Consider the following 144,179-nt stretch of genomic DNA (forward strand, 5'->3'; position numbering starts at 1 on the left):
CCAGAACTGATCCTTGCAGGACACCACTCATTATTCCCTTCCAGCATGATACTGAACCACTGATAATTACTCTCTGGGAACGGTTTTCCAACCAGTTTTTCACCCACCTTATAGTAGCTCCATCTAGGTTGCATTTCCCTAGTTTGTTTATGAGAAGGTCATGTGAGACAGTATCAAAAGCTTTACTAAAGTCAACATATACTATGTTTACCGCTTCCCCCCATCCACAAGGCTTGTTACCCTTTCAAAGAAAGCTATCAGGTTGGTTTGACATGATTTGTTCTTGACAAATCCATGCTGACTGTTACTTATCACCTTATTATCTTCTAGATGTTTGCAAATTGATCTAATTATTTGCTCCATTATCTTTCCAGGTACAGAAGTTAAGCTGACTAGTCTGTAATTCCTCAGGTTGTCCTTATTTCCCTTTTTATAGATTGACACTATATTTGCCCTTTTCCAGTCTTCTGGAATCTCTCTCGTCTTCCATGAATTTTCAAAAATAATTGCTAATGGCTCAGATATCTCCTCAGTCAGCTCCTTGACTATTCTACAATGCATTTCATCAGGCCCTGGTGGCTTGAAGACATCTAACTTGGCTAAGTAATTTTTAACTTGTTCGTTTTCCTATTTTAGCCTCTGATCCTATCTCATTCACTATGCTAGATGTCCAATCACCACCAGCCTTCTTGGTGAAAACCGGAACGAAGATGTCATTAAGCACCTCTGCCATTTCCACATTTAATGTTATTATTTTCCTCCCTCATTGAGTAATGGACCTACCCTGTCCTTGGTCTTCCTCTTGCTTCTAATGTATTTGTAGAATGTTTTCTTGTTACCCTTTATGTCTCTAGCTAGTTTGATCACATTTTGTGCTTTGGCCTTTCTAATTTTGTCCCTACATACTTGTTTTTTGTTTATATTCATCCTTTGTAATTTGACTTACTTTCCACTTTTTGTAGGATTCTTCTTTGATTTTTAGATCATTGAAGATCTCGTGGTTAAGCCAGGGTGGTCTCTTCCCATACTTCCTATCTTTCCTACTCAGTGGGATAGTTTGCTTTTGTGCCCTTAATGTCTTTTTAAAAAACTACCAATTCTTTTCAGTTGGTTTTCCCCTTAGACTTGCTTCTTATGGGATCTTACCTATCAACTCCCTGAGTTTGCCAAAGTCTGCCTTCTTGAAATCCATTGTCTTTATTTTGCTGTTCTCCCTCCTACCATTCCTTAGAATCAAGAACTATATTATTTCATGATCACTTTCACCCAAATCTGCTGTTCATCTTTCCTTCTTAGTTTAGTTCCCGCTCTCTTCATCTGTTTTTTTCAGTTTCATTGAAAGAATGTATTAAGAAATTAAGTGGCATCACTTCTGTTTCTTCCCCTGCCCCCAACCATAGGGGATCTCTCTTCTCAATCCACTCTGCACCCCAACTAACCATGGTACATCTATCTTTATTCCACCTTTATTCTATGGAGCTCTCCTTTTCATCCTGAGCCTCATTCTTCTTTGAATAGTGTCCCTATGGGTACTCTGCTTCAGGTGCATGTGCACCCCATGTGCCTCTGACTGGAGATTTTCAGTAGCCGTGCCCATTTGGCCTACCTATGCTCTCCAGAAATCTTCTTGTCCTGTACTAGCGTAAGATAAAGGTGAATCAGGCCTCTTCTGCATCTCCCTCATCTCAGATATATTTCAGTGTTGTTTTGTTAGACAGGTTCATTTCTGCCCCCCCACTTTACATCACTCTTAATGAAAGGAAGTGGGGAAAATGAAGATAGGGTTTTAAAATGTAAAATAAATAGGATGGAAAGATAACCAGATTAAGCTTAAGAAGTGATCAGCACTGACCTTCCTAATATAGCTTCTTTATGACTCTGCTGCATTTATTGCACACACCCAACAGGAGTTCTCAAATTTACGCGAGAAATATTGCATGATATGGAAAAGGAGCCTCTTGTGGTCACCTCCCTTCCCAACCTCAATTCCACACTTTGCTTGTGCAAACTAAAGTTCTTGGTTACATGAAAAAGTAATGTAAAAGACAGACCCACAGATGGACCAAAATTTTTTCATAAACTGGCGGGCTTCTTAGTTCTCTCTGCCCATGCTGTATCTGTACTGTCTACGCTCTACCTGGCAGGAGGACTTGGTTTGATATAAGTTCTTTTCTTATTACCTGTAACTTCCACTGCTTGAATCATTGCAGATCATCATTAGCTTAGAAAACAACCAGAAAAAAAAACAAAACTACTTTGTCATATGTATATATGGTTAACTGGATTTTCACCAAAGAAAATGCTGACAAAGACATGAAGCAGCTCTTGAGGGTGGAAAGAGTAGCTTGTTCTTTGGGTTTCTTCATTGGTCTGGACTTTCTAAAGAGTCTTTGACTAGGCTTCAACAAACATGAAGAAATAATTGTTTGACAACTTGCAGATGCCATTGTGATATAACAGCTCCACAGATCACACTTTGAGAACCATTATATTAGAGATAAAACCCGTTTCCTTTTCCAGCCTATCCTAAGTGGAATCCAAACACAAATTTTGAAACCTTACAGTGGTATTTAAGTTAGACAAGATGAATTCAACTATCTTTAACTGAAATACTGCACATTCAGCTAAGAATGAATAGTATTTTTGACCTGATGGGAAAAAAGGAGTGCTGGAAATGGTAGAATAAATCCTGTACTACCAATATTTACAGCCTGATGTCTAAGATCAGAGTAAGTTTGAGATAAGCATCCAAATTGAATCTCTACTCATTACTAATAATAATTAAGTAGAAATTTACAAAATTTATTAAAAATAAATTAACAGGAGAAACTAACCAAGAAGACATGATGAGCAGCATGAGCAGCTACACTTGACAAGCCTAGGTTGATCAATGCCTTTCAAAAGATTCTAGTACTTTATTAACTAGATAAATATTTCACCAAAATGTGCTCTGCTAAGAAAGTAGCTGATGGGGCAAAGTTACTAATTGGTTCCATCATGGCATGAATATGTTAGCTAAAATTGAGGATATTAGACTAAAAAATTGTCCATTAAATTTATGGACTAATTTTTGTATACATCTAGTTACTAAATTTTGTCAGTAAACTTGCTAATTGGGTGGTTGTATTTCTAGCTTCAGATATAAAGAATAACTGCTTAATTAGATAATTAAAAATGTCTGACTGCCTATTTTAAGTATCCATGATCAAATGCTGACTTCAGCTTGACTTCCTATTGAATTCAGAAGACCATTTACATACACAAGACAAATGAACTGAGAGGTTGTGGGGGTTGAAAATGAGTTTGTAGAAAGCAGGCCCACAAATTAAATGTTAACAAAATCCATTTTTATCTCGTGCCAACAATTATACAGTAATCTAATGTTTATGCTTTTCAGGTATTGTTATAGCTTAGTATATCCTTTATGATATACTAAGCTACAAAAATACTTGAAAAGCAGAAACCTAAAAGACAAAGGGTAGAAATGCTTTGAAGATTAGCTAAAGTATCACAACATTCATCTAAGCAAATTCCACATGTTCTAAGTAAAAGAGACACTCTTCCTCCTCCTTTTTAAAGGATATACATTTGGCTAAAAGGTGGTATGACCTCGCCGCACAAACAAGCCCAGATGCTTCTATTCCAGTGTTCTTGGCACGTATGAAGCTAGAAGTTAAGCTTCTATTCAGTGAGATTCAACTTTTCAAGGTAAGTATGATTTGGACATACTGACAAGCTTTCACCAGGGCCAATTCTAATATTTTTTACACTTTATTCTATACTTTTAGATTTACTTATTGCACCTATTCGAGATCCCAGCTATATTACATAATAAGTCCTGTTTCGGTAAGAATAGGCCAACCATCCAAGACTTGTCATACAAATTATTTCCCTGTTCTCACACTGCAATTTCCATTTGTACAAATGCAGAACACCCTTCAAAAGTGAAACTTATAACTTTAGTTGTAAATTAAAGTGCGTGTGACTTGAAACCCCTCAAATCTTTAGTTTGACTGCCAGTCTACCAAGTTTTAGTGGCAATACAGTGCCCTTATGATGCAAGTATCAGAGGGGTAGCCGTGTTAGTCTGAATCTGTAAAAGCAGCAGAGAATCCTGTGGCACCTTATAGACTAACAGACGTTTTGGAGCATGAGCTTTTGTGGGTGAATACCCACTTTGTCAGATGCAAGACATCTGACGAAGTAGGTATTCACCCACGAAAGCTCATGCTCCAAAACGTCTGTTAGTCTATAAGGTGCTACAGGATTCTCTGCTGCTCTTATGATGCAAGGCATCAGAGTTTGTGTTGTCAGCTCATGAGGACCTGGGAGCACATCATGGTCATCTGAAGGGAGGGGAGTCCTTGCTTATTCGTAAGCAATCTTCTTCCAAAAACCCAGGAGTGGCGTAGTGCTGATGAGATCCAGGGGACTAGTTCAGTCTTTTGCCAGGACACAGATTTGAGCTATAATAAACGTTTCCACAATAGATTCCTTAACTTCCCCCCATGCCTCGATTAGCTATTAACTAGAAAACCCAGCTGCTTGTCCCTCCACTTCACACAGTGAAAGGAAGTACTTCTGATCATCTATTCTGAAACAACTCCACCAAACCCTATCAGAATCTGAGGTTTGGGAATACAACCTATAATCCCAATTTTCCTAGGAATAGCATTTGGTTCCTTCATGCAATACTGGTAGTCTGAAGCTGTTCCTATACTGCCGCCCAATCTGTTGGGGATTTCCACATAGTAAGCAAGCTGGGTGCTGCCTCAGAGCCATGCAGTACTTGTGTACCCCATTACAGATGTCCTATAAGCAAAACAAAAAAAACCAAACAGGTGAACTCAGAATGTCTGTTTTATAGACTTGTGGGTTCAAAAAATAATTAGATAAGTTCATGGAGGATAGGTCCATTAATGGCTATTAGCCAAGATGATTTGGGATGCAACCCCATACTCTAGGTGTCCTAAGGCTCTAAGGATATGTCTACACTGCATTTCGATACCCACACCTGGCCTGTGCCAGTCGGCTTGGGCTAAGGGGCTATTTAACTGTGGTATAGATGTTCTGGCTGAGGCTGCAGCTTGAGCTCTGGGATCCTTCCACCTCACAGGGTTTTAGACCCCAGGTATCTACATTGCAATTAAACAGCCCTACACCCCAAGTTAGATGGCATGGACCGGCTGCAGCTTTTTAATTGCAGTGCAGATATACCCTGACTGCCAGCAGCTGGGAGCAGATGACAGGGGATGGATCATGCGTAAATTGCCCTGTTCTGTTCATTCCCTCTGAAGCATCTGGCATTGGCCACTCACAGAAGACAGGATAGTGGGCTAGACCGACCATTGGTCTGACCTAGTGTGGCCTTTATGTTCTTATTATAGGCTTTATTCTTCTGTGCTTACTATATTATACATCTTGCCCTGATTTAAGTTTACCAATCCTAGCACTGTCTAAAACCTCATTAAAAAGAGCATAATGCTTTCATTTTACACATTTTAAAAATAGCTTCTATTCTGCATGTAAAAAAGTATTCTCTGTATTGCTGAGCTCTCCCTTTCTGTCCCAGCAGTTTACTTCGAGTTGGAAAATGTCAAAACTGGACACCATACTGCAACCACATTGGGAGCTGTTTGCATTGGTAGTCATAGTTATTTTGCTTGTACTACTGATAAGAAATAGGTAGAACTGGGAAAATGTTAATGTGATAAGTTTTTGGTAGTTTCCTTTACATTCTAAATAAAAATTCTATTACTCATTTTTCTAACATCTCTTTCTAATACTTATGTAACAAAGTGAATATACGTGTAGCCCTAGGGAGAGTTGGTAACATTACAGAAAATTAGGTTCTTAATTTAAAATGGATAATTTGCTTACAGAAATGAAAACCTGTCAGTACAGCAAAAGCTTTCATTTGCATGCTGATGGAAACATACACAGCAGATAACCAGCTATCCCAATTCTCAGGAGTATGTTGTGCAGAAAAAAATCCCTTATTTCAGAAGTTCCTTAAATACTGTTTACACTGCTTGTTTTAAAGAATTATATTAAAAGATCAACTCAGTGAGCCAGCATACAGAAGGAAAGCAGAAAGAATTAACAAAAAGCTGCCAGTAGGAAGCTAGACAGCCAACAGTTTTTAATGACTACAAATGGGTTCACTTGTTCCAGTTCAGCAGACCAAATATGCCATTAATCCATTGTTCAGTCTCTGAAATAGATTCTCTGCAGTTTGCTACCTGATTATTTCTCAATTACGCAAGCATGACATTCACTAGAGTTTCTACTAGCAAACAGAAAGCCTGGTCCTGCATTCATTGTTAATGGCAAAATGTTCCTGGACACCAATGGTGGAAGATCAGGCCTCTAGCATGACACTGAAGAAAATCATTTTCCTAGGGGAGAAGACTTCTCTATGTATGATCATTTTATCTGTCCTGCACATACCTCACTTGTTTTGTCAAGCCACCAGTTCCTTCTCTCTTGAGGCTTCAACAAATGAGCACCATATCTGTTTCTCCTATTCAATGCTACTAGTAGCTCCTGATTTGTGATCTAACTTCTGTCAGTTCCTTTTTGTAACTTTCCTCCCTCTTAGGAGTCCTAGTTATTATGTGCAGGAAATAATAAAAGGCCAGATTGTTGAGCTCCTACTCGTCTAATTAGTCACACTGATTTCAATTAAACCACATCAGTGATTAAGTGCTCCTTAGGGTGAATAAGGGATCCCCAACCTGCTTCCAAAGGACTTGCATCTTGGAAAAATAGAAAATAAAATGTTTGTTAAATGAATGAGACCAGTTTTCAAAGAACTGTACATATATACACAAACATTCCCAATATTAGCAAACACTCTAACATATTGGCAAGAACAATTATATAAAAAATGAACTAAACAGAAAAGTGGAAGTTTTTTTTAAATTAGACATGAACTTGCACTGAATCAAGCAGTACAGGCAATACAACCAGTAGGATTTTTGATTGTGTGCTCACATCTGACTTACTGAACTGGCCAGGGGAACAAGAATCTCTTTACAAACACAGTGGTGAGAGCACATCTACAAAGGAAGACAAATTGGATGGCATTCAGAGAAACATCAAGTGATTAATGGCCTACAGACACTGATCTACAGCATGAGTTACAATTAGGGAAAAAAAAAAAATGCTTAAACATCAATAACCCCCCGAAGTTCTAAAATGACTGGTAATTTTGCATGCTTAGCTTAACACACCTTAAGGGGCCTGATTTTTCAGAAACTACTGAGCACCTGTCCCATGGAAAAAAAAAAAAAAAGTAATTTTTAAAGATATCAAATTAGGCAGTCAAATTGAGGCCTCCTAGCAGCACTAGTCACTTGTGGAAAGTCATCCTGACAAAGATTTTCAAACACCTGAAATTTTTAAGCACTAAGGAAATTGTGAGGGGGTTAGAACTTAGGGTAATGGAACAAAGTTAAGAGATGGAAAAGTCTAGACTATATATCAGAATTTTTATTTAGTCAGAACCTTCTTGATTGCAGGACTGGTCAAAATATTCAATAGCATAAGAAAATGAACTGAATACCAAATAGATCTTTTCCTTCTCACATGGAAATGAAAAGGGCAGAAAGCAAGGGGCATCCTGATAGATGGCAATGAATTGCAACTGGATTAACCAGTTCAAATTCAAGTGTACCCTAATTCTCTAATGTCATTAAATGTATCTGATAAGTGTCATGCCAAGTGTCAAAGAAAAGCTCATGGGTCACTTATCACATAATGTAGGTGCAAGCAATTGATAGAAAGTTATGGACATAAACTCAAATTATCATTGCTAAAATGCATGTGTCAGCCAGACAGGAATTACCCCACTGTGAGAATGGAATGTGGTTTCCCCTCCCAGGAGTTACTTCCAGAGTACTTTGAAAGACAATGAGAATGTATTTGCATACTGCGTGAACAGACCCATCAAGCTAACCAGGGAGAGACAAACCTCACACTATCACAGTGGGTGAGGAGATTGACAATCACATGTATAATTTTCATTCATTTGTAGTGAAGAAGTCAGGAACTAAAAAATTTGCATTTTAGCAGACAACTATTCCAGCAGGGAAGAAGTCGCATGCCACTTCCTGGAAGTCAGTTTGCATTATTGCCTACCTCACAAGCCACAAACACACTTTTATCTGGAGGCATCCTTCAGTCCAGAAGACTCCATTTCAGAGGTTCATTGGACTATAAAATAGAGAGGCCAAGAAACCCCAAGTTATCTTTCGCCTAAGAAGATGAAGGTACCAGCCTTTTGACTTTGGAGGAGAGACCCTGAGTTGGGAACTAGGTCAGCCATCTCGATGGAAACGTGGTGAGGATTTTACCTTGAACCAAGTCTAGCTTGTTAAGTTTAGTTACTAGAATACTCTTTATCTTTATTTCTCTTGCAACCATTTCCGAGTTTAATCCTTACACTTGTACTAACTTAATCGCTCTCTTTGTAATTAAATAAACTTGTTTTATTTTGAACCTAAACCAATCCAATACTATATTTGAATTGGTTGGTAACTCTAGTTAAAGCAACCAACTGTTGAATATTGACTTTTGAAGGAAAAAAAGAACCTTGACATTCCTCTGCTAGTACCAGGACAGGGCTGAACATTTCAGAACACATTTTTGAGAAAATTGGGGGTTGCAGGGAGTGGGCAATCCCTTGCCAGTTGTTAACCAAGTCAGGTGGAGACCAGTGGAAGTCTGTGGTATTGCAGGCAGGCTCCAGGATCCAAAGTGTTGGCTCAGGGCTGCCCAATACGTAGACATGGTGCACACTTCTTGTTGACTGTGGGCATTCCAGGAAGAGAGCTACAGTAGCAATGCGTTGAGAGGCACTCCGGCTTACAGGGTGAGAGGTGACAGTCTTCACTAGTCTGGACTGCACCCCAGACTCTGACAGTTTCCCAAGGAATTGACCTTGTATTTCCTCTACACCATGAACTCCCCCTGACTTTAAAGGTGAATTCTGGATGCACAAGGAATGTGAGGCCATATGCTTAAATTAATCTTATAAAATGCAGTGCCTCATGTACCATGACCATCCCCCATTCCAATAAGCTTAGGTAAAATGATATGTACACGTTTTCAGTGCAAATCATTGCACAATCATGCCTATTGATCATAGTTGTCAGATCACGGACTTCTTTGTATGTATTTCCTCTTTAAGAGGTTCTTATTACATTTGTATTTTGATTTTGGATGCCTTTAGTCTTTGACAAAGTCAGAAGTAATCATCTCCCAGCATGCATTTTACTTTCTCTTGTGCCATAACTTAAAAAAACCCCAGCTTCCATGCATTAAGTAAAATATCTAGTCTTATAACAAAAGACACTATATCACCCTAACAACTGCTTGGAATTTAACGCCTTTATTTTACAACAGCTGAATTTTTTTAAGTATTGAAACAGCTCTAAATTATACCTAGCCTGGGAAATTGCATATCACATTTTGGCTAAATGTGCTTTGAGAAAACCAAGATAAAAGACTTAAACCCTAAAAATGGACATGATTAATACTGAAAGTTCTAACTACAGAAGTGTCTGTCTATACTGGGGTGGGCAAACTATAGCCCGCGGGCCGGATCCAGCCCCTCAGGGCTTTGGCTCTGTCCCACGAGATTGCCACTCCTGTGGCGCCGTGGGTCCTGCTCTGGGAAGTGGCCGGCACCATGTCCCTGAGGCCCCTGGGGGAGGGAGGGGCAGAGGGCCAATGGGAGCTTCAGGGGAGGTACTCACAGGCTAGGGCTGCCCTCTGTCCCCGCCCGGGGTCACAGGGACATGGTGCCGGCTGCTTCCCGGAGCAGAGCGATGTGAGGCCAGGGACAGGGCAGGCAGGGAGCCTGCCCCTGGCCCCAGTACGCGCCACTGCCACCCCGGATCCACTCCAGGGAAGCTGCACCGGGCTGGAGCCCGCACCCTGAACCACTCCTGCACTCCAACTCTCTGTCTGAGCCCCTAGCCTGCATCCCAACCCCCTGCCCTGACCCTCCTCCCACACTCCACAGCGCTCCCTGCATCACTACCCTGAGCCCCCTCCCGCACTCCACTCCCCTCCTGCACCGCAACCCCCTGCCCCAGCCCTACATTCATGGCCCTGCATGCAGTTTCCCCACCCAGATGTGGCCTTCAGGCCGAAAAGCTTGCCCACCTCTGGGCTATACAGTACTTAAAAATTCAAAAATAAAAGTACTCGTTTGCAGGGGTACACTGAAATATAGATCACAGAGTAGTAGACCAATATTATAGTGGTGGAGTACGTTTATTTTTCTTTTTTTAAATCAAAGGGAATAAATTGATCCCATTAAAAACTTTCAGTTCTTCTTCGAGTGCTTGCTCATATCCATTCCAGTTAGGGCGTGCGCGCACTGCATGCACGCTTGTCAGAAGATTTTTACCCTAGCAACACTCGGTGGGTCGGTTGGGCACCTCCTGGAGTGGCGCCGGACATATACCCCTGCTGACCCAACCGCCCCTCAGTTCCTTCTTACCGCCTGTGTCGGTCGTTGGAACAGTGGAGTGCGGTTTCACTGACCTCCACCTCCCTAGCTACTCGTAGTTCTCTAGTTATTTTGTTGTGTATATAGTTCAAAGTTATATAGTTATAGTTAATTTTTATTGTTCATAGTTAGTGTACAGTTAAGAGGGGGTTGGGGATTAGCGCCTTCCCCGCACCTGGTGCCGGGGCCCATGCCCAGTTCACCGGGTTTCAAACCGTGCTTGGCCTGTCATAAGCCAATGCCGACAGGAGATCCACACGACTCCTGCCTTAAGTGCCTCGGGGAATCTCACCTGACAGATAAGTGTCACATTTGCAAGGCTTTTAAGCCGAGAACAAAAAAGGAGCGGGACTTTCGGTTAAAGCAGCTCCTCATGGAGGCAGCTCTTACCCCTCCACCTTCGGCACTAAGCGCTGGTCAATCGGCGGGCAGAAGCACCTCCTCGGCACCGGACCATGCTGGTACTGCCAAGGCCTCTCGGCACCAGCTGTCAGCGGCACTGAAGTCGACTCGGCACCACTCCCTCTCCCCGAAGTCGAGAAAGCCTAAGACTCCTGTTGCTTCTGTGCCACCTGCACCGCAGCCAGAGAGCTCATCTAAGTCGGATCGCCCGGCACCGACACCTGCCGCAGCACTGATGATGTCGGCACCGTCGATTCCGGTCCCATGAGGGCCATCGAGTCCGGTACCTGACAGCTCCCCGGCATGTGCCGTGGTTGAGCTTACTGTTCCCTCCACGCCAGAGACGTTTTCAACGGCAAGGGATCTGATTGCCATGACAGAGTCGATGCTGCCTCAACCCCGGACACCGCTGGTGCAGGTAATACAGTCTATCGGCAAGCCTGGCTTGATAAGACCATCCTCTGTCGGCACAACAGAGTGGCACCATTCATGATAACGGTCCCGCAGAGGCTCCAGGTCCTGTCGGCGCTCCCGCTCCCAACGCTGCTCGCAGTCCCAGTACCATTCTCCTCCTTGGTACCAGTCGCACTCGCAGCACCAGTCGGGTATCCTGTCCGCTGGCCTGCTACTCTCGGCACCGTTCCAGGCACCGTGACTCCTGTAGCCGCTCCTGACGTCGAGCCTCGAGATCTCGGTTGACCTCCCGGCACCGCTCCGGTCGCAGGTCCCGATCTCGTTCCCGGTACACCTCCCGGTACAGGTCCCCAGTGTCGAGTAGGGCAAGGTCCGCTAGAGACAGAGACTCTGCCCAGGGCTTTTCAGCACCTCCATGGCCATCCAGACATGCATCAGTGTCGTCCTACGCGGACAGCTCTTATGCTCAGGACCGTGATTCCGATGTGCCAACCAGAGTCTTCCAAGAGACCCAGGCCCAGGCCCAAGGACCCCATCAGTGGTCTTTCTGGACACCTTGGGCGTACCACCGGGCACAAGGCGTACCAGTAGTTCCGTCCCGCTCTGTCTCATCAGAGCATCGAGTGCCAGAGGCGACGGTTAGCCGTCCCCCTCCAACTGCTACAGAGGAAGCCCCAGTTCACTCACCGGACTCCCAGGTTCCTCTGGAGCAGGAGATCGCCCAAGAACAACAGGCCACCCAGGACCTGCTTGTCGCCAGCATCGCCTCTTCCTCTTCTCCAGATGAGGCGGTGGCAGGAACATCCTCCTCGGGCCCTCCTCCAATTGACTTGAGAGCCCATCAGGACCTCCTAAGGAGGGTAACACTCAATATGAACCTCCAGGCGGAGGAGGTCCCGGAGGTAGAGGACCTGGTAGTGGACATTTTATAGGCGGATGCCCCCACTAGAGTGGCCCTACCGTTTATTCGGACCATCCAGGCCAATGCTGATACTATATGGCAGTCCCCAGCCTTTATTCCTCCTGCGGCCAGGGGAGTCGAGGGTAAATATATGGTGCCCTCTAAAGGGTATGACTATTTCTATGTCCATCCTCCTCCCTGCTCACTAGTCGTCCAGTCCGTTAATGAGAGGGAATGCCATGGCCAGCAGGCGCCAGCCGCGAAATTGAAGGAGGCTAGGGAATGGACCTACTCGGCCACAAGGTGTACTCGGCAGGGGCCCTACAGCTCCGGGTGGCAAATCAACAAGCCTTGCTTAGCCGCTATAAATTATAACACCTGGGTGGCGGTGGGTAAGTTTATGGAGCTTCTCCCTCAAGACTCCCGCCAAGAGTTCGCTGCCCTCTTGGAGGAAGGGAAAAAACGTGGCCAGAACTTCCCTCCAGGCCTCGGTGGATGCAGCAGACTCAGCAGACAGGACTCTGGCCTCGGGTGTTGCCATGAGGCGCATCTTCATGGCTTCAGATTTCAAACCTCCCACTGGAGCTGCAGTATACCATTCAGGACTTACCATTTGATGGTAAAGGCCTCTTCTCGGAAAAGACTGACCCCAGGCTGCAAAGCCTGAAGGACAACAGGTCATAATGTGCTCTCTCGGCATGCATATGCCAGTGACCCAACGCAGGCCTTTCCGTCCCCAGCCTCACCGCCCATACTCTGTGCCTAGAAAAAGAGAGGACTTTGGCAGGCGGCGCGGCCGAGGTGGTCGCAGAGGACCGTCAGGATCCCAAGGGTGCCAAAATCAAGGTCTCTCAAAACCACCACCGGGACAAAAGACGAACTTTTGAAGGTGCGCCCAAGAACGGCATACCAGTTACAGGCCAGGATCCCTTTCCTCCCTTCTCCAACCATCTCTCCTACTTCCTCCCGGCGTGGTCCCAGTTAACTTCAGATCGCTGGGTCCTACACACGGTGGAGTATGGTACCACCTAGAATTTATTTCAACCCCGCCCTGCCACCCTGTCCCTCTTCAGGGACCCCTCTCATGAGCAATTCCTCTTACAAGAGGTGCAGACGCTCCTCGCCATAGGAGCCATAGAGGAGGTACCGATGGACGAAAGGGGCAAGGGGTTTTACTCCTGTTATTTCCTAATCCCCAAGTCGAAGGGAGGTCTCAGACCTATCCTAGACCTGTGAGGACTCACTCAACTAGTTTATGATAAAGTTGAAGTTCCGCATGGTATCCCTGGGGACCATTATCCCGTCCTTGGATCCTGGAGACTGGTATGCCGCCCTCGATATGAAGGACGCGTACTTTCACATTGCCGTCTTTCCTCCGCATAGGAGATACCTCCGCTTTATAGCCAACTGTCAGCACTTCCAGTTTCCGGTCCTGCTGTTTGGCCTTTCTACAGCCCCAAGGGTATTTACATAGTGTATGGCCGTAGTCGCCGCCTACTTCTGCCGACATCAGATACACGTTTTTCCATATCTGGACGACTGGCTCATCCGAGGGGCCTCCGAGACACAAGTCACTCAGCATGTGGGCATCATCAAGGACCTATTCACACGTCTAGGCCTGATGATCAATATAGAAAAATCCACTCTGGTTCCCGCGCAGAGGTTAGACTTCATAGGAGCTATCCTGGACTCCAATCTAGCCAGAGCCTGCTTACCACAGCCATGGTTTCAGGCGATGGCAACAATCATCCGAGGTCTACAGAATTTCCTGATGACCTCGGGTCGCACTTGTCTCGGTCTCCTGGGTCACATGGCTGCCTGCACGTTTGTAACCAAACACGCCAGATTCCGCCTCCGTCCTCTCCAAGTTTGGCTCAACTCGGTATACCGCCCGGGCAGGGACCCGATAGACACGATAGTCACCATTCCCTCGAGCACTGTAGGCTCCCTAGAATGGTGGCTAACTCCCTCCCTGGTGTGTGCAGGGATGCCGTTCCATCCCCCCCAACCTTCAATGTCCCTGACGACGGACGCGTCATCTCTCGGCTGGGGTGCTCACCTCAGTCACCTTTGTACTCAAGGCCTTTGGTCTTCTCAGGAGCTAGCATTACACATAAATGTCCAAGAACTGAGAGCAGTCCGCCTGGCGTGCCAGCAACAGTTGTGAGGCTATTGTGTCTCAGTGTGTACAGACAACACAAAGGCCATGTACTAAATAAACAAACAGGGAGGGACACTGTCCTCCCCCCTTTGTCAGGAGGCCATCCAACTCTGGGACTTTTGCATAGCCCACTCGATAGATCTGGTAGCATCCTTTCTCCCAGGCGTTCGGAACACCCTGGCGGATCGACTCAGCAGATCTTTCCTGTCTCACGAGAGGTTGATCCACCTGAATGTTATGCATTCTGTTTTCCAGAAGTGGGGATTTCCCCACACAGACCTGTTCGCTTCCCACAAGAACAGGAAATGCCAGATGTTCTGCTCCTTCCAAGGTCTCTCCCCGGGATCGATCTCGGACGCTTTCCTGATGCCGTGGAAGAGCCAGCTCCTTTATGCCTTTCCACCGTGGCTGCTGGTTCACAACGTCCTGCTGAAACTCCGCAGGGACAGAGCGCACATCATCATGATCGCTCCAGCGTGGCCCAGGCAGCACTGGTACACCACGTTGCTCGACCTATCGATAGCCAACCCAATTACCCTGTCACTCCACCCAGACCTCATAACTCAGGACCATGGCAGGCTTCGCCACCCAGACCTGCAGACTCTTCACCTCACAGTGTGGCTGCTGTGTGGCTAAACCAGTCAGAGTTACGTTGCTCTGAATCAGTACGACAAGTTCTCCTGGGTAGCAGGAAGCCTTCCATCCGGTCAACGTACCTGGCCGAGTGGAAGCGTTTCTCCTGCTGGTGCGAAACGCTTAATCTTACTCCCACTTAGGTCTCGATCCCCTCTATTTTGGACTACCTCTGGTCTCTCAAACAGCAGGGCCTAGTAGTATCGTCACTGAGGGTACATTTTTGGCAGTCTTCTCTACCTTCCACCCAGGCGAAGATGGTAGTTCCATGTTCTCACACCCTATGGTTTCGAGGTTCCTCAAGGGCTTGGAGCACTTATACCCTCAAGTACGCCGCTCAGCCCTGACCTGGGACCTCAAGTCTGGTTAAAACCAGGTTATGTCTCCCCTATTCGAGCCGTTAGCACCCTGCTCGCTGCTATACTTGTCTTGGAAGACAGCTTTCCTCGTAGCCATTACATTGGCCAGACGAGTCTGCGAGCTTAGGGCTCTTAAACGGTGGATCCACCGTACACTGTGTTCCACAAAGACAAGGTGCAGTTGCGACCACACCTGGCTTTCCTCCCTAAGGTGATTTTGGCCTTTCATATTAACTAGGACATTTTCTCCTGTCTTCTTCCCGAAGCTACACTCAAACGTGACGGGAATTGCACTCCCTGGATGTCCATAGAGTGCTCGCATTTTATATTGAGCGGACAAAACCGTTTCGTAAAGCGCCCCAGGCTGTTTGTCGTAGTAGCAAACCGAATGAAAGGCCTACCTGTTTCCTCTCAGAGGATCTCATCTTGGGTGACGGCGTGCATCCGCACTTGTTATGATTTGACTCTCATTTCCCCAAGCCACATCACCACGCATTCTACCAGGATTCAGGCTTCATCTGCCACCTTCCTGGCTCCTGTACCTATCCAGGAGATACGTTGCGCAGCTACCTGGTCCTCAGTCCACACCTTTGCTTTGCATTATGCTCTGGTTCAACAGTCAAGAGATGATGCAACCTTTGGCTCAGCAGTTTTACATTCTGCCACATCTCACTCTGACCCCACCACCTAGGTAAGGCTTGGGAATCACCTAACTGGAATGGATATGAGCAAGCACTCGAAGACAAAAAGACGGTTACTCACCTTTGTAACTGTTGTTCTTCGAGATGTGTTGCTCATATCCATTCCAAACCCACCGTCCTTCCCCACTGTCGGAGTAGCCGGCAAGAAGGAACTGAGGGGCGGTTGGGTCGGCAGGGGTATATATCCAGCGCCATGGCGGTGCCACTCCAGGGGGCGCCCAACCGACCCACCGAGTGTTGCTAGGGTAAAAATCTTCCGACGAACGTGCACGCAGCGCGCGCACACCCTAACTGGAATGGATATGAGCAACATCTCGAAGAACAACAGTTACAAAGGTGAGTAACCGTCTTTTCTATTCATTAACAGAACCTAGGACACTCTGAAGCTAAAACATCAGAAGAAATATTAGGTAAGCAGAATATAATTCCCCAAATTGGAATTTGGGCAGAAGAGCAGGGTTTGCACCCCTACCCTTTCAAGAAGTGTCATGCTCTGAGCTTAATATTGCATTACTGTTTTTTTTTCCACTTAATTTATACTTCATAATCACTACTGGTAACACTGTACATACTTAAGCCCTGAACCTACAAACACTTATGTGCATGCTTCATTATCCCTTCACTTGAATGTGACTACTCATGTGCTTCAAGTTAATTAAAACACATGCACAGATCTTTGCAGGGCAAAGGCCAGACACTGAATGTTCGTTAAATGAATGAGTTTCACTAATCACCTTTTTGGTGTAATATTTCAGAAGCTGGAGCAAATGCTGCTGAGAAACTCCTTTAGGGGTGCAAGCAACCTAAATCCTAACCCAGAGAAGCAAGTGGGAAAGTTTTGCCATTGCCTTCCATGAAAGCAGGATCTGGTCCATTAACGTAATATCCTTGCTCCCATACCACTTGAAAACTCAAGATATGAGGCTTTTTTACCTGAAGATTTTATAAAGTAGACCCAGCTTTTAAGTTTGTAAGGTGAATGTTAGCGACATGAATTGCTACATAATTGTGACGATGCGGTTCTGGCGGGACCCGAGAGTGCCAATTCAGGAATAATTGCTCAAACAGGGCAGTCACAGCCCAAGGCTGGGGTTTTTCCATCTCTAAGGCAAACCAAACCAGCCAGACAAAAATGACTTTGTTTCACCCCACTGGCTAACCACAAGTCACACAAGCAATTTCCTTAGACACTCCAGTCTCCCAGTATCACCACCAGTCCCACACGTCCTGGGGATGAATGGTTAAGAAAACCAACACCCCAATAAAAGAAAAAGGTTCTCTCTATCCCAAAGGACCAAGCTCCAGACCCAGGTCAATATACACATCAGATCTTACCCACAAATCACACTGTTGCCAATCCTTTAGAATCTAAAGGTTTATTCATAAATCATAAAAGGAAAAAGATAGAGATGAGAGCTAGAATTGGTTAAATGGAATCAATTACATACAGTGATGGCAAAGTTCTTAGTTCAGGCTTGTAGCAGTGATGGAGTAAACTGCAGGTTCAAATCAAGTCTCTGGAGAACATCCCCGCTGGGATGGGTCATCAGTCCTTTGTGCAGAGCTTCAGTTTGTAGCAAAGTCCCTCCAGAGGTAAGAAGCAGGATTGAAGACAAGATGGAGATGAGGCCTTCGCCTTATATAGGCTTTTCCAGGTGTAAGAACACTTCTTTGTTCTTACTGTGGAAAGTTACAGCAAAATGGAGTCTGCAGTCACATGGGCCAGTTTCTGCACACCCTGCTGAGTCACAAGGCGTATCTGCCTCCTCTCTCAATGGGTCAATTGTGTTGCTGATGGTCCTTAATGGGCCATCAAGCAGGCTAAGCAGAGCTAACGCCCACTTGTCTGGGATCTTTCCCAGTAACACAGCACAAGTGTGAAATATAGACAGTATACAGCCAATATTCATAACTTCAACTACAAAATGATACAGACAGCATAATCATAACCAGTAACCCATAACCTGGTCTTAGACACCTTATATGACCCCCTTCACATAGGATTTGGTGCCACTATAGGACCTTGGTTGCAACCCATGTTCTATATGGTCTCAGTTTATATCAATAACATCACAATCATGTACTGTGAATAGTATGAGGAAGTTAAATTAAGTAAGTATTATTAAGTTTTTAAATATACAAGCAAACAGCAGGACCAATCTTCTGCCTACCAACTAGCAAGGATCCTGTGCAGTACCTACTAATTCTTCCCTACACCAGTAACTCCCAGCCTTCTCCCAAGTTAGGTGCTCTATCTGTATTCTCTCTTTCGTGCATTGGGGAGGGAAACAAATCTGCACGTTCTCTGTCCACAATGCCAATTTTTCCTATTCCCAGTGGCACATCCTTCATCTCTGCAAAGGAAGCAGAGGAAGTTTCTAACATTTCAGTTCTCTCCTACCCAAGTGCTGACTGACTGGTAGAAGAACCAGGCACAGCAGCAGTTCTCCTAATTAACATTTCCACACAACATTCCTCTTCATTCTCTCTAGTCCCTTCAAACTTAACCAGTCATAACCAGGAGCCACAGTGCTTGAGAAGAAACTCATTTAGAAAAAAAATATACAGTACATGCAATCAACTAAAAATCGACATTTGGGAAAACATGAGTGTTCCTTTCAGTCTGAGTGCATTGTTAATTATAATATAAATAGAAACCCAATACTGTAGAAGATAGGATGGTTTTTCAATTCTATTTGAAGTTTTCTTTATATGCAGGGTTGACAAACAGTTATGACTTTATTGCTTGGAGTATGCTGTACCATTCTGTCAAACTCCACCTACTGGATTATTTTATTACAACAGGCACAATGAAAGAGGGTATGTCCACACTAAAAACTTAAATCAACCTATATTAGGAGTAATTACTGCAGTGGTGCATGTCCACACTATCCTCCTGGGGGTGGTGGTGCAAGTCCTCACTAAGAGTACTTCCACTGACCTAAAAGGAACAGTATGGGGGAGCTGACAGCCGAATCTCTCAGCTCTGTTGACAGCTCTCTGCCAGGAACTCAGCTGCCCACAGGCTCCCAGACCTTCTCACCTTCCTGTTCTCTGCCAGGGGAGTAGGCAGGGAGACAGCACCTGGGGCTTCTTGCCCCTGGGCAGTGGGGTCCAGCTGTCCCAGCTTCTTAACCCTCCCCCCGCCCACTCCACCAAAGCCGTGAAATTAACAAGAGTGCTAACAGCAGCTGTAAGTAACACAATGTTTACACAGACACTGCATCACCCTAACTACACCAACATAACCTCTATGCCTCTAGTGGGGGTGGTTATTATGGCAGCGTAGTAGGAGACTTACACTGGCAGGACAAGGCTGTAGTGTAGACACTGATATAATTAGGTCCATGTAAGCTGCCTTATGTTGACCTGTGTAGTGTAGACCAGGACTGAGTTAAGACAGTGCTGTCAGCACAATGTCCAATTGTTGCAATGCACTTTAGGGCTGAGAATCTAGATATAAAAAGCCTGAAATTAAGTCAGCCACAGTGTGTATAAATATTACTTGGGATTACTAGTATTGCTGTTCATGTGTACTATCCTGCACCTGTAATACAGCAAAGTTGTTGCTGTAAAAAATGCAGTTCCTTGGCTGTCAAATACTATAGGATATACCATTAAAGGGCTTAGCACCTTGAGGGGAGTAGAGGAGGGTAGGAACAGTTATTTAACAAATACGAGCTCTAAAATGACTATCTGCTGGTTGCTCGGGTTCTGGATTCCGAAGTAAAGGTGGATGTCTCATAGGCAACTGTTTCCTCGTTGGCACACTTTTTAAAGTAAGCTGTCATAAATTAGTTACATTAAATAGTAGAGGCTAGACACTGCAAGTTGCCCAGAAAAATGCCTATTAACTCAAAAACAAGATGTTCCCCCTTCCTGATGTCAGTGATATTACTCAGCCAAGGAGAGGGAAGTTTCTGTCTACAAGAGAGAAACACAAGAGACTTGTCTCTCATTTAGAACTCTCACTTTAGTATTCCTATCATGAAACTAGACCCTCCCCAAAACTAATTTAGTGTTGGTGAATACTTATTCCACTGTTACTAACTAAAGAGCTAGTGTACTTCACTTACAGACTAGTATGTTTTCTACATGGGTTCTACCATGTTGACTCTAACAATGTTGCATAAGCTCCCTAGGCTGAATAGCATTGTTGTCAGGCTACTAGATTGGTATTGTCCTTGCCCTTTTCTTTACAGCACTAGAATGCAAGTCAGTGTGGAGACAAATAGCATTGCCATGCCTCATTGATGGAATCTTGCTCAAATAGTTAAGTAAAGAATTAGGCTCCAATGATTGCATTTCCTGGGTCCTTTCACTCAATGCACACAGTGGATCACTGTTCCTAGAAAATAATGATCTCACAGTAACTGTTTAGTTATACATTCTTTGAAGTAAGACACTTAGCTGAGTTCCTAAGCAAGGTATTTTCTCTCACAAGGATGGTTTCCTTCACTTCTCTTTACATGCAGGTCAAACATGAGAATTTCAACAACTGGTGGCCAAGTGTTTTTACCCATATTTTGAGGCCCCCAAAGAAAAACAAAAACAAAAACAAAAACATTTTCAGACTACTTACATATTAAATTGGATCTGTGTATTTGCAGACTTTTTTTCCCTATTAGTTCAGTTGAAAGTCCTGTTCACAGCACCAGGCAGATGCTCTCTTTAATATCATTAAATCATTACACCCAGAGTACCCAAATACTAACAAAAAAGTTACTCCCTTTGGAGCAATCCTTAGCACTGAAATGGTGAAGACAGACATTACATCTGAAAACTGTCAGTTACCAAAAAAGAAAGTTTCACCCTTCTATTAATGTATTGATAACATCTTTCTATAGAGATTTTAATGGATACTATGTTCTCTTACTGCTATGCATTGAACAAAACATAAACCAAAGTCCTGTAACTACTTTATTAGCTCTTCAAAGTGACATTAACAGGAGAAACTTGACAACTGTAGAATATCTGCAATGCAAAGTTCCATAAGAGATCCAGTACAATCGTAACCATTGGATTAACTACTTTTTTCTTGAAATAAGTGCATTTATTTTTGCCAGATCGCCAAATGACACTGTTGCAGAACCTCTCTGGGCAGGTCTTGCCTGAAAAAAACAAACAAACAAAGGGTTAATCTTGTGAAATATGGGAGTTATTGACATTCAAGCATAAAGCAACGGATAAGCTTCTTGTTACCTGTGACTCTTGGAATTTCCAGCCTATCATGTAATAAATCTCAAATGTAGCAGGTACTGAACCATCATTACTTCCATACATTTCTATTAAAAAGAGAAATGGGTTTTTATACATTGAAGAATTAAGTATGAAATGTTGAATCTGACAACAGTTTTTACTGAATGCAACTATGTATTTTTGAAAGCTATTTTTACTGTGCAGAAAGGGAGACCCTTAAAATTCTGATTGTATTAAGGTATAGTAGACAGAAGACAAGATGACATCACAACCATACAAAATGTGAACCTATTTCAAATCTACAGTAATTACTATTAAAAAGATATTACAAAAATAAATGGTACTTGTGTTAAAATTGGACAACCAAATTGTGTCTTAGATAAGAAAGGTTAAAAAAAAAGTAACATGGAAAAAAGGAATGTTCATAGAACAAATGAAGGCTAAAAAGATAGCTATTAAATGATATACCTTGATATATTGCTGCAGCTGCCAACATGGTTTCTCTGTGTAGGATAGGTTTCCTATTCCAAGAACAATTACTCTCTCCCATACCTAAAAATATGTTTCAGCTTTAAAAAAAAAGATACAGCATACACCATGAGTCTGAAATTTCATGCATAAATCACATATTTAGTCAATACAGAGGGAGAATCCTCCAAATAGAATGGTACAGCATACAGAGATTTGATTCAAGGGAACATCTACTTTACATTGCGAAGATGCAAAAGCCTTGCATAGCTTGTATTAAATTTATGGTTTATAAAGTTAACCATTTCACTATGTTATCATCCAGAAGATTTATTCTGCTATGTAATGGTCTTGATTTTTTTAAATAAGCAAGTTAGTCTGCTTATTTTCAGAATCTGAATACATACTTCTATGCTGATAACACATTACAAAAATAATGCGTTAATTAAATTTTTGACTGAACTCTATGGGGGAGAATTGTATGTCTCTGGCTCAATTTTACCCGCGTTCTGCCATATATTTCATATTATAGCAGTCTCGGATGATGACTCACTACATGTTGTTCATTTTAAGAACACTTTCACTGCAGATTTAATAAAACTCAAAGAAGGTACCAATGTGAGATTTCTAAAGATAGATACAGCACTGAATCCAAGATTTAAGAATCTGTAGTGCCTTCCAAAATCTGAGACAGATGAGGTATGGAGCATGCTTTCAGAAGTCTTAAAAGAGAACACACTGATGCAAAAACTACAGAACCAGAATCACCAAAAAGAAAATCAACCTTCTGCTGGTGGCATGTGACTCATGATGAAAATGAACATGCGTCAGTCCATACTGCTTTGGATTGTTATAGAGTAGACCCCGTTATCAGCATGTATACATTTGCCCTGGAATGGCGGTTTGAAGCGTGAAGGGACATATAAATCTTTAGCACATCTGGCATGTAAATATCTTGTGACATCAGCTACACCACCTGTTCTCGCTTTCACATGACATTGTAAACAAGAAGTAGGCAGCATTATCTCCTGCAAATGTAAACAAACTTGTTTGTCTGAGCAATTGGCTGAACAAGAAATAGGACTGAGTGGACTTGTAGTCTCTCAACTTTCATATTTGAATGAAGTTTTTTTGTACATAATTCTATATTTGTAAATTCAACTTTCATGATAAAGAGATTGCACTACAGTACTTGTATTAGATGAACTGAAAAATACTATTTCTTTTGTTTTTTACAGTACAATTATTTGTAATAAAAATAAATATAAAGTGAGCACTGTACACTTTGTATTCTGTGTTATAATTTAAATCAATATATTTGAAAATGTAGAAAACATACAATTTATTTAAATGAATTGTATTCTATTATTGTTTAATCACTTGACAGCCCTAATTAATGTGTCAATTCAGGCATTCCAAGGCTAGAATGAATTATTCTTCCTAGTCAAACACTTCACAATTCTCAGATAACAGGAGAACTTTTCTGCAAAGTTCAGCTGGAGTTAAGAAACAGGTACAACCTCTAGCCTCCAAATACTACCACACCTTATTGTATTTAGCCAATTTTGAACAATAACCTACATGTTGTTTGTGAAAAATTTACTTGCCTTTCAAATCTTCCATGATCTCAAACATCCCTGGATAGTTGACTTGAATTTCATCAGTATCCTAAAAAATGTTTAATTCAAGTGTATAGGTAATTAAAGGAAAACAAGAGATTGCTCTATGAAAAGAAAATAATTTGCATAACTATACAACTTGTTTTACTACTTGTCTCCCATTTATGCAACATAATCACACTAAGAAAAATATACACGGATAGCCATGTCTACATTCCTATAGAAATATATTTAGTAACTCAACTTGAATCACCAAATTCAGATTAAAGTGCCATTATAAGCAAAAGGAAGAGAAAAAACAGCAATTGACCATTAGTGTCTTACATTTTTACTAGTAGGTCTGAAGTTCTCAAAAAAGTTGTGTGGACCAGAAGCTAACCAAGCCAAGCCCCACTGGACCTCTAGGTGCAAAAGCACTACCTCAGCTGATCTCAGTAAATTATAATGGTGCTGAGACCAGAGGAAGGCTAAAGTAGCCAGGTGTCAAAACTACAGGATTTTATATAAACAAGTTGAATTGTAAATAGAAGTAAAGAGGCAATAAATTCAGTGTTGCCAAATTCCTAACTAGCTGATGCTGTGGTCTTTAAGGGAAGCAATGGATTATTGCCTCTTGTAGAGTACAATCAGGAGATGGATGACAAAAGGGAGTTTTGCATCCTAAAGGAAACACTGCAATCTCATACCTATCGATTTTAAAAAGAGTATAAGCCACTCTACTACTCAAGGTATAGATTATCCAGAACTACTCTGACACTTCAAACTCCTTTTGCAAGAGATATACACAGTTCAGCAAATGGAGATGTCAGTCTCCATAAACTACAAGAGTTGTTTTACACTGCCCAAGTAAAAGACCACCTTCTGCAAGTCCAGTTCCATGTATGGGGTTTTAAACATCTATGAAAGAACGTGCATATAATAGTCCAATCTCTATGTACCCAAAGTTTACACATCTTGATTACAAAATTTCTTTTGTGGTCCATATTCCTAATACCAGTGTGTAACAGTCCTGACAGGAACAGCAACAGATCTAACATGTTTATGGTTCTTCAATGCATTATTAAATTAAAATTATAGCAAGGTTCAATGCAAGATACTTTTCATACAGAACACACAATACTTAATTACAACACATCTACATTGCTAAGGCAAATGAGCAATTGACTTAAACCGGAACTATGGGTTCTCATATCTCCGAATAATCAGGCCACTTAGTTAGGCACTTATGTCCATATTTAAACCACTTCAAACACATAAAATGAAAATATTTACCTCAATTAATATTAAAGAAAGAAAAGGTTTAGTTCATTGTAAAGCTCAAGGCATGCAATACACACAGTTTAGCAACAATTATGAGGCAGCTTTAGGAGTCTGGGCACAATTGTAGTTTTGTGACCAACTATCATCTAGGTCACGTCTAGTATACTTAGTAAATGCACTCATTTAATTAATATGTTTATATGTATTTATTTAGTTTCATAAAAACATTAAGATGCTTTGGACAGTTAATTTCAAGGTGAGCACAAGTTCATGTGACTTGTCATTCACCAAGTTAAGTTTATAATTTGCACCTATCACTGTGGAAACAAGTTTTTACCTAATACCACCTTATGACGACATGTATTACTGCTAGTCTCAGCACCTATTTGATCTTTGGAGCTAGAAATATAAAGAGGGAAAAATCACTATCACCTCAGCTATGACAGTCACCTCTGATTTAGTCAAGTCAGACTTCCTTGTTAATTTTACTAACAGCAGACTACTTATGCTCACGACAGAACCAGTCCTACGAAATCAGGTAACATCTTCTCCACTGCAATTTCCTAAAGCTTTGAAACCATGAACACAGATCAACAGTACATTTCTGTATTAGTTTCCATGAAGATAACCTGCCTTTGCTAAAGAATCATTCTGTCTATCCCATGGAGATATGCTATGCCCAGGTTATTTGCTCTATTACCTCCCTATTGAAAGGCTAATAGAAACAAACCAATATCCTTTATCCTAGAACCCAAGGAGTTTAGTATTACTCATTGGCATCACTGTTAATTTTCCAAACTGTTCCACTCATCATATTGATAATTACCACAGTCAACGTGTTAAAGCCAGCTCTTCCCAGCAGATGTCCTAAATCAGTGACATCAGTGAAGGGAGATACATGTGGTGAGAATCCTCCTTCTCTTTCCAGTTCTGCTAGCTGCAAAGAGCAGCGAAGTTCATACAGAGTTTCTCCTCCAAACATGGCACCAATAAATACTCCATCTGGCTTAAGGACTTGATGAATCTATAATACAGAATATCTGCTTAATATTAAAGGTCTGCAAATGTTACTATCTAGTACAAAGTTCTTAAAATTTTCTTTTTGCCTGCACAGAAAGGATGAAGCGCCAAGACCACTGAAACAATTGAGTACTTTCCAGCACTTGAAGAATTAGAGTTAAAGAAACAAGAAGCTTAAAGTTGGATGTTTTATTTCTGTTGGAGGTTCTACTTTTAGTTCATTTTATACAGGAAATATTAAAATACTTGGTAAGACTAGATAAAATAAATGAAAGTGTTTGTTGTAATCAATTCAATTTACTGTCTGAACTCAGCAGTAATCCATATCTGAAAGATACCGTAGTCAAATTTCTTTATCACACACTATACCAAACATTCATTCAACACAATTTGTTTTTAAACTGCTGCAATAGCAGAATGCAACTGAGTGAAATTTAATATCAGATGATGATTCAGGGCCTAGTCCAACTCCCACGGATTTAGAAAAGGCAAGGCAATTGTACTTTTAACTGACCATTCTGAAGCAAATGTATCTAATTTTATACGCTGAAACGTAAGTAATTGTGCACACAAGATGGATCTTAAGTGTGTGCTCGGATTTCTGAGAAGAGTATCGGGTTCTATTAACATGAGGAGATCCTGCCAAAGTTTTTAGTGGCATAACAGGCTATAAAATCTTCCATACTGAACCAAAGTAATCATTTTGCATTTGTGCCTCGGAGCAATTCCCTAGGAAACGAAGTACTACCAAATCACATTAAATTCAAAACATGCCTATGCATAGGCAAGACTATTGTATCTGCATGGAAAATTCTTAACAGACACAAGAACATCTGCAGCTATTTACTTGTGAACAGAAAATACAGGAGGACAGGTTATGTATTTTTGCCACTTTTCCAGAGGTGTATTGTAAATAGTTTGAATTTTAAGAGTTTAGGATAGAGAAGTAGACTTCCCTCACTTTCCAAAAGTGATTTTTGTTCTTGTGAATGAGTGACAAACGGAGGAATTTGTGATAACAGTCTGTCCTTAGATCGTGTAGTAGTATAACCATCTCTGATCCAGAGAAACCCCTAGGTTGAAAGAACATTTTAACACTTGAGTTCTTGAACCCCTCTTGTGAGAGAGTGCCAACAAGCTTCATAAGTATTTTGCTTAGCATAGAAAAAACTGTCCACTATGAATGACAAATAAAATAAGTCTGGTAATAAACAGCTAACCAGACTTATCAGATAGTAACAACTTTCAGTCACCACTTGCTTCCGATGAATTCCAACTAATGTCATTGTGGTAAAAAGGCTCCTGACTGATACCTATTTCTTGAATCATCCAGTTCTGACGAAACAGAATTTATATAAAAGACGTAAGTGATCTGACTTACGAAGTAATGTGCAATGCAAGATAGTGGGGGGAATGAGTAGTATTTAATCAGGTTATCAGCCAAGGTGTCTTATTCTGTGCTAATGTAGAGACATTTGATCAGCAAGTCAGCAGACAGCATCGTTCAGTAACTAGTATCAAGTATATGTGGGCTAAGTTTAAGACATTAGCTGCAAATCCATTACTTTAAGCCATTGGTCCAAAAGTTACATAGCAGGAAGTTAGTCATAAAGCACAAGCAGTTTTTAACTGAAGAAAATTCCTTTATATCTAGCTGCAATTTGGAAGATATTCTGATGTAAGAAATACTTCTGCATGGAAAATTGTTGCAGTCTAAGGAAGTTGAATATAACATAACATGTTTTATCAACTGCTTTGAGACTGGACTGTGTGTACAAGTTATGTTATGTTTGGTTATCACTCAGAAAGACGTGTTCCATGGGTTAACCAAAGGACAATCTTAACCAGGTATCAAAATCAATATAGATAAATCAATTCACAGCTGTTAATTTTGTCATCTCAGGTATTTAAACTCTTATCAATGCAAAGTATGTGAAGAGTGGTATCATTTCTTTTTTAGCTAATGTCTCATACTAGCAGAATTTGAATCTTCTTAATGACAGACAACAACAAAATGAGTAGACAGTATTAAAATCATATTTAATCAGACTTCTAGGGATACGACCAAAAGTATTTCAACACAAGCTGTCTACACACATCTTAGAAATAAGCAAAAGAGGAAGGAAGTACATATGAGAAGTAACTGCAAACCAAAATTAGTTCTGATTACCGGGAACAGCAACAGTTTTTCTTACCTCTCTAAAAGCTCTAGGAAGGTCATTCACCCAATGCAAACTAAAATACAAAGTGTACATTTTATTAAGGTTTAAAGTGGTGAATAAAATTTGAGTAAAGGCAAGTAGTTGTCACAGCAAAACACACACTTCAGAAGCCAAAGCAAAGAACTATCATCAACTCTTCCCCAATACAAGTTTTTAATGTAATTATACAAGTTGTCAAATACCTGCACAACAAATTTGATAGTATTCAAGAATGACTAAATTCATATATAGTACTATCAAAGATCTATAAGACTAGAAAATGCTTGACTTCAGAAATACTATTCAAATGCCATTGCCTAGTTAAACCCTTTATTTTCTTACCCAAGAACACTGCTATCCCCTTATCTGATTTTACAAACATTAAACTTTAGTGAAATGATTAATACAAACCTTAAACTGCTAACAACAAGATCAAATGTGTCTTCTTTGAAGGGAAGGAATTCTTCATCAGCTACAACACTGACAGTGGGGATTTCAGTTTCCATAGTATTTTTCTAAGTCAGGTTAGAATAAATACACAATTTCAAACCGCATTTGATGCTATATTTCTTTTGTTTCTCAGTATTGTGGAATTAAAGCATGGCAGGCAGAAGTCAGATTGCTACTCACCAGAGCATTCTCTGCCATATCTACTTGAAAAAGTTTTTCAACTGTTTCCTGAAATAAGAAAAATCTGTCAAATATTTAGATTTATAAACCAAGAAGAGGCAATCTCTCTGAACGCTTTAGGTGTCTTAAAATATTTTAAATACAGTAAGTAAAAACAGACAACCTCAAAAATAAAAAAATCCACTATGCATTCTCCCCGCACCTTCCCCTCCAATAATGTTTGCTTTTTCAGCATCCCTCCTAATCAAGCCACACTGCCAAGCATGTGTTAAGGTCAACAGATTTGTGATATTTCAGACTGGGGTAAGGGCATAATACAAATCTAAAAAGTGCTTACAGAGGAAGCCTGGCCAGAGCCCTCACCTCTTATTCTGAGATAGGTCCAGCTTGAGCACATCTGAAGATCTTATCCATGGAGACAACGGTGGCATGGAGAAAAAGTCTCAGGTAGGAAGGTTTGATAGGTTAATACCAACACCTTCAATTTCCCCCAAAAACCCACAGGAAACCAAATGCAGATCATGGAGCACTGATTGATACACATTCAGGGCAAGAGACTCCATTTATCAAGGAGGTGGTGGGGGGTTCTGCACTAGTTTTAGTTTCTGAAGAGCCTTATGGTGCATCCCAGTGTGTGCATTATATTAATCTAGCCTTCAGATAACCAGGAGATTATGATGACAAAACCCACTAAGAAAATTATAGTAAAGTACTGGAGAAAAGGTTAGCGTTGGGTGTCATGCTACTGTCAGCATAAAGAAAATCCAGGAATTATAGTTTTAAAAGTCATTACAGACTTAATTTACACTATGTGCAGCTTTAATACTGTACACTGTTTTAGTCATTTTTTGCTTTAATCACTTTGTCTACTCCAGTCAATAAAGGTTAGTTTAATCTGCTACTTCAGAATCAGATGAATTAGCCTTAAAGCTTCTCTTTATGCCACTACATACTGGATGCATGTATGTTCTGTGCACTATCACTAACTGAATTTATCTACTGAAAAGCACAATGTTGCCCCTGAAGAGTCAGTATTTTAGAAAGACAAGGTAAGTGAGGTAATTTTTTTTTAAACCAATTTTTGTTGGTGAAAGGTGCAAGCTTTTAAGGTAAGCAGAGCTCTTCAGGTCTGTGCTCTGTGTAGCTCAAAAGCATGTACCTTCCACCAACAGCAGTTGGGTCAATAAAAGATATTACCTCACCTACCTTGTGTCTCATATCCTGGGACCAACCTGGCAACAACAACACTGCAAACAACTGTGTAAAAAAGAATTTTAAAGTATTTCATAAAAACAAGAGACTACCAAAAAGGAATACATCCTCAGTTTATCTTATGTGCTAAAATTTAATTATGGTCTTACTGGTTACTTTCCAGTAAAGAAGTCTAAATATGGAGGAGTGAGTGATAGGACTTTTCATCTTAAGAACACCAGTTCAAGTCTGACCCAAGGTGCTATAAACTGTAAGTTACCATCTAGTGATGATTCTGTGATCTGCGTGAAAGGAATCAGTGGTCTCAGTTTCATTCATAATGGGAAGATGGTTCACATCCCAGAACCCCTATTGCAAATGGTATCTTTGTTGGCAGTTTTAACTGAGGTGACAAAGACTGAACTATCTAGCCTCCTGGGCAGAGACTGCGGGGTAGGGAAGACAAAGCATCAACCCCTCCCCTAAGGCCACCAGCAGGGGCTGGTCCATCTCCCCTTCAGGAGCCACAAGCATTGTAGGACTAGGCGGCCAGCATGAGTTCCCCTCCTTCCTGGAGGAGGCGAGGATTGGGCTTCAGCTCTGCGGTGGTGGGCAGCAGTCTTTGGTCTTGGGGTGGCAGGCTCCAGTCCCCAGCTGCAGGGCTTTGAGCTCCCACCCTGGGCTCCCACCCGCATCGCCTCTGGGCCCCCTACCCACCTCCCCAGCCAGAGGTTAATTTGTTCCCCTCTTGCCAGGGCTGAGAAACTCTACTGTGAAAAGTGGTAATTGTTAATATCACTTTTCACCGACTCCCTACTAGCTAGCAAGTCTGCTGTGAAAAATAATATTAACAAACAGATAAACATAATTTTCACAATAGCAGACTTACTAGCTAGCAATTCTTTAAAAAAAAGAAACACCCACCAAAAAAGGCAAAGCATGCAAAGCACCTTATTTGTGTTTCTATTCTGTTTAGGTCCAGTAAAGAATAGAGACAACTGTACATTATTTTTTAATTGTTGAGACTGCAAAAAGAGAAAAAAACCCTACAGAAATAAATTACAGTGATTTGGACATGTGTATGTGCCCATTTGTTTTTCCTAAAGTTAATTATTTTAGGAGAAGTTGTCAGAGTGGGCAGCAGCGAGAGTTGGTGGCTGCACTCTGAAGCCACCCAAAAATGTGTTGTGAGAAACCCTGGTCTAGTCTACATCTTTCATGGAAATACATTTTAGAGGTGAGGGTGGGAGAATCACACCTCTAAACTGTGACTTAAGAATTAAGAAGCAACAAATTACCCACGAGGTTTCGAAGAATCTCTAATTTTCATTTGTGAATAGCACAGCATGACAAGAATGATTTGTACTATTTTTAGACACAAGCATAAACATACAGTACCTTGTTGAGATACTGAGCTATGTAGCCACTTCCACAACCAACATCCAACGCAAGAGGGAATGTTCTAAGCAAAAGAATTGTAAATTCCTTAGCATGCAAGTAAAACTACTATATTCCATAAATTTATGAAGTTCCAAATATCTTTTCTGACTAAATATGATTTCAATTAATGTCAATAAAAACAGCTTAAAGTCATTTTCCTTTGGTGTATATTGCCTATATTTCCTTTAATGGCACTTGATGCATGTAACTTGAAGGCTATTTTCCCCATTTATGACTTCATGTGTGTTTTCTTGCCACAATAAATTCTAGAAAATAAAAATATGCAACTTCATTATATGTTCTATTTACATAAAAATTATGTTAAGTCTTTAACTTGAATTCAAGTTTCTACAGAATAAAACACTGGCTTTCAAAATAAGTGAATGTTTGAGAAGGACAGTAAGGACATCTTACATGATTTTAAAAATCTACTTTCTCACTTAACAGTGGCAAGCTTCTCCTACCAATGGTGAGAGTATAAGCCATAAACATCTGAAGAATTGAAATTTGTGAACTAGTGTAAATCCATGTAGTGCTGACTTCCTGAATTGGCAGACATATAGTTGCACTGCCTCTGCTGCTCACAGCTTGGTGATGCAGCAGCAAAGCACTATATTTACAAGATGTTCAGTTTCACTGCTACTACAGTAGAATCTAAGCTTTATGAACATCTTGGGAATGGAGGCTTTTCGTAACTGAATAAAACGTTATGGCTGGTCTTTCAAATTTTTACAACTGAACATTTACTTAATACAGCTTTGAAAGTTAACTATGCAGAAGAAAAATGCTGCTTTTAACATCTTAATTTAAATGAAACAAGCATAAAAACAGTTTTCTTGCCTTGTCAAATTTTTTTTTTTTAAAAGATTCCTTTATTATTTTAGTAGTTTACGTTTAGCACAGTACTGTACTGCCCCACTCACTTTTCGGCAAGCTCCTCTTTCTCCTGCCTGCTGAACAGAGATGAAAGGGGGATAGAACTTCACATTCAGACATCTAATAGCTACAGACTGAAACAAATGACTGAGCCCCCTATATAGCATTCAGAGACTGCACTCTGATAGTGATCCCACCCATCTTCCCACTCCCACTTTGTGTGTGGGGCAGGGAGGAGGGCACATACGCAGCAAGGGCAGACTAGGCCAACAACGAGGACATGGTCCCTGGACCTTGCTCAGCTTCCCTAATAACCTGTGGACAATGAGAATCTCGTAAATATGCCGGCTCTGATGTTATGTAAATACTGAAATACCTGAGAACTAAATTTTTACTAAAGAGACACTATAAATTTAACTTCTGTTTGAAAGTGTTTTATCACAAACAAGACCTACAATTACTGTAACTGAAAGATCAGAAGGAAAATATTTCTTTATTTTATATTTTTTTTTTTACTTTGTACATTTGACAGTATTCGATCTATAGTCAGTTTCACTGTTTTTCCTGAATATACAACTCCTTTACTTTCCCCAAATATGGGCCCTTACACAACACAGGAGTAGGGGAAAAAAGAAAACATAAGAAAATGTGGTGACTGAACCACAAAAACTGGCAAGGGGATTCAGACAGATACAGTACTAGAATCTACTTTAATTCATACTTTTAACTGGGTAGATTCCAGAGTCAAAAGATACTGGATATCCCTCACTCAAAATCATTAACTTACCTGGTTATGTCAAACACCCGGTCTGCTACTCTGCCACCAACCTAGAGAATTGCAAGAGATTAAGATACAGGCATTATAAATAAGAATTAACCATCAGCTTCCCATTCCTGTTCTCCCTGAGAGTAGAAAGTTCTTTTTTTGTTAGCAGTGCAGGGTGGGGACAAAGAGGGAGGGGCTGTTAGAGGGTCAAATCATAAAATCCTGGGCCAGGTCTACACTAGAAAGTTGTCCCAGCAAAGCTCACACTTTTTTTCAGCACAGCCTTGCATGTATCTACACTTAATTTTGTTACCTACTAGCAGAACTCTCCACTTCTTCTGGCTTAGTTTTGCTCCTTTTCAGAGAAAGCCCCCATTCTTGTATAATTCTATACAAGCACAGTAGAAGTGTGGACATGCACAAACCTATACCAACATAAGCAGTACACATGCAACACCACAACATAATATTCCCTTCAGGAGCAACCTGTCTGGTAGCACCTTCAGACTGTGCTGCTCAGGAGTCAAAGCTACCAGAAGTCCATCTCACATTATGGCACTCTCACAGGAACAAGAATATTGGCAGTAACTTGGCAAAGAAGATAGCAAAACTCATTCTCCAGGGAGCAGTGTCAGGGTACATCTTCACTAGCAACAGCAGCGCTTTAATCTGGCTTGTGTAGTCACGGCATAGTGCTGGGAAAGACGACTACAAGCGCTATAAAAACAACCCACCTCCACAAGGGGAATAGAGCCAGGCGCTGGTGCACTCTCTACACTGGTACTTTACAGCGCTGAAACTTGCAGTGCTCAGGGGGTGTTTTTTCTCACCCTGAGTGAGAAAGTTGCAGCATTGTAAAGTGCCAGTGTAGACAAGCCCTTAGTGCTTTGCAAAAGGGGAAAGGGCTGAGGAAGGAGAACAGAAGGTGAAGGAAAATGAGTTTTCAGTCACCTGCCTGACCTGTGCCTTTTATGAACTGAGTGCTTTACCTATCAGGGACCCTACCACCTCCACTGTAACCACCGTGAACACTGCATCCTGAAGAGAAGGAACCCCACACTCTAAAGAAGAGAAACATGCCTCTCCCCTCTACCCCAGACAGCAGACAAGGAAGAGGTTTCAGCATGGGCCAGAAAGGGGATAACCAGGCGGAGTACAGCCAGGATCTGTTCAACACTCAGCTAGATCCTGAACACCTTACACTGACACCCTTTACCTCTGGAAGAGGGAGATATATGTGATCATTAATATTGTACTCTAGTGTATAAACTATATTGTAGATGGATGCACCCTAACCCTTTGTAACCCTGAAAGAGCTGAACTAGGATCTGCCTATATGTCCCTTCCTCCTGTACAGCCACAAACCACATTTTCATTACTCCTCCCCCCATCTATCCATTTTTACAGTTACATGCTCAGCCCAGTGGTCATGCATTCTCAATGCACCCAAATTAACCAACTGCTACCCCAGATTATAAACCCAAATTAACACCCACCTTTTACTCATCTTCCCCATCCTCTCAAAATGGGAGACAAGCACATGAGTGGAGAAAGTGTTTTGTTAAAAAAAGTGTGCATGGTGCAGGTCCTACCAGCAATCCAAGGCCACACTGGCAGCAGAACGAATGAGATAGTATGGCCACTAAATTATTTCATGCAATTGACATTGCAAGGGCTGCACCTACACATGCTTTGTTATTTGTATGACACTGTAAAAGCTGTTTAGCTGGTGACAGACAACTTTTACTGGCATCGCTGGGAGTGCAGAGAAAATCCCCTGCAGTAGGTTCTCTGGCTGGAGGGCCTCCTTGCCCTGCCCTTTGCCCAGGAGGGACAGCTCAGTGGTTTGTGCATTGGCCTGCTAAACCCAGGGTTGTGAGCTCAATCCATGAGGGGGCCATCTAGGGAACTGGGGTTTAAAAAAAAAACCACCACCAAAAAACCTGTCTGGGGATTTGTCCTGCTTTGAGCAGGGGGTTACACTAGATCAGTGGTTTCCAGAATATTTTGATCACGCACCCCACCAGTAAGAAAATTTTGAGCGGCCAACTGCAGAGGCAGGGAGGGAGCGAGCCCGACACTGGACTAGGTGACCTCCTGAAGGCCCTTCCAGCTCTGATATATTCTGTGAGTCTATGGCAGCGGGACTCTGAAGGGACCTAGGAGCGGGAGGCGTCACGGTCTCATCTTCCCTCCAGGGCCGCAGAGCCCGGGAGCTGCTCCCCGCCCCTCTGTGCTCCGGAACCGGGGGCGGCCGGGGTCCCATCTCCCCTCTGCCGGGGAGGGGCTGGATCCCGCGTGAGAGGATAGCGCGGACCCAGAGCCTCACCTCCTCCCTCAGGTAATCGTACTTGGCGGGCTCGGGCTGCAGCGCCGCCCAGTTCTTCTGCTTCCGCTTCAGCTGTCGGTCAAAGGGGCTGCGGGCCCCGGAGCCTGGCGAGGCAGCGGGGGCGGTTTTCCCGGACGCCGCCCAGAAGCGCCGGCACCAGCAGCCCGAGCTGGCCCGCAGGAGAAGGGAGCCGGGCCCCCTGAGCAGGGCGGCAGCGCTCATGAGGGGGTAGGCAAAGGATACCCGCGCCCACAGAGACAAAGTGTCCGTCCGAATAGGAGGCACTGCGCATGCGCTGAGCTCCCCCACTCTGTCCGCGGCGGCCTTGCTAGGGGCCAATAGTTCCGCCCCTATCACGCAGGATCGTCACCTCTGCCGAGAGCGTGAGCTCGAGACAGCTGCGCATGCGTACAGGCTCAATTCAATCGAGGCCTATAGTGGGGTATGTGTCCTGTCGGAGTCTCCGTCGTGCGAGGGCACTTTTAGTTGCACCTAGGTGGCGCGCGCGAGAGGGAGGTGTCATTGGGCAAGCGGCAGCAGGTGAGGGACGTTAGTGGGGTCGAGCTGTTAGTGGGAAGCGCGTGGCCCCCAAGGGGATACGCTCCCCCCCGCCCCCTCCCGCGGTCGCGTGGCTGAGGAGACGCTGGGTTGAATCCGTTCGGGGAAGGCCCCGTGGTCAGCAGAGGGAGGCGGGGGCACTGCCCGCCCGGGCCACGCCGCGAACCTGGGGGGCGGTCCCACGTGCCGGCCGCCGTCTGAACCTGCCTCCGAGCCCCTGCGGGAGTGGCGTGTCCAGCCGCCGCCGCTGCCCTTGCCGCTCCGCTCGCCGCGGGCCCGGCCGCGGCACAGGCCTGCTGGCTGGGCAGAACCTCGGCCAGGCTCGGGCAAGAGGTTTGTCTGAACACACCCGGGAAGTGAATCGCGATCGAAGTGACCCCCCACCCCACCCCGGTGCTGCGCTGGCTGAAGTCGCGCTGCCCTCGGCGGAGGTCACCGCGCGGCTTCAGACTGGCCAGACTGATGGATGAGAGTAGGGAGCCGGGACACGAGCTGCCATAATGATTGCAAAGACAAGGTGCGCGAGGTAGTATCTCCTATTGGACCAACCCCTGTTACTGAGAGAGACCCGAGGAAGAGCTCTGCAGAGCTCCGTAACTCCTCTCTCACCAACAGAACTTGCTCCAATAAAAGATATTCCCTCATCCGTTGTGTCTCTGATATCCTGGGGCAAACACGGGGACAACAACAACAGGGCAGATAGTGAGATTATGCAGCTGTTCAGCGTTAGAGCTGGGCGGCGTCGTGGTTCCAGATTTCATAGTAGTCAGTTTCCTGCATTGTCTGTGGGAATCCAAGGCTGGTGCTGATGAACCAATAGGAGAAAGAGTAGCTGTTAGGTGCTAGGGTACTTCTCACAAATCTTCATTCATTGGTTAGGGAAGTATTTTGATACCAGTGTTCCTCAGTGTAATTTGGTTAACTATTGTCATTCTTCTCACAGTCAGAGTGAGCTATAAGGAGGAAAGGGGAATTATATAGACGGAAGCTGGTGAAAGAGAATAATTCTTCTTAATTCTAGAACTAGATACTTACTGTGCTGTAGTATACTTACTTAAGGGAGTGCCCTTATTCTAACTACAGAACATGTCTGGGTAAATAAAGTCAACTAAGCTGAATAGCTTACTGTACACAAACATTATTTTCTTTTTAAAATGTGCTGATAAGCAATTTACTTTGCATACGTTAAAAAACCCTAACATTCTCATCTCTAAAAATAATAAATTCAAACCTAAACAATAAGAAAACAAAAATATTATTGTAAAAGCACAAAATGTGGCATGATGACTTGAACAGACATAGAACCTGAAACTACTTTTAACTCTTTTTTTTTAATTTTGAATTGAGGTCTTTTTAAATAGGAATTTTTTTCCTCTCTTCCAGCCTTACTTCATTCCTGCCTGACATCCAAAAAATATAGATGTCAGTGAATATACATGCTCTGTTACCTTTAACACAACATTTATATAATTTATTTTAGTGATATGCATTGAAGTAGCATTTGACTTTGTTAACATTTATATTAAGCACTATATTTTGTGGTTTATTGGTCTGTGTGTATTTTTACATTTTAGGTGTATCAAGTTCTGATTCAAAATTGTCAAAAAATGGCATCCAAGAAGGAACTGACTAGCGATGAGCGGTTTAGCCGTGTTACAAAGGACCCTAGGTTTTGGGAAATGCCAGAAAAAGACCGCAAAATCAAGATTGACAAAAGATTTCAGGCTATGTTTCATGACAAGAAGTTTAAGTTGAAATATACTATTGATAAAAGAGGCCGTCCTGTTAACCACAGCTCTACAGAGGATCTGAAACGGTTCTATAATCTTTCAGATTCAGACTCTGATCTTTCAGGAGTTGACACCAAAGTATTTGCTGGAAAGAAAATGAAGAAGAAAAAAAAGTCAAAATCGAAAGGAGGAATAGACTCTGGGAAATTGCTTGACAAACCTACTGAAGGGGAAAGCAAAATAGTTAATCAGGAAATGGGCCACAAATGTGGAGCTCCATCAAAATCTGATGACTCCCAGAATGGACAGAAAAGCATCACAAGGACTGCCAGCTCATGTAGCCCAAAGCTGAAAGAGGACTGCAAGAAAATTAATGTAGAAAGTGATCCTACACAGGATGATAAAGGACTCATATGGAAAGGGAAAAACAAGCAAATTGTGGTGAGCTCAGATTCATCTCTAAGCAAACAAGAGACTTCAAAAGCAAGTAGTACTAAATCAGTCAAGGCTCCCAAAACAAAGTTTTCTTTAGAGGAAAAGAAAACTGAATCAGGTTTGTTAAATTTAAGGAACATGTTATATATCTTTTTTTTAAAAGTATGTATTTGTCTTTTGCTGGGTCAGACAAAGTAGACAAGGAAATCTTATTGGACCAGCTTGCAAGCTCAGTCATTTAAACAACTGATCTAGCCTTTTCTGCTTTTAAATAAAGCTTCTATATGTGCAGTTTCATCTTATTGGGAGAGACTAATTTTTAATCAAGGCCAGTGGTAAAGCTGTTTCACATTTGTTAGGACAGTTTGAAAGAATAAAATGTTGAAGACATCTATCAATACATTCACCAAGGGAATTAGAAAGAAACTTAAGATCTGATCCTGCAAACAAAAATTGCTTTAGCATCTGAGCAACTTTGATCCACATTTCTATGTGTTCACAGTTTTAGGCTCTTTGGGAAGAATGCTATTTCGAAAGAGAACTGGTATAGATTATTAATTTATTGCACTAAGAAAGGGGAAAAGCGTACTTCTAAAAAAAAAAGGAAAATGTGTATGTTTCTACAGTGTACTTAGTATTGTCAGTCATTTTTAATTGCTGCAGTCTTATTTCAGAACTTGAAATTGATGGTGCAGTTTTGGTGTAATGTCCTGTGTATGAATAGTTGTGTTCTCTTATTTAGGATTAAAACTATCCTGATGTTGAGACTTGAGGAAGGAAAAATTTAAAATATTCAAAGCATTTTGAAACAAATTGCATATTGGAACTAAATAGTAAAGTAGTTAAACACTTCTTGATTCAAAAGTCTGAGATTGAAGATGTGATGTGCTTTTAATTTTTTTTGCCAAAAAACATACTAGAATGAAATAACATTCATACTGTTACTAGGAATGATGAGTGGGCAGGACTGTTGATTTTCATGTGTTCAGACTTTGAATTATTATTGTTTTAATGAAGTAGCATTATATTGTAACATCTCTGTAGCCACAAGGATTCTGTGTTTGTCACTATGCTGTACCCTGTAGCCATGATGCTTCGTAATTGTAGCAGGATAGAATTCTGATTCTTCTGCTTCAGAAGCACAGATGCCTACCCATCACTTGAGCTAAGGGAGAATCTCCATTAGGAGTTATCAAAGCTGATTCCCCACTCTGGCACTTTGAGTGCGAAAGGTGGGGGCCCGCAAGGATTTTAAAAATGAATACTGGCCACCCCAGGCTGGTATTAAACTCCAAGGTCACAGCTTCTCTCTGGGTAGATGCTGCCACCACCCAAGTGCAAAAAACCAACAACCCAGGAAGGAACACTTGGGAATTCCTTCCCGTGAGGTACCCTCAAGCTCTTCCTGGGAAGAGCGGAGAAAGAAAGCAAAGGAAATCAACTGTTGCCACCAGCTAATTAAACAAGATATGCACAAACCTTGTAGGGACACACAAATCCAATCCTGTTCTTAAAAAAGGTAAATTTTATTAAACCCAAAACGAAAGGAAATACATTTGAAACTTAGGCCTTTTGGTAGATCTTAAAAGAAACCATTACAAAAATTAATCATCAAGATAACTCTCTTAAGGTTCAGCTTAAAGGTTACAGGCAAAACAAAAGCATCTGGGGTTAGCACAGAGGAGTCCACAAGGCAATAAGAAATAACCCTAGTCACATCTTCCTAGACATTCCCTGATTACTTACATATTTGGTGTTTCAGATAAGTAGGGTTACTTAGACTGTAAGCTTCTTGCAACAGGAACAAAGTTATAATTTTCTACATACAATATCAGGATTGGAAGGGACCTCAGAAGATCATCTAGTCCAACCCCCTGCTCAAAGCAGGGCAAATTCCCTTTTTTTTTTTTTTTTTTTTTTTTTTTTAAAACCCCAGTTCCCTTAATGGCCCCCTCAAGGATTGAACTCACAACCGTGGGTTCAGCAGAGCAATACTCAGACCACTGACCTATCCCTCCTCCTAATAAAGCACCATACACTCTTATGGGACAGCATACACATATAAATAATATTAAATCTGATATTTACCTTTTCAGTGAATAAAGCTGCTTTTGCATATGAACAAAGTAACATCAACAAAAGCCAGTTAGATGAAATTTCTAAAAATAAATACTATTTTGATTATGCAGAATCCAAAGATGACGGAGAAACCGGCGAGGAAGAGGAGTTGGAAGATGAGGGAGAAACAGGAGAGGAAGAGGAGTCAGAAGATGCCAGAGAAACAGGAGAGGAAGATAGTGATATTGATTCAGAAGAAGATGAAAGTGACAGTGGGCCCGATCTGGCTAGGGGGATAGGAAATATTGAAACCAGTTCTGAAGATGAAGAGGAAAATGATATGTCTGCAGTATTTACAAAGGCACCAAAGATTGAGCATGCCTGGAGAGAACTGCATATGGATGCTCCTCGTGCAGATGAGGTAACATTTTGGAATAGTCAGTGATAGTATAGTATACAGAACAGATTAGAGGATATTTCTGTGAGTGGAAAAATGACTATAACTGATCAATCAAATGAATAGAGTGGCAAAATTTTTGTAGCTAATTATTAGGGCTATAAAGCAATTAAATTAATTGCAATTAATCACACTGTTAATAATAGCATTTATTCAAATATTTTGGGTGTGTGCTACATTTTCAAATGCATTGATTTCAATTACAAGACAGAATACAAAGTGTATGGTGCTCACTTTATGTGACTATTTTGGATTATAAATTTGTACTGTAAAAAAAAGAAATACTATTTCAGTTCACTTCATACAAATACTATAGTGCAATCTCTTTATCGTGAAAGTGCAATTTACAAATATAGTGTTTTTTGATTACATAACTGCACTTGTATGAGGTGAATTGAAAAATACTATTTCTTTTGTTTATAATTTTACAATGCAAATGTTTGTAATAAAATTATTATGATGTGAGCACTTTACACTTTGTATTCTGTGTTGTAATTGAAATCAATATATTTGAAAATGTAGACAAACATCCAAAAATATTTAATACATTTCAATTGGCATTCTGTTGCTTAACAGTATGATTAAAAGTGCGATTAATCACAGTTAATTTTTTTGAGTTAATCAGATGAGTTAACTGCGTTGAATTGTCAGCCCTGTTTGTTTATACTATTTAGTATGTCTCCTTTAGAGGAGCCTTGGCTTATTGAAAGGGTAAGATTTTTTTATCTCAGAAAATCAGTATTCTAGAGATGGGAAGGGTGTGAGTTGCTCAGGAGAAGGGAGAGTTCTTAATGCTTCTCCTGTTGTATTGGTTTTCTGGGCCTCCTGTCCAAAGGGGGTTACCTGTCCAAAGGGGGTTTTATTGGTTACCAGGGCCTCCTGTCCAAAGAGGAGGAGAATTTGATCTTAGAAATCTGAATGCGGGGGAAGCAATGACTTGTGCAGGAGTAGTGTCTGAGAGGACAGGGGGTTACAGTGGTGGGGGAGCAGGCAATGACTTGTGCAGGAGGAGGGTAAAGAAAGTATCTTGCTGCTGCCTCTGGAAGTGTGCTTTCTGATACTGAACTCACTCAGCTCTCTGTAATCAGCAAGATGGGCTCCTTTCAGCTGAGCACACCTTGTTTGCAAGGGTCAGTGGATTTTACCTCAGGGGCTGGGCATGTGGTGGGGGAGGAGAGGCTGATGCAGGAAGGCTGAGGAGAGGCTGATGCAGGGAGGCTGAACTCACCAGGCCCCTGCTTTCTTTGGGGTGCCCTTGGAGCAAGGAGCTGGCCAGGGGCATTGGGACACGGTGTGGTGGTGGGGTCAGTCCCCAGAGCGAGTGGCATGCCAAGGGTGGTGCAGGGTTGATCCCCAGAGCCAGGAGCACGGTAGAGAGTGGGGTCAGTTCCCAGAGTGAGGGGCCAGCAGAGGCATTGGAGCATGGTGTGGGACCAGGTATGTATATGTCTTGGTCCCCAGACTGAGGGGATGGCCACAGAGGGTTGGTCCCTTGAACGAGGGGGCGGCCAGGGACTTTGGGGCATGGTGTGGAGGGAGGTGAAGGCATTGAGGTATGGCAGGGTCGGGATCCCTACCTCTCTGCCAGAGCTGGGGTAGGAGCCACTCTCCTCTCCTCTCCCCTTCCCTCCCTGCTATCTGGAGGCAGATTGGATTACTGCACCTGACCAGACATGTCAGGTCCATCCACAGCTGATGCCTCCCTCCCTGCCCAAATGCATGTGATTAACAGCATTAAAAATATTAACAAGTTAATTTTGTTTTCAGTTAATTAAAGGCATTAACTGAGATTAATCGACAGCCCTACTAATTACTTATTAGTTCGTAGTATTCCTTTACTTGAAACAATTAGACATATTGGCTGCCTAAAAGTGAGCAATTTAGTGCTAATGCGAGATGCATCAGTTCAGTTCATTTCTGCATCTCTTGATGATAGTGCTCTTGGTCCTTTGCTAGAAGGAGTGTTTCCTGTTGTTCGATTATGAATTCTGAAGCTTATTTTGACAGAGTTTAAAACTCTGTTAACCATTAGTGTGCTGGAAGCTTTCTCTGCTAAGTGTTGAGAGGTCTACTCTAGGCCAGTGGTTCTCAACTATGGGTATATGTACCCCTGTGGGTACACAGAGGTCTTACAGGGGGTGCATCAACTCATCCAGTTATTTGCCTAGTTTTCATAAAAAGTATTAGTGAGATCAGTACAAACTAAAATTTCATACCGACGATTTGTTTATACTGCTCTATATACTATACACTGAAATATTTGTATTCCAATTGATTTATTTTATACTTATATGGTAAAAATGAGAGAGTGATTTATTTTTCAATAACAGTGTGCTGTGACACTTTTGTATTTTTATGTCTGATTGTGTAAGCAAGCAGTTTTTAAGACAGATGTAATTTGGGGGTATGTGAGACAAATCAGACTCCTGAAAGGGGCATAGTGGTCTGGAAAGGTGGAGGGCCACTGTTCTAGGCCATTTATCAGATTTTAAGGTTTTATTTTTAAAAAAGTAATTGTTCCAAAGGCAGCCTTTTAAGTTTGTTTTGTAGTAATGTCCGTCATCAAATGCAGACAGACATCCCTGGTGCTTCTGCTGCTGATCAAATTCAAAGTCATGCTTTCTGTAATGGCACTGAAAACAATGTTGTCCCTTCTGCACTAGCAGCTAAAGTTTTTTCCAACATTACGTCAGGGAGACCTGTTGCTGTCAACTCTTGTCAGGAAGAGATCTGTTTCCTTTTAGATCTGCAGAAGTTCTCTAGGGAAGCAAAATTAGCAAAAGCATTAGAGCATTAAAAGCATTAGAGCTGTGGGTAAGAAGCAGTACAAACTGTAGTCTGAAACAGTAGATGCACTCTAGGAAAGTGAAAGATATAGGCCATCGTACAGCACATTTTATGTTTGAAAAATAGTAAAGCCCGTTTATTGAACATTTCTGTTTGCTCTGTAGTCACTGCTTAAGAACCATGGAAGCGTCAGTGATATCAAGTGTTGTGGGAGATGTCATTCTTATGTTCTCTAAAGTTCAACACAGTGTGACTTCATCAAAGAATAATAACTGGAAAATAAGATATTTCCTCTCTCAGCAATCAGCACCCAAAAATCTCATTACAATTAACATATTTTTGCCTTCTTCTTCAATGTAGATAACAAGTAGATTGGCAGTTTGCAACATGGACTGGAATAGGCTGAAGGCTAAAGACCTCCTGGTTTTGTTTAATTCTTTCATACCCAAAGGAGGTGTTATATTTTCTGTAAAGGTAAGAACTATCTGAAATAAAAATAAAAGCGTATTTTGATTCCAGCAAGTTGCTTTTCTTCCCCATTCCTCCTGCTGACTTCCTTTCGCCTCTCCCTATTCAGTTGATTTGTATTGGTCCTTTATAAAATAAATGTAGACTATAGCTCAACACTCTCCCTTCCATTGATGGGTGTTCATGTGGGGATGATAAACTGACACAGCTTCATTTGTGTATGTGACATTGGTTTCAGTCCTGTTCCCATTTAATTTGGTGGCAACACTTCTATTGATGCTAAAAGGAGTAGAATCAATACTATGTGCAAAAGCAGCATAAAGTTTAAATGCTTTATTTCCCTTAGGTCATACAGTAGATTCTCTAAAATTCTATCCTGTGGTATAGTTGAGGGTGGTAGCACCATCTAAAATCTTGGCTGCCCAATGATTCCAGTTATAGTACTTGTAACTTTGCCAAATTTAATCCATTTGAGTTGAAATTTTTTATGCCGGGTGTCTGCCTCAGGCTAACCTTTTTTGGAAAATTTCAACCAGAATAGTTTGGCCATTTCTGAGAATGAGGCTAGGCAAAAATATGTTTTGCCCTTGTTAAAAAGAACGAAGTGGAGGTTCTGTGAAGGGGAAAAGAATGTGATCATATAATTAGACAATCACACTGCATATACACAGGCAACCTTAATTTTGGCATTTCCTAACTTTTGAGTGCTTAACTTTGCAATGTTTTAATGTAGTTTTGTATGTAATATACATAAACAGAGCTGTATTGTCACTAAATGAGTAATTTATACTACAAAAACTGTGTGTGTGTGTGTGTGTGTGTGTATATATATGTGTATATATATATATATGTATATGTGTGTGTGTATAAATTACACGTATGCACTGTAGCTCTAACTTTGCATTTTAAGTAAAGTACAAACCTAGTTCACCTGAAAATGCACAGCAATTCTAGTTATAGATTTTTTATGAGTGAAATAGTATTTCAGAAACATCATCAGTATTTATAACTAACCCAGTAACTCTGTTCAGGCTATTTACTGTGAAATAGTATATTGTTTTATGATACATAGGAATATTGTCTCTGACATTCAGTCTACTGCTAAAAATAAATGTTCTTTGTCCCGAACTTTCAATTACAATTGAATTAATTCCATTCTTTCAAAACACAATTACTCATGTAACATTGCATTGGCTAGTCATTGCGTAAAGATATTTTTTCATAACCATGAAATCTATTAAGTTACCCTGGATCAGAAGATTGATGTTACAAAGATGTGAGTGAAATAGCTACAGTATTTAAAGATTGCTTTCATCTGAGCATTTACTACATAAAATCCATTACATGAATTCCTCTTGGGGAGTATTTCTCTACATACAACAGTAGAAATATATTTAATAAGAGGTTGGGTTTAGAGTGCTGAAAGTTAGGTGGTCTGAGCAGTTTTGGTCTTAGGTATTTTGTTTGGTTTTGTGATAGTGTAAGGGTTGTTTGTGCTCTTTGTTCAAGGGTTTTTACACTCTCCCTACCAAATGCATTTGATGTTTGCTACCAAAAGAATTGGCAAAGTTCTACTATTCTTTACATCAATAAATTGAATGAGGTAAATTAACTGGGCACTTGATGCTCTCTCATATAAACATCCCATAATCTAAGCAGTCTTCAGTCTTTTTGTTCCTGCTGAGTACTCTAAATGATGGACTATAGAGAAGTATCTTTCTGGTTTTTTTTTATTTTTTAAGCTTGACTGCTTCGTATTCTGTTCTGCTTCTATTGTTTAGTCAGTTTCCCTTTTTTTATGAGTCTTTAACACAACAGAAAAAAAAGAGCATAAAACAAATCTGACTCCAGTCCTACAACCTGAGCTGCATGGTTAAACCCCTGAACCTGAGTGGAGTCCAGTCAATTTCTGTGTGAGGGTATAAAGTTTTGCCTGAGTGGATCAGCTCTCAGGATCAGGGCCTTAGACAGTAAAACCACAAAAACTGGCAGGGAAATTGAGCTCAAGTATAATAATTAAATAGCTTCATTGTTCGTTTTTCTTTTTTGTCAATTGATTCCAAATTGATTGTGTCACATTAATTATTTCACAGCTGAACATTAATTCTATAATCACAAGTTAATATTGTTTTTATGTTTTTGTACATCAGTTTAATTTGAACACACTTATATGGTTGCTTACCTTTTATTTTCCTACAGGTAGTCATATCAAAGTCACTGAAACTACTTGTATGCTTAATTTTTAAGCACATGTAAGTGTTTTCAGGATTGGATCCTTGAATGATGTTTTCTCACTGGAAAGAAAAAAGAGATGCTCAGAACTCCTGGCTTGATAGATTTGTTTTCTTTTGGTTGCTGTACACTGCACCTGTGCAATTGGCTTATGACCTTTATTTGTAGATTTATCCTTCAGAGTTTGGAAAGCAGAGATTGAAAGAGGAGGAGCTGCAAGGACCTGTAGAACTATTAAGTCTTCCAGAGGACGGCACAGATAAAGATTGGTATTAATTTAAACTACAAATGGTTGACACTACCCTTTTTTAATGCTTCTCCACCTTTCTAGTTTTTCAGATGGTGTTTTTAATTGAATCTGACTCATATTCACATCATATACTTGAATAAATTTGTTGTGACATAAAACTTAAGGCCCCAGTTGTATAAATTGTTCGATGCAGGCCATTGGAATACACATGGGTGCAGAGGTTCATCTGCATGGGTTAGCTTGCAGCATTTGAGTGTAACTTGCTAAAACTTAAATCTACCTTTTAACCTTTACATGCTAGATCAAAGTAAGAACCGATCAAAAAGACTGTTTTGACATGTTCCCACCTTGAGGACTTAGCTTCTAACAGAAAACATTCAGCGTCTCAGAGCGATACCGTAGTATTTAATAAAGTGCAACATTTTTCTAGCCACTTAGCAAATAGCTAAGAAGTTTGTGTAGTGAAGACGGTTTTTGCAAATAATACCATAAAATCATAATTATTTAAAAAATGTTTTTTCATACATTGTGCATGTCTGTATCTGTAGATAGAGATTAGTTTATGCAAATAGCTCATTTTGAGTAAAAGACACCGGAAAATGTAGTGGGACTATGTGAGTTACTTTTCACCACTAGATGGTGATATCCCATACCGAAGAGTAAAATCATAATTGACCGAGTTACAGAAATGGGATACAATTAAATTGAAAATGCAGAAAGTGCACTTTATTTATGAACTGGAGAATTTCCCCAGATTAGCAACTTTAAACTCATGTGACAGTGCTCTTAGGAGCATTGTCACAATGGTAAACAGAAGAGAAAATTGGAGTATTTAATGCACAGCATACTTCTCTAAAACTTGATTCTCAAGCAAGCACAAGGAAAGACTTCTTTGCTGCCAAAATTTATAGCTATGTTATCAAGAAGAGGCTTAGTCCTATCCCATGTTAAGTAATCAGCACTGAGGAAAATGTGTCTTCAATACAATATCCTGATTTTGGCTCTAGTCTTGGAATGACATCCATGCAGTTAAACTTTTATGCATACCTGTCCAGAGTCCCATAGAAGTTGCTGAGACTCTATGTAGCATAAAATCTGATCTTTATGCAAAGTCAGGCCCATGTGTTGGTAATGTATGGTTTTAAGAAGTTAAGTTTGCAAAGTATTTCTGAAGTTGCAACTTTGTTTCATTGTTTTAACAAAAGTTATTTGGATGTTGTCTTCTCTTTTGTAGGATTTGTAGGGAAATACTAAGGGATTATCAGTTCAAACGACTGAAATACTTCTATGCAGTGGTAGAATGTGATTCTCCTGAAACAGCCAATACAATTTATGAGGCGTGTGATGGACTGGAATTTGAAAGTAGCTGTTCTTTTGTAGATCTCAGGTACAGCAAATGGTGGTGGTTTTGTAAAAACAAAACATTAAAGCAAGTTTTAAAAAATTAGAAGAATAATGCAGTTTACTTCCATCAAACTTTTAGCAAAACTGTATAGTACCTTGGGAAAAATATATACATTTTGGTTATATCTGGCTTTGTCAGAAAAAGCAAAGATCCCACCCTAAAGAGACTGTTTTCAAAAGGGGTTCATGATACAAATATTACTACATCTGCTTTTTCAGACATCTTTTACAGTCAAGCGGTAGGATACTAACAGAAAAACACACTGCTACTGTTCTGTGTTTGCTTCCTTCACCTGAGGCACGAGGTTAACTTGTTCCTTTATTACAGTTGTTTCAATTAATAGCAAATGTGTAGCTGCTATTGTCTTCAGGCTGTGCATCTTTGTGCTCAGGCTTTATGATTCAAAGTCAGAAAGCTTGATCACTTCAAACCTCGTATTTTAAGAAGTCAGGAAGCTAAACTACAGTCCTGCTTAGTCAGCAGACTATTTCGTTGTTTGCACAGAAAATCGTTGTGACATGACACTGTCAATAAAAATAATCTCTGTTAGATCCCAGTTTTGATGAGGGCTTGAAATTGCATGTGATGGGGAAAAAGCTAAGGTGTATTACCTCATAGACACTGGGTGTTGTATTTCAAAGGAAATACTTAAGACATATACTTTTGTGTTCCTGTTAATGAAACTTTCACATCCTAGAAAGATCTTGTCTTACAGCAGGGGAACCTGTTTGAGAATCCCCAAAGTCTTTCTTTCTCTTTTGCTTAACTTATTAAATTAGAAAAGTAGATGTTTTTGGAGGTGTACTGGGTAGCTTTCATTGTCAGGCAGTTGCATTTCAAGGGACATAATCAACTTGAAACCTACTCAGTTTTTTTTAAAATGAGGTTAAATAGTTTCGGGCACTAAAAATACATGAGGTTGCATGGCTATAGTTGTGACTTGAGGATCATATTTTCTATTTTTAAACAATGTTTCTCACTGACCTACACAACATGGGGAAACAACAAAATGGTCTTTACACCAAATTCAGTCAAATGCACGAAGTTGACTAACTGAAAGGGGAAAAATATTCTCTAGATATAAGCATCTTGTAAAAATGGTATTTAAACAATATTCAGACGGCTTTTTGATTTTTAAGATAATGTCCCTTTAGAATTTCACAGCTTCATATTGACTTCCATTTGTCTTCAAAATTGCTTTATTTTTCTTTCCTAATTTGTGACAATACTGAAAATAATCTGAACTGTTCTAATTGATCTATCCTGAAAGAGGAGATAGTGCTTAGAAAAGTGAGGTTAGTGTTTATAAAGGTGTTTTCCTCTCATCTCAAAAATGCTGTGGTCAGAATATGAGAATTAAGAAGCAAAGTTGAGAGATTCTGTCTCCGTACATATTCTGTGTCTTGATCTTCCAGGAAAAAGATAAATGCGTCCAGTGATATATTTAGGGTTATTTTAATAATCCTGTACTCAATATTTTTAACTTGTTTGCTTCCATTTTTTTAATCAGTGTTGTTTGCACATGTAGCTACTACTGGCCAAAAAAAAAAATATGCATCCTAGGGTCTCTAATCTATCCTGTTTTAATGATTCATAGTTAACTTACAAATCGTACCTGTTGGAAGCATTCGATGCCTATACTGGCCATATGCAAAGTACTAAATATTAAAAATTCAAAGTAATCAATTTAACTTCTTAAATTGTAATTCTTTTAAAAAATTAATTTCTTACCTTTTTCCACAATATTTTATAAAATACAGAGGATGTGGAAATTGATTGTACAGTGCAAATATTAACTTGTGTGATATGGTTTTTATCCTTTCCCTGTATGTTGCTGTCTTTGGGCTTATCCACCTCTTATCCTAGCAAAATCTTCTGTATTAATGTGCACTGATTTAATTAGAGAGAAGCTGAGCCTGTAACTGTTTGTTCTTTTGAGACATCACAATATGTGTTTGAATAACAAGACATCTTCTTTGCCTTTAAGATTTATTCCAGATGATGTTACATTTGATGATGAGCCAAAGGACATAGCCTCAGAAGTGGATGGAGCTGCATATAAACCAAAGTACTTCACATCTGCTGCTATGGGAACATCAACGGTATCTTAACAATGTTTTTGTAACCCTTTGTAATTTGTTGAGCTTTGTTTTTCTTGGTTTATATAAGATATATAAATAATGGATTAGTGGCACTGGTGATAGTGGAGAAAGGATCCTGTATATACTCATGATTGTAGAGATGTAGACTTCAAATAGATATTGTATGTGTATGTTACAGAGGTATAAATTTATGACTAGAGTTAAGACTGAATTTCACACTTTAAACGGATTCAACCTCATTGTTATAAATGAAGAGTAGTGTTTATTATCCTTAAATTTAGCCCACTTTCAGTTTGAATACAGAATGAAATTTGATTATTTGAAAGAAAATGTTAATTGGACTGACCTGGGTGTTTTAAGAAATGTAGCTCCACTACTTGGCTGTTTTATCAAAAATGATCTTATTCATGCAATAGGAGACTCTTCAGACTTTCCAGATAGCTAAAACTCATTGAAATTTTGAGCATGTAGGGAACACTAGAAGAAATTAAATACTATGCATAAGGTATGTTAGATGAAAATATGTTGTAATGAAGTTATTAATTATTGTTTATATCTACTTGATTTTATGGAGATGCGTGGTAGCAGCTCCCTAGTTAAAACTTAAATGGTTCTTAAATGCATAAAATACTGTTCCCTAAAAGTCTGTAGCCTTTTGAAATGAAATTTCAGTCATACCCTTTGATTTCTTTTCTTTGTTTTTGTTTGTTTTCTCTTGTTAAACTTCTAATAGGAAGTATTACAAACTGCACTCTGGGCAAAAACGTAAGCTTTACCTTTTACATTTTCTATGTTATCTTTTTGTCTCAAGGTGGATATAACATGGGATGAGACAGATCATGAAAGAATAACTTTACTACAGAGAAATTTTAAAAAAGATGAACTTCTTGACATGGATTTTCAAGCTTATTTGGCTTCATCTAGTGAAGAGGAGGAAGAGCAACAAGGTACTTATAATTCTTATGCAGTGTTTGCTTAAATTATGAGCAAAACAATTCAAGATCATACACTTTGTAGGTTAGTAATAAACTCCAGATAGTTTTAAAAACTATTTTACTGATTTAAACTTTCTTCCTTAAATAGAATCATAGATTATTAGGGTTGGAAGGGACCTCAGGAGATCATCTAGTCCAACTCCCTGCTCAAAGCAGGACCAATCCCCAAATGGCCCCCTCAAGGATTGAACTCTCAACCCTGGGTTTAGCAGGCCAATGCTCAAACCACTGAGCTATCCCTCCCCCCTATCATATCATAAATATGATTTATGAGGGACAGTATTTTGTCCATAGTAAAGGTTGTAATAGTCAGGAGCCATTATGGAGAGAATGTATTCCCTTCAAAATTAAAGGTGACTTTTAAAGGGCCAAAAATGGAGTGGTACGTAAAGAAGTCCTGAAAGTTTTGTTTGTTAACATTCAGCTATGTTCTACATTGGGAACTTCTATGGTAACTGGAGAGCTAGTGAAATGTTGACAAAACTGGAGCAAAGGGAATGGAAGCTGTACTTTTGAGAGGGGAAACATTTTTAGGTGTATTGTTCAACCTTTGTTTTTTTGGATGGGGGAGGGGAAGAGAACTGCGTGGTTAAGGTCAAAGACTAGTGAGCATTGGTATAAAGGAAGCCTTTGTTTTAAATATTCCGTAACGTTGGTCTTTCAATTAGGGTGTGGTGTGGCAGCTCATAGTAAACATAGAGATATCAAGAGGTCCTCCAGCAAATCAGGGAAGATGAGACTTTTGACATTCCTAATAATAAGGAAACACACAAAGACACAAACCACTCTTTAAGTTGTTTGTAGGTCATTTTTAAGAATACAGTCATGAGCTGTTATAAAGGCCTGTTTTGATACCTCCCACCCCTATAGCTTTGGCTGACAAAATTGGTTTGGCCCTGCAATTGGCATTTACGCTGAAGGGTAAGGAGAATTTTTCTCTAATGTTTGAGGAGAATTAGTCAGACTGCTTTTAGTTATAGGTCTTAAATGTAGTCTTGAAATTTTGTTTCTACCTAAAATTTCATTCAATACCACGAGCTTAAAAGCAGCTTTTCCTTTCTACACAATTAACTGTTAAAACTTCTCTCACTCATGTATGAACTGTAGTTGAAGAAACAATTCTACCAATTGTACTTTTGTTGCACAATTGTTTATTGAAATGTATTGGTTATACTTTTGTAAGAAGTCTGCCATCCTATAGCTGGTTAAACTTCAGAAAAAGCAGAAGATTCCTATACTGTATTGTAAAAGGTGTTTTCTCTGAAGTCCAGTGTTTGAATATTGTGGTAGTGAAGCTAAAGGATGAGGACTCTAGTCTCAGGTTTTTTATGGTTTACTTCTGTGGTTCCCAGGTCAATTTGCTGCAGTTTTTGTCCTTTTTTGGCTCACACTCCACCCTGACCTGATGTGGAGGGGAGGCCCTGGGCTGGACCAAATCTGGGGGTGTGGTGTTGCAACCAGGCATGCAGGGTCACAGCACCACTCAAGTTTGGCTCAGCTGTCCCTGACCCCCCGTTGTATGATGATGGGGCAGCCAGGTGAAAGCTGAGCAATGCTGTGACCTCTTGCACCAGGTCTCAGTGCCCTGAGTGGGGAGCCAGGCCCAGCTTCTCTTCTCTGTGATGAACAGTTTAATTATTAGACTGGTTTGAATGGTTTTTTGTTGTTGTTGTTGTTGTTGTGTTTTTTTGTTTTTTTTTTCAATCTCCAGCCTCTGAGTATAGTGAATTGAATTAAGGTAGATATGTGGTCTATGTTTGGAAAGTGAGGTCTTTATCTTGGAGTAGGAATGTGACTAGGGTGGTTAGCCGGGCAGATTATTTTTTTTTTGGCTTTGGAATAGTGAATGGCTGGGAGAAAGGTGTTTGTCTCCTGATCACAGCTGGTGATTAACTTGGAGGGTGGATTCTCTCGTCCTTATATAGAGGATAAGAGGGAAGATGTGGGGATTTCTGGCTAATAGGTGATGAAGTAGAGCTACATGCTATGGATGAGTAGTGATTTAAAAGTTTGTAGTCCGTACTTCATTTATATCTATAGCACATGTAAGAGGGTTTCTGGTAGCATGGTGGGAATCAGTGTGCAGATCTAAAATTGTTTTTTGGAATCACATTTTTGGATAGAAAAAATAGTTTTCCCTGCATACTGAGAGTTCCATGTATATTTTCCTTAATGAGACTTTATATTTTAAGTACACTAAATCATAACTAAGTATGACCCAAAACTATTAAAATTTGTAACTTTAATTCTTTTTAGTGACAGTTATTGTCCCTGAAAGTTTGAATTACCAGCAGAGAATTTGATTGCTGCAGTTATTGTTAGGCAGGAAAAATCAAGATCTGTACTATTTCTAGTCTGTCTGATTATGAGAATATTTCTCTCAAGTGTCTAGTGAATTCACTAACCTCATTGCAGTCTGTGTTCAATTCTCACTAAAGGAAAAGAGGTGTTATTGTTAGTTTCTGTCTTTTCTGATATTTTTAAAAAGGAGCTGGATGTACAGTGTTTTGAGTTCTTTCAGGAACCTGGCCTTCTAAAACTGTACAATTGTGGGTGTACTTGCCCTCTTCAAAACCTTTTAGAGAGTATTATCTTGTATTACCAGCTCAATTAAACATTAAGGGGTATTTTTAATATATTTTCAAAGTTAATGAAATGGAAGTGCTGTGATTATATATTTTAGGTTTTTGTTACTCGGCACTCATTAGTGACATGTAGTGATACTGTCTTACAATCAGTTTTCAATTCTGTCAGCTTTCTTTGGGGTGCAAGGAGAATGCATTATAACTTTAGTAAATCCTCTGGTATATATTAGTCAACGTTGTCATTTATAGATTCCTAAATTCCCTAATTTGCTGTCCCTCCATATAAACTTTCTGTAACCATACCACCACTATCATAAAGTAATTTGGAAGGAATGTAAAATGTCTTGAAGCTTTGGTCAGTTCTTTCAAATAGTTTTAAAAACTGATCTGGGATGCTTGCACTGTATTAAAGGAAGCTAATAATCAGAGATGAGTTACAGGAACATACAGGAGAGATCTTTCCATTTTGTTTCAAGGAATTGCTCCAGATCTTTTACTCAGAGCCTAGGGAATTCATCTGTCAGCAACCCCTGCTTGGTAATATCTTGCCAAGAATAATGCCCAATTGGTCCTTGTTTGATTTACGAATGAATTTTTAAAACACATTGCCGTGATCTCTCTCTCTCTCTTGCTCTCTTTTTTAAACTTTACTCTTGTGCCTCAGAGCAGTAGGGGAAGGGCAAATAGTCTAATGTTTCTTAACTCTTGAAAGATTCCAGGTGTGCAGTGAGAAGTGGTGCATATGGTCGGGGTGATGGTGGAAATGGACCTCCACAGTGAGTGACTCAATATCTTAGAGTTTCAAAAAGTTCTGTTACTGAGGGGGGTGGAATTGAACTGTCATCACACTTGCCAGTACATTTTCAACATGGAAAGGTTTTGCTTCTAATTCTGTTTTTAACAATAAGCTTTTAACAGAAAGAAATACATTGCTATTTCTTTAACATGTTCCTGATGTTTTATTCATTGACTTGTTGGATGGAATCCTGTCATGTATCCCTTATTATTATTGTGGCACTAAGCACAAACAGAAAAAATGAATTTCAGCTGTTTGAATGGAAATGTAAAAGTGTGATAGGGTGGAAAGAATGTTAGGCACTTCTTTATTTTTTATATTTTTTAACTTATAGAAGTATTTTATTTATACATAGTGTTTCTTTTACCCCATCTTAGTCTGCTTTTATATGGGTTTTTTAAAGTAAAAAATGTCTCCCATGGCTGTTGATAGTGCTGTCATAAAACAGTTTTGTAATGTCAAGCATTTCAGTGACCTGGTATGTTGTGGTTCACAGCACAAAATATCTCCGTTATTTTGCTTCTGTATTTTTCTTTATTTGAGGTAATTTCTTCCAGTCACTAAGCCTTTGTATTGTGAGTTTAAAATCTAGTGCTTAATTGCTATTTTGAGCAGGAACCATAATGATCAGTTTGGATATTTTTAAGGACACTCCAAATTAGGCACGTTACCCAGAGTTTTCTGAACCCAAAACTATGATAACTAGTCTTTGTTTTCCAGGTGGTTTCAAAACATAAATCAGTGGGGATACATCTCCTCTATCCAATAAGTGATTGGTACCCCAAAAGCCTTGTTTTTATTGAGTCTAAAGCACACATCTGAAATACCCCAGATATAGTTACGCAAAATCTGAGATGGTATCAGCTGGTAAGCACAGGTTTCTGGTGGCCAGCCTTCTTCCTTACTGCTGGGCAGTTGGATGTCCATCTCTTAACTGGTTGAAATCTCTTTCCGAACTTCTCCAAGTTACATACTCTAATCTCTTTTTATAGGTTGCTCTAAACAAAGCACATAACTCATAGTAACCCCTAGTGGGCTAACAGTTTCCCTAACATCAGCAAATAACTCATCATTCTACTTATCAGCAAAATGACTCCAAGTAAAAAACAAAACAAAATTCATAGTCGTAGACATGCAGGTCCAAGGTGATGAATCTGTCATTTTATCTATCCTTACTAGCAACACTGCAGCTGTTTTGTCTGCTTAGGCAAAGGCCAAACTATTCCTGACTATGTGGTGATCTCGCTTTTAGTTAATGTGTCTGAGTATATAAAATGGCTGTGGTTATGTCAACTCCAGTTCTCTCGGAACAATGTGATTTGTGTAGTTAATTTCTTAGTTCTTTCGTTTTTATAATACCTCACTAGAGATAAGAAAATATTCTCTTATCCTCTTGTCCTCCTGCTTAATTCTTTCAAACTAATTAATAGACCAAAACTGACTACCATAGAAAGGAGTTATAATGAGCCTAATCCCATATTGTACCCATAAGTCTCTGCATGGGTGGACTTCTGTGGAGAGCCTGTTTACTACAGCAGGGATCTGCACAGGGAGTGGAGTCTACTTCAGTATTCGTACCTAATGTGATGGAGGCAAGGGATCTGTTTTGTGCTCTATCACCAATGACAGCTGTGCGCAAATATAGTTGATGATTATCAGTAGCACTGAAGAGTGAATGCAACTCTTTTTAATCTACAAATTTTAATTTTATTGATAATTATATTTAAAAAATAAAATCCAAACAATTTCCTTTCTCTGCCTATTTTCAGCTTGAAAATCCTTATGAATCAATAAACTTTGTCTAGCCCTTTAAATTAGAGGGTAACATTTGAGTTATATTTTTACTTTTAGAAATACTGAAGTTATAAATGTGGCTTTTGTCATAAATTAAAATACAGTACACCCAACTTTTTGTAAATGAGCAGTTGCAAAAGAAAAATACACACATTTGTATGTATTTACACTTTTTCCTTCAATACATGCTAGATACAACTGGACAATGATATACAACAAAATTGGATTAATGTGTCATTTGACAATGTATGTTTCTGAACTGTGTTAAACAGGAGGTTATTTATGTTGGCTCTCTATCGCTATGTATACTAAGGTTGCCCTAGCAGTTCCCAGGCGTACACAGTCTGGGGTGCTGTTGTTCTGCTGCTTTGACAGTAGTGGTGTGGGTTCACCTCTTTAGAATGTTCATGTTCAGTTATTTTGGCATGCTGCCAACGTCTGCCAGAGGCAAAGCAAGTGATGGGAATTAATGACTTTGCCAGTTTATAAATCAGTTGACCCTAAATGGAATTACATCAGACAAAGGAATGGCACTTTTCTAACCTGAGTTTCCCTGTGAAATTACAGAGGTTTGCTGCAAACAATAAAGGCATCAGAGCTTTGCAACCAAAAAAATAAAAGTTTGCAGGAATCTTTATAAATGAAAAGTGTTAGCCTAAATATAAGGTTCACTACTAACTCCTATAAGTTCAGACAGAAATCTATAGACTAAACTACTAGGCATTTATTGGCTTTTAATCTAAATACGGTGCAAGACAAGGTGGAACCAGTCCATAGCAAAAATGTTTTTCACTGTTCCATTGTAAGGAGGGATTTGAGTACTTGTATTTAGGAGTTTGTATTTTGGTGGTTTATAAACCCTTTTTAACAAAGGCTTTTTTGAAAAGGTATACTGTATATTTGGGCCTGAGCGTCTTCTGGTAAGGCTTGACTTAGTTCCTTGCATCTGATAATCTAAAATTGGTTCTCTTTTTCCCTACTTCTTTTTTTTTCTGAATTAAAGGTATTTTAAGTTACGAACCAAGGAGACTTACTTTGGGGAAATATGTATCCATCTCTTGTTGTTCAAAATGGTCACTGAATTCAGGAGAAGTTTCGTTTCAGTAGAGCTTCATGCAGAAGAATGACCAGATATGACCTTTTATATGTTATTTTTAGGGCCCTACCAATTTCACATGAAACGCATCACGGACAGTGAATTAAGCCCTTCCCCGTGAAATCTGATGCCCCCTTGTTCCTAGGAGTGCCTCAGCAAAGAGGGGTCCTAGCTCCTGCTGGGCAGGGCAGGGACAGGACTTGTCAGTCTCCTGCACAGCCGCTCTGGGGGAAGACGAGAGGAGACCAGACCACCTCTGGGTGCCTCCCTCTGCTTCAGGACACACTCTGGGACTGGGCAGCAGCCCCAGAGGTTTCTGGAGTTGTAGGTGACTTGTGGAGTTGTGTCAAATCTTCCCCATGCTGCTGGGAGCGCCCCAGCAAAGGGGACTCCTGGCTCTGGCTGGGGAGGGACAGGACTGCACCCTAGAACCTTACTGACTTGCACTGGTCAGAAGCCTGACTGGTGTAAGCTCATTTCTTAGTTCACCATTCTGACAAAAGGGTAGTGGACATGTGATAGCTCTTGTTAACCTGAGCTGAGATTCCCCAAGCACTTCAACCAAAAACACACTGTTTTAGATAAAATATAAAACAGATTTATTAACTACAGACTGATAAATTTTAAATGATTATAAATAGCAGGCATAGAGATCTAAGTTGGGGGTACCTGAGAAAGAAAAATAAATGCACAGTTTAAATTCTGACTTTAACAGACTAAGCAAGATTTGAATCAAACAGTTTTTAACACTAACAGATGTTAGCTTACAGTTTCTCAATACACAGACTGGATCCTTTCCAGCATTGGACCAATCTCTCTGGTTCCAAGTCTTTGTCTCCAGACAGTCTTCCAGCTGTTGAGATGGTGTGGGCAGGGAGGGAGAGAGGCCAGCTGCTAGAAAGCTCCTTGCTGTGTTATGGGTTAATCTACCTCAGTGGTGTACATGCCTTCTCTGAAAAATCTCTGGGATAGTGGATTCTTTTCTTAATGGGCCATTAACGCCTTTTTGGCCCTCCTTTGTTGCAGCTGACAGGCTGGCTGTGGGCTTCTCCCAACATGTTTCAGTAACACAGAAAGCAATAAATACTTTGTCACTTCACATACAAAGCTAGTACATCCAATTCAGCAGGATATTAATGTTCAATAGATCAAGACTTTTAAAATGATATCTCTGAAGGCATACTTTGTACAAAACATCATAATCATGATGACGGTGAATATGGAGGTTGCAGGGTGCTATTTTGAGGTACAGAGTGTCACAGGGGAGTGTGTATGTGTTGTGGCTGCATGTTGTCTCTTTAAGCAGAGCATTCACCGGCCTGAACACTTGTTCAGCCAGTAGCAACCACTCCTGAGCCAGAGGCTGGTGCACAGGCAGCTGTCCTTCAGCGGAGAGCAGGTACACCAGTGGGGGAAGGGGGAGACTGACATCAGCCCATCCTCACCCCTCCCACCCCCGACTTTGTGCAGGAGGGCAGAGCAGACTCTGCAGCACAACTCCACAGCAGCTTGACTCTTAAGTGGGGCTGCATTAATTTCACTCATGCAGCCCACCCTGCCGGCCTGCTGTTGCGGCCCTAGTGCGGAGGGGAGAGCAGACTTTCGCATTAATATTTTGATTGTCTGCATTCTTGTTAAGGCAGATTTCATAGGGCCCTAATTAAATTATTTCCCTTTGGACACCAATCAGGTATCTGTGAGGGATGGGACGTGAGGTCTAGTGCTGTGATGGCAAACATTTTGTGCATTACATGCCAAGAAACTGCAGATGTAGTATTTTCAACACATGACATGCCAGAGGAGAAGAGCTAGCGGTCACGGGATTCCTGCTGTTGCATTTTGGCAGTCAGCTATTCATTAAAGGCTTGTATTTTCTTTACAATGTTGTGTGTGTTCTACCTATATCATCTGATAGTCAAGTTCTGATGTCAGAGTTGTCAGTTAATTGTTGAAGATAGTTAACACAAGTATAGTTGAACCGAATGGATCATCAGCAAAGCTACAGCTAGTTTTTCATAGGGGAAAAAAGAATCTGGCAGTGTTTTCCAAGCTCAAAAAAACTGTTTTCAGGAGATTTTTCTTCAGTCCTTCCATGCTCAGTATTTGCCAGCTGAGAACTGAAGTCAACAAACTTTGTTTTTCAGATAGCATTCTGCTGGAATGCAGTGAGCTGCCTCTCAGTCTAGCTACTCAGGATCTGTGTAGTAGAGTCCTTAACACTTTGTGTGGCTGTCTGAATTGTAACTTCTGTCTGTCAGGAGTTAAACCATCCTGCGTAAGTTTCCAGTGACTTCTCAATTGTATTTGATTGGTAAATTTCTGTGATGTTGCCCAGGATATCCATGAAAGTTGCTGAATTTTCCAGATGTTTTCTCAACAAAGGGAAGTATTTTTGCTTTCTGTCATCCAAGTCTTGAATGTTTCCAGCTTCTTTTAATAAGTTTTGGTGTCAAACGTGATGTTTGCTGTCGTTCTGAATCTTGAAGTTTTATATTTGGCTCATGGGCATGTTGAGTGAGGCCAGCAAAAAGCATCGAGTCACTCTGCTATTGCCAGTTGAGGATAATCTTGTCCCTTTTGATCTAAGAATAAACTGACTTCTTCCAAACATTCCATGATTTCAAGAATATGGCCTTAATTTAATCATCTAACACTGCTGTAAATCAGCAATCCTGCATGTTGAGACTCTCTACTTCTAAATGTTTAACTTGCTTAGTTAAGAGCTCTTAAAATGATAGAATTCACAACTTGAACCACTGCTCTGGAAATATCTTTCTTTGACATTCCTGCCTATATCAACAGATGAATCAATTCCACACAATAATTGCCAATAGTACAAAAAAATTTACATTGGTACTGTCATCTAAACAAAATCAGAATATATCTACAATTTTTTAGTCCAGTTTTCAATTGCTTACTTATTTTCATTCATATGTTAGAACTTTGTCTTTAATTGTCTTTCTGTGCAAGGCAATTCTTTATTTCACTTTTGGTCTAAAATCTTTGAACAAACTATTGGCACAGAAAAACTTTGTCTCCTTAATCACAATCAGAAAGTGGTTTATCATGCTGTGCAGTACAGCATGACACTTGAAAACTAGCAGCAAGACTGTTTGAACTATGAACAGACTTCGCACACACATTCAGCTGATTCTGGCCTCCCAGTAGTTTTTGTCAAATGTTCTTTTTGTTGTTCTCTAAGCTAACTAAGATTCTTACAGATTGTTTGAAAGTGATGTTGAACATTGCCTGTTTTAGAAACTGTGCACTCTGAGCAAAGAAAACACAATTCTTTGCCATTTGAAAGTGGAAAGTCTCTTCCATTACCATGACCGTTTAATTTTACCTTCTTAGGTAACATTGTTTGAAAAATCAACAAAACCAAAACACTCAGAATTCAGATTTTGACATTGGTTTGAATACGAAAGTCTGCCTTCCCCAGCTGAACCAAGTACTGGAAGAGAATTGACTCATGAATGATTCTCTCAGAAATAGGCCGAATACTAAAAATCAGTAACCAATGTAAAATTTAAGGGCGGCCTCTTTGACCATGAGGACACTCTCTTTCAACACAATAGAGCTGTCCATCCTCCCTGCCCCCAAGTAAGAATTTGCCTTCCTCCCTGAATTCAGGGCTCCAGGCACACATACAAGAATTTCCCTTGTGTCCTAAGCAGATGCCTCTCTCCTGGCCCTTTTCCAGAGGGAATGTACCTTTACCATTAGCAGGGTTCTCAGAGATTAGTTTGTAGCTGCTGCTAGACAAGGTGGAAAACAGCAGCCAAGTTAAAGGTCTCCTTTGTCTGCAGTCTTCCCAACCTGGGGAACAACACTTCTTGGTGTGATCAGAAGAGTAGAGCAAGCAGCAGCATCAGTTTCACGATCTCTAGCCTTCAAGTAAAGAGCTACTGTATCCTGTGTGTTAACCCTTCCACTTGAATAGCAAGCAACAGTGATGCTGATCTGCAAATATTGACCATCCTACCCATCAGATTTGCCTCTGCAGGGAAGTGCAGCTTAAAGCGGGGGAGGGATAGCTCAGTGGTTTGAGCATTGGCCTGCTAAACCCAGGGTTATGAGTTCAGTCCTTGAGGGGGCCATTTAGGGGTCTGGGGCAAAATCAGTACTTGGTCCTGCTAGTGAAGGCAGGGGGCTGGACTCATTGACCTGTTGGGGTCCCTTCCAGTTCTGCAAGATAGGTATATCTCCATATATTATTATTGAAGTAACTGCAGCATTTTAAAAGTGACGTGGATGTCTAAAATGTCACAAGGTTTTCTAAAAATCATAAATCGAATTGTAACTCCGTTGGTACACTCTGTGTACAAAATAATTCCCCACAATACCATTACAGTACTTATACCCATTCAGCAATCACAACTAACACTTAGTGCACAATACATTTCAGCATTCAGATGGCTAGAGTCTGCAAACTGAGATAGAGGAAAGCTTGCTGCTAAAAATCAGTAGCCAATGCCATGTAAAATTTCAAGGAGAGATTCTGAGCACACAGTGTCACATCCTGGCTAAGTAATAATTGCACCACAGAGTCCCAAAATGTGTGGCATGGAGGAGGGTGACAAGGGAGGTGTGACAAATCACCCAGTAATGCATATGATCTGCTTTGTGTTGTATATGGGGAAAGGCTCACTTCAAATCTATGAAGTTCTAGAACATATATATTTGTTTCCTATTCTTGCATATTTATTTGTATATGCACATGTCAGGCAAAATAGGGACATTGCTTTTGGCTCCCTGACCTGTCAGTGTCTTGAAGTCACTGATGTAGTGAATTGAGCAAAGAGCTATACGCTAGGTACTCGTAACTTCCAGTTCTGGCTTCCTTCTGTAGCTCTGAGCATGTCATTTAAAATTGAGGAGACAAACAGAAGTTAAGAAAATAGACATTAGTATTTATCTGCCTCACAGGAATATTGTGGTGATTGTTTAGTTAGCATTTATACTGCATTTTACATTTTTCAAAGTGCTTTACCACTACTTAGTATTGATTTTTATAGTTAGTAATATGTTGTGATGGTTTCAGAAACTAGTGACCTATAGTAGGGGTGAAGAACTCTGCACTCTATCATTAGTTTCTTGTGCCATCCAGTTTTCCCATGTCCTCTCAGTTTTTCTTATATGATCTTTTAAAGCGAGGAATTGATTCATAGCGATGAGAAGAATTGTCCAGACTGTTCTACCTGAAATCATTTGCTTATCTTATCTGTGTTGCCTTCAAATATTCATTCATAATATCCTGAGATTTTCCACAGTAGTTTTAGTGTTTGTCTTTTTTTTAGGTGTTGATGTAGCCCATGAAACAGAAGATGACAAACCCAAGAAAAACCAGAAGGATGATGAAGAGCAAATTGCCAGATACAGAGAACTCTTGCAGAGTATCCAAGAAAAAGAGAAGAAACGAGACGAAAATGATATGGAAATGGAGATTAAATGGGTTCCAGGTAAATTTATCTGGCACTTCAGCGTTTTGTTTTGTTTTTTCTCTCTTGGAAAAATTTGCAATATTTTTACTGGCCCGTTTATTGAGGTATATATAGCATGAAGCATGGGATTTGTAGCAATCAAAACTATGAACAGCGTTCTGTTATTTCTTAGCATTAAAAATCCAGAAGGGTTATAGTGAGGAAAATGGAAATAAACAATGATTGAGCACAATTCCTCAGCTGTAGTGTTTGTCTAGTTTGTGCCTCTTGCCGGTTTTTCTTACGTGTTTGCTGTTTCATTCTTGTAGATTTTTCTCAAATAGTTTTCGTATACCTTAGAATCATAACTTTTTCACACATATGAAAATGAAAAATATGGTATCTTTTTCCATATTCTAAAATTTGGCAAGAATAAAAACATCTTGTTTGCTATAATGCTGATTTCCCCCCCCTCCCCGAATATCTATTATTTTATTAACGTTTAGCAGCAACTTTTAGCCAATTTGGATAATAAAATATTAAACCTTAAAAGTCACTGGTCCAGGGTAGAATATAACTATTTATGGCCTGCATCTCAAACCAATATAATTTTGAGGGTGGTAAGAAATATTTTGACAGTTAGTAGTTTTAAGGAGAAAATGAAACTGTTTAAAAAGCCGATCAGAGGTTTGGAAAGTAGGAAGTAGTCCTGGCACAGGTGAGGCTATCAGTGCTTGATAAATGAATTTTATAATGTAGTTCAACTAAATTAAAATTTCTTCTTCAATGCGGAAAGAAAAAACCCTACAGTAATGTCGCAAACTGAGTGAGTGTACTATGACCCTGCCTTTAATCCCCCTTAAAAATGACCTGGCTTTTCTATCATCATGTAAGTCTCTTAAAATTATACCTCCCACCCTAATCTGAGTGGTGTAGAGAGACAAATTTTAAATAAGGCAGAAACTGTGAATTTATGGAAGGTAAGGAAACCTTGAATTTCCTTAAGCAACTAGAAGGGTAGTACAGGGATTTCAGGAACCTGAAATGGAGGGGAGACCAAAGTTATCTTGTAAAACACTAAGATTTCTGGGACCACAGGAGGATAAGTATTGAAAGAAGCCTGAACCTCCAATGAAACTTTAAGTGGAAAAGGAGCAATAGCTTAAAGGGAGTCCATAATATGAGAAGCTGCTAAAGAAAAGGCACTGTGTGGGGTTGTCATCTTGTTAGTGACTTTCCAGATCAGATTATTTTCTCATTTTGCAAGTAAAAAGACAATGCTACTATAAGTCAGCCCTGCAAAACTCAACATAACATTTAAAAAACCAAGTTATGTTTTCTGCCTTGTGTGTCATCACCAGTACTAGACTTTGCAGGCTGGTTTCTGTTCTGCTTACACTCGTGCAGTCCCACTGAATATAATTGAAGAAAGGACCTGACTCACTAATAGTAACTTAATAATTCTGTTGACAGTGTTTGAGTCAGAGTAGAATCCATCTTCCTCTTCCATAGTTGTATTAGTATATAGGAGTACAAGCAGAAATAATAAATAGCAAAATTTATTTTTCAACTCAGAGATTCAGATGTGAGTCTGAATACGCTCTGGAATCACTTCTGCTTAATAAGTGCAACCTCTATTATATTGCTTTTTAGCCCATAATCTGAATTCATTGCCTGAGAGAAGTTTCTGAGGTATAAAATAATAATTGCACAAGTAAATGTCTTCTTTGGAAAGTATAAGTTGGTAGCTACAGAAAATGTCCATGAATTTTCCTTGTTTGATATAATTTCAATTACTCTGACGTAAATTCTCCCTATGTTTACCTTTAATAATGTACATCACTACCTATAGTTAATTAAGATGAAGGGCTTAATGGCGCATCTGAATTATCATGTTATAATTCCACTAGCCACAGAGTGTCAGTATGTGAATACATGTAGTTGCTACATCATGAATGGCTTTTAATTCATTGGGGCATCAAGCATCCAGATGAGCTGAACATTTTTATGCATCGGTAACTATTACATCATTTTCACAAAGATTTTATGTTATTATGACCTTCAGACCCAGGAGTGTTAGAAACCACAATAGAAACTGCTTGTTGCTGTTATGAATGTGTTCTAGCTGTAGAATATAGACAAGGCATTTTTTTTAAGTAGCTAAAGCTACCCATTTTGTTTTTAAAATTGTATTTTTGAAACATCTCTATGCATACATACAGAATTCTAAAATCCTTAACAGATAACTGAGCTGTGGTACATAGGTTGTAATATTTGCAGTTCCATATAGAAAATTATCTTGTAAATAACACGTGAGTTATTTCTGATAATTACAAAAATCCAAATACATTAATATGGTGACTTTATAACTATGACTTTTCAGTTAACCCTTCACTGGAGCACTAGGGAAAGCTGTTTTGCGGGTGAAAAAGAGTACCCATAGGGATAGGAGAATTAATGAGACTGACGCCAAAGGGGAGAGCTCTCTAGTTACTTTGAGGCGAAGAGGCTGAAGCTGTCTGTGAAAAATTGGTAGGACAGGAAGAGTAAGAAGGATCCTTTGCAAGGCACAGTTACAGGGCTCTGAGCCATGTATTATACAAGATTAACCTTTGGTCTGGCCTTTCTTGATGTGTATTATGGTAGTCTTTAAGTACATAATTACATACTGTCTTTCTTGCCTCATTCAGTGCACAAGATGAGTGATGCTCAGTGAATAGGTGGATATGCAGTATTTTGTTTGATCCTCATTCAGTCTGCGCCCACAAGCCTTATTTAACACACACCATCTAAACCCTGCACTAAATAAAATACTGAGTTCCTCATGGGCTTCCTGTTGTTCTGTCACAAGAGTGGGAGTACTTTGCAAGCATTGAATTTATCTTCTTAACACCACTGTGAGGCAAAATCGTATTATCCTGAAGTTTAAAGCCAAAATTATGTCTGCTGATTTTGGGAGCCCAATCTGAGATGCCTAGGACCTGATTTTTTCAGAGTATTTAATTTCGATAGCCCTTTACGTTCAACATCCAGGTCCTGTAGACTTCAGTTGCCATTGTGAGCACTCAGCACTTGTGCAAATCTGACTCCACGTGTCTCAGATTGGGCACCCAGAAAATGAGGAACACAGTTAGTGGTTAGGTGCAGCAATATTGGTTTACGTGACTTGCCTGGCATTACAGGGATAAAATCCAGTTCTCCAAGGGGCATTCAACTGCTTTAACCGTACGGGCATCTTTTTTCCTTCCTGCAGTCACTTGCTTCATTCACTGAGCATCTTCCAACTTCTGCAACAAATGAAGCAGGGATCCTACGGACAACAGTCTCATTCACTGTATAACCCTGATTTATACCCTGAGCGCTATCCATCCTGTGCACTGAATGATGCGCAAGAGGGTCAAATTAAGATTACATTGGCATTTTATCACTTTGAGCACTTGACTATACAATCTTGAATGTTTTAATATAGATTTTTTGGATGCAATTAACTTTAAAAAAAATCCCAAAAAACGCATTTGGGTCATCAACAGAGTTGGGATCTTTAGAAACACAGCACAGTTTCTCTGCTGCGTGAGCTAATGAAGTAACTGATAGCAGTAGTAGACTTCTGTTTTGTCTGTGGACCACTAGAAGGGATGAGACACTTACTTTGCCCCTGGGTTTCAAAGCTATTTGCTGATAAAAGTGGACTGTTGAGACTTTGGAATTTTTTTTTTAATTTTAAATCCTGAAAGAGAGCATAGCTAGTGGTTATAAACACTTTTGCCCCAGTGTCCTCTTTTCCTTTTAGGTCTGACCCCCTCTGCTCCTATCCATCTGCTTCCAGGCTTTTGTTCCTGTTCTCCTTCTCCTGATTGTCCTGTTGCATTAGTCTGTTTCCTCCTTCATGTTGCCTGGGCACCACAAGTGAAGCTACTGAGCGTATAGGAGATACTATCTGTCTGCTCTGAGTTCTAGTCCCTGGTACCATAGTAGCCCCCAGGTGCCAGAGGAGCAATTACAGAGGAAGTCCTGCCTTGTAGGATAGAGAATGCGCCATCATTTTTGAGGTATGGTCGCTGCACAGTGTTTTTGCATGTAGAAGCAGTGGGGATGATGCATGCTCTGTGCATATGGAAAAATGTTTTCATAGCTCCAACAATGGAACTATGACAGTTTTCAGTCACCATGTTACTTTTAAGATTTCCTGACTAGAATTAGTTTTGTTCCTATATTTCTATTGCCAAGCCTTGCTGTTATCTAGCATCTGTTATTGTACTGTAGGATGCTATTTGTAAAAGCATCTTAATAACCAGATGTTTAAAATAAAAAGAAAATTATAAGAGACTAATGTAGGAAGACTTTAAATGGAAAGTCTGAGATTTGAATTAATTTTAAAATTTAAGCTTTGGCACAACTTTTCACACACAGTTGTGGCAAGCATATTTTGTGAATGATTCAGTTATCATTTAAACATAAATCCAGTACCAGAACAAATCAATTAGATTTGGTTCCAATTTTTTTAGCACTGTTTCTTTTAGGCACAAAATGAGTGATTGTATTGAAGTATCTGTTCATCTGTTTTCCTACAGTCATATTGGATTCAAGCAATAATTACCTTAGGCAGAGTTCGTCAGCCCTCAAAGTTTTACACACTCCCAAAGAAGGTTTCTGTGCTTTAGACTTTATATATGTGGCAGGCCACAATCATTTTCTTAATATCATTTTCAAATACTTCCCAGCTTCACATTTGTCATTTAATTTGAAATAGTCATCCTTTGGGAAGAGTGAAAATGTGAATATTAAACAGAAGTTGAAATGAAACTTTAAAAATTACTTTTATTTAGGATGAAAACTAGTAAGTGTAATCTCCTAAGCTGCAGAGAACCCCAGCCATATGTTGTTGGAAGGATTATATGGAGTGAGGTAGTGTTTTTCGTTCCATATGATCTTTGAAGGGGGTGTATTATGGTTCATTCTGTATTCTTGGTTAATGTTTTCTTTGAATGAGGTATTCCTGCCTCATGCCGTGCACAAAAGTATGCACTACATCCGGCAAACTAGAGCTCTGCAGTTTTTTATACTGAATATCTTTAGGTACTAATAATGGTCCCGTCCCTTAATACTTTGTCTTTTGAGAAGTGAGATTAAATCTACCTAGTGTTGCAGAATAACCCCCAAGGTCTCTGGGAAAACATTAAGTATTTTTTATCTTTAGAGCTTCGACTAAACAAAACAAAAACAACCTGATATCAGTCATGCTATTAGGCAATCTCCTCTGAGGAGTCTCTGGAGGATGCATCCTGTTTTACATAAGACTTCCTCATTTTGGTCTACTCTTCCTTTAGGTATGGAAAAGCCCTCCAAGGTGTTTACTGATTGTTCTCTCTATTCTTGTTGGAATATTTCTATTAGACATTCCTTTCAGCTACTTGCAACAAGAGTTTCACATTGACAAGGCATATATCAAGATTCTTCCTTCATCTCGCTATGTGTAATGAATTTGTTGGTTTGGATTCCCTAGAATGGAGAAATGTTTTCCTTTTTCCTCTACTCCCACTTCAGGTCTAACAGCCCAAACTAGAAAAATACCTTTATTATTGTCCCCCGTACTAGCAAAATTTAAATAAGATAGAAGGACATCCAGCATATCATAATCTCCGTTAAGTGTTGTTTTAAAACCTGATTGAAGATTTAGGGAATTTGCACATTCTGTTCTCAATAATTTGCAAACATCTTGTTCACAGCCTTCTCAGTGGAAATCCCCAGGAGCCAATCCCTCCATCTTTGCAGACCCCTAATTTCTCAGTGAAGTCCCCAATAAAAAGTATCTCCACACATCCCCTTTTAAAAAAAAAAAAAAAAAAATCTGTGGAAGTTACCCTGGCTTTTCTTCATATTTAGAAAAAAGTAATTTTGGACATTTTAAAAAAAATAAATTCTGACCAGCCCTACTTTTTACAGTCTGATAAGTAGCTTATTTGAATTTGGTCCCAGTGCTCAAATGCCATGTTCTTGGGCCTTTTCTACTGCACATTTCAGTTGCATCCCACTGTTTCTCACCACTTTTTAATGGTTGGTCACTGCTCATTTATTTGGCAGCGTAGAGCTTTACTTTCAAACAGATAATGAAGAATCCTCCTCACCCTCCCTCCCATTTTGTTCTTTTTTTCATGGCTTTCATTTTGGGACGGTTAAGTGACAAAACAATATTGTGGTTCATTTACTTCATTTGTAGATCCCTATTTTCAATTACAAAGGTGAGGTGGTCTGCAGATCAACTCTTGACTCTGTCCAGATTATAATAGTGATACCTAAAGAAGACAATTTATTTTTCCTTCTATAGTCATAAGCTTTCTGACTACTTAGAAATAAATTTTTATTCTTGGAATGTGGTCTGGACATTCGTTTCTAAACCATTCTAAACTGGGAAGGAAGTTTAATGCTTTTCTTGTGGTATTTGGCAGTCTCAGGAAAGGGCTATATTGTTTTCCAAGTCCTGCTTTGCCAGGTGGATCAAATGATCAGCAATTTGGTAATCTCCTTTGAGAATGAGCCTCATTCTGCTGGAGATGCAACACTCTTTTCTATCTATAATCAGCCCTCTTCAGAGAAAATGTGTGAAGTCACTAGCTGACCACCCATGTTTTTTTCTAAGCATTACAAAATTTAGTTGCTCTTACCTTTTGGATACAATTTTTGGGGAACAGAGAAGTCTATTCTCAATGCATTTCAGGAAGAAGATGTGTATTGTTGAAAACAATTAAGTGTATTTGTGTATCTATAAAAATATTCTGGTTTGACAGGGCTTTTCAGTGGTCTTATTTTTTTGACTTGTAATAACTTCTCTATTTCTTTGAGTTGTAGTGACTGTCTAAGTATTTGTTCACTATTTTATTACTCTGCTTCTGTGTTTGGTTGGTTGATGGTCACTCTTTGTTACTTCTCATTAGTCCAATTACTTCTGCAGTAAGATAAGTCTCCTTCATCACACGATCCTCATTCATCCTCAGAGCAGATGAAAGATAGTATGTGCTCATGTAATTAAAGAGTATATCATAAATCATACTGAATTTAGATTGCAACCTCAGTTTTCTAGCATTTCTTAACTTTAGAGTGCTTGATGTTGCAACTTTTAAATGTTCTTTTAACAGGTGATTTTGTGTGTAATGTGTATACAATCTAGTCATTCATTTGGGCAAAACTCTGGAGATGACAATATTCAGTTTAGTCTAAAACCAACCCATGGCAAAAGGTAGGACATATACAGCTCATAGCTGAGGAATGTGTGTTTAATTAAATGTTTCTTTTAAAGTTCAGAAGTTTATGCGCTTGTTTTTATGAAGGGTTAGTCATACTTATGACTGTCTAATTGCTTAATCTTTTTAAGCCTTTCATGAGTAGAAAGGTTTTGAACAAGTAGATTACACTTCTGCAATGCATGCTTTCCTGGGAGCACTGTGAAGCTTGTAATTTGCTATGAAAGGGAAGAGGAAATTTCCTTCAACAAAACATTTAGCCTGATATCGAACTTCTTCCAATTGTTGACAGGTCAGGAAATGCAAACTTAGATATTTCTCCTAGAGTACACACCTGACAAAAGGACATTGGAGAGATGAAGATCTAAGTTAATGGTCTGATAATTACAGCTCCCCAGGGATGTAGAGGGAGGGGATGGTGGATTACCCATGTTCTTTGATCTTTCAGTTCATATAGAAGCTAAATATTAAGAAGTACTTCCGGTAATTTGATAATCCTAAATAAATAGGAGGATAATATATTTAGCTAGTTTCAGTTTTGATTTCTGATGAGTTGTCATAATTTGAATGTGCGCCCAAATAAAAATAGAATGTCTTCCTTTATACATTTTAAGTATTTTTTAGCCACTATGGGGTAATATGTTCTGAGCATGCCTCTTATTCTCTACCTCATGTTGACAAATAATTTTTTTAAAAAGTTAGCATGTTGCCTTTGAAGCTTTGAATCTGGGTTCCTGGTCATACCAGAAGCCTACTGTTTCTAATTTTTGAGATACCTCTCCCTGACCAAAATAGTCAGACATCAAGGTGTTTGTTTAAGAAAATGTTTTGTGAATTTGAAACTTAGACTTTTTTTACAGGAAAGTAAAGTGGTGTTTTTATTTTATTTTATTTTTTGTAAAATCAAAGGATGTCACTAATACACAATGCATATTCCAGTTTTTCAGAGCAATTTTAAGGTAACTAGATAGTAATATCTGTATCTATTTTTGCTTCTATTACTATCAGATTTATAGTCCAAACCCAAAAATCGTAACGTTTTTCCTGTATGAAATGCATACACGTAATTTTTTTAATTAAAGTTGAAATTGGGGGATACAACTGAACATGAATCCCATAAGCTTGTGTATTTCCTAACGAGCTAACCGCTCAGAAATCCTTAACTCTATTTACATTTAAATATACTTCCCTTTTCTCTTAACATATCACTTCATGTGAAACCTCTGCATTTTACATTTTACGTTTTTTCATTATAGAATTGTAGGATGAAGTAGAATTAAAATGCCAAGGAATTTTAAATTTGTTTCCTGGTTTGATTTATTTTGCTGGAGAGGCACAATAATTGAAGGGAAAATATAAACATTTAAAATCCCTGTGGAGCTTCCTAATGAAGCATACTACTGGAAGGCATTCCATGAAATGGGCTGCACTGGGAAATGGACTTAGTTCTAACCTCACATTTAACGCTTGTAAAGTTGGGCAAATCACTTAACCTTTCAGTGCTTCGTTTCCCCCCTTTTCCCCTCCAAAATCCGTATTAATTTTGTGAAAACTAATTAATATTATTGAAGCACTTCAAAATCCTCAGGACGACGACACAGGTTACTCTAGCTCTAAGAATGTGATATTTGTAGACTGAGTTAGGGAGAGAAGGCAGTCCAGGGAATCAGAAGTGCTGAGGACTGGGTATTGCCACTCATTCTCTAGACATCTGCACAACTTACCACTGAGGTGCGGGGGGGGGGGGGGGGGGGGAGTTTTTTAAGCATGAAGCCGGAGGATTTATACAGCAAGCTGACCTTTCCCTTCAATACATTGCCTTGATTTGACAATAGATATTTGTGCAATTGCATGGATCAAAAGATGGTAAATATTTCCCTTTGGATCAGGGCTTTGATGATGAGAATATACTAGAGGGTTTTTTTTTTTTTTAAGAAGATGAAATAACTTGTGAGCAAATTAAGTTTGCCTGTTCGTTTGTTTTTTATTTTCCCATAGGACTGAAAGAAACTGCTGAAGAGATGGTTAAAAGCAAATTGGAAGGAAAGGATAAACTAACTCCTTGGGAACAATTTTTAGAAAACAAGAAAGAGAAAAGAAAACTGAAAAAGAAAAGAAAGGTGAGTATGCTCTGATCACTCACATTTTTAATTAAAACCTGTAACCATTCTATTTTGCCTTGAATTAAATCCAAAGGAGTTACAGCTTTTAAAATGATTTTGGGGGCTGATAGTGTGGTGTGCCTTCGTTTAGAGACTTTGTTTGCAAGTAACTTACAAAATCTAGAGCGTTAGAAGGATGTTCAGGGTAATACTAGTCATAACAGGCTTGCATGTATTTTCATCAGTCTTTGGCAGCCAAAGTAAATATCATTATAACTTTGTGTGATTAAAGGAAAATAAACGCACACCTACCAAGAAAACTACCTTTTGATCTTAGAGTTTTGTTACACTCTGGAATGTTTGTAGCTATCATACTTGTTGCTAAAATATAATTGGATAACAAGGCTTCTGATTAGGGTGCACAAAATTCAGTCTCCCAAAGTTCTAGCAGCATAAACATTTTGAATGGTATTGAGGAGTTGCTCAAAGCTCAACTGAATGTGTACACTTGAGGGATATTTCTGTGTATGAATGGAATTGCTTTCATATTACTGGTCTTTGTACCCTGCTTCTTTTTTGCCTTTTCATTTACCAAAGGAATTTGTGAATTGATTCCTGTGGTGGTAACACATGAATGTTAGGGAGACTTTTTTTTATTTTTATTTTTTTTTAACATGCTGCCTAATTCTCCCTGTATTTTCTTTCTTTATCCCGAATCAGCCCCCGTATCACAAATGTGGTTTCCCCATAGTGCCTTCTGCTCATCAAGGGTGGCTCTGCTGATGCTCCCTGCCTTGGTTTACAAGGTGTGTCAGCCTGTCGGGAATAGGATGGCCTGTGTCATATGCTTGGCATCAGTCATTAAAGGGTTAAATAATAAAAAAGTCAGAAGTAGGCTGTCTGTATCTTTAAACAAACAAATAGAACAGGCAACTGCTTGGTTGCAGTGCTTAAGCAAAGGCCCTTACTTGGACCTGGGGTTCTGGAGTAGCACTGAGGAGCATCTCCTTTGTCCTAATCTCACCCAGCACTCACCCCAGAAGAAGCAGGCAAGCCTTCTTAACTGGCCTGTTGCCTCCCTGTTCGTCAGTGTTTCCTTTTGGCCCTTCTGGACCTGTGGAGGACTAAGGGCTTATCTACACTGTCAATTTACAGCACTGCAACTTTCTTGCTCAGGGGAATGAAAAAATACCCCCTTGAACGCAGCAAGTTTCAGTGCTGTAAAGCGCTAGTGTATACAATGCACCAGTGCTTGGAGCCACGCCCCTCGTCGAGGTGGTTTGTTTAGAGTGCTGGGAGAGCTCTCTCCCAGCGTTCTGCCACGACTACACAAGACACATTAAAGCACTGCTGTGTAGACTAGCCCTATGCCTTGTAGGTAGCCCGGCCTATGTAAGTGTTCTTTAAGCAGGCGGTATCAGGGGTTTAATGCTCCAGCAGAAGGCAGTGAAGGCCTGATAGACCCCCATCACATTGAGATAACTGATTAATTAAAATAACTTGTGTGACTTAGAGAATGGACAAATACATTAACAAAGCCAGTGTTTCCCAAACTTGGCACGCCGCTTGTGTAGGGAAAGCCCTTGGCGGGTCAGGCCGCTTTGTTTACCTGCCGTGTCTGCAGGTCCGGCTGACCGCGGCTCCCACTGGCTGTGGTTTGCTGCTCCAGGCCAATGGCAGCTGCTGGAAGCAGCTGCCAGTATGTCCCTCGGCCTGCGCCACTTCCTGCAGCTCCCATTGGCCTGGAGTAGCGAACTGCGGCCAGTGGGAGCCGCGATCGACCGGACCTGTGGACGCGGCAGGTAAACAAAGCGGCCCGGCCTGCCAGGAGCTTTCCCTACACAAGAGGCGTCCCAAGTTTGGGAAACACCGCTCTAAGCAAAGTTACAAATAACGTTTGATCAGTAACTGCTAAAAACTTCTGAAAGCAAATTGGCATCTTGTGTTCAATAGTGTTTCTAGAGGCTACAGCAACTCTTGCTAGTGTAAGACCCTCATTTACCGTGACTAAAACCGACAGGGTAATAGTTCACATGTGCTGGAGGCTAGGTGTTCTAAGGAAAAGATTCTCACTTCTTGAACTTGCTTCCCCTATAAGTTTAAACCCACATTTGATAAACTTCAGGGCACAGTCTGAAGCTATTTACCCACACTTTTGCCTAAGGAAGGTTTTTGTGGAGGACATTTGTTAGTTGACTATTCCTTTTTTAAATAGGACCAGCACACTTTATGAATCTCCCAGTAAATGCGATGAACTTGTTTTTTATATGCCGAGTTTATATTTTTTTGCTTGTGGAATACAGGCAATCATGAAGCAGGATTGATCGAGCAGCTGTGGTTTTTTTGGCAGTGACTTCAACCTGGATGTTTGAGAACTGCCTTTTGTAGAGAAGAAAGGATATATTACCTCCTTGGTAGTTCATAAACATGCTGTGCATACTGTCCACTCTTCTGGGTGCAATGATTTTACGCATTGTTCATCTCCTTGAATCATTAACTTGAAAAATAGTGTGTGTGGATATGGAGAACCAGAAGTTTTCTTCTGATCCTATAATTAATTGGAATGTTTATACAGTTTATATTGTATGGATGTAAAAGACTTCTTTGAATGTGTAAATGATTCTGCTTTTTGTGTACATAGTAGGATTTATAGTTCAGTGGTAATACACAGACTTAGAATTGTTTATTTACGTTCACCTTAGTTCACAATTTATGGTATGTCATTCAAGTTGTGAATTAGTATCAGCTACCAGAAGTTATGTTTCATTTAGATGAAACTTCTGTATTAGTTGCATATTAAATGGAAATGGCAAAATCACTGTTTTTTGTTATAGGCTACTGCCAAAGAAGAATTGAATGAAGATGAATTTCCATCTGATGTTGACTTGAATGACCCATACTTTGCTGAGGAACTTGGGAAAACAGGTTGGTTAATAAAAGTAATTTTCACTTGTTTAAATTTAATGTACTCTTCTTTAAATAACAAGCTATAGAAATAGAAAAGTATAAAAATAAGGGTTTGTGTATGGAATTCGTGATATGCAGTTTGTGATAGCATGTGCCTCTTGGCCTACATTTTGTGGAATATCAGGAAGACACATTTCTGCCAGTACTTTCAGCAGTGACCATTAACTGGTCGTTGCCAGAAAGTGGCTGTGTGGGTGCCAGACCTACCAGCTGGTTCCCTAAACGCATGATGGGAAGAAGAAAGAACCTGGTTGCCCTTGAAAGCCAAAGAAGTTTTACCCTATGTATAAATGGAAACACAGGGTTGAGCAACTTTGGTGGGCCCCCTTGGAGGTTTGGATAATTGAGTTAAGAATATCAAGTTTTATGTACGTTTCCCAACTGAATTTGAGCTTGTACCCTGAAGGTTTTTAGGCACTAACTGAGAGTGCATCTGTGCATAAGGTGTGAATGATGACCAAGAGCCAGAAGTCATGGCAATCATCTGACGCTTCAGTTTTTTTGGTTTTAGAAGGAAATGGAAATTGAAAAAACAAGAATGTTTCAAGACTTTAGAATGTGCATGATTGTTAAAATTGGTGGGGATTCAAGTGTCTTTATTTTGGGTGAACTGTTCCCTCTCTTTACTCTGCTGCACCTTGATGTGGCTGCTGGTCCGAACCCTGGATAAAGTGGGGATGGTTGAGTGCAAGGATAACTGTCACAGTTGAAAGCGAGAGCAACTGCACCTGGATTTCCCCTCAGTGGACCAACCAGGGCACCTGCTCTCTGGCTTTCACCACTGCATTTTCACCATTGACTTTCCTGGGTGGAGACCCATGTCTCCCTTCCCTCTGACTGGAGTATTTCCAGGCTGCACAGTTCCCCCTGCCTTCACTGTGTTGCTCCTAGCAGAGACAGACTTCTTGTTTGCTGTCAGCTGCTTGCTTTCTCTTCAGAGATGGCTAACACTATGACTGCCCAAGTCATAAATACCATTCAGCTCTTTTTATGCAAGCCTGTTTTAGTCTTAAGGTAAATGCACTAGAGAGCACATATTAAAAACAATAAAAGAATTTATGCATGCTAATAAGCATACCAGAGATCACCCAAAACCTAACATGGGCTCTGGCAGGAGCAGTCCTTCAATACCCCACTCAAGGAGTTTTTCCTTGTGGCTTCCACTTCATCACCGCTTCAGCTCAAAGCAAGCGCACAGTCTTATGGGCCTTTATAGGTCCAGTCATTATAACTCTTCCCTAAGGATTAAGGCCCTCAGTGGACATGGGGATTTATGCATTTGCTGGACCAGGAAGAAGGCCCTGAGCCTGTTTAAAACAGAGGTTTATCCAAAAATCCTTTGTTTGTTGGGGCCCTGAAGCATCCAGTTTGAACTAGGTATGTGTATACCTTTGTAGAGAGTGGCTTCAATGGGCTCATAATTGGAGGAATTACTTTAGCATTCCCATCCTCTTGGAGGAGTTGCATACAATTCCCCAGTAACACATACACATATGCATTTTTAATACAGTGGATGGATCCCAAAGATATTCACCCTAATTCAGGAAGATTTAATCTAATTCAATAACATTTTATCTTAATTCCATAAGGTTTGTCCAGGATTTTACAGGATATTGTCAGTCTGTCACACTAATCATCTAGACTTGTAAAAAACCAACCCCATTGGTGATGGGAATGGAACCAGGCTACCATTCCGGTAAAAATGGCTGCTCAGGAGAGAACACTGCCCACCCCAGGTGGAAACAGCAGCAAATGACAGAGAGAAATTGGAAGAGTTTCTGCCCTGTGCACCAGTATTGGTGAAGGAAGGCTGTAAATGTTTCACCTCTCTTAATTCTGAGGTTGGTTTTCATTGTGCCTTTCTGATGACATAACTGCAGTGGTCACTTAAAGGTAGTATGCTTCAGGAAGTTGCCTTTCAGAAAAAAACCCAGCTGTGTATTGGATTAATAGGATAGCAGATGGCTTGCTATTAGGTTATTGGTAAATGTTTATACCAGTGTAGAGTGATTTCCTGCAAACAGACTAATGGCATAAGTCTTTTATTTTATGTATAAATCAGTCACATTGTTTCTTTATCTTTGTTGCAACATTTTAAAACTTCATAATCTGTAGAAAACACGACTCCTTTTTTTTTTTTTTTTGTAGCTGTTACACACACTAGAGTTCCATACTTTAATCAGACATAGCAAAAAACTGAGAAATGGAAAACCATTCAGGCTCTGAAAATCTCAGTGATGATCTAATATTAAATATGTAGCAGATTTTCTGTGTTTTTTATTTAGTCCAAACGTGTGCTGTTACTATGCTTATGTGGGCATCAGGAATTGCTTTGAATAATGTTCTTGAGAATGTGGTATTTAGAAAATAAACAGGTCTGACCTAGATTATTGCACATGGTTTACACAAGCTTCTATATCACGCTACTTATAGGGACATATATAAATGTCATTTCCCTGTGATAAAGAAACCCAAGATTGTATGTGGCCACAAGTAGCAAAATGGAAAACAACTGATCTATAATTCTTTTTAACGGATTCTCATTCTTAGGACTCAGGCAGCCAGTATGAGACCGACAGGAAACTTCCCTAGGTCAGTGCTTTTTAGCCTTCCTGATAGCTGTACAAAAGGCACCCCTATTGGTTGTGTGCCCTGAACTGCAAATACTCCAGCCTTAGTGTTTCCTATCCAGTTCCCCTGTTGCACAAAAAACAATAGCTCACTAAAGTGGGTCAGTGATAACCCTTCCCCCCTCTAATTGATAAACAATATACATACACTGCACTTTAAAGACAATAGCGCATCACTTTACATGTGGACCTCTGCGCTCCCAGATTCTGCAGGGAGTTGGCTGCATGAATGACTCCTAGGAGAATTTCTCAATTCTGGTTCTTTGAAGGTAATTCTTACACAATTTTCCCACCTTAAATAGCTCAAAGGTGAATAAGGCTATGTCTTATAACCAAAAGCATAGGCAGTGTAAAAAGAAGACAAATGCTCAGTATTGTAAAAATGCAACTTTTATATTAAAAGGATGGACAATATTCCTTCTTATAACAAAAATGAGTAAATTGACAAAGCCTCAAAGAATATGAACATTTGGCTAATTCAGACATGATACCAAGAAGAAACTACTGAGGCAGGAGATTTTGGGCCACCTTGATCTCAGAAATGAGCATTCTGAATCCAAATAGGGACTCTCTAAGGGCAAAAACGAAGCAGGGATGGGCTGTGAAGGTATGAGGTAATAAAGTGCAATTTCTGAGGCAGCAGCTTTCTGTACCTTGCTGCACAAAAGAAGCCTGCATCCTTTCGATGGCTGTCCTGGTCAACTTTCTTCTGTGTGATGGTTGCCATCTCTTAGGGGAGGTCTTTGGCAGAGAGCCTTACAGGAGTGAACCTTCTTTAACAGTTTGACTTCTGATGGAGTCATGGGTACTCCACAACATTCAACACAGCCTTTGAAGCTGAATAAACCCTTCTTGCAAATAACTGCCAGCAACAAAGTTCAAGTATCTGTTTCCCCTTAATCAACAAACTTAGAGGAAGTGGAATATGTAGCCATCAGAGTCCTTGGCAAAATACATATTTTTCTCTACTGCTTGAGATTGGAGTGTGATTGGACTTCTGTATCTCTGTCATCTCCTTATAAAAGGTATGCAAGGTCACATTCATGGGAGCAAAACTTTAGACTAGGTACCAATCATTCTTGGTCTTTGAGAATTCTTGGGTGGGGCCAAACCCAACCCAGGTGTCCTACCCAGATTTTGCAAAAACTGGCTGAAAGTTGGATTCTCCAGAGCAAATTTTTCTGTCTCTTATAGGTAAATCTATATTTGTGCCCAAATACACTCAGCCTTTCCTTTGGAATACAAATAATCCTGGATGCCTCCAGGTTCACCTCCTTGATCTTATATAAGTGACTGCGTAGTGCATTTTGAAGAGGTGGAGTAATTGATGCTACTGGAAGAGGTGTTGGCACAGACAATCCTCAGATAGTCACTGCAAGCAAAGTTGAATGATGATTGCACTGAGGTCAGAACTGCTTGTGTTGATATGGATTACCTTCTGGATGCAGATGCAAGTTTGGTATAAACTGGGCTCCTAAGGTGCTGAGAATCCCAAACTGCTTCTTACTATTCTGTCGTTTTATGCTTTGATACTCATCTTCAAGGGAGTATCAGCCATTAAATGGAATGACTGGAATAATTCAGATAATGTAAATTGATACCATTTTATTGATCTCCAATTTCTGTGCTGGTATATGGAGTGTTAACTGGAGGCTTTGATGCAGAGCTGCCAGGAGTCAAGGCTTTGGTCAGTGTGCTAAGAGGCTGTTGGCTGTCATTCAGTGTTCTTGAGGTGATTTCTCATGCTAAGATGACCTAGAGTTTAGTGCTACTCATCTGGGGTGCATCAGTGTGCTGAGGACATCTAAAGCTTGCTGCAGTCAACAGATTTTGGCTTCTGAAGCATCAAATATTGCTTTGAGGCAACCAGTGAACCAGATCTGCTGGTTCTAGAAAGCTTCAGGGTAATAAGTATCAGAGGGGTTGCCGTGGCACCTTAAAGACTAACAGATTTATTTGGGCATAAGCTTTTGTGGGTAAAAAACCCTCTTCTTCAGATGCATGGTGCCATCTTCTTCAGGTGAGTTTTCAAGATGGGGAGGGAAAGCACCGCAGTTAGTTTCAGTGTCCTGAAAGGGGAGGAGGGAGCTGGCTTGCAAAAGTTAGGAAAACGCAGACATAAGGGCTTTTAAACAAAGACCCATGAGACACTCACACACAGATCTTAACAGTTGTGAGAGTCTTGGGCCATGTGTACATGCTCACTTGTACCAGATTAATTCAACTGATTTAATTAATCATGTTAGTTAAATTGATATAAATACCTTGTTTGGTTTTAGTAGTTTATTTCAGTTTAGCTTAGACCTGTTCCTAATCAATTGAAAATAAACTAGGGTAGATTAAAATAAATTATTTATATCAATCTCATTTTGCAGTTGAAGTTTTTAGTTATTTTCCTAAAGAAAGGTTTGATTCTCACAATTTGGTAACCGTTAAACCGTGTTGATTTGCAACTAAATATAACATTTACCCTAAACATAGTGCTTCTCTTTGCTAACCAAGAGTATATGTTATATCTAGGCATAATGTATTGCAGCAATTATGTAGCTTAATATACATTTTTTTCAGAACCTTTATTTTTTATATTATGTTAGAAAATGGTGAATGATGCATTTATTATATACTAGGTTAATTTTTTACTCGTGGTTTGTGGAAAGTATTTGGATGGATGTTGGAATTCATCTACAAATGAAAAATAACAGCATTTTAAATTATTAATAGCTACATAAAACTATCTTAAAGTGCTGGATACATATGAAAAAATTATCAAAACATCTTTTTGTATTTAAAAATTATTTATTAAACAAAGGAAGTATAGAACTTACTGTTTTTGTTCTCCATGTTCTTCAAGATTTTAGAACTAATTGATCTCATCCTCTCATACCTAGGTTTTATTCATAGATTGGAAGAGGAAAACGAGCGTTCTTGCTTTTTCAACTCCCATTTGATTATTTTTTAAATTTTGAATGAATTAGTCATTAAACTGAACTAATTAAAAAAAAAAAAGTGAAATGATGAAAATATTCTGTCTGCACCTGCAGAAGAAGCTTCTGCTGTCAAAATCTAGTTTAGTACTTCAACAAGCCCTGGTTCCAGGTGCTTAGCCAGTGACTTCCATCAGTTCAGTGATTTTGATTTTTCTCTAATATTTGTTTTAATATAGGATGTCATAATTTCAAATTTAATTTTAAATAGGTTTCTCTTCTAAAAATAATGTATTTAATTTAAACAATCTTATTTAAATAATTTTTTAAATATAGATTTTTATCCTGAGCTAAAACAAACAAAAACCTGATTTAAACTAAAATAAATATTTATATAGGCTTTTGTACCCATGTAACTCTATTTAAAATAATGTGTTTAAAACTAGTTTAACTGTGCATGTAGACAGTCCTTTAAAATGTATTTTAGAAGCTTTCCTTTTCTTCCATTGGAATTTGTTAAATGGCAGTTCAGTATTGGTCATCTTGGGTTAATATTAATAGACAAAAAAAATTCAGAAGGACGTTGGCATTACATGATTGAGTTTCATTTATCAAAGTAAATAAAGAGCCAGCTTCAGTGTATATATTTCCTAGGGGTTTCATATGAAAATTAATATTTTGTCTACATAATGAGGAGTGGTTTTTTTGGTTTGTGGTCTTGGAAAGATGAAGGTTGAGTAGGCTTCTTAACTTGATAGTGATCTCTTGCTTCAGAATAGGAAAGAAGAACATTGTGAAGGTTCAGAATAGGAAAGAAGAACATTAAAGTTTCTTTTAGTAGATTAATCATTTGCAGTCTCTCTGAAAATGGAGTAAACGTCTTAACTGTGGTAAAATTTTAAAAATATCAGTAAAAGCAGCAGAGAGTCCTGTGGCACCTTATAGACTAACAGACATCTGTTAGTCTATAAGGTGCCACAGGACTCTTTGCTGCTTTTACAGATCCAGACTAACACGGCTACCCCTTTGGCACTTTAAAAAATATGTTTTTGGCTAATTCTGATTCTCTTAATTTAGTAGTTTCACTTTCAGATTGTTACCTGTTTTTGAGGCTTCAGAGCAACTTGGAATAAAGATCTTTTCAGTAATAGATTTCTACGATTGACAAGATAAGTTATATGGCACTCAAGTACAGTAGGAATTTTCAAATTCAAACTAATGACTGGGACCACCCATTGCACAATATTGAACCCGTCTGGAGAAAGTTGGACATGTGAATATGGGACAATTGGGCCTTTTTGGCACCAAAAGAGGAGTGGGAGGAGGCTCAGGGTTTCTGATAACTAAAGAAGCAGTTTTAACTTTTGGTACTGAGGTTAATGCATCTCTTTTCTTCCCTTTTTGATCGGGGGAGGAGCAGATTGAACTTCAAGTGTTTGGGGAAAGAGCTCCTGAACTTTGTATTTCCTGCCCCTGCAACTCTTTATGGCAAGTAGCTGCCTTACTGCATCCAACTCCAGTATCATACAACAGTGACAAATAAATATGAACATGATGTTTCTATTGAAATAGTTAATGACAGTTTAATTGTTGTCATTGGGCTTCAGCATTAACATTCCATTGAGACCAATGGGACTAGTTCATACTTCTCTCATACGTGTCGTTTTAAGGTGTCTGCAGAATCAGGAAGACATTATTGCATCTGTTAAGGTGTCTCACATGAACAGCTAATCAAAACAGTAGTAAAAATGTCTGTGCTCAGTCTCCATTAGCACTCTTTCCATTACTACCACAGGTGGAGATGTGCTGGTGGTAGTGCAGTAGTGAGAGATTCCCACCAAAATGCTAAAGTAGACATAAGTGTAATATCTAAATACTTAATACACCTCTACCTCAATATAACGCTGTCCTCGGGAGCCAAAAAACCTTACCGTGTTATAGGTGAAACTGTGTTATATCGAACTTGCTTTGATCCACTGGAGTGCGCAGCCCGTCCCCCTCCCCAGCACTGCTTTACCGTGTTATATCCGAATTCGTGTTATATCGGGGTAGCGGTGTATTCAAAATGAAAACTTAGATTGTGAAGCTCAGTTATATAGCACTTTAAAATCTATTATGCAGCCGTATACACCTGGCTCTGTTAATTGGAAACATCACTTTAGCACTCTGGTATTAAATCTTTGCTGAGAAGTAGGGTGAGGCTGCTGTTCGTGTGGAAGCTAATTTGTGGGGATGCAATTTAGCAATGGGTTGCTGTATTTGAGGCTGGGCCATGTTTTAAAGTACTCCACAGTGGCAGAAGTGCAGGGCTACAGCTTCGCCACTGTAGCGCTTCAGTACAGATGCTCACTCCAGTGACAGGGGGGTTTCTCTCCTCACTATAGTTAATCCAACTCCCCAAGACACGTTAGCTAGGTTGATGGGAGAATTTTTTTCCATTGACCTAACGCTGTCTACAATAGGGGGTAGGTCAGCATATCTACATATCTCAAGTGTGTATTTCCCCCTGAGAGACGTAGCTATCCCAACTGAGATTATTAACTCTGTAAGTGTTCTGGCTCTAAGAAGCTATTCATATTGTTACAGATATTTCACACTCCTGAGAGATATGCTGATGCTAGTTTTCCATGTAGACCAGCTCTTAGTCTACACTACAAAGTTTTGCCAGCATAGCTATGTTGGCTCGGAGTGTGAAAAAACCACACACCCCCAGCCAGCATAATTATTTTGGCAAAACCTCTGAGGTAAACAGAACTATGCTGACAGAAGAGTGCTTCTGTCGGTTTAGCTAATGTCATATGGGGAGGTGGTCTAACTATGCCGGCAGAAGCCCTCCTGTCAGTTTACACTACGTCTCCACTAGAGGCTCTGATGAGGTAGCTATACTGGTAAAGGCTCTGTGTAGTGTAGACAAGGCCCAAGTTGGCTCTAAGGTTTCCAAAAACTGGAGAAGCCCTACACATGGGAGATATTTAGAGGGTGTTATGAAAATCCTATTTTGCAACATTGAATATTGTACCTGAATTCATAGTCAAATCTTAATAAAAGTTTAGAATCTGGCTTTTTTTTTTTAAACTGTGCTCACCAAATTTTAAATGCTTCATTTAGGATTAGGTGTATCCTGCTGTTTGAGTTGGACAGGAAAAGTTAATGCTATGAAACTTTAAGCAAATGGAAAAATCAGTCAGATATGAATTTGTTTATTATGCAAGCCAAAAATACTTCTGAAATCTTTATGGATGTTAACATATTTAAGTATCTAACTTTTATTCTTTCAGTAGTAAATTTTTTTTGCAGAAGGAGATGAAACAATGATTGCATGTCAGCTGAAAAGTATGGAAAAGGAATTAACATGAATATGGTAGAATAGCCTGTAATATTGCATGAGGGTTTTGTATGAAGTGGAAAGGGGGGGATTAGAATTCTAGTATTATACTAACAGCATTCTGCTTTTTATCATACCTGAACAAGTTATTTCAGGAGACAATTTAGCTGATGGTTGTTCTCCTTGATTTCAAGAAACCATGTAAGTATGAGAGAAATATGAAGCATTGTGGTTGCCTTGTTCTTATTCCAAAATTTTATGTAGCAGGCACAATTAATACAGCCAGGTAACAGTAAATAATAGCTGGGTATGGCAATTAAAAATAGTATGCTTTTTTTTATAGCAGATTTCTTAAATCAGTGACCAAAGGTAAAAAAACAGATTTTATTCTAATTCTTTTCCCAGGATCTAGTTAATTGCAAACTGTTAACTGTGTAAGTTAATAGCTTTTTAAGGCCAGAACCGATTGTTATAATTGTATAAGGAACAGAGAGAGACTGAAAGGTTTTGATTAGCAGCTGTGGATCCTGTGCATGGAGATAAAGGGCTTGGTTAATTATGCTTTTTTGTCTGTATGTTAATTTGTGTCTCTGCTAGGGCTGAGTGGCTGAGCTTTCACGCCTCTAAACAGGAAGGGTGAGAAGTCTGTGTCTCTGTGAGGGTTGGTAGACTGGGGCTCTTTGGCCATAAGTCAGGCCCAGTGTTTGACGTCTTAATCTTCTCTGTGAGTGAGGAGATGAGCTGACCTGCAAGGCTAAATGTATAAACCAGTTGTAAAGTGAATTCCTGAGGTGAACAGGAGAAGTTACTGGTAGTTTGAAAGAGTTTGCAACAGAGAGTAGGCCCCTTTTTCTCATGGGTTTGTGGTCTTGAAGGGCAGCTGTTGATTCTGTAGTATCAGAGAGACAGTTCTTGGACAACCTGCTATCACCACTGGAGGTCCAACCAGATAAGTTTTGTTTCAAAGGAACAGGAGAGAGTGGAAAACAGAGAAGAGGGACTGGCAATTTGTGACCAATCAAGGAAGGAGAAGCAGGAGAGGATAGATGGTCTTTGACCACCAGTAGAAAAAGAACCAGGAGAAACTCAACATAGGGAGAGGTATCCAGTCGCATTCTGGTACTTCTGCAGCAGCGACAGAGAATCTCTTGGAAGACTAAAATTCCAGAACTGGAGGAAAACACAGGGACCTCTCAGGACACATGTGAAGATGGATGTCAGCCATACCCAAAATGTTCAGTGACCTGAAAAGGAGCTCTTTGTATGCTCAAGAGCTTCTCTCTCTCACCAACAGTAAAATATATGACCTCACCACCTTGTCTCTCTAATATCCTGAGACCAACATGGCTACAACAATACTGCATGCTGCTTCAGAAGATTCTTTGCAGATCATCAGAGGCTTCAAAGATCTTACAAGGGAGCTGAAGGATAAGAGAGCATTGGTGGTGACCTGAGATCTGTCTTGCCCAGCAATTGAGAAGATAGCCAGTAGAAAATATTAAAAGCAAACTGTTGGCTAGGTAAAGGGTCTATAGTTGATTGTTTGGGTTTTGTGACACATTGGGTCATCTTCTATAGGAAGAAAAGGATGTCTGGGTTGGGCTACCTCTATTTCAGTAGAAAGGGTTCCAGGTTTCTGGGTGACAGAGGACAAAAGTCTGGGAAATAATCAGGAGGAATTAGAAATGTTCATTTATGAAAAGAGAATTTGGTATAATTAGTATTACTGAAACCTGGTGGGCTGAGTTACATGACTGGGATTTTAATATTACTCCATTTTAGGAAAGAGAGAGTGGGCAGCCAAGGAACAGGGTTGTCATTCTACATCAAAGAAACTGTCTGCATTAGATTTATTGACAATTCAGAAGTATAGGACCTGGAATAGTTATGGATCGACGTTCTACCGGATAAATCCCACTGTGGGGTACTGGTTGGGAATCTGTTACAGACCACCAAATTAGACAAGGGAATAGGATGAGCAGCTCCTTAAACATCTGTATACAATGTGTACAAAAAAATTTTGTGTTTTCATGGAGTTCAATCTTGCAGACATGTGGAAGGGTCTCATGCAGCCATTAGTAAAACATTCCTGGAGTTTCTATAAATTATAACAGGGTTTTGCAAACTTCATTGCACTGTGACCCCCTTTTGACAATTAAAATTATTACATGACCCCTGGAGGGGAGACTGAAGCCTGAGCTCAACCGAGCCCCACCGCCCCTGGCGATGGGGAGAAGACCAAAACCAAAAGGCTTCAGCCCCAGGCAGAGGGCTGTAATCTGAGCCCCACCACCGCCAGGGCTTGGGCTTTGGTCCCAGGCCATGAGGCTTGGGCTTTGGCTTTAGTCCTGGGCCCCAGCAATTCTAAGACAGCCCTGGTGACCCCATTAAAATGGGGTTGTGGCCCACTTTGGGGTCTTGATCCACAGTTTGAGAACCCCCTGGACTGTAAGGATCAGCAAAGGAGCACAGCAAATTTCAAAACAATCTGAGTAAGCATTTGGATTTTATAGCGCTTCAAGAGAAGATTGAGGCATCATCTACAAGTACGTGGCAAAAATATTGTTGATGGTCAACAGCTCTTTTTATATAATAGAGAAAGGCATGATGAGATACAATGCTTGGAAGCTGAAGCTAGACAAATTCAGTCTAGAAATACAGCATATGTTACTAATAGTGAGTTTAATTAGCCATTGGAATAATTTACCTTGTGATGTGGTGGAATCTCCATCACTAGAAGTCTTTAAATCAAGGCTGGATATCTTTCTAAAAGTGATCCTGTAGCTCAAACAGAAGTTATAAACTTGATGCAGAAATTATTGGTTGAGGTTCTGTGAAGTGTTACGCAAGAAGTCCTACTAGATGAACATATAATAGTTCCTTCTGGTCTTAAAATCTATTAATCTAGTCTGACTATTCTGCAAGTGGAATTAGTCTTCCATACTGAGTAAATGAACGCTATTGTGTCAATAACTTGTGGCTGAATAAAAACACATTTTTTAGGAAAGCAGTTCTGATTTAAAGGCTACATGTGGTGATGATTTTATTGTCAACAGCAAAGAGAAAAGGTCTGACAGTTTTGGAACCAAATAGTCTTAATTTCACTAAGCTACAAGACCAAGGCTGGTTCTGACAGGGTGCAGAACCCATAGTTGCGAGGTGTGGGGGGTGGGAGGGGAGGTGGACACAGTCCTAATTAGGATCAGTCCTCCATAGGGAGGCAATTAGTTCTGCACTCACTTTCCTTATTCTTCCTCCATACACCATATTAGAAGTGAATGTGAGCAAGCTGAGCCTCATGTACCCAGAGACCCTGGTAAGAATTGGGAACTCCCCACATCAGTGAACCTGTGTTTGTACCGCACCTAGCACAATGGGATCTTGGACCTCTCAGGCATTTAGGTGCTATGGTAATAAAAATAAACAACAACAATATGCCTTGCTTCTGGTAGGTCTTCCTCTCTGTTCCCTCCTGCCACCCCCTATGAATAGGGCCGTACCAAATTCATGGTCCATTTTGGTCAATTTCACAGTCATAGGGTTTTAAAAATTGTAAATTTTATGATTTCAGCTATTTTAAATCTGAAATTTCACAGTGTTTTAATTGTAGGGTTCCTGGCCCAAAGAGGAGTTGGGTGGCTGGGGGGGAATACCATACCATACCACACCACCCTTACTTCTGCGCTGCTGCCTTCAGAGCTGGGCAGCCAGAGAATGGCGGCTCCTGACTGAGGGCCCGGCTCTGCAAACAGCAGTGCAGAAGTAAGGGTGGCAATACTATGCCATGCCATGCTTACTTCTGGCTGCTAGTGGGACACTGCTTTCAGAGCTAGGCACCCAGCCAACTTGCTGCCACTCTCCAGCCACCCAGCTCTAAAGGCAGTGCAGAAGTAAGGGTGGGAATACTCCCCCCCCCCCCCCCCCCAAATAACCTGGTGCCCCCCGTGCAACTCCCTTTTGGGTCAGGACCCCCACTTTGAGAAATGCTTCTCTCTCCCATGAAATGTGTGTGGTGCAGGGTAAAAGCACATCTAATACCAGATTTCATGGGGGCAGACCAGATTTCACGGTCCGTGACGTGTTTTGCATGGCCGTGAATTTTGTAGGGCCCTGCCTATGATTCTTTTTTTCAGCCTCCTTGTACGTATCTCTTCTCAGTCTCCCCAGGTATGTTAGTTCTTGCATCCCTGTTGTAGCCATTTTGGGGAAGGTTTCAAACTTGTTCAATTCTATATGTACAACATAGAATTGAATAATATGTGGAGAAGGAAGAATAATGACCTACAGAATAGGGGCCCTCTGATGGGCTTGAACTTGCTCTGTTCTGAACGGTTCCCTGAAGATACTGAATCAATAATTTAGGACTTGATGAGCAACTGATGTTGTACATCTTTGTTCTTCTTATTGGCAGCCAGGGTTTTGTGGTGGTATGTTTTTTGTTTTTTTTCCCCAAAAGCTTTCTAAGAAACCCATCCAAGCTCTGCAAGCTGTTTGGAATCAGTTGAGAGAAGTTTTCTAAAAAGGAAATTACTTAAAATATTTCAGGGACTCTTCAAGAGATTCTGTGTCCTGTTGTGTTGCATAATTAGCAAATTAACTTTAACTAGACTTTTTTTTTTTTTGGCCTGTTTGTATTTCGAGTCTCTTTTCTGGAAATCCGGCTTAACAGAATGGATCTAAATATGTTTCTTAATAACCCCAAAGGATTGTAATGTATTACTGGAAATGGGTTCATCAAAGGTTAGAGAGCATGAGTTAATCCAGGCAGCTTTCCATTTCTCCTTCTACTTCATAATATTGTAGGTCTTGAATCTTTCTTGAGAGAGAAATTTGATTCCATAGTATTTGTAAATAGGATTCTCCTTAATTGATTATTGTGGGCTTCTGTTCCCTACTATTAATATTCATTATTAATATAAGGATAATATTCATTATCAGTATAAGGAGTAAAGAAAACTTCATCAGAGTAACATCATTTAAGATGAGCTTAAATTAGCCCAACAATATTTTGGTCCCCTTTTGTTATGCGATAATCTTTCCTTTAAATGTTCATTTTTCATGCTTGTCTATAAATTTGGGGAATAATTTCAATTTTCTTGTTTGTCTGTTTGTTTGTTTTTTCCCCACATAGCCTTTTATCTTGACTTCAGCAAGGCTACACTCTGGTTCAGCTGCCAGTACTGTCAATGGACAGATTAGGAAAACATAAGTTTAAACTATTTTTTTTTTTTGAAGCTATTTGTTATATTGTCCCATTCCATACTGGAAGTTAAGTGGAAGGAATGAACATTTTAGAGAATGTGTGTGAATTCAGTTACTTGTGTAGCTGCATAAACTCATTTCTCTTTGGATTTATAATGTGTGTCAAATTTGAACAGCGAGTGGCTTTGTGTAACTGACTGTGCCCCACTAGTGGTTCTCACACCTGCTCTTTGCAAGAAGGAAGAAAAAGTTGTAGCACACCCCCCTTTTTTTTTCTTCCTACCATCACTTCTGCCAGTCTGAGTGCTGATAAACACTCAATAGACTGAGTGAATATTGTTCTCTGTAAAAATCCTTGCTAGATCTTAACCATAGCTGATTTCTTATTTTTTCAAGCTTTTCTTTTATTACCTGAAATTGAAATATCAATTTCAGCTGACTGAGACACACTTTCATATACTGTAGCTATAAGAATTAGTCTCATGCATACTTAGGAATTAATACTCATTTATTTGTTGTGTGATCAGGTTTAAAGAAAATATCAAAGAAATTCAAGACAAAAGAAAGTGCCCCAGAAAAAGAAGCAGAGACAGAAAAGCATGAGGTAATTTTTGTGTTAAAGCATTAAGCATTACATAGGTCTCAGTCCTGTAAATACTTGTGAATTCATCGCATGTGAGTAGTACCAGTGGGTTCAGTAGGACTGCTATGTTGATAGGAATATAATTAATGCCAGTCAACATGTTTCTGTGGAAAATAGGTTTTTCCAAACAATGCTCATTTTATTCTTTGAGATTACAAATTTGGTTGATAAAGGAAATTCTATAAATGTAATAGACTTCTTTTTAAAGTGTTTGAGTGTTGCAAAATATTCTGAATAGAAAATTGGCACTGTAAAGTATCAGTAAAGCATGCATTAAATGGATTAAGAACTGGCTAACTGACAGGTATCAAAAAATTGTCCATGTGGAATCCCCATCAAATGGGGTTGTTTCCTATGGAGTTCAGCAGGCATGAGTATTAGGCCCAAAGGTATTCAATGCTTTTATCTGTGATCTGAAAGTAAATATAAAATCACTGCCTCTGTGAGCTGCAGAGAAAAGAGCAGCCCAGACTAAGGTAGATTGATTTACATTAGGGCTGTCAATCGATTAAAAAAAATATTTATCGCACTGTTAAAACAATAATAGAATACCATTTATTTAAATATTTTTGGATGTTTACAGTGTTCACTTTATATTTATTTTTTATTAGAAATATCTGCACTGTAAAAACCAAAAGAAATAGTATTTTTCAGTTCACCTAATACAAGTACTGTAATGCAATCTCTTTATCATGAAAGTTGAACTGACAAATGTTGAATTATGTACAGAAAAAACCTGCATTCAAAGGTAGAACAATCTAAAACTTTAGAGCAGTGCTTCTCGAAGTCGGGCCGCCGCTTGTTCAGGGAAAGCCCCTGGCGGTCCAGGTCGGTTTGTTTACCTGCCATGTCTGCAGGTTCAGCCAATTGCTGCTCCCACTGGCTGCGATTCACTGCTCCCGGCCAATGGGGGCTGTAGGAAGGGCGGCCAGCACATCCCTCAACCCACGCCACTTCCCGCAGCCCCCAGTGGCCTGGAGCAGCGAACCGCAGCCAATGGGAGCCGCAATCCGCTGAACCTGTGGATGTGGCAGGTAAACCGGCCGGACCGCCAGGTGCTTTCCCCGAACAAGTGGTGTCCCGACTTTGAGAAGCACTACTTTAGAGCCTACAAGACCACTCAGTCCTCCTCCTTGTTCAGCCAATTGCTCAGACAAACAAGTTTGTTTACATTTGCAGAAGATAATGTTGCCCACTTCTTGTTTACAATGTCACCTGAAAGTGAGAACAGGTGTTTGCATGGCACTGTTGTAGCTGGCATCGCAAGATATTTACATGTCAGATGCACTAAAGATTCATATGTCCTTTCATGCTTCGACCACCATTCCAGAGGACGTGTCCATGCTGATGGCAGGTTCTGCTCGATAACGATCCAGAGCAGACTGACACATGTTCATTGTCATCATCTGAGTCACATGCCACCAGCAGAAGGTTGATTTTTCCTTTTTGGTGGTACAGATTCTGTAGTTTCCACATGAGTGTTGCTCTTTTAAGACTTCTGAAAGCATGCTCCACACCTTGTCCCTCTCAGATTTTGGATGGCACTTTGGATTCTTAAACCTTGGATCTAGTGCTGTAACTATTTTTAGAAATCTCATGTTGGTACCTTCTTTACATTTTGTCAAATCTGCAGTGAAAGCATTCTTAAAACGAACATGTGCTGGGTCATCATCCGAGACTGCTCGTACATGAAATATATGGCAGAATGCAGGTAAAACAGAACAGGAGACATACAATTCTCCCCCAAGGAGTTCAGTCAAAAATTTAATTAATGCATTATTTTTTTAACGAGCATCATCAGCCTGGAAGCATGCCCTCTGGAATGGTGGCCGAAGCATGAAGGAGCATATGAAGTTTTAGCACATCTGTCATGTAATTATCTTGCGATTCCAGTTACAAAAGTGCCATGCGAACACCTGTTCTCACTTTCAGGTGACATTGTAAATAAGCAGCAGACAGCAGTATCTCCCATAAACATCAACAAACTTAGCGACTGGCTGAACAAGAAGTAGGACTGAGTGGACGTGTAGGCTCTAAAGTTTTACATTGTTTTGTTTTTGTGTGCAGTTAGGTAACAAAAAAAAATCTACATTTGTAAGTTGCACTTTCATGATAAAGAGATTACTGTACAGTACTTGTATGAGGCGAATTGAAAAATACTATTTCTTTTATCGTTTTTACAGTGCAATATTTGTAATAAAAATATAAAGTGAGCACTGTACACTTTGTATTCTGTGTTGTAATTTAAATCTATATATTTGAAAATGTAGAAAAACATCCAAAAATATTTAATAAATTTCAGTTGGTATTCCATTTATTTAATAGTGTGATTAATTGCGATTAATTCTTTGTGTTAATTGCGTGAGTTAACTGCAATTAATTGAGAGCCCTAATTTAAATCAAAGCAATTTAAAACACCAAGTGGAAATCTTCAATTTAAATAATCTATTTTAATAGTATTCAATTTACTTTTTTTTCCCTAAAGAGAGATGCATTCTTGCTGGTTGATATACCCACTAAAACATGTTGATTTACAACTAAACAGAGCCTTTAAACTAGATTTGGTACATCTTTTCTGCTACCTAGGAGGGTACGCTGTAATTATACACATTTAGTTAAGCATTTACATAGTTGAATATTTTCTAATTCGTATTAACTGTACATTTTTAGTATGTTAGAAAATAGTGAATGATGGGTGAAATCATAAATATTCATAATTTGAAAAGTGAACCACTATACAATAGGAGTATGCGCAGGTGGGCTCAGTGGATAATCCTAATGAAATGCACGATGGTGTCTCATGGAATCAGGGGGTGGGTCCCAATGCCTGTGAGAACTTTGCCAGTTTCTTGCATCCCATAGTACAGCCCCCAGATTTCCCAGGGGATCACAGCCTTAACATAGTACAAGACCTATTGTTCTATAATTCTGAAGCTTTACTTCAAAGCTAGATGTTTTCCCCTTGTTTTTCTTTATATAAAAAAGCAGCCTTTAACTAAAGTTTTTGATAGCGGCTCATGGATTCAGCATATTTATTTAAATGTTTTAAGAGACTGTAATAAGCTTAGACCTTAACATATTTTGTATTACATTCAGATTTCATTTTAATCAGGTTTATTTTTATGAGGAAAACTTGTAACTTAATAAGAAAAAATCTGATTTAAATAAAAACCTGCTTTTTTTTTTCACCATTTCCCCCCAAAAAAGAAATAAATCATTGATTTGTTTTTTTATCCATCCTGACCCAGATGTCAAGAAGTGTGAGACATACTGCTAGCAGAAAGGAAATTATCAGACATTTTTCATTCCCTAAAGGCTTAGTTATTCCACTCCAGTAAAAGTTAATTTTTCTTTCTTTCTTTCTTTTTTTAACTAATGTTATGCTTAAATAGTTGTTTCCCATTTGTAGAAATAGCTAAGTTAGACTATTCAAAGTTATTTAGCATTGTCCTGAATTCATGCCCTGGCATCGGGTTCTTATTTCTCATCAGTGTGAATGGAGTTTTAAGTATCCACTTCAATCACAGAATTTCTTTGTTTTTGTTAGTGTGTGCCCCAAACTTAATTTCTCCTTTTTATTTAAACATCTGGTTTTTCACAAGTAAAAACTATCTTTCATAAGATAAGAATTGTCTTGAAACTTTTTTCATTTCTATGTTATAAATGTCAGTGTTGAGATCACATAAGTCTCTGAACTCTTGTAAGGGGAATGTTTAACCATATGGTCACTGTGAAAATGAAAATGAGTGACAATGATTATATTTAATTAGAGAGAAACCTTTCTGGGTTGTTCTTTATTTAAAAATAAAAATCAGCTATATGAGAGTTTAAAAACAAATAAAATGCTTTAAGGTAAGCACAGATGGTTGTGGAATGTAGCCCATGTCACAATCCTACAAAGAGACTACATTGAATATAGATCTAACAGCCTTGTGGAAATGAGAATAAAACCTTTACCTGCTGTGCTGTACTACTGAGTATCACACTTACTGAATAGTACTGAAGTTTTCCTCCTCATCAGTTCTCTAAATGTTTTAGAAGTCATATTTAATATTATAATAAACATTACTGTGTTTTATAATTGCTTGCAATCTGTTTAGAAATGACAACTGTTCCCCTGAAGCTTGGAAATCTTGAGTGCTCATGTTTCAGAAGGAACATGTGTATTCCATACCCCCACAAAAAGATAGTATGTAAATAGGCTCTTCTTATTGTAACAGGCTGAAATGGCACTGCTTATGATGGATGATGAGGAGGATGACAGAAGACATTTTAACTATGAGAAGATTGTAAAACAACAGAATCTGAGCAAGAAGAAAAAGAAACTACTAATGAAAAAGAAGGAGTTGTTAGAAGATGATTTTCAGGTAATACTAATACAGATTCTTAGTATTGAAATATAATAGAATTTAGTACACCTCTAATATAACCTGATATCACACTGTTCTTGAGCCAAAAAATCTTACCGTGTTATATCGAAGCTGCTTTGATCCACAGGAGTGCACAGCTGCCCCCTTTCCTTCCCCCCCCCCCCCCAGCACTGCTTTACCGCATTATATCCTAATTTGTGTTATATTGGGTCGCATTATATCAGGTGTAGTATCTCCCCTTTTTCGAGAGGAGTGAATTGGAATTCTGATGTAAGAATTGTACCTCAGTGGTATGGTTTGACAACATTTTAACAGTGCAATTGAATATAAACCTCTTTAGAGTATCAAAAGGCTGGAATTCTAATACTGGGATCAAACAAGAATACAACTTTAATCAGTCCATGTTGCTTTTGAATGTTTGTTACCGACATGTACATGTGCTTGTCACCATAGGACCTGGGTGCACTTTACATGGCATAGATTACAAGCAATATTTCCCTAATAAAGGGAGCAAAACCAGACTATGTATAGGGATTTAAGGAGACAGAATTCACTCTTCAAGATCACATGCAATCTGTTGGCTGGAATATTGATTATTGCCCTTCCCATGGCCTGTCTGCACTGACTCTTTCCCTGCTCGTTTATTCTTATCCAACAAGGAATGTCTTTGGTGGACCACCTTTTGTGATATACAGGTTTTGCATAGGTGTGTTTCCTGTATGTTGTTGACTCTCCCACACCACCTTGCACACAGTGCAAAGGACAGAGGAATCCCTCACACTTAAGTGAAATTCCCCTCCTTGAATATGTAGTTTAATTTAACCAGCCTGACCAAATTCTGAGAACTACCATTTGAAATTTAAATATTAAAGTTTCGGTTCCAGCTTAAGTAAGATTAGTAAGTAAGCAATTAGTGTTGCCCATATCTTGTACACAGTCTGTCATTTAAATATGATTCCAATATTTTCTGGTATATTACATTTTCTGTCCTGTTTCTCATTATTTTTCATTGGTAGAATGGTTAACTGAAATAGATTCTCTTTTCTGTCTTCAGGTGGACGTTGCTGATACAAGGTTTCAAGCACTGTATACTTCCCACTTGTTTAATTTGGACCCTTCTGATCCAAACTTCAAAAAGACAAAAGCAGTGGAAAAATTTTTGGAGGAGAAAGCTCGCCAAAGAGAACAAAAGCAACAGAATCTTGCAAAGCAGATACAGGAGAATGAGATTGGAAAGAAGGGAAACATCGCTAAGAAAGCTGTAGATCCTGCTTTATCAATGCTAATAAAATCTATCAAAAATAAAACAGAACAATTTCAAGCCAGAAAGGAATTGAAAATAAAATAATGTCCAATTGTTTGGCTTTCCTCAGTCCAGTCTGTACTCATTACAAAATGGCAAAATTCATAAGAACTTTATGGATGTTGAATCCCATAAACTGGGAAGAATCAGTGCCAGTGTTGGGGCTTGGGAATGAACTATAGACAACCACTTGCAATACCATCTTTTCCCCTCCCACAAATACCTCCTTGGAATAGTATATTTGTAAAATAGTTCACAAACAGCATGTTTAACAAAATTAATTTACCTAAGTTGTTTATTTCATAACACCATTTCAGTTAAAACTAATAGAAATGTTAAAGATGGCTACAAAGAACTTCCTTAGTTGTAGTAATGGACACATTTATAAATGAGTGTTTGTAACTTCAGGTCCTGATATGATTTTTAAAAAACTTTGGAATTTTATAATGGTGTTTTTAATGCCCCATGAGTCTGTAAATACAATGTTACTGATGAAGATAATTTTAATATAACTGAAAGTGGAGATGGGTTGGATGAATTTTGTTTCTTAGTCAAGAGCTATGTGGATAACTTGTGAAATAATGAATAAAAATATATTGTAGTTCATTAATACTTTTCACTTCTATAATCTTCTAAGGATTCCAGAGCACTTCAGAAACATTTAGTGAAATTCTCTGATTTAGGAGAGATTCTCATTTACAACAGGGAAAATGAAACAATTAAGGTCAAACTTGAATGCCCAAAGTTAGGGTATCAAAATCCATTTTTAGTCACCTAAATAAGGTGGTGTCTATATTAGGCATTTTCTTAAATTTCTCCCAGAGTTGCATTGCTGTTAGTGTAACTCCACTAATAGTTGCAATGCTAGGAGTGCTAGTGTAGACAAGATGTCCAAAACAGACTTTTATGACACAGTTAAACACCAGAGCAGGGCTATGTTAGTGCTACCACAAGTGGAACAGTGGAAAAATGTGTGATAGAAGAGTAGCACAAATGGCCTGTTTTTCAGAAGTGTTGAACTCATTTCATCCAGTATGTCATCCTCCTCTAGTTCTCTTTGCATCAACTCTGATAAAAATGCAGCCAGTTAAACTTTGTCAGAGATAAGACAAAGCACTCATCAGAACTGTGGGTCTGGAGACGTTTCAGTAATTGTGAACAAGCTCATGAGCTGCTACGTCCCTAAGCAGCTCTATTTCTGTAAACTACTGGTATATTTATCTAACTCTTTGCTTTGTCACGAGAACCCTGAATAGCGCAGCCAGGAATGTTGCACTCTTGTTATGAAGCTGCTTGAGAAGGCCCAATGATAGTAAATTTAGTAGCAGAACTGATTGATAAAATGTTACAGGTTGACTGGGGAAAAAAAAAACCCACCAGCAGTGTACTCTAAAGGAGGTAAGTGCATGGAACTAGTCAATTGCTGCACCTGCTACTTGACACTATGCAATGTATAAAGATAAACATACCAAAAGAATACAGTCTGGACCTGTTCACAAAATTAGTTTGTCAGAACGGTTAATGTGTCCCAAAAAATCCTCCTACAATGAAAATATTTTAACCATATATCTAATAAAAGAAACTGGTATGCAAATAAAATTTCACTACATCAACCATTAAAAGTAGTCAACCAATCAAAATGTCTTGCACACATGAAGTAAACACAGCTGGATGTTCACTGAAGCAGATGGTCCTTCAATGTCAAAATATTAACTTTTAGCAAAACCAGTTTGATACAGACAGATCAAGAAAATAAGAGAAACCTCATACTCAATTGCAGGTAATTAGTGGTAAAAACTGAAGAGTACAGTAAGAAATGTAATGTGGAAATAGAAACAGGTGATTTCACAAGAGAGTTTGTATAAAGGAATTCTGGAAGTGAAGAGCCAAAATTACGTTTTATTGATCACTTATGCAGCTTTACTGGAAAGCCTCCAGATTCACTTCTAAAATAGCTCAACTGAATGGTTGGGCAAATTAATAGATCATGACCCATTAACCAGCTCAGGTGGCTACAAAACTTACCCAGTGCAAACAAGCTCTTGATACATGGTACATCTGAGCTAGCCCGGGCTCAGCTACCTGCCATGAGCAAAGAGAAATAAACCCCACCAGAACTGAGGACTTCAGTGGACACCATGGACCAATTTACTGATGTTCAGCTTGGTCATAGATTCAAACGAATCAAAAGGAAGCAGGGCAACTTATAGTAGAATTTCCTTCAGAAAGTGCAGACTCACACAGCAGCCCAGCAGAAGTGGAGGTAGCTTCTTCATTTAGCAGCTATCAGCTGTGAGTGCACTAAGTACAAATCCATATCTAATATGCATGATGGAAAAGAGGGATTCCAAATTGATTCATAATCTTTCTATCCAAGAAGTTATGGAGTTGTAAAATGAAAGAATAGCAATAATGGGAGGGGAAGGTAGCAGTTTAGCTAAATGCTGGTGCTGTGAAAAGATTGATCACATAAGGGGGAGTTATAAATTCAATGCCTGAAGCAAGTACTGAGTGTTCAGTCTTCAAGGACTGTCCCTCACCCAGTTCAGGAAAATAGTTCTACCACTAAGCTGAAGGGGGAGAAGCTTGGATGTACAGGGAGTAGATCTCAGGGATTTTTAAGGTCTGTGAAGCTGGATAAGTGCATGGCAATTGAATGTGTAATAGGGTCAATGAAGTGCATAAGAATTGTGGCTCCAATTTAAATTTTTAGCAGGGATCCTAGAAATCTATTTGCATTTTTACAGAAAAGCTTTGGTTTCACATTTTGTGGAAAAATAAAAATATATATTAACTATTAACTAAATTGTACTGAAAGTACCAGTGTCGCTTATTCAGTACATGCAATCTCCCCCTCTTGTGGTTGATTCCTGAATGTGGTTTAAATTTACATTGCTAAATAATACTCCAATAAGCTGCTTCCATCTATAGCGGTTATTCAACGGTATATAGAAGTTTGTGTTTTAATGCATCTCAATTGTCTCTTCAGCCTCCAGATGTGAGTAATTAAGGTTGTGAAAAGCTACTGAAAATGTTAAAAATCACCCCTAAAGACCATGTCATTGAGTTTGGCATGGACAACTTTCACATTGTGAAATTTGCTGTTTTGCACTGTATGCAGCAAGGCTATAGATTACGTTAGAAGGTGGATAATTGTAGAACACATGGAAAGGGCTAAACAAACTGACTGAAAAGAAATGAAAATGAGATTGAAACTGCAGGACCAGCCAAAACAGTACAGAAACAATGCACTTACAGGATCATTCCAGTATTTTTTTGCATTTAATTTTTTTTTCTGAAAATACAGACAAAAGTATTTGGTATATGTAAGAAATATGAATTGCTAGTTTATTATTGTGATTGATGGCACTGGTAGTGTCAAACTTGCTTAAAAATTGTAAATATATCCATACAACGTGTTCAACTGATACCTATATATGTTATGGCTAGGAAAACTAAAGTGTCTCATTAATTGTGAGAAAACATGAATTTTTATGCTTTTTATTCAGATAATTTTGTGACACGGAGCTATTTTGGGTTCATATGGATTCTACTTATGTGTATAGATTTGCTAACAAAATAGTATGCACTCCTGCTATGCTGGAAATTACTGAAGAAGTTGCTTGGTAGGGACTCAGTTAAAATTTAAGAAGGCTTCTTCCATTCTAAGCTCTATTTTCATTTCCATTTTCTCTTTATTTTGAGTGAGGTCTGGGTGTAGGAAAATTTTAAAAGAAAGCTGTTTGAGTTACAGGGCTCTTAAAAAAATGTTACTCTGTTCCTGATGTTTTAAAAATGTGCTTAACAATCAAATCAGAAATGAAAATGACAATTTATATAATTTCATTTGACTGTGAAGACCTCTCTAACCACCATCTTGTCCCCAGCTTCATATTCCTGGCCAAAATAATTGAGAAGATAGAACAATGTGACATCAGCCAACAACCTGGATGCCTCATAATCAGGGTTCAGACCAGGGCACAGAACAGGCACAGCTCTAATGGCACTACAAAATGATCTCCTGGCCATGAATACAGAAAAGATGTCCATGCTCATACTACTGGCCTTTGGTACAGTGGACTGCAAGATACTGATAATCTGAATAGATGGCCAGGCACTACGGTGGCTCCAGTCATTTCTCTCCAGCAGAACTCAGAATGGTTCCTCCTTTCTGAAGACCCTTGTGACAAAGTGAGAATTCTCTGTAATAATTTTATGAATCTTATTTGTGCTTCATTTTGCCTCTGTACTTTGTATTGCTACCCAGTACGGTGGGGGAGAGAGGGCTAAGTCTGCTCTTGGGGCAGAACAGAAGATATGAGGTATGTATGTCTCCTGGCTCTCTAGATGGAATGAACAGGTCATTAAAGAACTGGCTGAAACAAACTCCAAACAATGGAGGATCCAGAGAGCCAACGAAAACCCCCAATGACTGAACAATCAGCCCTTAACAGTGACAAGCTCCAACTGGCAGGATAGGTAAATTCATCATGGCTCTGTCTGAAGCCAAAGGACTGAAAGTAATTGGTTTTTGGAAGAGGCTTGACAGTGCTCACTGGGGACTGAAAAAGGGAACCTGAAATAAAGTCCAGAGCAGCATGGCTGATGGACGGCACTGGCTTGGCCAGGTGGATGATGTCTTAACATTTATTTCTCTATGTTAACTTCAGGACTTCAAATGCTGTGTTCCAGTTAACTAATAAACTCTACTCTGTTTTGAAAGCATTGCCTGGGGACTCATTAAAATCTGGGGTATAGAACATCCTGTGGATCTCTGACCACCTTCATCCTGAGAATCCCATGGGGATTCATACCTGTCTCCTCTTCAATATCTACATGGGATGACTGGGTGAGATAGTGAGATGCCATGGACTCAGCTGCCAACAGCATGCTGATGATGATCAACTATATATTTCATATTTAACTGACACAACCACCAGTGCTTGTAAGATGTCAGAATGCCTGCAAGAAAACCAGCTTTTGGATGAAGAGCAGCTGGCTCAAACTGAACCCAGGCAAAATAGAGGTGATGCTGGTTGGAAAGGGGAAATGTTATGAAGAATTAGCTGAGATGTTGTCTCCATCTTTCAAAGGTGCACATCCTCCATTCATCAAAGTGATGTGAAACTTTTAAAGATTCTTTTTCACTTCATGCATTAATCCTGGATGATCAGGTAGTATCAGTTTCTAAAAATGCCTTTTGTCACCTCCAGCTTGCTAGAAAATTTAGCCCCTTCTGCCCAGATGAAGACCTGGCTATATGTATTTGTTACTTCCAGGCTGGATTACTGTAATTCACTGTATCTGAAGCTGAATGTGGAGATGGTGCAAACAGGGTCCATCTGGTACAGAATGTGACTGTCTGCTTTCTCCATGACTTAGGTGTCTATGAGCACCTCAGGCCTATGTTCAGATCCATGTACTAGCTCCCAGTCAGGTTCCTGTGCATGTTTAAAGCCTTGGTCCTCATTTTCAAAGCAATTTAATGAATGGATTAAGCCCCAGTTACATCAGAGACAGAATTTTGATCTATCAACGATTGCAACTGCTGTTCTCCTCCAGGACAATGCAGATGGTAAACCTTAGGATGAAGGGTTTAAGAGTATAGGGCAAAGCATTTCCAGGGGCTCCAGCTCTGCAACCGGTTTCCAGAGATCAGGCAAATCCAGAATCTGACCATCTTTAAGAAACACTGTAACCTTCCTCTTCAAAAAAGCCTTTAAACCATCAAAATGATACTCACACCACCAAAACCCTCTTTAAACAGTAAATCCCTAACATCCCCCTCAAAAAAGAGAGGATGAGAATTAATAAAATTTAACAAAAAAAAGCCCTATCCCAAGCAAAAACTTGGAAAGGGGAGAAGTGCCAGATGCTGCATGAAGTTCACTAGGGACTTCTTGTTGCTGATCTTACATGGAATGTGCCCAGTTACTATGGTGATGGGCCACAGTATGAAACCCTAAGATAGATAGATAGAATAGCAAACATTCCATCCACTTAGTTCTCCAGCAGAACTATTATAAAGGAAAGGTTTAAAAAGATTTGAGAAAACCAATTAAAAGGTCAGCACTGCTGATGGAGCTGACATCAAATTGTATGTTGTACTGTATCACATGAGCATATAGACATATTGGATTTCCTCTTTGGAAGTAGTAGTTCCGGTAAGCTATTTTGAACCATATTACTCTGTTCTTGTTTTTGGACTTGTGTCCAGAGATGGCAAGGAAGCCCAGCCTGTATTTAACAGCCAGAATAAGACATGGTAGACAAAAATGTATAAATAGAAACTTGAAAAGGCATAGGTATGGGTTTAAAAATGGTTGATTGTATTTTGCAGCTGCATTTACATGGAAATGTCCCAGAGAGATTTGCCATATCAAATAGCAATGTCTGGTGTAAATGGTGCTGTATTCAGTGTCCTGTCCGATGCACGTTATTTGCTTTGCTTGAATATTCAAGTTCTCAGACTGTCTTATATTAGGGATCTTTGTTTTGATGTATTTTGCCTGGAAGTCATTTGGTCTCAGTCCACCATTTAATTTGAAATCCCTCCTTTGTTGAGGGTGACATACCCTCTTGAGTTTTGAGAAAGTTTTGCTAATTATCCAAGAGAAAGTAGCCACGGAATTCGGTTTTGAGTGAAATTTTTGAACAAAACATCCTTGATTAAGTTAGCTAAAGACCATTTCCTAGCCCATGCCACTGGATTATAAATGAAAGCAATACAAACTAATGTGCAGCAGCCTACAATATCAATAGTTATTTGGCAAACTCTAGCCATTGAGAGTTACATCTGTGAGGTGCTGTACCTATTTTAGACCATGTATACACTACAGCTTACATCCATATGTCTCTCAGGGGTGTGATAAGCCACTCCTGTGAACAACAAAAGTTACACCGATCTAAGTGCCAGTGTTGACAGTGCTATGTCGGGTAGGATACCTTCTCCCGCTGACGTAGCTACCGCCGTTCATGTGGGCTGGAGTAATTAAGTCAACGGGCGAGCCAATACATTCAGTCTTTGCCATAGTTCTTCCATGGGAGTATGGAAAGCATATCGCTGGGGTAGTGTGGCCTCTGTCTATGCTCCTAGCATCAGTTCTGTGGATGTACAATACACCAGTTTTCAGGAGTGTAAATATAGCACGTTTTTACAAATCTTAAAAAATTGCTATAAACAAAAACAGCCACGGTTGTTAATCAGTGGATAGGATGTGGTTACAACTACATTTTGAGCTTCAACAGTGTAATAATAATTAAGATCCCCTTAAAGATTTGGACCTCATCTAGAGACCCAATGTTTTAATTCAATGCATTTTCACTCTGTAGTGTGGGTGACGGGCCAATGTTGAGTCTTATTCCAGTACTTCTGTAGCATGATAACAAATGAGAACCTCAAGTCACATCTTGAAAAATTTTATTTTTCCTTCACAAATGTACTGGAAAAAGCAAGCAGACTAACTGGCTATTAGCTGATGTAATAGCATGTGTCAGAACGTATTTGTCTTATTGCTAGACTCAAATTAATACATCTACTTTCAAACACAAGGATGAGGCACTTTTTCCTGCATTGCTAGAAATCTCTTCTAGTCCAATTGCTTACTTTGGCCACTTCCTGAAATTGTTTGGAATTGTTACTAATTTCAACCAGGGCTAGATGGTTTCGTTCATCTGGCAATGGAGAACCCCCCTTATGTGTGACTCTCTACCCTCCTGTGCAGAAGGGGAAAGGATGTTCAGCTGCCTCTTTCTGGATTCAAGGATTCACACTAGTGGCTCAATCCTGCATGGTTCTGAGCACTCTACCTCAAGTCTAGCAAAGTACTTAAGCATAGATATGCTTAACTTCAAAACAGTGGGACTGCTCACATGTTTAAGTACTTTGCTGAGACAGTCAATTCTAGGAGAAGAATGGGTGTAGTAGGGGGAGGGCTGGGGAAATGCACAGCATCCCCAATTGGCCCTGACAATCTTAGGAGTTGATGATAACACTGTGCCAGTTTGTGTTGTTTTATTCCCACATACCCTTCCCCCACTCCAACTTCGGTTTGGAGCAGCTGCAGTACGAGTTGCGGGTCCATTTGAACTTCACTGCCAGGAAACCAAAAAAGGTACAGAGGCAGAGCTCTTCAGGGAAGATTCTGGCCTTCAAAGGATCCAGGGGAAACTGTACCCCAGCTTGGCAGCAGGTCCCACAGTCCTTCCATGGGAGGTACAAAACTTCCCCTGCCAATAAGATGACATAGGATGGATCCATGCCAGGGCCCCTTGCCTGAGATTTCCTCCCCAAATCCTCACTTCAGGATTTACCATGGGATCTGGGCCTGGGTTTTAACATCAGTCTTCCTAGCACTTTCTTCACTTGCTAAATAAATAGAAAGGCTTGTTATTCTTCATCTGCCCTCTAACAGGATCCCAAAATACTTCCATTGCTGTATGTGCAGGGATCACTTTACCTGCCACTGGAATACACTCTCCTGTGCAGTGGAATAGGGCAGCCATTCTTACAATGCTATGCAACCATGGGCTTTTTCCTATGGGAAGGGAAAATGAAGGCTGTTTTCAAACACAATATGGCACATTTTTAAGGAAGGCAGAACGTAATTACCCAAATTAGAAAATCTTCATTATTATAGTAGTGCCCAAAGGCTCCAGAGAGAATTATGGCTCCATTGTATTTGTTCAATGGGATTTCTTACAAGCCATAAAGTTAAGCAAATGCACAAGTGTCTGCAGGATCAGTGCTGCAGAGCTGGACATGATCTTTGCCAGGAATAGCTTACTCGGTTTCTTCAAATGAGCTGGGCAGAATGAAAAGGGTTATCAATACATGCCAACTCATAAATTTGGGCAGAGCAGAGTTTGTGCAGCTTTCATTTTAAAATTGTTTTAACATTGGCTACAGCTACTCCAGAGCAAGGGTTAACTGTTGTATCTGAAATGAGAGTTTATTAGCATCACCAGAGAGATGGGTCCGGATCTAATGCATCCAAGGGTGCTAAGGGAGTTGGCTGATGTAATTGCAGAGTCATTGGCCATTATCTTTGAAAACTTGTGGCAATCGGGGGAGGTCCTGCATGACTGGAAAGAGGCAACTATAGTGCCCATCTTTTAAAAAGGGAAGAAGGAGAATCTGGGGAATAAGCCTCACTTCAATCCCTAGAAAAATCAGAGCAGGTCCTCAAGGAATCCATTTTGAAGCACTTGGAGGAGAGGCAGGTGCTCAGGAACAGTTTAACATGGATTCACCAAAAGCAAGTCATGCCTGACCAACCTGATGCCTTCTCTGATGAGATAACTGGCTCTGGATATGGGGAAAGCGGTGGACGTGATATACCTTGACTTTTGCAAAGCTTCTGATTGGTCTCCCACAGTATTCCTGCCAGCATGTTAAAAAAGTATAGATTGGATGATGGACTATAAGATGGATAGAAAGCTCACTAGAACATCGGGCTCAAGGGGTAGTGATCAACAGCTCCATGTCTAGTTGGCAGCCGGTATCAAGCGGAGTGCTTCAAGGGTTGGTCTTGGGCTGGTTTTGTTCAACATCTTCATTAATGAGCTGATGATGGGATGATTGTACCCTCAGCAAGTTTGCATCTGACACATAGGCTGCAGGGAGGGTGGGTAGATATGCTGGAGTGTAGGGATAGGGTCCACAGTGACCTAGACAAATTGGGGGATTGGGACAAAGAAATCTGATGAGGTTCAACAAGGACAAGTGCAGAGTCTATACTTAGGACAGAAGAATTCCATGTACTGCTACAGATTGGGGACTAACTGGCCAGCAGCAGTTCTGCAGAAAAGGACCTAGGGATTACAGTGTATGAGAAGCTTGATAGAGTCTACAATGTGCCCTTGTTGCCAAGAAGGCTAACGGCATATTGGGCTGCATTAGTATTGCCAGCAGATCAAGGGAAGTGATTTATGCCCCTCTATTTTGCAATGGTAGCCAATCTGGAGTATTGTGTCCAGTTTTGGCCCCCCACTACAGAAAGGATATGGACAAATTGGACAGATCCAGTGGAGGGCAATGAAAATGATTAGGGGGCTGGAGCACATGACTTATGAGGAGAAGCTGAGAGACTAGGTTATTTAGTCTGCAGAAGAGAAGAGTGAGGGGGATTTGATACCAGCCTTCAACTACCTCAGTGGGTGTCCAAAGACGATGGAGCTAGGCTGTTCTTAGTTGTGGCAGATGACAGAACCCAAAGCAATGGTCTTACGTTGCAGAGGGAAGTCTAGGTTGGATATTAGGAAAAACTATTTCACTTGACGGTGGTGAAGCATTGGAAAGGGTTACCTCAGGCGGTGGAGGATCTCCATCCTTAGAGGTTTTTTAGGCTGTAAGCCCGTCGGTTCGGGCCTCGTCCCCCTCAGGTGCGGCGGGGAGCCAGGGCGCCCCTTCTAGGCAGCGGGACGGGTTCCACGCCAGTCCTGTACTTGAGGGTCAAGAAAATAGGTCTATGGGCCCTGACCCTTAGGCAGGGCGGGCCACAAACAAAACGTAGCACAGCTCAGGGCTCTGGGTGAAGGGGGAATTCTGCCACCCAGTTGCGGTTGGCAGGGGGAATGCAGGCCCACCCACTCCTCTGCGTTCCAGCCCGGGCCCTGGTAGCGGCAGTTGCCGCTAAGGCGGTCAGTGGGGATCCGGACCGAAACACACTGACAGAGTGATCAGTAGGGCTCCCGACCGAAACACACTGACAGGGTGTCAGTGGGGATCCTGGCCAATACACACGGCCATAGGCTCGGGGCCTCTGCCGGCCTGGCTGTCGTCAGCCACTCCCGGGCTACTTCCAATTCCCCTCCCCTGGTCCTGTCCTCCGTCGGTGCAGTCCGGTGGGTCCCAGACCATAGGTTCCTCGGAGAACTGGGGAGAAAAGGCTCTGGCGGCTCCCAGCAGTGGGCACAGGGTAGTTCAGGCTGAGGGTCCTCAGGATACCAGCACGGGGTAGGTCCGGCCAGCGCTCCTCTGGATTCTTGGCACGGGTAGGTCCGGCCAGCGCTCCTCAGGATAGTGAGCACAGGGCAAGCTGGGCCGAGCAGGAGCTCAGACCTCCACAGCTGTACTCTTCAGTGTCCTGGTCTAACTGAGCTCTGGGCCCTGGCTTTTATACTTCCTGTCCGCCCCTTGACTTCCGCGGGGGCGGGACAGGCGGTACTGGCTCGCCACAGAGGTGCCTGCTCTGGCTCTTCCCCCTCAGGTGCGGCGGGGAGCCAGGGCGCCTCCTTACAGGCCCAGCTTGACAAAGCCCTGGCTGGAATGATTTAGTTGGTGTTGGTCCTGCTTTGAGCAGGGGGTTGGACTAGATGATCTCCTGAGGTCTCTTCCAACCATAATCTTCTATGATTCTGTGATATTCTGGTCTGGCTTAGTCAGGATTTTATTGCATTTTCATTGCAGAGCTTTAGCAAGAAACTTCATTTTAAGGGAATGTGCAACACATGCACGTTGTGTTCTTTCCTCCTAATAAAGTATTTGTCATTCTTTAGATCTATAAACTCTTCAGGTTGTCTATTTACTCTGTACAGCAACAGAACAATGGAGTCTGGACCCAGTTGGGGACCTCCGGGTGCCACCATACTATAAATATTTTATAATATTGCACACATTGAAATTTGCATTTACAGTCGAATCCACATTATAATTTTAACTATTCCACCCAAACAGATTACTGTGCTTATTTTTAGTGGTTAGATTAGGGGGTTAGCTATGAGTGTAGTTTAAGAAGGTTATAAAATATTATTAGAAAATGTTTCTTTCTGAACCAGGGGCATCCCTTGCCCACCCAAAATTCTCATTGCTTTTGGCACTGGGAATTTGGGCTGTGTAAGGGATGTACAACAGGAGCCCTTTCCCAGACCACTACTCTGAGGCCAATAAATTTCATTAGGCATATATTAGCATTCTACGGGAGCTAAAAGACAGCGGTTATGTGAGTTCTAATAAGGCTAAACACTAAATGGTTAAGTGACCCTAATGCCAATAGTTTTGCAAAGCAAAAATAAAGTTATGGCCTTTATTTCTCCCTCTGATGAGGGAGAAAGTAAAACTACTTTGTCCCTCATCAGATACACACCTCCATGTCTCTTTGACAGTAAACACCATTGATTCTCACTGTCTGAACTACACATGCAAGTGTTTTTACACACCTCTACAAAAAAATCTAATACTTGCATTGTAAAAGCACTATATTTGATTTGCTTAAAATTCATGATATTTTTAAAAGGGTTTTTATTTGCCCTCTGGATTTTGAACCTTTAGGGGTGGCTGGGGTCATGTTTTCAAACTTTACTCTACAACCATGAGGGCTAAAAACTTACTTTTTAAAATTAAAACTGAAATTCTCACCTACCAACATGCTTCCAGGAGCTGGGTCTTTAAGAAAAACACCAAAAATCAGGAGACTCGTGATAAAATCATGGGTTGGCCTGTTAGACATTAAAACAACAGACAAAAGTCCTCACCCACAACCATTAAAATATGGCTTTGTTTTCTATTTTATTTTATGCTAGGTAATTGGCAAAAGCAGTGGCAACCGTGTAGAGTTCAGTTTAAAAAAACACCAAACAAACCCAGGCTTGTTAAAAATGAGATGGATCTAATTCTTCCAACAGTAAGGGGAAGGCTAGTATGAAACAGTTCTCCTCTAAGGCTGGCAGTCATTAAAGTGATTACTGAAAGTGTAAGATATTTAGAGATCTAACATTACAGGTTGAAACCACAAGAGGTTTTGATTTATTTAATAACAGAAAAAGATCAGACGACCAGAGATGAACACCCAGGCATGTTTTTTATTATTCCAGCCTTCCAAAATTAAATATATTATTTCCAATTAATAGCGACAGTTGGCTTTTATTCCCCTTTCATATTCCTACGGCATCCAAAAATAACACTGCTAAACCATGCAGACATATTTCAAATAACTGCTGTTGCTGAAGAACAAAACAACCACCCAAAATGTTACATATACTACATTAAAGATAAAGTCTTGGAAACCTACCATATATATCAAACGATTAGAGTTATTTTTTTGCATTTGCCTTAAATCAGAAGCTCAAATACTTTAATATTAATTTTGTAGCTGGGATAGTAATAAAGGTAACCAGGGTACTAGCCCGGATAGAATGATTTTCATTACCCTTTATTTTATAACATGTTACAATTGTAATTTGCAGCCTTTTTGGTAAGAACATTTAAACTCCAATTCATGCACTGGTTCAGGATGCTGTAGTTCTGTAAATAATAATGCAAATGTGACAGGTCTATTGCCTCCTGTACTTCCCGTATGCCTGGAATATAGTACTACAGATCTGGGAATGTTTTCCTCTGGTCTACATCATCCAACCAGAATAGGGTCATGTAACGTCAGCAATGCCTTTTAGGCCTTCACTCCACCAGTACACCTCTATTTCCTACTCAGAACAGCTCCAGTTCCTTATCTTGACCATTAAGGGTACGTCTACACTACCCACCAATCCAGCAGGTAGTGATTGATCTATAGGGGATTGATTTATTGCGTCTAGTGTAGACATGGCTAAATAGATCCCCGATCGCTCTGCCATCGACTCCAAAACTCCACCACAGCAAGAGGCGGAAGCAGAGTTGATGGGGGAGCGGCGGCTGTTGATCCTGCGCCGTGAGGACGCGAAGTAAGTGATTCTAAGTCAATCTAAGATACATTGACTTCAGCTATGCTATTCTCATATCTTCAATCAATCCTCCCCCCTAGTGTAGACCAGTCTCCAACCAAGTTGTTCTGCACTAGCAGGGCTATTAGAACAGCCCTGCTGCTGCCCTCTACTGAGTGCACTAGCACACCTTACCCCTCTCTCAGCACTGTAGATGCCCAGGTTTGCTTTAGCAGGATCCAAAGGCTGGTTAGCTTTCCTGTATGGATAACTGCCTTGAGGCCATGCTCCCAGCCCTCTCTTATGTGGACTGAACTTCCATATCTTCTTGAGATAGTGCTGCACAAACTCAAGGAATTCCAGGCCCTACAAATTGGCCCTGTAGCAAGATGAACACTCACTTCAGCCCAGGAGGGGTTGGAAAAGCCCTGCAGAAGGCTGGGGCTGGGCAAGGTAAAACCCTGGCTGATTAGGGGAGAAGTGGCTGCAGCTGGTGCCACGCCCCAGCCTGAGCAACAAGGCCTTATAAGAAAGCCAGGGAAGCCAGAGGGAGGAGTCTTTCTCTGATTGGAGAGGGAGAAGGGCCTGACTGCTGGGGAAGGGCAGCCTGAGTGTTGCTAAAGGCAGCCAGTCCAGACCTCTTTGCCTATGATGAGTGGCTGATACTGCAGTCTGCCCCAGTGAATGAGGGCTAGCTGGAGACTGGGGAGTAGCCAAAACTGAGGCAAAGAGGGGATAGTGGGCTGGGGGTTCCACAGGGAGGGGAGACCCAGACTGGTGAGGTACTGCCAGGGGGCAGAACCCCAGAGAAAAGGGCACCAGGTCCAAGGAGGGACATGGGGGCAAGAGGACAGGTGGATCACCAGCCTGCAGAGGACGCTCCAGAGCTGGAATGAGCTAATTCCTGGAAGTCACCAGCAGGAGGCGCTGCAGGGGTGAGTCTGTGCCATGCTACAGGCCCCCTCTCTTCTTATATTCCGAGGAAGAAGAACAATTGTCAGAGTTCCATGTAAGTCAAATTCCCCTCTGGTCCCCGTGGTGTCAAAATTCACAACCTTTAGCCTTATCCATGGTAGCAAAATTGCCCATTGTTGGCAATGGCTGTCCACAATGAGTGCAGCTGAACATGGTTTGTCCTGTGTGCTAGGATTTATAGCCCCCATATACCCACATGGTAACAAAGTTAGCAAGAAGTCCCTCAGCTGGAACTGGTTACAGCTTCTATAAAAGAGTTCCCCTCAGAAGAGTTGAGGTGGCCTGAGAGGAAGATGTTTTTCTAGGGTTCCAGGAGGAAGGAGCCACTGACTGAGACAATTAGTGGGGTTATAAACATGCATGTCGGGATCTCTGCTGTGGCATAAACAGAAGTCCACTACTAGCCTAGACAGGCAAGAGGGATTGGCTAATTCAGGTTGCCTGGGAGCTGATGATTACGTTAACTTGGGAGGACATAGCTAGTTTTGTTGTCCAGCACTGATTCAAATGCAATTAACTCTTCCTCTTAAAGAGGCAGATAAATGGCCACCTTGCAGGATTAAACATTGTAGTTAGGCTATACCTGTTGCAGATACCTCTTGCTAACAGTGGGTAACATTACTAGTATACACAAGGTTATTGTGTAGAACAAACTTTATGGCAGGGATAATAAACCTTAAAAGGAAAGCAAATCTGGAGTACTATGACCACTTATTTACACAAGTCCCAGTGATGAAGAAATACAGGCTGTATGACTACAGTATCTAAAATAATGTTCTGTACCATTCATGAAAGGATCTCAAAGCACACTTACAAAAATAATGTTCTTCTGATGTTACAGGTGTGAGAACGTAGGTACCAGAGTGGTTAAGTGATGTGTGAAGATCACACAGAGTTCATAACAGGTCAGTATTAGAATCCTGAACTCCTGGCTTCCTGCTCTAAATGCTGGTAAGTGGTTTGTTTATAATTCTGTATACCAGCACTGAAGCAGCTTGTATTTTTGAAATGCTAAATACATCTCATTTGTCTCTTTACAGAGGGAAAATGCAGATTTGTGCTTGGCTAGATGAAGCTATGGCAAAATCATAACTTTTTTTTAAAGAATGACACTTACAGTTGAGTGTGGCATAGGACTTTGTTTTCCTATAACAGTGTTGATAACTCTGCATAGCACTGGAGACCATTTATTGCTACTCCTCGTCATTCCAACTATTCATGAACATTCTTAAAAGGTGCAAATCCACATCACAACAAACTGACAAGGTTGGATCTTTTTAAACCACACATGGAGGTTAATGTGGTGGAACTGCTTTGATGTTAATGTCTGTATTTAACATAGGAAACTCTTAGGGGAATGACAAACAAATGGCCAGTAAAGCAGAGGTTAAAGAGAACCCTTGTATAAGCTTACTGTAACTATGCAAAAGGCACTATTTCAGATGTTATAGTTTCATTTTGCTACCAGTTTTTCAGTGCATCAACTTTAATGGCCCTGACTGGCTACAAACTCTACTAAAAGTTGTAGTGGAGACCATGTCCTGCATTGTATCAGTCCAGGAAGAGAAATTTCCTAAGTAGATCTAGAAAATGCATTTCCCAAACTTCAGCACAGATGCCCTACCCAAGATATTGCACGACTGCACAAATAGAGAAAACCTAACTAAACAACAAAAAAGGTAAGAAAAAAAGTATTATTCCCACTTTACACTTGGGAAACTGAAGCATAGGTAGAGAAAGTGACCTGCCTGAAGTCAAATGTTGCAGAGCTGGGAACTGAATCAAGACATTCCGAGTCCCAGTCCAAAGCTTTCACCACACGACTATCCCATAACTCTGAAAACACATAGTTTCAAGTATCTATGAAGGTATTGCCAAAAATTAGTTCTTTAACAAATGTGCTTGTCTGATGAGTAAGGTACTTCACATAGTTGAACTAATAGTAAGGCAGGATGAAAATGGGGTTACTAACCCCAAAATGACTATTGCCACAAATGATGCGCTTTCCGGAACACATCTGCTGCCAAGCAGAAATTTTAATCAAAACAGCTGGCAGATTCATAAAGGATAAGATGTTTCTCATCATGTGCATCTCAGAACTCTGCATGAGCAAACTACACACAAATACAAAGGAGCCAAAACTGTATCAAAGGGAAAAACCATGTTTGTGAAATCAAGTATGGAGTTTGTTTACCATTGTTTTCATATAAAAAAGCTGATTTTTCTTTTTTTCTACTTGCTGATCTGTCACTGGTCTGAAGGGAAAATCCTTTGCAGATGGGCAACCTTAATTTCAGTATTTCCTAACTTGTGAGCGTTTGACTTTGCAAATGACAGTTTTTAAAATGTAATTTTAAAATATTTTTCGAAGGCAAAATGAAAACGGGAAATTCTATGTGGAACTATAATGACCCCCTGTATGACTCAATTGCAGGTTTGGGACATCTAGAACTGGAACACCAGGCCTCTACCACTTGAGCTAATTGAATAACTAATAGCAGTAAAAGACTTTCATCGTCTCTGCAGACTGGCCACTAGAGGGGGATAAGGCACTCCCTTTGCGGGGGGGTTTCACAGCAGCTTTCTGACAGCAGAAACTGTTGAGACTTGGGAATCTGGTCTTAAATTCTTTTGTTCTGGAAGGGAATGTACTCTAGTGCTTACAGACCCTTTTACATACCCCCCAAGCCTGGTTCTTGTCCCATTCCGCACCTATCCACAGGACCCGACTCCCAGCTCCTGCTCCCTATACTATCGGCTCCTCACCCCTCTGCTTCCCTCTTCTTGTTGCTTGCATGCCAACAATGGGAACACTGAGAGCACAGGAGATATGGTCTCCCTTTTTTTGTGCCTAGTAACACATTTCCCTACTGCCAGAAGGAAAAACTCCAGGAAAGTTCCTGCACAGCCCCTGCAACTCTGGAATGGAGGAAGCCCAGGACATGGGGGGATAGCTCAGTGGTGTGATCATTGGCCTGCTAAACACAAGGTTGTGAGTTCAATCCTTGAGGAGGCCAATTAGGGATCTGGGGCAAAATCAGTACTCGATCCTGCTAGTGAAGGCAGGGAGCTGGACTCAATGACCATTCAGGATCCTCTCTAGCTCTATGAGATAGGTATATCTCCAATCATTATAAATGAAACATTCAGAGAAGCATGTGGACGTGAGAGTCTCAAAAGACTTGTAAACTAGCCAAATTTGTGAGGATTATTGCAGGGATGGCAAAAGGCACCTCACTGACACTCCTTCCCCCACCACATTTGAAGTCCCTTCTCCAAATCATGAAGGTTCTAGAGCTTCTCAATGAAATGGTTGCAAATATGGGAAACAATGACATTTCCCCCTAAACTCAATCTCAGAAATAACTGAACTGTTTTAACTAAAACTTTCCAAAAAAAAATTCAGCGGGAGGCAGCCACCTACCATTGAAAATTCTGGCCTAAATGGCTAAAGTGTGGCAGAGTTACAAGCAACTGAAAACAGTCTTAATACAGGAACCATCAGGCAACCTTAACCACAGATGGATCTACCAGCTCTGCCTATAACTGTTATAAAGAAGATAGAGGGAGAGCTTCCATTCTACCTGTTTCATAACACAAGAACAGTGGGATATTCAATGAAAATGAAAGATGGGAAAATCAAAGCTGATAAAGAAAAATATTTTTTCACAGAACATGTTATTAGACTCCAGAAATCACTTTTACAGGATGCCATTAAGGTCAAATATTTAATAATATTAAAAAGGGTATTAGATGTTTATGTGAATAGCAAGACTATCCAAAGTTGTCATAAGTAATAAATGTTGGAAGGGATATGAAACCTCAGGATTTCAGACCATCTCTAACTATTAAATATTAGAATGAGACCAAATGTAGGGGGTAGATTACATCTGCCTATTAAAAGTTTCTTACATCCTCCTCTGTAGCACCTGGTACTGGCGTCTATCAGAGACAGAACACTGGACAAAATGGACCTTGGGTCTGATCTTGTCTGTTAAGTCCTGTTTCCTAGATAGTTTCATCAGCTTGGGGAATTCTGTGCCAAAAAATTAAAAATTCTGCACACAATATTTTAAAATCTGCAAAATGCTGCATATTTTATTTGTCAAAATGACAGTTTATCATGCCAGTTTCAATTATTTTGGTCATTTATTTCAAAATACCTGTCAGCAAGTATGTCTGTAGGAATATAGACAACAAAAAAAGATTCAGGATTTTTTTGACAAACACATTCCTTACTAGGCATATTAATATAGAACTTTGAATAATAATTCATTTAAACTACAATACAGAACTGTATTTCCCGCACCCCTCAGAAGCAGTGCAAATGCTTGGGGGAGTCATAGGTAATGGAGGAACTGAGGGAGCGGAAAGTAATTGTTGAGGAGGAGCAATTGTTAGGGAGTTGGGGAGCCTCCTGTGTAGGCCTTGCTTAACCCCTAGCCTTTCCCATTCAGCCACGCATAGCTGCACATCTCCCCATATGCCCTGAATCTTCACTCCCTCCTGTCTCCATGTGTCCCTGCACCCCTGCCTCCTCCATTCAGCCAGGCATACCTGCCCCTGACCCCATGTGTCCCTGTACTCCCCTCTCCCCTAGCACCCTCACTCCCATTTAGCCCTGGCTCAATGTTGTCATCCCACTAACTCCTGTGTCCCCACCCCAGTCTGTTTCCCGCACTAGCCCTTCTGAACCCAAGTCTAAGCGACCCCCCAGCAGCCCCATGTGTCCTGCTGTGTCCGTTCCCCTCATATACAGTGCCTCCTCAGCTGACCCTGTGGGCAGGGCACTGTGAGGAAGGCAACCTCAACCCCTTCCCTCTCTGCTGCTGGTTGCTCCCACCCATGAGTCAGCTACCATCTCTTTTGGTGTCATATCAGCCCCTGATGGGAAAAAGGTGTAATTACAGCATGACCCCTCTAGCAGCTTCCCTTCTCCTCCCAATGAGAATCAATGATTCTGTGGGGGAAAAAATCTCTGGGGGACATTTATTCTGCACTTGCACAGTGGCACAGAATTCCCTCAGGCATAAGTAAGTTTATGGAAAGCAGAAAAATTGGAGTTACAGTGATAAATCTGGTCCAAAGTTCCCCTTCACCCCCACTTTTTTTAAATCACAGAGTGTAATTTTTCCTGTAGAGGAATGTCACTCCAGAGATCCCAGTAAGGGCCCAATCCTGACATCCATATATAAGCAACACTCCCAGTGACTCCAATGAAAATATTCAAATGGCATTTTGCTAAAGGAATGTAGAATCAGGCATTGATGTTACACCAGTGCATCCCCTTAATGTGGATGTGCTGCACTAATATAAAGTAGGGGTTATTTTAGTGCACCTTAATCCAGTAACATACTAAAATAAAATGCATTGGTGTAAACCCTGCTCTGTCCCCGTGCAGTAGGTCTACATTAGTACAGATTTCCTTAGTGTAGATAGAACTAAAAATAATTCTTAAGCAACTTATGAAAAGAAAGTAACTAAACTACTCTAACTACAGATTAAACAAGGACAAGAGGTAGGGGAACAAGAAGAGAGAGACCTCTCAGTGAGTATTAAATCTCTAGATCAGATAAGTTGCCATTGAACTAAATTGTCTAAACTATCTGATGTTTGGTTTTGGAATGAGTTTCTTTTTACTATATGTTTTTAAAGAGGCTCTCATGCAATTTAAAATACTCTGATAGTTTTCATCCTTCACAAAAATAAGCATGTTCAATATAGTGTTATGATGATCCCATTGCGGTCTGTGAAAACTGTGTTTAAGCACTCAGTGCCAAGCCAAGATGATTCCTTTCTTTTACAACTGTTCAGAAAAATTCCTGTTCATTTCAAGATTCTTCCTGTATTCTTTCAAATCAAGTTTACAGCATTGTTGCCCACTGAACTTCACCTGGCTGTGTTTCAAGCGCATTTTTTCCTCTCTCTCCATATTGTATATGAAATCTTTTATTTCCTTAGTACAAAAAAATGAGAATGTAATCTTCACCCTGTTGAAGTCAATGGGAGCATTGCCACTGATTTCAGTGGGGCCAGAAATTCTCCTCACACTTGAAAAATGTCCTCATACTTTTCACTACTTGTACTTCCTCTAGAACAATTACATATCAAATACATCTGTAGTCAACTGATTTTAGGTGCAGAAGAAACTTCTAATGTGTAACTCTAAATACAAAATGCTTTATTCTAAATCATCTTGTCTCAGAGCGACTGAAGAAGGGGGAATGTTTCAGTTTGCTTAGTTTATGCATTTGTCAACACTGTGTCTACAGCCCATTTTGCTCTTTCCCTCATTGCTAGCCAGTTCATCAGTTTTCTCTGGGGCCTAGTCTACACTGGCATGCTAAATTGGTGCTGCTGAGATCGATGCAGTGGCATCAATTTAGCAGATCTGGTAAAGATGCGATAGGTTGATGGCAGAGCACTCTACCATCGGTTTCACTACTCCACCTCCCTGAGAGGTGGAAGTAAAGTCAGTGGGAGAAGGTATCAGATGGGTAGCCGTGTTAGTCTGGATCTGTAAAAGCAGCAAAGAATCCTGTGGCACCTTATAGACTAAAAGACGTTTTGGAGCATGAGCTTTCGAGGGGGAATATCCACTTCGTCAGATGCATGTAGTGGAAATTTCCAGGGGCAGGTATATATATGCAAGCAAGCTAGAGATGGGAGAGCGTCTCTTGCCAACATAGCTCAGTATAGATACCACGTTAAGTCGATGTAAGATATGTTACTTGGGAGGGGGTGTGATTTTTTTCCCACCCCGAGCAGCATAATTTACATCATCTTAAGTGGAATTATAGATAGACCAGGCCTGTCTATTGGTACTTCGCATGGTATCAAGGCTCAGAAACACTTAAAAATACAAACGCTTGCAGAACACCAAAACTGAAAGGGGAACACAGGGAAGAGTGGTATGATCTTCAAGTAGAAATCATCTAGCTGCAAATTAAATTTTAGGCTACAATCTTGCAGGCCCATGTGGAGTCCCACTGATCATAGAATCATAGGACTGGAAGGGACCTTGAAAGGTCATCAAGTTCAGCCCCCGGCACTCATGGCAGGATTAAGTATTATCTAGACCATTCCTGATAGGTGTTTGTCCAACCTGTTCTTAAAAATCTCCAATGATGGAAATTCCACAATCTCCTGAAGGCAATTTATTCCAGTGCTTAACCACTCTGACAGTTAGGAAGTTTTCCCTAATGTCCAACCTAAACCTCCCTTGCTGCAATTTAAGCCCATTGCTTCTTGTCCTATCCTCAGGATTTAAGAAGAAGAACTTTTCTCCCTCCTCCTTGTAACAACCACTTATGTATTTGAAAACTGTTATGTCCCCTCTCAGTCTTCTCTTTTCCGAACTAAACAAACCCAATGTTTTCAATCTTCCTTCATAGGTCAGGTTTTCTAGACCTTTAATCATTTTTGTCACTCTTCTCAGGACTTTCTCCAATTTGTCCACATCTTTCCTGAAATGTGGCGCCCAGAACTGGACACAATACTCCGGTTGAGGCCTAATCAGCGCGGAGTAGAGTGGAAGAATTATTTCTCGTGTCTTGCTTACAACACTCCTGCTAATACATCCAACAATGATGTTCGCTTTTAGTGCAACAGTGTTACACTGTTGACTCATATTTAGTTTATGGTCCACTATGACTCCAGATTCCTTTCCGGAGTACTCATTTCTAGGCAGTCATTTCCCATTTTGTATGTGTGCAACTGATTGTTCCTTCCTAAGTGGAGTACTTTGCATTTGTCCTTATTGAATTTTATCCTATTTACTTCAGACCATTTCTCCAGTTTGTTCAGATCATTTTGAATTTAAATCCTATTCTCCAAAGCACATGCAACCCCTCCCAGCTTGGTATCATCACAAACTTTATAAGTGTATTCTCTATGCCATTATCTAAATAATTGATGAAGATATTGAATAGAACCGGACCCAGAAGTGATCCCTGCAGGACCTCACTCGTTATGCCCTTCCAGCATGACTGTGAACCACTGATAACTACTCTTTGGGAACGGTTTTCCTACCAATTTTGCCCCCACCTAATACTAGCTCTATCTAGGTTTCATTTCCCTAGTTTCTTTATGAGAATGTCATGTGACATAGTATCAAAAGCTTTACTAAAGTCAAGATATACCACGTCTACTGCTTCTTCCCTATCTACAAGGTTTGTTACCCTGTCAAAGAAAACTATCAGGTTGGTTTGACATGGTTTGTTCTTGACAAATCCATGCTGACTGTTACTTATCACCTTATTATCTTTTAGATCAGGGATGGGCAAACTTTTTGGCCTGAGGGCCACATCTGGGTATGGAAATTGTATAGCGGACCATGAATGCTCATGAAACTGGGGGTTGGGGTGCGGGAGGGGGTGAGGTCTCCAGCTGGGGGTGCGGGCTCTGAAGTGGGGCTGGGGATGAGGGGTTGAGGGTGCAGGAGGGTCCTCCAGGCTGGGACCAAGGGGTTTGGAGGACGAGAGGGAGATCAAGGCTGGTGCAGGGGCACAGGAGAGGGTCAGGGGTGCAGAGACCGGGCAGCACTTACCTCTAGCAGCTTCCAGAAGTAGTGGCATGTCCCCCATCGGCTCCTATGCGGACATGTGGCCAAGCAGTTCTGCGCACTGCCTCATCTGCAGGCGCCGCCCCAGCAGCTCCCATTGGCCGCAGTTCCCAGCCAATGAGAGCTGCGGGGGCTGTGCTTGGAGTGGAGGGCAGCGTGTGGAGCCCATCAGCTGCCCCTATGCATAGGAGCCAGAGGGGGGACGTGCCACTGCTTCCAGGAGCTGCGCAGAGTGGGTCAAGCCCCTGACCCCACTCCCCAGAGGGAGCTAGAGGGCCAGATTAAAATGTGTGGAAGGCTGAATGTGGCCTGTTCTAGATGTTTGCAAATTGATTGCTTAATTATTTGTTCCATTATCCTTCTGGGTACAGAAGTTAAGCTGACTGGTCTGTAATTCCCCAGGTTGTCCTTATTTTCCTTTTTATAGATTAGCACTATATTTGCCCTTTTCCAGTCTTCTGGAATCGCTCCTGTCTTCCATGACTTTTCAAAGATAATCGCTAATGGCTCAGATATCTCCTCAGTCAGCTCCTTGAGTATTCTAGGCTGCATTTCATCAGGCCCTGGTGGCTTGAAGACATCTAACTTGGCTAAGTAATTTTTAACTTGTTCATTTTCCTATTTTAGCCTCTGATCCTATCTCATTTTTACTGGCATTCACTATGCTAGATGTCCAATCACCACCAACCTTATTAGTGAAAACCGAAACAAAGAAGTCATTAAGCACCTCTGCCATTTCCACATTTTCTGTTGTTATTTTGTCCCCCGCATTGAGTAACAGGCCTACCCTGTCCTGGGTCTTTCTCTTGCTTTAATGTATTTGTGGAATCTTTTCTTGTTACCCTTTATGTCTCTAGCTAGTTTGATCTCATTTTGTCCCTTGGCCTTTCTAATTTTGTCCCTACATACTTGTGTTATTTATATTCATCCTTTGTAATTTGACCTAGTTTCCACTTTTTGTAGGACTCTGTTTTGATTTTTAGATCATTGAAGATCTCCTGGGTGGTCTCTTCCCATCTTTCCTATGCAGTGGGATAGTTTGATCTTGTGCCCTTAATAATGTCTGTTTGAAAAAACTGCCAACTGTCTTCAATTTTTTTTCCCCTTAGACTTGCTTCCTGTGGCATCTTACCTACAACTCCCTGAGTTTGCTAAAGTTTGCCTTCTTGAAATCCATTGCCTTTATCTTGCTGCTCTCCCTCCTACCATTCCTTAGAGTCATGAACTATATTATTTCATGATCACTTTCACCCAAACTGCCTTGACTTTCAAATTCTCAACCTGATGTCAATGAAGCTCTCTGCACGGGGTCTGTTCACAGAGTTTATTACAGGACTATTAACAGCAAAATAGGTGCAAACCTGTAAACTATGCTTGTTATCAGAGAACCACCACATTCTTCAATTCTAAAATGACTTTTTATTTTAGATAAAGGAAAATCAAATCCTAGAGACCAAAAATCTACTCTTAAAGAGAGTCCAGTAAGTGCATCTGTGCAAACCTCTGTGACAGTCTGTACTAAAATAAACACAAAATGGTTGCCTCTTTCTAGAGAGAACAAAGTTCTTGGAGTTCTATACTTTTATATCTTAGAAAAGGAAGCTTTAATGATTATATAAATACGTCACATCTACAAACTTTCTGGACTAAATCCCCCTCTGTAATAATCTATTAGGTGTTAGACCCTGGACCTAGGGAGACCAGACGTTCCGATTTTATAGGGACAGCACAGATATTTGGGGCTTTTTCTTATATAGGTGCCTATTCCTCCCTCCCCCTTTGTCCCGATTTTTCATGCTTGCTATCTGCTCGCCCTACCTGGACCTGTCAACATTAACTTTTCCAACTGTGTTTTTTTGTTGGTATAGATTCTCATGGTTTAGGTTGAGTTACCAGAAGGGTGGTCTCTTGTACTATTTTACATCTTGAGGAAGACTATAACTTCTTTGTTGATGTAAAAATTATCCTGATACCTATCATTATAAGTAGTTTTGTCAGTTGCGCAGCATAAATATCTTGGCTTTTTTTTTTTTGTCTTTAAACATATGCTAGCCCCAGTAAAAACAGGGAAAGAAGAGCTTACTGTGACTGGAATGATCAAAAGGAGGAATGCCCTACTGGAAGTGTACAATATATCTGAACACAATAAGAAGAACTTGGACTTGGAATAAACTGTTACATATGAATAACTGCAGGGAATAAAACAGGTTAGAAAAGTAACACAAACAGTGGATCTTGTCTAAATGCTTAACTTAAATTAAGTGTGTTCTTAAACTGATTTAAGTTAAACCAGGACAAGTTGGTGTGTAGACAAAACTTAAAAAAAAAAGATCTACACCTTCCAAAGCCACTAATATGTGACTGCCTCAAATTAATTTCTTATAATGGAGGGATGTCAATGAGAAGATAAACTATGGCTATGTTTACACTTGGAGTGCCGGATGTGATTCTCATTCACGTAATGTGCTAAAAACAGTAGGGCAGCCATGACAGCACAGGCAGTGGCAAGCAGCAGCATGAAGAACTGCCCTGAATACGTACCCGGGGGTCCAGCTGGTTTGTAGTTTGGGCGGCTAGGTGGCTTGCTACTTTGGCTACGCTACTATTTTTAGTGCACTAACTTGATGACAGTTAATGTGAGTATGTTCTACTTGAAGTGCAGACATAGCCTAAACTTAAGGGAGGCCAGTATATCTTTGCTGTGCAGATACTGTAGCTCCGATCTCCAGATTAAAAACAAAACCAGATTTACTGCTAGTGACCATTTTGGCAACAGATGACTATTTCAATAAAAACAAAGCTTCTAAGCTCAAATTTCTTGTGCTTTTGGTTTGGTCCCTATCTAGTAACAACTGTGAAAACTGGCCTAGGAAAGAACACAAGCACATTCAGTTAGAATCTTTTGAGATGTTATGGAACATGCATTGGAAAGAACAACGCAGAGTACAAGAATGCTATTTAGCCAGATCCAGGAAAGGATGCTGGAGTATTTGCCTCCTGTAAAGAGATTGATTATCTGGAGAAAGTATTTCCAGTTGGCTGAATGTCAGAGAAGAGGCCCGTTCATGTGCAGAGGAAGCAGCAACCCTGCCTGGACAGGACTGCAGGTTTATTTATGCTACTTGAAAAGATCAGCCTGTCTTTCAGCAGGGATCATAATTCAGTATCTGAAATGATGAATTCCAGTCCCCGTTCAGGTACCCTTCTCCTTTCTGATGTGATCATTCCAATAAGCAACTTATTGTCCCTATTATTGGGGCATGCAGTCTGTTTGCACTGTCCTTGGAACTGAGTTATAAGGGACCTAAGCTAGAGTGTAGTCGTTCAGATGGGCCTAAAACCTGATATCCTTACTCAGCTTTTACTCAGTCCCTTCCCAGGCACACTCCCAGGAAAATCCCTATGGGTGCCCTAAATTGATTCCGTGTGTGTGGTGGCTGACATCTGGCTGCCTCTATGAGTCCCCTCTGTTCTTTTACCCATGCTTATACCCTTTCTTCCTCTTCCTGCATCTATGTTGTTGCCTCCTAGTTCCATCCCATCGGTCCAGAATCACTGGAGCACATTGCATGCTAGCTCCAGCTCCTCTTGCCCCTAATACATGTCCCCAGCTTTGAAAAGCCCCCTCTTGTAAAGTGGGCAGAAAAGTGGCTTTGATTGGTGATGCTTCCCCCGCAGGGGGGGATTCTGCCATTATCTGACTACAGGAAACACTGAAGTGACACAAATGGGACATAACTAGGACTGAGGTTTATGTACTTCTTCCAGAATAAATCTTGTTTATTGCATCCATAGGCTGTTTTAACAGGTAGAATTCCAGATTCATAATATAACACGAAGGGAAATAGCATTATCACTTTATGCAGACACATAATGATATATATGGAACTATCTTGCTTGTATGTTAAACAGTTACTGCACTGATGAAAATATAAAAAACAGGCTTCATGTACCATGGCAATTCTAAATCAATCAAGAGTTTTATTTATTTAAGGAGTCTTCACTTACAAATCCCAAAAGTGTTACAAAGCCTTATATTGGGCAGATTGTATGTATCTTTCAGTGGTATCGTGATGTGGCTGTGAAAAAGGCTACTGCAATCCTAGGATGCATCAGGTGAGGTATTTGCAGTAGAGATAGGGAAGTGTTAATTGCCATTATACAAGGCACTGGTGAGAACTCATTTGGAATATGTTGAGCAATTCTGGTGTCCCATGTTTAAGAAACTGCAATAGACACAGAGAAGAGCTACTAGGATGATCAGAAGATGGAAAACCTACCTTAAGAGGAGAGGCTCAAAGTGCTTGTTGTGTTTAGCCTAACCAAATGAAGGCTATGGGGAGATATGAATGCTTTCTATAAATATAGCAGAGGGATAAATCTCAGGGAGGGAGAGGAGTTATTTAAATTAAGCACCAACATAGACACAAGAATAAACAGATACAAACTGTCCATCAACAAGTTTAGGTTTGAAATTAGATGAAGGTTTCTAACCATCAGAGGAGTGAAGTTCTGGAACAGCCTGCCAAGTGAGCAGCAGGGACAAAAGTCCTCACTGGCTTCAAGACTGAGCTTGTTAAGTTTCTGAAGGGGATAATATGATGAGACTGTCTGCAATGGTATGTAGACAACCTGTGACTGCTAGTAGCAAACATTCCCAGTGGCTGATAATGGGACATAAAATGGAGCGGGTTCTGAGTTACTACAGAGAATTCTTTCCCAGGAGTCTGGTTGGTGAGTCATGCTGAAATGCTCAGGTCCAATTGACTGCCGTATTTGGATTAGGGAGGAATTTTCCCGTGGGTCAGATTGGCATAGACCCTGGATGTTTTTTTCCTTCCTTTGCAATATGGATCACAGGTCACTTGCAGGCTTAAACTAGTGTAAATGGTGAATTCTTTGTAACTTGAAGTGTTTAAATCATGATTTGAGGGCTTCAGTAACTCAGCCAAAAGTTATGGGTCTAATACATGAGTGGGTAGGCAAGATTCTGTAGCTAGAAATGTGCAAAAGGTCAGACTAGATGATCATGCTAGTCCCTTCTGCCTTTGAAGTCTGAGTCTAAATACAGGAACTTCTCACTTAAAGTCATCCCTGGTTAACACTGTTACGTTGCTGATCAATTAGGGAACATGCTCGTTTAAAGTTGCACAATGGTCCCTTCTAACGTTGTTTGGCAGCTGCCTGCTTTGTTTACTGCTTGCAGGAAGAGCAGCCTGTTGCAGCCAACTGGTGGGGGCATGGAACCAGGGTGGATCGGCAGGCCCCCATCAGCTCCCTGCTCCCCTAAGTTCCCTGTGCTGCAGCTGCCCAGCAGGATATCAATTCCCGGCAGTTGAGCTGTTCCTTCCCCCATTGCCATGTGCTGCTCCTGCCCTCTGCCTTGAAGCTGCTCCCCAAGACTCCTGATTGCTGTGCGGGGGGGGGGGGGAAGGGAGAAAGAAGGGGGCTGTCAGGGTGTCCCCCTTCTCCTGCATCCTGCTTACCCCATCTTCCATAGATCGAGGGGACACATGACAAGGCTCAGGACGGAGGGAGCTTGCTGGCAGCAGCTGCGTCTCAGCAAGATGATCTAATTAACAAGGCAGTGTACTTAAGAGTAGGGCCAGCATACTTAAAGGGGAAATGGGCATCTCTCTCTCTCACACACAGTGTCTCTCTCTGTCTGGAATGCTGTCTCCCCTCCCTCCATTCCTGCTGCCTTGTAGAATGTGAGAGTCAACCCTTAAAGGCTCAACCAATTGCTAGTTCATCATTTAGCAGTAAGGAATTCGCTAGGAAATACCTCACCCTCTGACTCCTCCACCTCAACCAAGCTTCACAATCAGGACCGCCGAGAGTGGGTTTGGGCCCCGATGAAAAAAAATCTTTCCAGCAAGGGCGGACCGGCTAAAAATCTTTACACGGGATTTGTACTGATGTTCAAAAAAACTCAAACCAAATATGCCCTGCCTGGTTATACACATGAAACATGGAATAGGAAAAGAAAACATTTATTCTTAAAGAACATATAAAAAGAAAAATTTAAAGAACATATGTGATTTTGATTTAAGTTTTTTATATCACATTATTATAATTCACATTGCAGTAAATACTCACAAAATGCAATCTCACAAATTGCAACTTTTTGCAAATCGCAACACATATAATGCAACATATTTAAAATTAACTACTTGCAAAATGCAACTGCTTTTTGTTTCTCACTAGAATGCTAAATTTTTAATTTTTTATAATTTTGAATGAGATTGTGTTTATTTGAAAACTGAGAAAATACAGTTAGAAATATTTTAAAACATAAATTGTATTTTTTTGTAAAATATATATGTAGGCCATTTAACCTTTTGTAATGAAAGAATAACTAAAAAATTTAAAATACATGCTTTATCATAATAAAATAAAATTGTACCCAAAATTCCCAAATTGCAACTTTATTCATAAAAAGCTACATTTTTAAAACAATCGATTCAGGAAAGTTGCATTTTGTGAAATTTACTGTATCATATTTATATCAGTGGAGCTTTAAGAGCTTTGCGATTTTCAAATAAATCAGTAACTCCAGAAAAATTGCATTTTCTCGCTAATTCAGCCTCAGCTGACAGTAAGTCTAAATCTGCCAATCGGTTTTGGGCCACTGTAGACCTTAACATGTCTTTTATTCTAGAAAGACAACTGAAAGAGCGTTCTGCTTGAGCCACTGTTACTAGTATGGTGCAGAACAACCTTAAAACAACGATTATGTTTGGAAAAAGAATTTCAAGTTTTAATTGTCTTAGTTTATTCAAAAGGTTTATTGGCGAAAGAAAATTTTCTTGAAAATTTGATTTATATACTGCCTTAAGATGTATTAGCTCGTCGCAAATATTTTCGCTAATACCCTGTTCATAATTACTTTGCAGTTTTTTTGCCTTTTCTAGAATTTTTTCATCCTCTAATTTGTGGAATTTCCATAAAACGCTAAATAAAGAAGTTATTGCTTTTGCCACCTCAAATCATGTTGTCGTATTGCCAATAACAGTGTCCAAAAGAACATTAAATACATTGCACTTGAATCTCTCTTCTGGGCTTGAGTTTAAGGATTCTTCAATTATTGTCAATTTGTCAGATTTTCTTTTCGTTTTTCTTTGTCGTATTATCGTAAACTCAGCCTGCATACCTAAATTTTCAGTGACTAGCTTGCATTCATTTAAGATGGATTGCCAACTATTTCTGATTGTTTCCACATCATCCAGAAGACTGAAAAGATTTTCAACTTCGACATTGATTGTAGTCTTCTGTGCTTGTAAAACAGTGCTTATATAAATTATAGCTGTAAGAATTTTCAGCCAAACAGATGCCATCAAAACACATTCAAATGATTCTATGTATATTTTGTACCATTTAGATCTGTTCAAATTTCTGAATTTCGATTTAATTCCAACACTGACTCGATTGCCTTCTTAATCACAGGAAGATTTTTTGCAAAGAGTTTAACACTCTCAACTGTAGCAGACCAGTGTGTGTTTGACATGGAGTGAAATGAACTACCAATGTTTTCTTTCAAAATTTCCCACCTCTGAGGACTGCCACAAATATATTATATAGTTTTTGTACGACTCCAAAAAATGTTATTACCGCAGGACAACATTCTGCCACATGAACACCGCATAGATTCAAACTGACACGCACAAGGAGAAAAAATAGCTAGCGGATTGATGTGTAAAATTCGAGCTTGAGCACCCTTGTACAATCCACTCATATTAGAGCCATTGTTGTAGCCCTGTCCACGACACTCACTTATTGGAATACTGCGTTTTTGAAGCATCTATAGAATTAAATCTGCAATGGCTTCCCGTTTTTTTATTACAGTTTATAAATTCTATAAATCTTTCTAAACCTTCATATTCATTTGTTTGTTTGTTTACAAGAACATAACGCAAAATGAATGTAGTTTGCTCCATATGTGCCCAGTCTGGTGTTGCATCTACAATGATAGAAAAATACTTTGCAATTTCTCTTTCCTTTAAAATGCAGCTAAATACATATTCGGCACAGCATGAAATAAATTCATTTTGGATTTTAGCTGACAAATAATGTACAGGCAATCTTTTTTTTCTCAAACTGCGACTGTTTTACTCTTTTCAAATGCTCTGCTAGTAAAGGGTCGTAATGGCTTATGATTTCTAACATTCCTAAGAAATTGCCATTTCTTGACTCTCCAGTTAAGTGGCTACTTCCCCTAAAAGCTAATCCACATTCTGCAAAAAACAAAACTGCATCCAGAAATTGTCGTAATAAGTTTTTCCATACTTGTGTTTAATTTTGTATTTTTTGCAATAACAAACAATTAACTAGTATTCTTACTAAGATTATTTTGTAAATTTCACCACTCTACATAACATGCTCGGTGATTATTACTATTTTTGTGTTCAGGTATTCTGTTGTAAAATTTTTTATAACCTTTAGAAGATCTCCAGCCACTTTCAGTTGTGGATGAGCTTCTGGATGTTTACAGAATAAACGACAAGGAAAACAGAACAAGGCTTGTTTAGTTTTACTCCAAACCAACCAATCTCGAGGAACTACTTCATTATTCCTTAAGTGAAAATTCAACACATAAACAGGAAATTGGTTGCCATCTTTATCAGGTGGTAAAATTTTAAGATATGGTTCCGGGCCTCGTCAAATGGCATCTTCTATTTCATTGACTGTGAAATTTGATTCTAGAAGGCCAATATCAAAATTTAATAGCTTCTCGTTGTTATTTAGTGCAATTTCAGAAGTTGGTGATATTATTTTTATCGAGCAAGAAGCGGAACAAGCCTCGGTGACAGTAACATCAGTTTTATCTGCAGAAGTATATTGTGGTTCCAAAGATAGTATAGCGCTCAAATAACAAGTTGATATATTACTAGAACCACTTTCATTATTAGAGCTATTTTTATTCACTTCATCATTTTCTCTTTTTTCAATTCTTTCTTTTGAAACAATTTCAACTTCACTTGTGACTGATTTCCTTTCTGATTTTCAGACAAATGAGAATGAGAGGAGATGGTAAATCTGAGACATTCAAGAGTTCTTTGACCTACAGCAGCTCTTTTCTTTCTTTCTTTTTGTTCTTTCCATTGTTCTGCACCAGATTTGTGATGATAGTCCATGGTAAGAATTGAAAAGGGGTAAAAAAACATTATCTAAAATTAAAAATGGATTATAATTATTTTAAATTCACTGTAATATAAAATAAATGTATGATCTCACTTTGTTAATAAATATAATATTTATACCTATTGAGAATATTAAGATACTAATGACTAATATCAATAATCACCCAGGATTGTTACTGAACTAACCATACACTTTAAACTTTAATGTGTAACACAACACAATGTGTATCACACAACAACTTTGTTGCATTCGCACGGTGTTCACTTACGAAAACATACAAATGCGACTGTGCGTAATAAGATGAGACTGCACTGTCATACTGTCAAAGCGCAGAAGCGAATGTTTGTACAGAGTCGGAAATACTTGGAAATGCTCGGTTCCTGGCACAAGTTTGCAAGCCGTTATTCAGAATTGTGCGTGCACTGAACATGAAATATATATTTTTGTTAAGAATTACATTAAAATATAATTGTATTCTGTTCTTAATATCTAATTAGTAGTTCTTTGGTTGATTAGAGTCTATATTGGCCGATTGACAGAATTTTGTATATCACTATTATTTTCTTTGAAATTCACCAGTTTTACAATGGATGTCAAAAACAATCGACAAATAACGATACTACTGAGAAAGACAAAAACATATGCAACATAGTTGGGCCCTGGGCCCCCTTCCAGACCGCAGGGCCCTGGTAATTTGTACCGGCTTCCCCCCTCCTTTGTCGGCCCTGTTCACAATCATCATCACTGTGTACCAGTATTAAACTGTTTGTTTAAAACTTATACCATGTGTTTGTCTGGTGAACAAAATTTCTCTGGAACCTAACCCCCTCATTTACATTCATTCTCAGGGGGAAATTGGATTTACTTAACATCGTTTTGCTTAAAGTTGGATTTTTCAGGAACCTAATTACAATGTTAAGTGAGGAGTTACTGTACCTAAGCCAATCATCAATATCTCTTCCTAATAAAAACAGCCCACAAGACCGTGAATATCAGCTAACCACCTGGGTCAAAAAGCAGTCGCAATATCTTTACCCCTTTAACAACATTGTTCTTTATGCTGTCCCTTCCCCAATATGACAGTCCAGGAAGAGGAAAGCCTTTCTGTGCATTTGTCACTGCTAACACGAATGTCGTATTGTATTGCATTAGGCACACCGGAAACCCGTTCAACTAATCTGGGAAAGGGGAAGCAAAATGTATGCAACATGAGTGTGTACTGCACTTATCACTTTGTAATGTTCAATGCATCTTCATGCAAACCCCTTTCCCCTTCATTCCTAATGTCCTGTCCATGTAGAACAATGTTCAGGAGGGCACATTCAACTGAAAACAAATCACACTGGTTGAGGCCAAGCTGCTTGCTGTGATTGTGATCTTAAGAAGCTTAAAATGAAGCAAAAGTGCACAATAAACTTGCCAACAAGCTATGGGTTAGACCAGCTTTGCATGTACTCTGCAAGCAAAAAAAAAAACAAAAACAAAAAAACTCTCTAGCCACCAGTCGAATGTAAGAGAAGACAAGATAGCTCAGCTAGCTCCTCATAGTCAGCATGTGGACAAAAGTGTATTTGTACAGCTGTAGGAGACCACAAGGAGCCAGAGGCTAAAACTGGCCACTAGCAAAGTGCTGGCAGGCATATACTCTGAACATGTGTTTCTCTTTTAGGAGGATGAGCTGCAGACATGCTGTCACTAAGGCCTGAGAGGCTACTCTCCATATGTCTGTACAACATCCCTGGTTTTAAGGTGCTGACAGCCAAATCACCCAGTAATATATCCTAAAAGGGCCCATGGGACTCAGTTTAATCTGTTCTAATCCAGGATTGGTGGTAAAGCCCAAATTCTATGAACAAGATGATTAAGCATGCAGAGATTTTTGGCTCCTGAATTGCACTTAGACTCATGTAAATAATGCGGAAAACTTTTGTTGAACAGTAAGAGACTTTAACAAAGGAGGGGGCCCTTAATTTTTGAAGAAAGGCTACATAACACATTCAGTGCCTTTGTAGTCAGTTGATCTACACCTGGCTTATGAGACAGCTCATGGTGTCTGACACTATCAGGTGGTCCAGAGACATTTATATCGAACACATCACCGGACACCGCCAATACCACACTGAGTAATTGAGACAACCGACCAGGGAAATAACCCACTTCCTTCCCTGAGGGACCAAGGGATGCACCCCCCCATGCACCTATCCGCTCCACCGATACTGACTTGGACTCCTTATTCATTCTATGGGTGGCGAACCCGAGCCCACTTATTCACTTACACTTTAAAAACACTTGCACCCCAATTTGGGTCTATGCCGGTTATGCGATATGTATGTATCTTTTCATCCTTGCAAACGATATCTGTAACCCCCCATAACCCAAGCTGACCCCAGATGTACAGTCCCTTCCCTCTCAACTTGTGTGTATTTCATTTCAAACATTTACTTTAATAAAATTCTTAACTACCTTGGCAAGCCTCTTGAAAGGCATTACCTGAACAGACTTGTATTCAAAACTGAGATTAATAGAAGTGCTTACACTGTGCACAAGGAAAAAAACCAAACCAAACCAGGCAAAGCTCGCACATAATGTGTATGCCATGCCTCAAGGGTCAGCTGCAGGCACTGCAAACCTAGGGGAAATTGGCCAGGAAGAGCAATTTTCAACATTTTGCTGACAGGTGGTCACCTACTTACAGTAGAACCTCAGCATTACGACCACCTTGGGAATGGAAATTGTTCGTAACTCTGATAAAACATTATGGTTGTTCTTTCAAAGGTTTACAACTGAACATTGACTTAACACAGCTTTGAAACATTACTATGCAGAAGAAAAATTCTGCCTTCCCTTTTTAAAAAATAGTTTACATTTAACACAGTATTGGACTGTATTTGCTTTTTTTTTTTTTTTTTTGTCTCTGCTGCTGCCTGATTGCATACTTTTGGTTCCAAATGAGGTGTGTGGTTGACCTGTCAATTTGTAACTCTGAGGTTATACTGTACTAGGTTTGATGGGAGGCAGGACATGGAGAGGAGCCAAAGTGGAACAAGCTTGTGTTCACATCAAGCTGGGAAGACTCCTCACCTCCAGACAGGAACATAAGAAGGGCCCTACTGGGTCAGACCAAAGGTCCATCTAAGCCAGCATCCCATCTTCCAACAGTGGCCAGTGCCAGGTGCCCCAGAGGGAAGGAGCAGAACAGGTAATCATCAAGCGATCCATCCCCTGTTGCCCATTCCCAGCTTCTGGCAAACCGAGGCTAGGGACAAAAATCCCTGCCCATCCTGCATGAACTTATCTAGTTCTTTTTTGAACCCTGTTATGGTCTTGGCCCTCACAACATCCTCTGGCAAGGAGTTCCACTGGTTGATTGGGCATTGTGTGAAGAAATACCTGCTTTTATTTGTTTTAAACATGGAAACAGGAAAATGTGTCTTTTAAAACAGCCTGAGCACCTGGAGCGGCTCCTGCAAACAAAGAGAAACCAGAAATCTCAACACTGGGAAAAATAATGTGTAAAACAGAGCGAGCTGCGTGTGACAGCGAGAAGGGGCAGTGAATGAACGAGCAGGGCTTCCAGGGCCGGGAGCGCGGGATCTGTTCAAGAGGAGCCCTGGGGCGCGGGCTCGCAGACCCTGCTCCAGTTCCCGAAGCAGGATGAGAGCCCTTGGCTCCAGCCGAGCCTGTGGCGAACAGGGGAAGCCTCTCACCTAATCCCTCCGCGCGGGCTTCAGCGGCAGCTACAGGTGCTCGGTCCCTCTGACAAGGCCACTTCTCAGCAGCCTGTCCCAGGGCGGCCGCCGCTTCGGGAGGGATGACCCAGCGCGGACAGCGAGGGCCGAGGAGCCCCGCAGTCGGGGCCCGGGGAGGGAGCTGCTGGCAAGGAAAACCGGGGCCTCAGGCACGGCTCAGGCCTGTGGCTTATAAGGGGTTAACGAACGGCAGCCCGGGTGGCGGGAGAGACGGGCCGCTTGAAACTCTCCCAACCGCCTCCGCTCATCCGCGCTGCCCGGCCTGTGCGTAGCCCTTTAACCCCTCCCCCTCCGCTCGCTATTGGCAGGACTGCCACGGAGGGGGCGGGCGCAGGCGGTATTCGGACCCAGTCCGCCAATGGGCGCTCGGGCTGCGTCCGGCCTCTTCATGTCACGTGACCTGAGTGAACCACTGAGAGCCTGATGGGGGCGGGGCGGCGCCCCATTCCCGGGCTGCCGGCGGTTGAGCGGTTCCGGGTGCGCGCGAGGCTGTGACCGCGGCGGGTGAGTGGCTCCCGCCCCGATTCTTTTAGTCGCGGGCTCCACCCGCCCCATCCTCCTTCCGGGCGGGGCTCGCTTGCCTGCAAGCGCTGCGGCGGCACCGGGCCGCTCTGGGTGGGGAGCCGAGCGCGGGCTCGACTCGTCCGCCAGGCTGTGGCCCTATGACATCACCATGAGAGAGTGGGACGTCATCTCGCTGGTCCCCCGGGGTCGTTTTGTGGTCACCACGTGGTGGTGGTCCCCTGTTGTCGTGGGGTGCGTTGCTATGGTGGCTCCTGCTGACGTCACGCTGGTGATGTCACATGGGGTGGGTTAGCCTAGCTAGAGAATAGTGGTGGTTGTGTGCTGTGATGTCACTGAGAGGCCTGATCTCCATCTATGCCCAGATTGGTACTGCGGTAACTAAGGTGTGAGGTTTAGGTAGTTCTGAACTAAGGCCAAATCAGGTACGCCCAGCCTGCTTGAAGAGAGTTTGCACCAAAGCTTGTAACTAAATTTGCTTAGGAAACACAACCTCTGTGTGAGCGTTGTCATAAATTCTTGTGGACGGCTATGAAGTCTGAAGGGACCCATAGTTCTAGTCTGACCTCTCTGTATATCATGGGTCCTAACATGTCACCCATCACCTCCGTAGTGCACCCACTAATTTGTGTTTGGCTAAAGTACATCTTCCAGAAAGGCATCCAGTCTACACTTGAAGATAATCCAACACTTCACTTTTTCTAATGGTTAATAATATTCCCTGTTAAAAATGTGTCTTTTATTTCTAATTGTTAACTATATATAAATTGTTTCCTGTTGCTTTTGTTAGTCTCCAGTTTGGGAACAGGTTTTTCAAAAAGTGCATAATTGGCTTTAGTAATATTAAATAATCTCTTATCACATCTAAATCATGATCTAATTCTGCTGTTAATTACTCTCAATATGAGAGTTCTTCCTTGACTGTCTTTGTGGTTATTGCTTGTTTATGCCTAATCAAATTCTGCTTCAGTTACTGCTACCTTTTTCTCGGTCTTCCTGATGCCCCTATTATCTTTATAGAGCCTGTTCAAAATGCTGTTACTGAAAACTCTCCTTCTTGTCATTCAGTCCATATTACCCATTCATTGTCTTCTCAATTAATTCACTAGTTTCTCTTTTCCCAGCGTACCAAATTCCGACTTCATGTATTGAGTTCTAGGCCCTTCATAATTGCACTGTCTGAACTTGAGACCTTCTCTTGTACTACATTTCCTCTGATCCATCGATGTCTGTCTTGAAGCTTCTGTTTCACTATGTCCAAAATTCTCCCATCTTCTTTCTTTGCCTCTTCCTTGTTGCTTGCTATGCATGGAACAGCCTCTTTTTCCCTTTGTGCCAAATTACCATTGTCTTAGTTAAAATGCCTCCAAAAACAAACTCCTAAATATGATCTCCTAATAAAGAAGACATACTTTAATTGCATCATCAAGATATGGACATAACTAAATGTTTGTTTTTCCTTACCCAATCCTTTCCTATTTGCTGCTTATTTGTCAAACGTACTTAGGTATCTAGTGATGGGAGCGTTTATCACTAGATTGTAAGTTCCTATAGGCAAGTGTTATGAACAAGTGAGAAGTAGAACATAAAAGGTGGCTAGTGCAATGTGGCAGCTTAACAACAGACCTCTTAAGTCTCCCATACAACCTGGGAGATTCCTGTTTTTGAGTGCACCCTTGTGGGGTCCCAAGCAACTGCTAGTTTCTCCCAAGTGAGGGAAGCACTCTTGGCTGTGTCTCCATGGTTAGTCTCTTGTATGCAGGATCTCTGTCGCTAGAGTGCTTCAGGACATTAGTTGGAGTTCAGCCCCCAGTGTGCTTGCAACTGTAAAGATGGCTAGAGTGGTGCACTGTGGTGGTGTGGTGATTGAAGTTCTTGCTTAGAGGAGAGCTGGAAAAGAGAATGTAGGAATATAGATGGGAGAAGGGGATGGGGATAGGAACTTGTGGGGAGGGCAACTAGAACAGCTAGAATGGAAAAACTTTAAGGGGGTACATGTGGAGCAAGAGGTGGCGTTGGGGGGAATAGCAGGGATATGACAGATATAACAATTTGTAGATTTGATTTGGAAGTGATGTTAAAAATTGAAAGAATTTTATGGAGATTGCACTGCTTTGTTTACGGCATAGGACATGCAAACTGGGGCATTGTAGTGCTGGTATAAAATCTACAGCCTTTCAGATCTACAGGTGTGTAAATTTACAGTGTTTAAATGCATGTTGTTACATAGCTTAGGCCCAACATCTATCTTCTTCTATATTATTTGCAATCTGGAGAAGAATGTCCTTCAGGTTTTAATTACTGTAGCCTTTTTCTTAAAATACTGCTTTGTTCAAGTATTTTTTAAAAATAGCTCTATTTATGAGGGATTCCAACAAAATGTATGTTCTTCCTTTGATGCTTCAGTGGATCACCAGTACTCCCTCCAGTGCTCAGTTGCATCCATGCTTAATATTATGGTAGGGTGGATGTAAAGGAATAGCTAATGGTTAGAAATGTATTTATGAAGTAACCCATCTGCAGCCCTCCTGCTCGTTGTCATTTTTCTGGAGAAGAAATATGTCATCTTATGCCATTTAACATAGGGAGTATTTCTCACAAATGCTGTCCCCAGCAAGCAAACTGCAAGCCTGGGGACAAATGAGGCTATTCCTACATCTGTCTATAGCGCCATTCAATTGTGCTGATAAACAAAACTGTCACTGTATTTACTTTCTAAAGTTAATTAGGGATGAAATGAGTTAATAGACACAGAGGCCAAAATTAAGTATACCAATCTTTTTTAAAAAATAAATTAGGGTTGTCAAGTGATTAAAAAAATTAATTGCGATTTAATTGCATTGTTAAATAATAATAGAATACCATTTATTTAAATATTTTTGGATGTTTTTCTGCATTTTCAAATACTGATTTCAATTACAACACAGAATACAAAGTGTACAGTGCTTACTTTATATTTATTTTTATTATAAATATTTGTACAGTAAAAAACAAAAGAAATTGTATTTTTCAGTTCACCTCATACAAGTACTGTAATGCAATCTCTTTATCATGAACATTGAACTTACAAATGTAGAATTGTGTACAAAAAAAACTGCACACAAACACAAAACAGTGTAAAGCTTTAGAACCTACAAGTCCACTCAGTCCTACTTCTTATTCAGCCCATCACTAAGACAAACAAGTGTGTTTACATTTGCAGGAGATAATGCTGTCTGCTTCTTGTTTACAATATTACCTGAAAGTGAGAACAGGCGTTCACATGGGACTGTCATAGCAGGCATCGCAAGATAATTATGTGCCAGATGTGCTAAGGATTCATATGTCCCTTCATCTTTAATCACCATGCTGATGATGGGTTCCACTTGATAACAGTCCAAAGCAGCGCAGACTGACGCATGTTCACATTCATCATCTGAGTCAGATGCCACCAGCAGAAGGTTGATTTTCTTTTTTGGTGGTTCGGGTTCTGTAGCTTCCGCATCAGAGTGTTGCTCTATTAAGATTTCTGAAAGCATGCTCTATACCTTGTCCCTCTCAGATTTTGGAAGATAGTTCAGATTCTTGGGGCGAGTGCTGTAGCTATCTTTAGAAATCTTACATTGGTACCTTCTTTGGGTTTTGTCAAATCTGCATGAAAGTGTGCTTAAAATGAACAACATGTGTTGAGTCATCATCCGAAACTGCTATAATAGGAAATACGTGGCAGAATGCGAGTGTAAAAGAGCAGGAGACATACTATTCTCTTCCAAGGAGTTCAGTCAAAATTTAACACTTTTTTTTTAACAAGCGTCATCCGCATGGAAGCATGTCCTCTGGAATGGTGGCCGAAGCATGAAGGGGTATATGAATGTTTAGCATATCTGGCACGTAAATACCTTGCAATACCGGCTGCAAAAGTGCCATTCAAATGCCTGTTCTCACTTTCAGGTGACATTGTAAATAAGAAGCAGGTAGCATTATCTCCCGTAAATATTAACAAACTTGTTCGTCTTAGTGATTGACTGAATAAGAAGTAGGACTGAGTGGACTTGTGGGCTCTAAAGTTTTACATTGTTTTGTTTTTGAATGCAATTATGTGACAAAAAAAATCTACATTTATAAGTTGCACTTTCATGATAAAGAGATTGCATTATGGTACTTGTATCTTTTGTTTATCATTTGACAATGCAAATATTATTAATAAAATAATAATATAAAGTGATCACTGTACACTTTGTATTCTGTGTGGTAACTTAAATTATTTGAAAATGTAGAAAAACTTCCCAAAATATTTAATAAATTTCAATTTGTATTCTGTTGTTTAACAGTGCGATTAAAACTGTGATTAATTGTGATTAATTTTTTTTGAGTTAATCATGTGAGTTAACTGCGATTAATTGACAGCCCTAAAATAAACTATTTCATGACATCTTCTCTGTGCATTCGGTACCTTATCGAAACATAACTGCTAATAAACATTTGCATAAGAGAGGGTAACTATCAGTCTCATTAGCAATGAGAACTATGCCCATGAGGTCAGTAGGATTAAACATGTTATACGCTAATGGTGAACCTAGCCCAGAGTTTCACTGTTCTTACTCCCACAATTTGGCAATTTTAAATGCATTAGTGCTGGCTAGTTGTTGGAGTTGGGACTACAGCATTACTGAATTGCTGTGTACTTGGCTAATTGCTTAACGTCACTGAATCTCTGCCGGTTTGTAAAAGGGAAATATCTACTTCTCAGTATAGTGTGAGCTGTGTATCTTTAATACAGTAACTCCTCACTTAATGTTGTAGTTATGTTCCTGAAAAATGTGACTTTAAGCGAAATGATGTTAAGCGAATCCAATTTCCCCATAAGAATTAATGTAAATTGGGAGGGTTAGGTTCCAGGGAAACTTTTTTTTCACCAGACAAAAAAACGTATATTTATTTATATATACACACAGTATAAGTTTTAAGCAAACAATTTAATACTGTTCACAGCTATGATGATTGTGAAGCTTGGTTGAAGTGGCGAAGTTAGGAGGTAGAAATGGGTGGGATATTTCCCAGGGAATGCCTTGATGCTAAATCAGTGATTCTCTACTGTTGTACTAGTGACCCCTTTCGCATAGCAAGCCTCTGAGTGCGACCCCTCCATATAAATTAAAAATACTTTTTTATATATTTAACACCATTGTAAATGCTGCAGGCAAAGCAGGGTTTGGGGTGGAGGCTGACAGCTTGTGACCCTCCATCTAATAACCTCATGACCCGCTGAGGGGTCCTGACCCCCAGTTTGAGAATCCCTATGCTAAATGATGAACTAGCACTCAGCTGAGCTCTCAAGGGTTAACACGTTATTAATATAGCCTCTTACTCTACAAGGCAGCAGGAATGGAGGGGAAGGGAGATAGCATAGCAGACAGAGACAGACACGCACCTTGTGTGTGGGGAAGAGAGAGAAATGCACACTGCTCCTTTAAATAAGCTGACCCACTCTTAAGTGCATTGGCATTTCAAGTGGATCAGGAAGTTGAGAGAGCAGCTGCTGCCTCATGCTCTCTCTGTCCCTGTTCCCACCCTGCTCTATATGGAGAAGAAGGGGTAAGCGGGGTGTAGGAGCATGAGGGGAGGGGGAACACCCTGACATTAGCCCCTCTTCCTCCACCCACCCCACCCCTGCACAGCAAGCAGGAGGCTCAGGGAGCAGCTCCAAGGCAGAGGGCAGGAGCAGCACATGGTAGTGGGAGGAGCAATAGCTGCAACTGCTAGCCTGCTGGCAGCTGCTGTACAGGGAACTTAGGGGAGCGGGAAGCTGATGGGGGGGCTGCCAGTCCACCCTGGTTCCAAGCCCCCACCAGCTAGCTGTAACAGGCTGCTCTTCCTGCAAGCAGGGGACAAAGCAGGTGGCTGCCAAACGAGGATGTTAGAAGGGAGCATTGCACAACTTTACCAAGCGTGTTTCCTAATTGATCAGCAACCTAACAACAAAACAATCTTAACCGGGATGACTTTAAGTGAGGAGTTACTGTACTTAATATCGGGATGAATATATTATTATGTAACAGTATTCTGATGCAGTAAAATACTTTAAATTAGTTAAACCATTTTTAATTAGCTGTGCCGTAAGGTTTTTTTTTTGTTTGTTTGTTTTTTTTTTTCCTCCAAAATATTTAACAAAGCTTGGGAAGCAGTATAAAATTTTAAACTGATTTTTAAATAAGTAATAAAATTCCAGTGAAATGACTAGGATACTCCAACTATAGGTTACATAAATGATTATTTAAACAAAAAAAATTATAAAAAATTGATAATCTATGTTAAGGCCTGAATGTATTATAATGTATTCATCAATTTAATAAAAACATTAAGCAGAAAATGTTTGCTGCTGAAGTTTTAAAGAAAATCAAACTTCTGTATTGGTGGAAGTCTTTGGATAAGCACTTGGAACAGGAGTATGTTGAAGTGTTAATCCAGCTTTTGACAGCAGTAGTCTTTTCTACAGGTGCAGAGAGAATATTTTCTTTTCAGTTTATTCAACCAGGTCAGTTCAATGGCTCGTTTATTCAAATTTAAGAAACCAGGGACAGTTGAGAAAGCAGGAAAGCTTGTTTTCTTCTTCCACTATATGAATAAAAACTAGCTGTCAAATGATGAGATCCACTAGTTCAAAAATCCTGAAGGTCATTGTGACCAGAAACAATCAATTAAATCCGCTAGTTACAGGTTATATTTCCTTTGTTTAATAAATCAATTAGTTTTAAATGCAGAACATGTTTTGATAAACTTACTTTTTTCTTATTTATCCAGCATACCCAAGATAGTTTTATTTAACTAATAAAGGAATGAATTGTGTTTTTTGTGCATTTTCAGTTGAATTCTAATTTAAGCTTGACACATCATGAGGAAAAATTAATCTAGTAAATAAGAAACGCATAAGTCACCAGTCTCTAGTGTAAAAATTAAGAATATGAAATGTGTGTTAAGCTATAGAATTGCTTAAATAAATATTATTACTCCTGGGTGAATTCTGCATCACCCGTGCATGCAGAATTCATGTCCCCTGCAGATTTCTTTGCTTCCCTGCAGAAAATGATAGGGAAGTAAAGGAAAGTTGAAGAGTTGTCATGCACCTCTCCCAGGCAGCACGGGTGCCTTGTTTCCATTGTCCAGAACAAGCTGGCAGAGAGGTAAATCACTGTGGCGCTGGGGATGCCCATGGGTGTAGTTTGTTGAGGGGGGGAGGCACTGGGGAAGGAAGAGGTGTGAGATAGGGTGGGGAGGGGGATGTGGGAATGACAAGCAGGGGAGAGGAAGCGGGGTGGGATAGGAAAGAGACGATGGGGAAGAGAAAGGGATTGGAGAATGGGGGAGGGAAACAGGAGTCTGGCATGCAGCATCCCCTCCGCAGCAGTAGCTGGGGCTTTCCCATTAAGCAGACCCATCGAACCTCCACCCTGATGAGCCCCACCTACTGCGCCCAGTCTGGCCCCAACAAGCCCCCCAGTTCCCTATCCCATCAAGTCCTGCTGTCCTGGCACCCTGACTCCTCTGCTGAGCCCCCTTCTACCTGATTCTGTCATCTTTATTCACTTTAGTAGTATGTAGGCTGCAATTAGTCCCAATGTCAATATGAGCTGTATACATACATTGTGTTGATCTGTTGTTATTCTTTCCACTCTTGTTCCAAAGCTACAAGTTCATCTGAATTATGTGTACAGAAATAGCCTTGTGACATATACTATATATACCCTTCACCTTTTGAACTACCTGCTGTTTTAAATTAAATTTTGAGAGATGTTGATCTTGATTAATGGGTACAGTGCTTTTCAGATATAAAGCCATAGGTGTTGATTAGCTTTGATTTTCTGTGCCTGACTCCTGAAAACTACTTCCTGCTGTCAGTGGAAGCTCATACATTAGGTACCTAAACAACCGGTTTAAATTTTCCATAATCATTCTGTAAGGATCAAAACTTTATTCGTCTTCTGAGGTTGCAAAAAATGACCAACACTAGTTTCTTCTAAACTAGGTGAACCTAGAGATTCTGCTGTACGCTGATGACCAAGGCTTGGTCTATGCTTAAAATTGAGGTCAGCCTAGCTACGTTGCACAGAGGTGTGAAAAATTCACATCTCTGAGTGAGGTAACTATGCTGACCTAACACCCAGTGTAAACACAGCTGAGTCAAAGGAGGAATGCTTCTGTCAATCTAGCTACCATTGCTTGGGGAGGTGATGTTTCTGCACCATGGGAAAAATCCCTTCTGTCTTTGTAGACTGTGTGTACACTATGGGATTATTCCAGCATAGCTAGAGTGCCATCGCTGTGCCAGCATAAGCCAGTGTACACAATGTGGACTAACTGTGGTGGCTCCTCTTGCTGTCATGCTTTTTTAAATACCTTGTTTGTATCTTGGCCTCCTGGGAATAGGACGTTTTTATGGAATATAACTGAGGATAAAAGATGGAATTTTTTTATTATGGCATCTTTAAATTCCTATTTCTTGGGCGCACTTACTTAACAGAACACTACATCCATCCTTTTTTGGTAACATAGGTACGCTTTTTACCATAACTTTCTGTTTACAAGTAAATTACATTTTCTTACCTTTCTATATGGCTATTGCTAAACTGTATGTGAGCCCTTTCATTGCATACTACCCTAAGTAGAAACACAGGTGTATTTATTTGATATACAATTTGGTATCTGTGTGTCTGTTAAGAGTGCTGTATAGATCACATACCTGATGCAACCTCAAAAAGCCAGGAAACAGTAGGCAGGCTGACAGAGTATATTGTTTAGTCTTCCCTCTAGAGATGCCACATACCACAGACAATGAATCTCAACCAAATCTTTGCTTTAGTCGAAATTCCAGTCTTCCAACGTCCTGTTCCCTAAACTCCCACACCAGAGACCAGACAGTTCTTCTGACTTTCCTTTGCTGTACAGTTCTGGGAAACCACATCCAGGTTTGTGAAAAGAGTTGCTGAAAGGGTGCCACAACACTATCAGGGCTGACTTAAGGCTATGGTGTATGCTGGATGTGGTATTAGTGAAGTCTGGGTCTTTGGGTGGAAGAAAAGCAGGTATCTACTGTGCTTTTGAGGCTTTGTCAGGCATGTTATGTAGCAACCTTAATTGATATGCAACACTTTATCAATTTTTCCAGTCCTTTCATTTTTTTAAAGGATCTCAGCAGCAGCAGCTCTTCATTTCATGACAGTTTCTTTATGAAAATGCCTTGCCAGCTTAGCAGCTGGGAACTTTGACAAAGTCCTGGTTTTTATGAATGGAACTCCTGATAATTATAAAGAGCATGTTTTATTTGCTATCTAATATTTTCTTCACAACTGTAAGTACTGGAAGCACTTCCTTAAAAAGCAAAGGTTGAGATTCTGGAACATCAGTGCTGCACAGATTTGATGATCGTAATCAGAGCAGATATGTTATCGATATAATGTCAAATAAAAAGATCATAAACTTAAAGTAACTTTCCCTTTGCTAAAATTTACCATAGTCAAACTTCAAATCTCAAATCAGTAACTTAGATGGGCTAGAAAAATTGTGAGACTCAAAGTAAACTTAGTCTCCTCCTAAATAATTTATAATCGTAAATTTATGTAAATACTTGGAAAAGTCCATTTTTACTCACATTATGGGCTGTAAAATGGAAGATGCAAAACTCAATTCCTGCTTAAGTGGAAAAAATAACCTAATATAACATGGATCTTTATAAAATGCTTTTTGCCTGAACTATTTTCAGTGTGAAAAAATTACATAACATTTACATATGGTTTTACCTTAGGATGAGTCCTCTCCAGAGTTTACTTTTGGATGAAAGCATGCTCTCTTTCCAGTAGAAGATGGTGACCCTGGAGTATGATCATGGAGAAGGGGATGAGTTCAGTGGAAGTATTACCTTCCAGATCATCCCAGGTTACAGCTGTAAAGGTGATGGTGAAGGAGCATGAAACAAAATTGATCCAAAAGGGGAAACCAGTGGGATTTGTACTTGTACATGCAGGTAAGATTCCAGAAGTTGAGAGCTGAGGTGTTTTTTTTTAAATTTGTAGTAAAATCCTAAGTGAGTTATGCAAACTTCTGTGGCTGTTTCTGCTGTGAGTGAGAGTTCTAATGCTAATGTGATGGTCTGGATTGTCCTCCAGGATTCATGTGCACAGAGACCCCTCAAAGTCATTTCTCCCTTTCTGTGCAAGGAAGAGTGTGTGCCATCTGTGTCAGATTTTAAGAAGGCAAACTCTACGTACATCTTGTGGATCCCTTTCTGAAACCTTTCTGAAATAGTTCGGGAATCTCAACCAGTCCTCAGTAACCCCTCTATTTTGGATACCTGAGTGGGGTTTTTGCAGGTGGTCGGGCTGCATGAAGCTGAGTTGTTTTCTCAGGAATAGGGTGGGAGACTAGAGTGTCAAGCTAGTCTGTGAGAGGTAATGATGGAGCGAAATTAAAGCATGGACCATCTCCCTATATGGAAAGCTATGAGCACTGTAATTGAAGAGGAGAGCTTCAATTAGAACCCTTCCTTTTTATTAGTTGCTTATAATTTAAATTTCTTTTTGGTCTGTCTTCCCATGTTTGGTTTTGGTACAAGAGAGAACTCTTTAGTGTCTTTTTGCTAAGCTTGAACAAAAGCTATTTAGTTACACATTTGCACATTTTTAAGGGTAACATGCCAGTACTTCTGGCTGAGTGCAGTTTCCTTCTTTTCCACAGGTTTGCTGAATTTAAGTTAGGGTGGGTTTGGAGAACATGGGACTTTTTTGGGATAGTCAAAGGTGGAAGGAGCATTTCCCATTCTTCTGTCATTCAGCATGCAGAGGGGTTCAGGCCGGTTTGTTGGCACTTATCCGTGCTATGGGATGAGATAACTGCAGTTTAACAACCCATACATGTAGGGCTAGCATTGGGCTGTGGGAAAGAGCTACATGACTTGTCTTGTGCACAGACTTTATACCATGCTTTGTCAGCACTACTCAACTGATGGATTGGAAAGGGGACATCAGTTGGGTCATATCATGTTGTCTGAGAGATCAGCTAAATTATGGGACTGTTAGGACTCTTATTGATATTCAGGCAGTGGAGAAAGGAAGTAGTTTGCTCCTTGTTCCTCTTTCTTTACCTTGCTGCTTCTGTGACTCCTGCTTTCAATACTGTTGTGCATCTTCCTGCCCATCACCCAGCTACAAAGCAGCTCCTTTTCCCAATCACCTGCACAATACTCTGATCCAGGCTGGAAAGGCAATGCTTAAAGGGGCTGTGTATTCAGCTTCACAGACTCTTGCAGCTGTGCTGCCTCAGGGCTGAGCATTGTGCAGTTCATGCATGGTGTCCTCCACACCAGCACCAGTCCCTTCAGCCAGCTGCCCTTACAGCACCCAGAAACTTCTTACTGTTTGTTCTGTGACCCTAATCCCACAATGCTTTGTGGCTACAAGGGGTGGTAGAATATGTTGGATAATGGGATGATTCTTTGGGTTACAGCATAAATACCTTAACTATTTTGCTACCTGATCACATGGTGGTATGCTCTCTCAAGCACAAGTGTTGTGAAAAAATAGGCTAAATGGTGATCCCAGCATGCTGTCTAGATGAAAACTTCTATAGCATGGTTTGACATCCTGACTGATTGCCTTGGTTGATGCTTTATTCTTATGTTGTGGGGATAAGGGAAAAATTTTCCTGAATTTGTTGGTCCAATTTAATAAAAGAGAGGACGTGAACTGGAGATGTATGAAGGGAAAAGGAGCACTTTAGGGTGTTAGGCCTGAGGAAACACTAGATTTATGTACACCAAGATTTTTCAGACTTGTAAATTACCTACGTTTACGGTTATACCAGGTGTCTCTTCTACCTCCATTGATGCTGCACCCATTGGGAAATTAAGGTTCCAAAAACTTCTAATATAGTTAGCGTTCTGGAGAAAATTAATTCATCTCTACCCTGATATAATGCAACCCAATATAACACAAATTCGGATATAATGCAGTAAAGGAGCGCTCTGGGGGGGCAGGGATGCACGTTCCGGCGGATGAAAGCAAGTTCGATATAATGCGGTTTCACCTATAACGAGGTAAGATTTTTTGGCTCCCAAGGACAGCGTTATGTCAGGGTAGAGGTGTAAATTTAGTTCCTTGATACTACAAGGAATCTTGTTAAATATAATGGCAGGTTCATCTTTGGCATTTGTTTCTGGACCATAGTGTGAAGTGAATTATTTGTATTACTGTAGCTCCGGTTAGGGACCAGGACCCCATTGTAATAGACACCATAGAAACATGGAACAAAGAATTATCTTGCCCCAAAGAGCCTACAGTCTTACAACTGCAGCTGATTAAAACAGCCTGGTGATGCTTAAAATGCTCGAGGAGCTAAAAATAGCAATGTGTGTTTTTTTTAAAAAAAGAATAAGACCTTTAAGGTGAGCAAATATGTGCAGGACACCTTGTTCTGAGTCAGTGTTTAAAGACTCTGCTTGTACTGTTTTAAGACTAAATGGACATGTTTAATATGCTGCTGCTTATGGTGTATTTCCTCCACTATTAGTGTTAGTTTAGTTTTTGATAAACTAAACTGGTTGTTTAAAAGAAGCTTAAGCACAGACAGCATTGAAGATGAGGAAGTGGGAGCAGG

The 144,179-nt window shown here is 40.3% G+C and overlaps 4 protein-coding genes across 23 annotated transcripts in view; 3 read left to right on the forward strand and 1 right to left on the reverse strand.

The window, feature by feature from the left end:
• SEL1L2 (SEL1L2 adaptor subunit of SYVN1 ubiquitin ligase) overlaps positions 1 to 5,761 on the forward strand; it is a 63,126-nt gene extending 57,365 nt beyond the window's left edge. For 9 of the 10 annotated variants that reach the window (XM_075064480.1, XM_075064472.1, XM_075064475.1 and 6 more), the window contains 2 exons: positions 3,580 to 3,708; positions 5,573 to 5,761. In XM_075064480.1, coding sequence (XP_074920581.1) covers positions 3,580 to 3,708; positions 5,573 to 5,689 — 246 coding nt within the window. In that variant the 3' untranslated portion in view covers positions 5,690 to 5,761. The remainder of the gene's footprint in view (positions 1 to 3,579; positions 3,709 to 5,572) is intronic. The other variant, XM_032789861.2, reaches the window with a different exon arrangement.
• Positions 5,762 to 17,453: 11,692 nt separating this feature from the next.
• Positions 17,454 to 35,449, reverse strand: NDUFAF5 (NADH:ubiquinone oxidoreductase complex assembly factor 5). 5 transcript variants are annotated; one of them, XR_012655638.1, is made up of 12 exons: positions 35,093 to 35,449; positions 32,785 to 32,825; positions 31,080 to 31,143; positions 28,491 to 28,538; positions 28,272 to 28,375; positions 27,855 to 27,894; positions 25,466 to 25,663; positions 23,368 to 23,428; positions 21,761 to 21,844; positions 21,296 to 21,378; positions 19,230 to 21,204; positions 17,454 to 19,177 (listed from the first exon to the last, which is right to left on the reverse strand). XR_012655638.1 is itself a non-coding variant. In XM_032789856.2 (11 exons), exons 1-11 carry the CDS (start codon positions 35,312 to 35,314, stop codon positions 21,121 to 21,123), a joined length of 942 nt encoding a protein of 313 aa, XP_032645747.1. In that variant the 5' UTR covers positions 35,315 to 35,449; the 3' UTR covers positions 17,868 to 21,120. The 5 variants fall into 5 exon arrangements, 4 of the variants coding, with proteins under 4 accessions (XP_032645747.1, XP_032645746.1, XP_032645748.1 ...); XM_032789856.2 differs by having other exon boundaries at positions 17,868 to 21,204; positions 25,466 to 25,576; XM_032789855.2 differs by having other exon boundaries at positions 17,868 to 21,204.
• Positions 35,450 to 35,513: 64 nt separating this feature from the next.
• Positions 35,514 to 95,573, forward strand: ESF1 (ESF1 nucleolar pre-rRNA processing protein). Of its 3 annotated transcripts, XM_032789849.2 has the most exons (15): positions 35,574 to 35,632; positions 37,034 to 37,072; positions 37,225 to 37,933; positions 40,005 to 40,294; positions 43,478 to 43,591; positions 45,986 to 46,086; positions 47,302 to 47,454; positions 49,460 to 49,574; positions 50,386 to 50,521; positions 62,141 to 62,302; positions 71,500 to 71,621; positions 74,438 to 74,528; positions 89,179 to 89,255; positions 93,515 to 93,661; positions 94,719 to 95,573. In XM_032789849.2, the coding sequence occupies exons 3-15, from the start codon at positions 37,258 to 37,260 to the stop codon at positions 95,010 to 95,012; spliced, it is 2,478 nt and encodes an 825-aa protein (XP_032645740.1). In that variant the 5' UTR covers positions 35,574 to 35,632; positions 37,034 to 37,072; positions 37,225 to 37,257; the 3' UTR covers positions 95,013 to 95,573. The 3 variants fall into 3 exon arrangements, with proteins under 3 accessions (XP_032645743.1, XP_032645742.1, XP_032645740.1); XM_032789852.2 differs by lacking the exons at positions 35,574 to 35,632; positions 37,034 to 37,072 and adding an exon at positions 35,514 to 35,534; XM_032789851.2 differs by lacking the exon at positions 37,034 to 37,072 and having other exon boundaries at positions 35,546 to 35,632.
• Positions 95,574 to 131,473: 35,900 nt separating this feature from the next.
• TASP1 (taspase 1) overlaps positions 131,474 to 144,179 on the forward strand; it is a 167,191-nt gene continuing 154,485 nt past the window's right edge. For 4 of the 5 annotated variants that reach the window (XR_004374991.2, XM_032789844.2, XM_032789847.2 and 1 more), the window contains exons 1-2: positions 131,474 to 131,537; positions 141,334 to 141,552. Coding sequence is in view for 4 of the 5 variants with exons in the window: in XM_032789844.2 (XP_032645735.1) it covers positions 141,408 to 141,552 (145 nt within the window). In the remaining variant the exon portion in view is untranslated. Of the gene's footprint in view, positions 131,538 to 138,627; positions 138,716 to 141,333; positions 141,553 to 144,179 lie in introns of those variants that run through there. The other variant, XM_032789845.2, reaches the window with a different exon arrangement.

This window comes from Chelonoidis abingdonii, chromosome 3 (genome assembly GCF_003597395.2).
Source record: "Chelonoidis abingdonii isolate Lonesome George chromosome 3, CheloAbing_2.0, whole genome shotgun sequence".
NCBI classification, from domain to species: Eukaryota; Metazoa; Chordata; order Testudines; family Testudinidae; genus Chelonoidis; species Chelonoidis abingdonii.

Bases quoted from the DNA above. Each gene is read 5' to 3' on its own strand.
- NDUFAF5 (XM_032789855.2), bottom strand. From the start codon at position 35,314: ATGAGCGCTGCCGCCCTGCTCAGGGGGCCCGGCTCCCTTCTCCTGCGG. The intron at 28,539-31,079 runs GTACTGTATGTT...TTCTTATTTCAG, and splicing joins TAGCTCAGTATCTCAACAAG to GAAACAGTTGAAAAACTTTT. The intron at 23,429-25,465 runs GTAATTATCAAT...AACATTTTTTAG, and splicing joins GCTTTAACACGTTGACTGTG to GATACTGATGAAATTCAAGT.
- ESF1 (XM_032789852.2), top strand. From the start codon at position 37,258: ATGGCATCCAAGAAGGAACTGACTAGCGATGAGCGGTTTAGCCGTGTT. The intron at 47,455-49,459 runs GTACAGCAAATG...TTTGCCTTTAAG, and splicing joins TGTTCTTTTGTAGATCTCAG to ATTTATTCCAGATGATGTTA. The intron at 89,256-93,514 runs GTAATTTTTGTG...TTATTGTAACAG, and splicing joins CAGAGACAGAAAAGCATGAG to GCTGAAATGGCACTGCTTAT.